General features: G+C 45.2%; 9 protein-coding genes and 1 long non-coding RNA gene across 17 annotated transcripts in view; 6 read left to right on the plus strand and 4 right to left on the minus strand.

Moving 5' to 3' along the window:
• Positions 1-6,349: 6,349 nt before the first annotated feature.
• Positions 6,350-29,963, plus strand: lingo3a (leucine rich repeat and Ig domain containing 3a). The gene is given in 3 exon segments (XM_029147858.3): positions 6,350-6,869; positions 25,974-27,175; positions 27,178-29,963. Coding segments are annotated over 2 exon segments (1,830 nt in total). The 5' UTR covers positions 6,350-6,869; positions 25,974-26,034; the 3' UTR covers positions 27,867-29,963.
• A 3,758-nt stretch (positions 29,964-33,721) lies between these two features.
• On the minus strand, positions 33,722-39,041 carry nfil3-4 (nuclear factor, interleukin 3 regulated, member 4). 2 transcript variants are annotated; one of them, XM_029149261.3, is made up of 3 exons: positions 38,853-39,041; positions 35,545-35,625; positions 33,722-35,457 (listed from the first exon to the last, which is right to left on the minus strand). In XM_029149261.3, the coding sequence occupies exon 3, from the start codon at positions 35,422-35,424 to the stop codon at positions 34,702-34,704; it is 723 nt and encodes a 240-aa protein (XP_029005094.1). In that variant the 5' UTR covers positions 35,425-35,457; positions 35,545-35,625; positions 38,853-39,041; the 3' UTR covers positions 33,722-34,701. The 2 variants fall into 2 exon arrangements, with proteins under 2 accessions (XP_029005094.1, XP_055364221.1); XM_055508246.1 differs by having other exon boundaries at positions 33,722-35,625.
• A 1,175-nt stretch (positions 39,042-40,216) lies between these two features.
• Positions 40,217-42,806, minus strand: si:dkey-172o19.2 (nuclear factor interleukin-3-regulated protein). Its single transcript, XM_029145594.3, has one exon. It carries the CDS (start codon positions 42,263-42,265, stop codon positions 41,195-41,197), a length of 1,071 nt encoding a protein of 356 aa, XP_029001427.1. The 5' UTR covers positions 42,266-42,806; the 3' UTR covers positions 40,217-41,194.
• Positions 42,807-48,733: 5,927 nt separating this feature from the next.
• On the plus strand, positions 48,734-50,112 carry LOC129604019 (uncharacterized). Of its 2 annotated transcripts, none has more exons than XR_008694544.1 (5): positions 48,734-49,041; positions 49,111-49,237; positions 49,360-49,403; positions 49,629-49,714; positions 49,865-50,112. It is a non-coding gene; the product is annotated as an uncharacterized LOC129604019 (long non-coding RNA). The 2 variants fall into 2 exon arrangements; XR_008694545.1 differs by having other exon boundaries at positions 49,129-49,237.
• Positions 50,113-50,313: 201 nt separating this feature from the next.
• On the plus strand, positions 50,314-58,425 carry atp8b3 (ATPase phospholipid transporting 8B3). The gene is made up of 24 exons (XM_055507645.1): positions 50,314-50,449; positions 50,942-51,003; positions 51,350-51,422; positions 51,616-51,686; positions 51,821-51,912; positions 51,994-52,187; positions 53,107-53,208; positions 53,297-53,490; positions 53,570-53,778; positions 53,925-54,151; positions 54,226-54,382; positions 54,450-54,638; positions 54,747-54,859; positions 55,634-55,801; positions 55,992-56,103; positions 56,190-56,265; positions 56,342-56,465; positions 56,570-56,756; positions 56,832-57,055; positions 57,134-57,217; positions 57,288-57,512; positions 57,612-57,750; positions 57,865-57,995; positions 58,082-58,425. The coding sequence occupies exons 1-24, from the start codon at positions 50,447-50,449 to the stop codon at positions 58,319-58,321; spliced, it is 3,396 nt and encodes a 1,131-aa protein (XP_055363620.1). The 5' UTR covers positions 50,314-50,446; the 3' UTR covers positions 58,322-58,425.
• Positions 58,426-62,824: 4,399 nt separating this feature from the next.
• Positions 62,825-80,538, minus strand: onecut3a (one cut homeobox 3a). Its single transcript, XM_029148691.3, has 2 exons — positions 79,187-80,538; positions 62,825-65,558 (listed from the first exon to the last, which is right to left on the minus strand). The coding sequence occupies exons 1-2, from the start codon at positions 80,223-80,225 to the stop codon at positions 65,266-65,268; spliced, it is 1,332 nt and encodes a 443-aa protein (XP_029004524.1). The 5' UTR covers positions 80,226-80,538; the 3' UTR covers positions 62,825-65,265.
• Positions 80,539-98,972: 18,434 nt separating this feature from the next.
• Positions 98,973-100,805, minus strand: foxq2 (forkhead box Q2). Its single transcript, XM_029145597.3, has 2 exons — positions 100,187-100,805; positions 98,973-99,505 (listed from the first exon to the last, which is right to left on the minus strand). Exons 1-2 carry the CDS (start codon positions 100,703-100,705, stop codon positions 99,131-99,133), a joined length of 894 nt encoding a protein of 297 aa, XP_029001430.2. The 5' UTR covers positions 100,706-100,805; the 3' UTR covers positions 98,973-99,130.
• Positions 100,806-103,680: 2,875 nt separating this feature from the next.
• On the plus strand, positions 103,681-111,891 carry pias4a (protein inhibitor of activated STAT, 4a). Its single transcript, XM_029148114.2, has 11 exons — positions 103,681-103,795; positions 105,194-105,575; positions 105,682-105,766; positions 105,867-105,908; positions 106,183-106,273; positions 106,833-106,961; positions 107,606-107,711; positions 107,864-107,937; positions 108,040-108,200; positions 108,387-108,538; positions 108,615-111,891. The coding sequence occupies exons 1-11, from the start codon at positions 103,769-103,771 to the stop codon at positions 108,887-108,889; spliced, it is 1,524 nt and encodes a 507-aa protein (XP_029003947.1). The 5' UTR covers positions 103,681-103,768; the 3' UTR covers positions 108,890-111,891.
• Positions 111,892-112,545: 654 nt separating this feature from the next.
• On the plus strand, positions 112,546-119,921 carry map2k2a (mitogen-activated protein kinase kinase 2a). The gene is made up of 11 exons (XM_029146972.3): positions 112,546-113,379; positions 113,562-113,772; positions 114,271-114,417; positions 114,603-114,680; positions 115,074-115,125; positions 116,485-116,609; positions 117,253-117,466; positions 117,565-117,629; positions 117,755-117,816; positions 118,134-118,179; positions 118,293-119,921. The coding sequence occupies exons 1-11, from the start codon at positions 113,291-113,293 to the stop codon at positions 118,401-118,403; spliced, it is 1,200 nt and encodes a 399-aa protein (XP_029002805.1). The 5' UTR covers positions 112,546-113,290; the 3' UTR covers positions 118,404-119,921.
• A 565-nt stretch (positions 119,922-120,486) lies between these two features.
• zbtb7a (zinc finger and BTB domain containing 7a) overlaps positions 120,487-142,028 on the plus strand; it is a 23,835-nt gene continuing 2,293 nt past the window's right edge. Inside the window, exons 1-5 of one of the 6 annotated variants that reach the window (XM_055508504.1) lie at positions 128,948-129,571; positions 130,972-131,102; positions 132,178-132,741; positions 133,562-134,454; positions 136,340-142,028. The exon at positions 136,340-142,028 is cut by the window's right edge and continues 2,293 nt beyond it. In XM_055508504.1, coding sequence (XP_055364479.1) covers positions 131,019-131,102; positions 132,178-132,741; positions 133,562-134,454; positions 136,340-136,775 — 1,977 coding nt within the window. In that variant the 5' untranslated portion in view covers positions 128,948-129,571; positions 130,972-131,018 and the 3' untranslated portion in view covers positions 136,776-142,028. Of the gene's footprint in view, positions 120,570-123,587; positions 123,759-124,810; positions 124,966-128,947; positions 129,572-130,971; positions 131,103-132,177; positions 132,742-133,561; positions 134,455-136,339 lie in introns of those variants that run through there. The other 5 variants (XM_029146970.3, XM_041070449.2, XM_029146968.3 and 2 more) reach the window with 5 other exon arrangements.

Below are 142,028 nucleotides of genomic sequence, written 5' to 3' on the forward strand. Positions count from 1 at the left end.
ACAGGGGTCTAGGGTTCGTTTTAATTCCTTAATGGCTCAGCAGGAGCAGATGGTTCAAATAACAACACAATGACGAGCTGCACTGGGATCAGCGCTGCCCCAACGTTTCAGCTCCTTAGCGCCGCGAAAAGCACCAAGGTTCCATTTAGCTAAATGTCAAGCTTGTTGCTTTAATGGTGGCACGGGGCCCTAATTGTGTAATTTATTCTCCGCAAACTGTGCATGACAGATAATGAGAAAGAAGCAATTAAAGAGGCCTGGCGGAGGCCGTGTTTGATTTTAAACCAATAACAGGCCTTTGTTGTTGAGAAACCCGCCGTCTGTGCCGGAACCTGAACGCCCCACGCCTCTGATTTAATATGACCTGTGATTTCATGTCGCGCGGGAATAAATGTCCACACAAGTGGGCGTGAACCAGTTTCCAGCGCAGATTAGGAATCCTGTTTGTTTACACTCGCCGCCTGGACGACACATTTAAAACCTAGCGCTCGGACTCGGACAGAGCGACGAGGACAAGGATGACGATGACCCCGAGCTGTCAGTCTGTCGCGGCGCTGCACAAATGCTTTTTGACGTGACAGAATGAAACAGGAGTGAAGTGCAGCGCGCTCGGGCTCTTCGTTCTGTGGCCTCGCTCGACCGAACGCCTCCTCCGTCTGCGTTGCGGCCGCTAACTTCCTTCCTGTCGGCCTCAGCTCCATCGAGGCACGAATCTGTGACTGATTCCCACCTGCACCTTCGTCTGCTGCCTCAGCTCATTCCAGCCTACAAGGTTTTGTGTAATGGACGATGCCAGCTGTTGTGTTTCATCCTTGAGCCGCACACACTTTGTTTAGCATATTTCATTTAGGTAAATCCGTTCTCTACAGTATGTGATGATAGATTTTCCCTCCAGCGCGCCTCCATGACGCCCCATCACATACATCCTCCTCCCTACAGGATGTAGAAGGAAGGAATAATTCAATACTGCACTATAAATAATCACTGGGATTTAATCAGATAACCTACAGTAGCAGGGACACGCTCATCCACTGGGTGTGGTTTATTCCTGACACGTCCTGATTACATCCACCTGCAACTTTATTATTGCCAGGCAACACTCAATTATTGGGATGTAATTGAGGGAGGCTGACTGTGGAGCGGAGCTCAACTCCCCTCCCCTCTGCCGGCGTTTATGCAGGAAGACGCTGCATTCGTCCGTCTGCTTCATCAGGGATGTGTCCTCGCATCCCCCCCCCCCCTCGCGCCCCCCGCGTCTCCCCCAGGGCGCCGCGGGTCCCTTCGCGCCCGCGTGTCCCTGACATTGGCGTGAAGCTGCTGGGGTTGATCATGTGACGCAGCCATGTGTGCAGACTCGAGGAGCTTTTCCACGTTCCCTTTCGGGAGGCGCTGACCCTCCGCGCTGAAGAACAGGCGCCGTCTCTCAAGTGAACTAAAACCTCCTCTGGGCCTGAGCTCAGTTTTTAGTTTCTAGTTAACATGTTTGTTTTTTTCAGCCCGTTTTGTGTTTACCGTTCATTTTCATGGCCAGTAGAGGTTAAGATGCATGCATCTATAGTTTAAGAGGAGCCTCACAGGATGCAAAAGCTGCACACATACTGTAAACATGCAGTGTTTCAGTCGCCTCCGTATTTATTTGAGCAAATATTGTCTCCTGTCGCATTCTAAAGGAGCTTCTTTCTGTGTCCGTGTGTCTTCAGTCTCCAGAGCTCCTCTAAGCCTCCTCCTTTCTTCCTGCTCAGAGTCCCCAGGGTGCTGCTTATAGCTCCCCTTTTGGTCTCCGCTGTCTTTATTTACCCGCTCATCTCTCCCTCCATCCCCACAGATCCGTCTTCAGCGAGGGAAAGCTGCCTCTGCTTCGCCTCCTTCTCCTCCCCTTGGACCCCATCACTGCGTCTCGTCCCGTCTCATCTCGAGGCCCACGCCTTCTCCTCATCGCTTTTGCTTCTAGTCCTGAGCTCTGATGAGTCACCGACCTTTGTCCAAGCCTGCAGGTGTGACACACACAATAATATGTCACGACTAAAAGCACAAACACATTAATCACGTAAGTTACCACAACATGTTCAGAAGAACACTTGCAACTGAAGCACACAAAACATAATAATAAACAAGTAAAAATGAAGACATGTTTAGAACCATATTTTTCTTGCACCACTGTATATAGTATTATACCTGTAGTGACTCCAGCAGCCTTAGCATGCTTGGGCTTGGTTTGTTTGTGTGTGTTTGTGTACATCTATTCTTGTGCTGTGGTGATGTCTCTGACTGCCCGAGTACGTCTGCTGAGTGAAGAACATGTGCCACCTCAGCCTGCCCCCCCCGCAGGGGGTCCAGAGCAGGGAGACGAGTGAGCAACCATTACTCACATTGTCACGGTTGCAGTAAGGATGTAACACTCTACCTACACACACACACACACACACACACACACACACACACACACACACACACACACACACACACACACACAGCCGCCGTCTCATAAGTGATTCAGCTGCAGTGGGCGCTCGGCTGTTTGACTGTCCCTTCAGAAGCGAAAGGTCGGCTGAGTGCAGAGCAGCACTGCAGGGCTGCAGGACGCACTAGCATGTTGGGTACGAGAAGTGGAGTAGGACCCAACCAAGGTGGTGCTGATACAATGTAAGATTCGAATCGATGAAGAGTCCTGAATAAAGATTTCCTGATAACAAGAAAAAGCATTTGATGAGTTATCTTGTAATTTGGATGAGACCATCTAAGACTGAAATCCTACTTTGAGAATTAGCGATTGCATTTAACTTAAATGTGTGACCAAGTATCAATGACAGATTCAAGATGAGGGAAGACGACACAGAGTGTGTCTATGAAGCTTACAATGAAAATGATCATACGTGCTACACCACACAGCATTACAACGCTTCCACTCTTTTCCTGCAACACTGACAGCGTAGCCTCTCTGAACGTTGGCTCAGCATTTTGTCAGGATGTACGGAGTAGGCGTGCGTCGCCTCCCACTGCTTCTCTTTGCCGTCCATTCACAGAAAGCTGCGCTGTTTAGTTTTGCTGTTGAACTAAATTTGGTTTCACCCATGAAAAACACTGAAAGTGGGATTTGAGCCTTTAGAATTGGTAGTTTTAAACTAAAAAACCACGAGTCAGATTTACAAAAGGGTTTTTAGGAAACAAAAGCCTTTTCATTTAGCTGATGGTGGAGGTGGAGCTGATGCACATGTGACTTGTTATTTACGTTGAACTGTTGATCCAAAGCGTAACTCAGCTCAGCCACATACCAGCACCAGGCTGTGATATTTTGCTAATATTGGATTTTAATCTAGTGGCTCTGATGTTGCCCATGGTTACAGTAGAGCAGATTTAGCTATGTTTAGCCCTCCCCGCGTTAACTACTGCTGTAGCTGCGGTACAGCACATGCACTGAGCATGCTAGGAGGACAGAAACCAGAAAAACTGCAGCAAAGCTCCTTATTCTGCAGCAACACAGGCTGAAAACATGAAAACCCAGATTGTACTGACTGACATCTAACATTACCAACTGGGATAATATATAAATATCCCTGATTACTGATTGGCTTGTTCTGTCAGAAGCCGTGTGATTGGCTGAGCTGCCCTGAGCTCCCACCCGGCTCATCTGAAATACTGTAAGTGAAAAACATAAATTCAAACTCTGAAACCAAGTGTTGTATGTTTGAAAAACACATTAAAACACAGATTTTTACTACTGAAACACTGACATTTTATTTTGAGTATGTGACTCATTATTAAAGCCTATTTTTAGTGGTGCAAATTAGATCTGATCCTCTGAAAGGACGGAAACTGATCTGTAATACAGAGAGAATACATTTGTTTTTAAAATATATGAAACCTATTTTTAAACGTGTGAGTCACATCTTTCAGTTTGGAAACCATATTTACAAACTCTCAAACCTTGACTTTTTATTTCCCAGTGGGTGTGCATCATAAAAAAAACAAACTGCTTAAAAAACCCAAGGCCACCAATGTGTTGTTTCTGTAAGAAGGTGAAAATTTTAGTACTATAACACTGGTGGATGTTCTTGGTGAATATTTACTAATGGCCTTCAGACAAGGTTACAGTGATAATGTAGTGTAGTAAAAACCCAGCGGAGCTCACAGTGTGTCATATGGCCTGGAGTGGTGAAGTCATTTAGTCATATTCTGCAGTTTCAAGTTTATTTTTATTTGGATTTCATTCCTTATAATACACGTGTTAAGACAGGCAGAATTTTTTTCGACTTTGCACTAAATGCAGCATACTGTATCTCATTTAAGCTCCACCCGTCCAGAATTGTATTTGATGACTGCGCGTGCATAAACGTACTGAATTGCTTCTCCCTCTCAGCACTTTAGATCCACCCGGACCCCAACTGTGATTTTGTGTAACTCAGCTTCTCACATCTGCACAGCGAAAGCAGGAGTAAGCAGTGCTTTCAATTTGACAAATGGCTGTGGCATCCGAGAGGTGACGCGCAGCCTGTTCAACCTGCAGTGTGCAGGTACCACCCACTCGACACTTCAGCGCTGCAGAAATCCTTAAAATATTCAGCCTGAAGGGTCCCTGGAACCTGGAGCGCACATCATTTCAGTGCTGCTCTCAGGTGATTATTCTAGTTCTGTGGTATTATTGTAAAGCTGCTACAGAGCTGTGCTGCGGCCAAGTGACATAATACATTCCACCTACAGTACAATAGAAGCTTTTACCATAACCCTCCAAAGGAATGACATTCATGAAGGTCACTGTCCTTCAGGCTATTGAAGTACAGCAACAGCCATTAGCAATGTTTAAAATTGGGTAGGAAGTGCCCAGGCTTATTTCCAAAAATGTAATTTTCACACTCTACAGCACAGAGAGTTGGAAATGAGGCATTCAGGGACCAAACATGCTCAGCCACTGTAGCACAGATAAAGCAAAGATCATTTCAAAACTACAAAGCAGACTTCACATGGCACAGCCTCCATTTTCACCTGGATATGACACCGCCGCTCAGCCTCCGGCTCCCATTTATGTTCTGTTAAAAAGCGCCAGTGAAATGTAAAAGATGCGCGAGGATGCCTGCACGAAGAGCGAAGAGTGTTCTTCTCTTTGTTGCCACCTTAGCCCATTAAAGATTTAAATGGGATTCGGAGCATTTTGGGTAAGAATGAATTGAGAGGCACAATCATTCAGTCAGCTTAAAATATGTCTATTCAAATCTCTGTAATATTCTTTCTGATGGACAAAACATCAGTAAACCGTGTAAACCATTTTCTGCGTGTACTCAAGGTTAGTGCGACTTTATACTAGAGAGAGAAACACCTGGATTCAATTGTATTACACCTAGAGCACTTGCATGAATGAATGGGTGACCTGATTAGAATGAATCTGCAAAGACGCAGGTGTAAATCTGGGACCATGTAAGAAAGTCGCTTGCATTTATGCCAAACCAGTCCCAATGCCAGTCTTGTTGTGGTCACAGGGCAGATGCTTTTCAATGCAGTCTCACAGCACATCTGTCTGTATGTCTCAAGGATTGGCCCCTCTCCATAGAGAAACAGATGAATAATCTTTGCAGAAGGTCGCCTACTGTGGTACATCAGCCGTATAAATATGTAATAAACAGCTCATCACAGGGAGAAAGCAGGACACGAGGAGCCATGATGTTCCTCAGTGATGTTTGCATCCTCCGTTGGAGACTCAACCAGCCAGAAACAAAGACAGAAACACCAACTCCAAGTCTGTGTGAGGGTTGCCTGTTGCCTATGAACCGGTGGAGGCAGATGGCCACCAACTCTAAGCCTGGCTCCACATCTTGTTGCCTAGTGCTTCATTAAGTGGGTCAACAAGTGATATTTGCTCCAGCAGTCAACACTTTTTTTTGCAATTAAATGGTTCTCTATAACTTCATATCAGCTTTCCGCTCTGATATGAAATTATAGAGAAAATTTCAGCTTCTGTAATATTGAATAATTTAATCCAACATATATTATTTATGGGTTGCATTTATTTATCATCTTGGCACACCAAGATTTCCATACTATTCAGCCTGTCCCTGCAGCACATTGTGAGTAAACCCAGCACCTGGAAGCTGAAGTGGGCTGAATCTTTAAGCAAGGAGCTCTTTTTCTGCTTTTGTCCCGTAGGACGTGAATGCAGCACAGAACAGCCCGAGTACGAGAGCGAGAGAGCGAGAGAGAGAGAGAGAGAGAGAGAGAGAGCGAGAGAGAGAGAGAGAGAGCGACAGAGAGAGAGAGAGAGAGAGAGAGAGAGGGAGAGAGAGAGAGAGAGAGAGAGAGAGAGAGAGAGCGACAGAGAGAGAGAGAGAGAGAGAGAGAGAGAGAGAGAGAGAGAGAGGGAGGGAGGCAACAGTGCAGATGAGCCCCAGTGAGCAGCGGCCGGGTCCTCTTTCAAACACACACACGCCGTCACACACACTGCGCTCTACATCCCCCACACACGAATGCCAGGACACTCTTACTCATGCAATCCAGTAACGAGAACAGCATCAGTCCGAGCCGCCTGCTGCCGCCGCCGCCGGCAGCCCTCTCCGCGCCGCTTCCACGAGACACAAAGCTGGGATCCCGCTGGGAGAGCAGCTCCTGATGCCTTTGTAGCGCAAAGCGGAGCCGGGCTCCTCGCTTGGGGATTCAACAGCAGCACAGAGAGGAGGAGACGGAGGGGAGGGAAGGTGGGTGCATGCAGCTCAGTCCAGCCGCCGCCGCCGCCGCCGCCGCTGGAGGTGGACGACATCAAGGCGAGTCTGAGGGGACGGAGGGGTAGCGTCTCTCTTCCGCACCGATCCGGGCGGCGTGGATGCGACCGGGGCACCTCCAGGCTGACAGATGTAGAGGCAGCGCGGGGCAACTTCTAGTCCTGGGTGAGACAACTTCCCCCGTGCATGTGTGTGCCTCTCGCTCCGCCTGCTGGGAGCCGGCTTCACCCGTCCTCTCTGCTGACTGGTTTGGTTCCAGCTCAGGCGCCTGTGCTTTTCTGTGTTCCAGTCCTCAAATAGTTTTAATGATAGTCGAGTGGAGAGGGGGAGGCAGCCTGTGATCGATGCTCTGTGCGTGTGACACATCTGAGCCTCACTGCGTTCGCCCTCTCCCAGCTCTGTTGTGGTGTCCAGCTCTGGAAATCGGCTGATTTTCCAGGGAATGGAACGCGGTTTCACTTTAACTGAACGTGTAAATTAAGTACTGCTTCAAACAGAGCGATGGGTCAGAGACGAGCAGGACTCGCTGGTTTCACACCCTCATTTCCAGATCTCGTGAACTGCGACTAACACGTCGGCGTTCGATTCATGGGGTTTGAGTCACACACGGCAGCGCAGAATGGCACAAACTGTGTAGTTTCTCACGGCCAGCACTTTTCTGCAGAACTGGTCAGATTAGCACATTGTGCATGTGCTTGTTGTGCTCCACCTGCAGGTGCTGAGCATCCAATCAGACAATGAAGCGGCTCACAAACCGAATGCGGACCTTGCTTTTGGGGACAGATGTGGCTCTGAAGAGAAAACCTCTCAGATCTCTCATTAACTTGAAACTTGTGTGTTGAACTTGAAGTGCTTGAGCAACACACAATAGCCTGAATGGCAAGGGCCGTCCTTTCATCGTATTTTCCCCTCACATTTTAAAGCAAAAGGATTAAATTATGCATATCCAATTGTCCCGTTCTTTTTTTAGAGCCACAGTCGTTGTGACTGTCTGAAAAGCCAGAGGAGAAAACCAGCTTTCAAGTGAACGCAATTATACATAATGGTGCCCGAGGTGGCACTTAGCCTCGCTATTTGACAGATTTATGTGTCAGTAATGAAATGTCTGCTAACAAGGTTACGTGGCCCTCAGAGTGCATTGTTAAATAAGCTCTCTTAGTCTTGTCCATTACTACCTCCACTTACCGACTCGTTTCCATGTTTTCCGTTGCACATAAAGCGGCGGAGCTGGACGGTGACGCCGCGTCATTGTTTTCTACTCTGGAGTGTTTGTGAGGACAGCAAAGCGGGGGTGATGAGGGCATCGCTGCTCACACGGCGAGGAGCGGGATGAGGGGCGGGGGAGGAGGGGGAGGAAGGACGGGGCCCCGAGTGGCCGTCAGACACCTGCAGGATGAGATGTGACGGCTACGGCGTCCGGCTGGAGCTGGAGCTGGAGCTGGAGCTGGAGCTTTAGCTTTAACGGCATCATGGATGCTGAGATCGGGCCGCGGTAGCGCAGACGCAGCATCTAGAACTAACGAGTGCGCGTTTATTCCCAGACATGAACGCGTGGTTCGGCCTTCGCTGCCTGGCTGACCTCGTTTCCTGAGAGCAGTGACTCCCGGTCTCGTCTGCACCACCAATACGTACGCTGGATTAGATTTCATGTTGTTTATCAATTACTGCTCTGAAAGTCAATATGGTCTAATAGGCTCTTTTACCGCTGCCCCAGAAAACAATCAACGATGTACGTGGACGGGTCCACAACTCAGAAATGAAGAAATGACTGCGGCTGAGCAGAAGCAAAGCTCCACGTAACGCAGTTTAGTGCAGTTGTGCCATTTATTACAATGACTCTAATGGATGTCTTCATTTTTTAAACAGGCTGAAAGTCAGAGCAATAAGTGGAGACGTCCCTTCCTGTAGATAATAGTTCTTTTCTGAGCGTTTGCTCATTTCGGCTGATGATGGCGCGTGTGACACGCTTCCCCGAGGACTCAGGACGAGTGGAGGCACAGAAAGGGAGCGATAGCGCAAGAAAAACTGCTTTTACTCGTTGGATGCTGCATATTTTATGTTTCCCAAGGTCTCCGGATGAAAGAGTGTGCGCTGAGATGGCCGTGGCGTTACATAAGGAGAGAGAGGCCACGCGACCGGCTTTGCTTACACTTTCAGGGGAGCTGAGACATGACACTAACGTTTCTACGAGCTTCTTCAGCCGGTGCTGGACTTTTAACGTGAACTTAACGTCGTCCACGTCAACCGGATCTCCCACAAACATAATTGTGAAGCTCCTTAATCCAGATGGACGACGCACAATTCGCTTCGAGCTGATATTTCACGCGGCGCGTCGCTGAGAAGGAGCGAAGGACATTTGAGGAGTTTATATACTTGTCAGTCTTGTATTTCTGGCCGGCGCCGGCAGCTCGGGGGCTGCGACCCGCCGGCCGTAAAACAATTTGCTCACGTATGGATCGACCGTCGCGACTGAGATTGGGCGAGAAAATTGAGTTTGAGGCTCCAGCCTGTGTTCGCAGCAGAGACATGCTATTGTTTTGTTCTGATGCATAATTTAAGGTGCCTATAGATCACAGTACATATGTGTAATGGCAATGGGTCAAACGTTATGGCAAAGATATCTGTATGTTGATTGGCTGGTGAGCACACAGCTGAGTTTGAGTCCACTACACTGACAAATGTCCGTTTACTTTAAAACTATTTCTACTAAAATGTATTATTTGCCACAGTTTATGATACGATGCACTTTAGTCTGTTTATAAATATATATTTATATTTCTTAGAACCTATATACATATACACATTGGACTAGCTCTAATGCTGCATTTGGAAACGCTGCTTTCGTGGGACGGCTCAGAATCCGATGTTCTAACGCTTCCAACGCGACTCTGTCCACAGTCTTCACACTGTTGCATCACCACCGCCGCTCTTCTGATGAATGGTGAACTACATACTTTGCCTATTATACCGCCGTGCATTTGAACCTGCGGCCCTGGGCCGAGTTCAGCAGGAGAACACGCACAGTTCAGTGCTCGCCAAAATACAAGCTGAAAGGGTTGAACTTTCTTTCCTTCAGCGCTGTGAAGCCTGACACTGAGGAGCAGCACATTATCTCTGTCAAAAGATGCCGTCTAGACTTCAGGCTGTTAAGGCAAATGTTTCCTCTCGCACATGAAACCTTATTTGCGTTATTACCACATTAGCAGCAGCTCAGAGAGCAGACGGGGCTGCTACAGTACACACATCTTTCATCGCTCCTCTCCATGGGCTCTGTACACAAGAAAGCTTTTTAATCCTCCATTATGTCATTACGAGCAAGTTCAGATTAACGCGTGGAGCGAGTGCGTTTGTTGTGAAGTCCATGGGGTGAATTGCAACATGCGCATTCACAGCTTTTTAATTTATTTTCCTGCATCAGCTGCCTCTGTGGTGTTTCCACTGAAACACAACAAAAGCATTTGGCTAGATTGAAATGCATAATTGAATCCGAGCGCCTGTAGCTGCACCTTCCTGCAGAAACGTTCTCTCCTAACTGACTTGTGAGGACGCGGTGATCAAAGGCAGCGTCCCCTCAGCACTGAACCCACTAATGAATCTACCTCTAATGAGAACTTTACTCTACGTGTTGTGGCCCAACGCACTTAACACTGTGCTCGGCTGCATTAATTAATCATCCTTCAAATGGCTCCTGCCGTCCACAACAGTTCGCAGTGTGTCCGACTCAGCTGAGCTCTCATGCGTTCAGCCGAGCGGCCGCAGGGTGATGATGTTGCGCTTATATCTAAATTAATAGACTCAGTTGTTGATACGACAATCGGAAACGTCTGTGCGTTTTATTTAGAGGCTCTTTCAAGCGTTATCTGATTCCCTCCTTCTTGCTTCGCTCATCGTCATTAAACGTCTTTGAACCCCCTGAACCTATTTTAAGTTTCCCATTGAAGTGTCGGTGCAAATAAACATCAAAGGTCAAGCAGCTGCATGTCAGCCTGTAACCTGCGTCGCTCCGTGGACCACACCAGGACCGGAACCAGTGGGACCAGTAGTGAGAGGACAGTGTCCAGTCTTCTGCCCGATTTCCTGAGTTGCGTCATTCTTTGGTATTTCATTTTTTTATTCTTTGTGTAATGTCACTGCAAAGAAAGTCTGAGTTCCATGCGGTTTGAATGCACCACAGTATGCTGGGTCCCATGTGAGCATCCGTTTATTTATGTGCATGTAAACATCACACATGTGCAGCTACAAGCGTTTTTTAACTCATCGCTAAAATACATACACACACACGCACACACACACACACACACACACACACACACACACACACACACACACACACACACACACACACACACACACACACACACACACACACACACACACACACACTTACCTGCCATGAACCAGCTGCTGCTCACTTCAGATAATCGTTGGGGAATTCGATCACCAGAGGGATTACGTCTTATTCTCCTTCTATTTACATCTTAATGACGAGTAGGTCGCTGCAAGGTCAGACGTGTCCTTTTGTACTGGCTGTGTTCATTAGTGTTTTTGAGCTCGTAGCCTGAAGACCATCTGCCAGCTGACAAAAAGCACCACAAATAACTTCATTACGGAGCTGTGTTGGTATTTTCCGATGACCTTTCAGATTGTGGAGAAACAGGAAAGTTTTGACCCAAGATGTCTCCAGAAATATAGTTCACGGTGGCGGGAGATAGTGATTAAAGTAAGACGCGATGCTGGTGATTACATGAACAACCAGCTACATAGAGTTTGTAAACAAGCAGTAAAGAACAGCTATTGGAGCGTATGTGATATACTGTAGTGCAGGCTGCTTTGCATTTGAGCGGGGCGTGTGGTGCAGAGTATCTGCAGGCGAAGGCTTATTTGCAGCTCTCCACTCCAGAAGCAGCACCGGTGGAAGGCTCTCCCTCGCTTTGTTTCCCCATCATTTGGACTAAAAAAATCTGCAGCTGCATGCGTCCGCGTGGAGCCGTGACAGATGGACGCCATGAGACTGTGCTTAACAGACTGTGCCCCCCCCCACCTTCCTCCTTGCATCGTCCTCTCTCCCTCTCGCTGTTGGGAAGGCGCAGTTTTGGTGCTTTTGCTCGTCTGAAGTGTTTGATCACGAGCACTCTTTGAACTGACGCACAGCTGTGGCCAGTTTCTCCTCTTTTGTCTGCTCGGCCTGTTTTTCCTATATGGAGGCGAGCCGCGCGCTGTTGCTGAGAGGTAAAGGGTTACGTTTGTCAGCGCAGATCACAGTCTGTGGATCCTGTGTGTCTATGAATATCTCTGCATGCCACCGTGCCCATGTATACGCGCATGGACATGCCTGGCTCTATTTAATGCCCTCCTGTCGCATTCCCTCACGTTGACAGGCGCGTTCCTTCTGGTCTGCGCTGTTTGCCGGACAAACTGGACAAACTGGACAAACTGGACACCGGGGAAAATGTTAGGCATGCATCATCGGATCCAGAAGAGACACTGTTGCGTGGAGCTGAGGCCGCACCCGTCTTCACAAGCCTGTCATTGGTTGAGAGATGAATTATTCATCTTCTTTCTTTTTTCCAGACAAACACTGATCACAGTATCGTGCCTGGATGCATGAGTATGACAGCGCAGCCTCTGTTTCAAAGCCCACCCGTCCCTCTGTCCCTTACAGCCGCCTTCCAAAGACTTTCCCATCTCGCCTCCCGCTGCACCGTCTCATCTCCGCCGCTTTCCATGGATGTCTTGACGACGCCGGCGCAGGAAAAGGCAGCGTCTGCATGTCAGAGTAAACAGCCTTAAAAGAGCCTGTGAATAATTCGTACGCCGGGATGTCGCCGCGGTTGCGTCTGTTTGCGCGGACAAGGCCTTCATTTATTTATCCCCCGACTGCGGAGCCATGCGCCGCGTGCCTCTAATTCCATCCCGCATGCTGTTTCATCGCCGTGCATCCGGTTCCTGTGCGGTGTCAGAAGGCATGCATGTTTAATGTGCAGGCAGGGCCCAATTACCCGGCGCCTATAGCCGAGGACTCCACATGAAATGCAGCGATGGCCCAGTGTGCAGCAGGCGTGGAGGGTGAGACCACGGCCCGGGACCCCCCCCCCCCCCCCCCCCCCCCGCTGACGCATCGTGGACATTTGTTGTTCGCTTTGGGTGAATTTCCCCCTGAACGGTCATTGGAGGTCCGTGCCTCGGCTCCTCCGCTGCTTCAGAGGCTGAGGATTTGAGATGACTCTGTCAGGAGCAGGGGGAGCGTGAACACCCCTCCTTCCTCTTCCTCTTCATCCTTCTTTCCTTCTCCTCCTCCCGAGGCCTTTAGGGAGAGCAGCTGAGTCACTCTCTCCTCCCTCTCTTCCCCCTCATTCTCCTCCTTCCTCCCCTCGCTCCTGTTTCCTCTCCACTCCTCCATCGCAGGAGACCACAACTCGTGCTGAGCTGCAAAAACCACTGCCCGTCCCCTGCGTTTGTCCCCCTGCACATCTAACCTGTTCGCCTGTTTGTGATTTTTCCGGGGATGCGTGGACCCTATTAGGTGACGCTGTGAGTCGCAGCAGTGACTAGCAGCGGCAGATGCAACACACTCGGTGACGGAGTCTCTGTGGAGTTATTTACGCCAGAGCGATAACAGACACGACTGTCAAGCGAGCGCGCAGCGACACACGCGCACGCGCTCCTCCCTCCTTCCTTAGCTCTGTCAGGACGCATCATCCCTCATCACCTTCCCCCGAATCATTCCCCATCTCTGCCTGATGTTTCCGTCTTGTCATTTAATGAAAACCTCCGTTCTACTTTTGCTTCTGCTTCTAATCTTTTCAGCTTCCTCACATCCCTCCTCGGCCTTTTTTCACATTTTGTTGACAGCTTTGCTTTCTTTCCACATGCTCATTTCCCTCCACCTCCTCCTCTCCTCCACCGGTTGACTTCTTGCCTTCTACTAACGACTAGCTCCGTGTTACATTATATACGGCACCCCTGCCTCATCTAGTTCCCATTGTATGAACGCCTTCGTGTCACCGAGGCGGCTCAAAAGGGAGAATGAACACATCTGTGATTAGGCAAATGAACTAATATCTCCCAGGATTTTGTGCAGTCGTTCCTGTCCATGCTGAGACCTGTGTTGAAGATTAATCAACAATTAAATGTGTAGTGAGACTCTTTCCGTCTCTCAGTGCTGCGAGCGTACATTCAGCACCAGGGCTGTAGCTTGAGATCCTATAATTGCCTGCGAAACCTTCCTGTAATTAACACTGTTGGATAATTAGACCAGAATGCCAGAGCTCACTCCTCTTATTAGGAAAGAAAAGGGGCAAGTGCTGTATAATGTGTGGTAGATCGTCTATTACTGTACAACCTCTTATTTCCGTATAGGTTGTGCTGTTTGAAGAAAGGAGATTTTTCACAGTGTGGTTTCCATTCGTCAGAGACTTTTTCCCGGCCGTCAGAGGTTTTGCTGTCTTGGCCACGGCCAGATTAAAGCTGACTGGAGGAGAGAGAGCGGGAGGGAGGGCGAGGGAGGATGCGGACTGGGCCGTGTGGCCGCTCCCAGCGGCACCGGATTAGAGGATGGGACGGTGAAGTAGGCCATCCAAACACAGGGATACGGACAGGAGACCATAACATGGACGCGGCTGGACGGCGTAGCACATTTCATCAGCGTGTCATTATGATGTAATCCCAAGCCAGCCACTACGCTGGCAGCAGTGTGTCACACAGGGACACACTTGTGGATATTGTTCTTTTCCTGCCTTGATTAGGAATCACACGACTTTGATCTCAAATGTGGCCTATTTTTACCAGAAATCGCGTCTCGGCGCAAGATTGTTTTCCTCCTGACGGATATGTGATTAGAAACGAAGCAGACTATTCTGATGTTTTGTCTGCAAGACACAGCAGATAAGATTGGATGCTACTTTGTTGTGTTCAGCATAAAATGAAAGGAAGGTATAGAGAGATTTTGTTATTAGATGCCGCGGTGCCGGGGGCAAATAGCTTTTAAAGTGTGAACGGTTCAGCAGAACTGGCCTAGTTTATGTAGATGAGTTATGGTTATTTAAGTGTACTGATTGTACCCACGACCCAAAAAGCAAAGGTGACTCAGAGAAAGGGGAAAAGGTTAAAAGGAAGCTGCAATAAACCCAAATCCCGAACACTTCCTTTAAAGCAGATGTTGCTTTTGAGCACCTGCGATGGGGATGATGATGATGACTCTCTGAGACTGCGGGATGAGAGTCAACGAGCCGGACTCCGTGCGCTGCCGTGATCCGTGACAGCAGCGCCGAGCTGCGATTCCTTCCCGTTCAGTGGGGATCACGAGGCCGTGCAGCTTCGTTCACAGTCAGTGGAGACAGATGGAAATGAGCGGGGCGAAGACGAGGTCAGGAGCGGCAGCCGGCGTCGCGTTACCGCGGCCGGCGCATGAGCAGCGGGCTCACGTTTCCATCAAAGGCTGTGGTGCTTTACGTTAAATGACTTCAGTTCAGTCTGAACGCTGCAAAAGCACAAGGAACAAGCAGCTGAAAAGACAGTGAACTGAGTGAACTGTGGAGGTATTGCAGCCCCCCCCCCCCACCCCCCCATAGGCCCATTACCTAAGATGTTTTTCATACAATATTTAATTGCAGCCTTTGAACAACACCGTTTCCCATGAGCCTCAGGTGCTTGGCGGCTAAATGTCACGGCCCACAGAGGAGGCGTGTGTGCTGGCAGCTCAGCCGGTCACACGCTGCACATGTTTGTAGACGGGAGACAGTGGAGCCGGAAGGTTGTGGCAAATTTGCAAGAAAGCACTTGTAAGATTTATGAATCTGAGCAAAACCATGTGACACAATGGAGTCAAGATCCTGCCCTGCTGCTCTAGTACAGGTGAATCAAACCTTACTTTATACACCTCCAGGTTTATTTTATTCATTATTTCTCTGTGGTGTAACAATCTCAAACATATATATATATATAGATATATATATATATATATATATATATATATATATATATATATATATATATATAGATATAATATATATATATATATATATATATATATATATATATATAATATAATATATATATATATATACCCCCCTCACACACACACAGACATACACACACACACAGACTTGGAGCATGGGTATTCCTTTGACATCAGCATTTCTCTGCCTCATAATCCTCCTGTGTTCGTTCACCTCCACACGTGCTCCAGGTCCGTGTGGTGTCTTAACTTCAGGTGTCCAGTTTGTTGCAGGATCAGCAAACTCCCTCTGACAACCAAAGTCACCCCCACACTGTTGTTATGAGACACGCTGTGTGTGTGTGTGTGTGTGTGTGTGTGTGTGTGTGTGTGTGTGTGTGTGTGTGTGTGAGGTTTTCTCCCTTGTAGTTTCTCAACCTGTTCTATCGTCCAGAAGTGTCATTTAAAAGAAGGAAAGCTGCGTCTTTCACCGCCGCTGAGTCAGTGAGTGTGGTCTGGAGCTGCTTTTCTTCCATCGTGTCTGTCGCCATCAATCATCTTGAAGCTGGCCATCTAAAAACGTCACTATCACCCTATCACACAAAAGCCCTGCCCACTTCCTCTCACATTCATGCTTCCAGATCTGATGATGGATACGTTCCTCAGACGTCACTGGAAACGCCTCACGTTCGTGCCACTAACTGTAAATGGTGGCAGAATAACAGAGCTTGTCTCAGGACTGAGACGTGGCCGTGCACACGTCAAACACTGGGTTTGTGAGTGGACTCACTGCTTTACTGTCTGGAGGTCATGCACGGAAGAGCTTGAACGGCCTCAGCAGCAGAGCTGGCGTCTTCGTTATAAAGGTCTTAGCCGCGTGCGCTCGGAAGCCGTCCAATAAGGCCTCTGACAGTTGATGTTAGACAGCGGCTCAGCCAGCTTATCTCTCCAACACGGACGATGGGCAGCTGCAGCATCGGACACCACGCCAGCGATCTGCTCCTGTCGGTCGCCCCGCTCGCAGCCGGCGTCTCTCTCACCTGGGACCTTCCAGCAGCTCCGGCACAGACTGATCTGCCTGATTCCATCAATGCCTTTCAAAGATGTCTCTTCCTGGCTTATTACCCGGTCAGTACTTTCTCCACCTCGCTGCTGTCAAGTGATAAATAATGAATCCGTGTGAATCCAGCTGTACCACCGGCCCGGCCTGAGGATTACTTTTAATTTGCACAAGGCTCCGCTCGCTCCCTCACACACTCACACACCGCTAGTCAGACTTCTGTCTCAAGGGACCCCGAGGGCAGTATTAGATTGCTGCCTGAAACCGTAACCCCACCAATCATGTGTAAAAAGTTTAAGAAATTAATCTGTATCGTTGCTCCCTGCACTGGATCCAGTTACACAGTGTTGCTGCTCCTGTGTTGCACTCCTTTAGTAGCTGAATGGGATTGAGTCTCACACACGCGCCAGATAAGATTTCTCATATTGCTCCTGGAAGGAAGAGGAAGCTGCAGTACAAGCGTGACCCCTCTCAGATATTCCTTGACTCCAGTTAACTGGTTGTAATTGGCCCCGTTGATGAGCAGGCGGTGAAAGGAAAGTAGAAAGGACAGGGAGCCTTTTAATGGAGCCTATGAGAAGGACACAGAGAGCCTGCAGGCTTCCAACAGGATTAGAGCAGGCTTCAGCAGATTTGCGATGCGCCTCTCAACCTTCAGGACCGAAACGGATACGGAAAAGGAGTGGGTCTTTTACGGCGGTGTGTTGCAGCGGAGACGTCCCTTCCTGTGAGATGCCTTCAGCTGTAGCTGCGGTCCGTCTGCAGATGGTAAACATAATGATTTTTCAGATCAATACTCCCAGAAAACTGTCCTTTTATTATACAACTCACACATTTACACATTCTACTAGTGTGTGTGTGTGCGTGCGTGTGTGTGTGTGTGTGCGTGTGTGTGTGTGTGAGTGTGTGTGTGTGTGTCTGTGTGTGTGTGTGTGTGTGTGTGTGTGTGTCTGTATGTGTGTGTGTGTGTCTGTGTGAGTGTGTGTGTGTGTGTGTGTGTGTGTGTGTGTGTGAGTGTGTGTGTGTGTGTGTATGAGTGTGTGTGTGTGTGTGTGTGCGCATGTGTGTGTGTGTGTGTGTGTGTGTGTGTGTGTGTGTGTGTGTGTGTGTGTGTGCGTGTGTGCAGCCCATTGGCATGGAGGTGGCCTGGGATGAAGTGATGGACGGTGACATGGCAGACAGGCAGGAAATAGATGCCAGCAGGGACGCTTCACGCTCACCTCCACCTCCCGGTGACTTTGTCCTGCTGGCTCCTGTCTCTGTGACATCTGTCCTGGCGCAGGGCGCTTTGGCGACGCGCCCATGAAACGCTGTGGTCGTTCATTTAGGCGAGAAAAATGTTCAAATTAAGTGTTGGAGTGCGTGAAAGAGCGGAAAAAAGCTTCTTATGCACAGGATCATTTTCAAGCCTGTGAAAAAGATTCTCGTTAATCTTTGACCTGAGGTATTTTGTTCATGCTGGGATAGATTAGATATTTCCTGGGGGGTCATTTTCTTTTAGACTGGAGTTTCCCCCGTTGGTTTATTACTACTTAGTTGTTTTTATTCGGTCCAACTATTCTGAGATTTCCCAGTTTCTGTTTATTTTGCCATAAGCGCTGGAGCCAGATGATGAATTGTTAGTGTTTGTACGAAATTACAAGCGTGGGGCTCGGCTGTGTCTGAATTAATCTGAAGCGACGGAAAACAACAGCAGCGTTCGGCGCTAAATTGGCCCCATTTCTCTCCTTCACCCAACAAAATGGAAATAGAAAAGAAGTTTATACAGTAATAAGCTGAACAGGTGCCATGCATATGGAAGCAGCCGAGGTGGGAGCGCGACTGGCCATTTATTGCAAAGTTATAGAGAGTCATAAAGTGATGGATGGTTATAAATCACTAATTTATAATTCAAGGACACGGACCTCGTAGTTAATTGGTCCTGACACCTTCGAAACTTGATTCTCTTTTCCCATCAACTTGCTGTGTTTTCGCCAGGCACAATTAGAGCCTAGGAATAAATTATATCATATTCTTCCTCGTTTCAAAAACAACCCCAAAAGATTTAGACAAGGACAAATGAACATTTTGATCTGTTCACTGAGCACAAACAGTCTGTCTGTTGTCCCAGATCCCCCAATTATGGCCTGTCTTTCCTAGTGGTCTGTCACTTCTCATCGCTGGTGAAGTTGTGTAAGTAGCCGGAGAGTCTGCCCTTGGGAGGGGGAGGTCGACTGAGGCGCTCTGATCACACAGGCTTTAAAGGAGGATGGTCATTTAATAGGCTGGCTGCCGGTGACAGTCTGTCCGACTGGTCCTGTGTGTAAACACTGATGGGTGACGGGGAGGCGCTGTCGTTCCACAGGTGAAGCACACGTCTCGCAGCTGACGTCTTGAGTCGAGACAAACGTGTTTAAGGGCAGCGAGAAATGTATGTGGCTCAGAAGCCGGAGTCTGGGCTGAACGTGAAATGTCCCATCATGCATTTCACATCACTATAGCAACAGCTGTGGACAGAGACACAGAGGTTAAGGTTCGCTGTTCTTTCACAGTTCTGGTGCTGATGCTGAAGGCCTCGTTCCACAACATCGGCCCGTCATATATGTACATAAATATATAAAACTGTTCCTTTGAGTAATTTGACTTACAGGCAACAACATTGACTGGATCCTTCCAGACAAATGTCACATTCAGAAGTGAATTTAACTTCTAACATCCTGTTTCTGTCGCATGAATTGAAAAATAGTTGTTGACACATTGGACAGCAAACTAAAAAAATCAGATATGAAATTTGAGTAATTACTGTAATTGCTATAATAGGATTTTTAATCATCATTAATCTGTTCAGTCTGAGCTCTCGAGTCTCAAGAGACCTTGAGATAAACAGCGCGGGATGAAAAAGGCTGCACCCATTTAATAGGCCTAAAGTGATGGATCACAATAATGAATTACTGTTACAGAGCGCTGCTAATGGAAGCGTTTTAGGTCATGTGTCGATTCGATAACGCCGCTGAGGGCGTACGAGCCTTGGCTGGCATGACTGAGTGTGTGACCGGGGGAAGACGTGTCACCCTGCGTTACAGTGACGGCCTTCGGGCCTCGGAGAGTGGCATCAAACTTAATGTTCTTTTGAGCCGTGGCCCCTTTGTGTTAACGCAAAGTGACGGCGTGTGGAGGCTTGGGGTCGTGTGCCAGCGTCTCTGTGGGGACCCCAATATTTGCTTTAACTTTGAGCGGCGGACACGCCTCGGTGCAAATGGATAAAACAGAAATCCAGGTCAGGTCCTGTCACCGCAGTGAGACATCGAGGCATCACGGCCTCGACTGATTTCTATTAATAACCATGCAACAACAATGACGGGCAAAATGACTCCTGTTAATGTAAGTTAGATGCTTGTAGCACATGTAAATACACTGCTGTGCGTCTATGCAGCCTCCCATGCTGGTGTGCAGTCTGTGACCTCAGGCCCGTCCTCCTCTGCCAGGTGAGTGTGTGCCGCTCTGTGCGACACCGCTGGCGGCTCCAGGGTCTCCCTGTGCAGACTGATGGGCGCTGACAGTGGCTTCCCTCGGTGTGACTGTGTTTTGTCCGTGGGCCGCTCCGGCACAAACGCGCCGTTGCGCTTACGTAAAAGCGCGATGAGTGGGCATGCTGGAAACGGGTGAGCGCGCAGCCTTTTCAGCAGCCTTTTGTGGCCCGTGTGCTTTTCTGGAGAGCACTCGGCTACGCCTACACGCTCCCAGACACACTTCCTGCCTGTTTGTCAGCCGCGTCCCACACCTGCAGCAGAGTCTCACCCTGTGTTCTGCTGATGTGCACTCCTCATTGTCATGCACACAGAAAGCACTGACTACAAACAGACATTACCTCACAGTGTTGAGGGATATTTCCTTCCTCTCAGCCATAGCCCTCCATTATTGATCAGTAACTATGAAATACTGGCATTAAGGCACTGGCTGACATGTTCCTTCTGCCTTTTTTGAATGTTCTGCTTCTGTAAACAATCACTATAGTGCACAGCGTGTCTCATTCCATGGCTGAAAACACATCGCCTCAAAAGCATTATTGTGTGAGTGTTTTATATTTTCGATCCTTCACAGTCGCCGCCGTTTGCTTTGTTCTCAGCTTTACTCGCTCATTCTCAGTCAGCCTCATGAGGTCACCACCTGAACCGTTTTTCCAGCAATCCCTAAGGAGTTTCTAGAGGTGTTAAGTACTTGTTGGCCGCTTTTCCTTCACTCCCCGATTCGAATGGTTCCAAACCGTCTCACACTGACTTTGATTGCGTAATTATAGAGGCCGGGTCGCCTGATGCAGCTCTCCATCACTCTGCTTCTTGCACTAATGGCGCTTACATAACCAGGAACAGGGGCCGTGGACTCGGAAGTCACCCTTCCTCTGCCCAACACAACTGTATTGTTTACATTAGGGACCTTAACAAGGTGCGATGTCACGGATTAAGTGTTGAAAAGGCAGCCGGTGAAATTAAAACCATTAGAGGTGATTCCTGAATTTGATCAAGGGTGAAGCAAAGCTAAATGTAGCAACTTTGCACAATCTAAAATATAAAGAATCTCTCTGGGTTATTCATGTTTCAGTAATAATGTATTGATAAATGTATTCAGTATTAATAATAAAAGGTGTGTCTTTGACATATACTACACCTGCAGTGGCTACTCTACCGCACTGACACAAACAAGCATCGTGTGCTTTGCTACCAGGCTCTATTTAAACCTCTTGTCTCTCACACACACACTTTAGGGATTATAGGAGGAGCTTTGTGCATACATAATAGGTTGTGTGCGTGTGTAATGTGTAAGATGTATCTGCGCATCAGCTGTGCCCTCTGCCCGATCCCACCTCCACGTCCTCATGTCGAAAAACATGTGGAGGCAGCGGAGAGGGAGCATTCGGCTGCCTTTCATTTCCTAATAGCTTCTGTTTCAGTAGAAACGGATGGGGAGCAGGTAAAAGTGAGGTAAGGTCCCTGGAGGTGGGGGGTCAAATAGGTGGCAGTAGATCTCAGCGAGCCCCCTGCAGCTCCACGGCTCACCCCACTGTCTGAATGTGGTTTACTACACTGCATCTAAACTGGACTTGACTTCTATAAAGCTTAAAAGGATACTTGTCTCCATCCCTCCGTCTCCCACTGTCTGCAGTGCTTGGGCGGTAATTGGGCTGTGGGTAAAGAGCACATGAATTCCAGGTCATCCACTCTCCCCCTCTGTGCTTTATAGACTGAGCTGAGGAGGACCCATGTGGGGCTGGAGCTGTAGAGGAGGGCTCCTGGCAACCTGAGGAGAAAACCGACAACAGTAATTGTTGAATGAGTGCCTCCCACTTACACATTTAAACAACACCATTCCAAATTTCAGATCAAATTTAAAAAATAAAAAGAACATTTTGCAAAATCAGTTGATACGACAGTACTGTGAATATGTTTGCGTCTGTTTATCTGTCATCTGATATTGCAGTCTGTCTGTAGCAGTGGACTGATGAGTCCAAGGACCAAAATTGCCATCCCTGGAGCAACACCTTGGCAAAAAGGGACTCAATTACGTTTAATGAAGTCTGTAATTTTAGTTACACTCATTAGTCAATGCAAACTAATTTACCTCCCTGCAGAGCTAGGACAGGTTATGGTCTATGGTTACCGCCTATGATTCATCACCAGCTACATACAAACTCAGCTGCAATGTGGAGCAGTTGTGCTTAAAATGCTGGGGCTGAGGGAAGAGGCGATGAAAGGATTACACCTGCAATTGATTGGAGCACTTGAGTGCCCTGTTGGCTCTGCATGAAAAAAGACTGGACAGCAAGCTCAGGTTGAAGAGACCGGTGACCCAAACAAGCAGCACCAAAAGCAACTGGACAAGATCTCATTTACTGTAGCCCTTTAAAAAGTTCATTACAAAGTTCCCCAGTGCACCTACAACGAACTCTACCAGATAAGTAGAACGCTTCTCGTTAACACTGTAACTAAAAAAATGATGTTTCAACTAAATCCACTGACTTTGTGTAGAAATATTGAGGCTTTTCCAGAATAGAACATCACTTTACTACACACTGGCAGTAGAGGTATTTTTAATGGATGAGTAAATGTTGCCTGGCAACAAACAGTTACGTAAAGATAACGGACATCGCATCGGATGCTGTTGGTTGTCTGAACAAAACGCTGATGAGATCATTTACGTAAACCATTTAGAATGATTTCATTTATGCATGAATGTGACCAGATGTTTAATAAGCTACAACTACTGCATCTCAAAGATTGCATTTAGCTTTCAGATTTCAGTGAATGGGCATCTAGCTACAGTAAATGGACTCCAGGATAGCAACACAGAAGAATGTAAAGAAGAGCCTTGAAGGAAATTCTCAAAACCATGGTGTAAATTCATCTAAACATTACTAGATGTACTGTATCGCTGACAGTTTGCTGCCTCCCCTCATCAACAATTTGGAAATGAGGAGAGAAAAATAAATCCCAATTTATGAACGTCCAACACAATAATGTGAAGATGGTTTCCCAGCTGAAGCTCAGTCAGTCAACAATGTGCTCCATACAGTAATAAATAAGCTCCAGCAGCTGCAGGAGGACCTTCATGAGCTTGTTGCTTCCTTGTTTCGAACCCAATTGCTTTGTATTAAATAGCCTTTTTGCCACAGTGTATATTGACAACAAACTCATAAATAATTCATGTTTCCCAGTCGCCACCTGTCTTTGCTCGCAGGCAATAAAAACACAGGCACATGACACAACAAGTAGGATATTACTCAGAGGTAGTGTATGAAACTACAGGAAATATTAACTTTCTGTGTGAAAAGTCAACCCTGGATATTTACAGAATGACTCATGAGGAAATAATCAGCAGCTGTGTTAGCTTTCATGTGAAACCAACATAGGTTCTATTGGCCTGGCATCTAGTGGACAGATGTGTTTTCACCGGGGAGTGATACTAATCGGCTGAGGAATATGGTGATGACGTTGTCATGACAACATTCCCAGTTGGTTCAAGTTTTATGGTTTAAATTAGAGGCGCATGTTGATTCTGCCTGTAAGACGTAGATACGTAGATAGATATTATTTATTGATTGTTAATCATTCATTAATCAATTGTTATTTATTGCTGGTCTGGTTTAGTGTGGCTTTGTCTGTACAGCTCCAGTATTTGTTCAAGTGCTGTGTTGGTTGTGTGCCCTGACCTCCAGCTGCACCTTTGCCCCGTCTTTTGCTGCTACACCTGCACGAGTTGAAGGTCAGCGGGGAGGAGCACTGCTGTCCTCCGCTGCGTAATCAAAGACACGCAGCTATTTTTGACTGCAGCTTGCTACCAGGTAACAGTAGCCTCCTGGAAAGTGGGGGGTGGGGTGTGCTGTTTACAGTAGAGTGCACACTGCTCTCTCCACCTGCTCTTGACCTGTGGTGCATTAGCTGGTTGGGGCCTCGGGGCCTTTTGCTGAGTGACTGCTACCAGATATGGCTTTAGAAAATCAGTCGTGTGACTGACAGGGAAATTTGAGACAATAATAAATGGAAGAAGGGAGTCAGTAGACAGGAAGTTGCTGCTCTATCAGACCTCATCCACTTGCACACCCACAATGTGACATCTAGTCATATCAACTGTATGATGTCGTACAAAACAATGTGCATGTGTGTACAACTTAAGCAGCACTGGCTGTAAAATGTCTTTCAATAGTGATGACATGACTTTAGTCCTGGTCCCAGCAAAGATCCACAGCTCATGGAATGAAAGTTTCAGTCTTATAAATAAGTCAACGTGAAGCACGATCAAGTTGCCAGCAACTCATGTTCATGTTCAGTGTCAGTAATTGGACATGCACCGTACAAAATGCCCGTGGAACAAAAAGCGACACCAGCAAGTTTCCAGTTTAGGTTCACTGGGCCCAGATGTTGGACCAGTGAAAGAAGGAATATGCATGTTTTACATGTGAACTGAGCTGGTGTCCACCTCTCTGAGCTGCTGTACTGTATCTTATTCAAACTAAACTTTAACATCTCTGGGAGTTTATTGGTACAGATTTACGACTTTGGTGATGTTTATTCTGTCTTGTCTTTTGACAGTTATAAAGTCTGATCCAGAACCCGAGCAGTGGCCATGAGTGCATGAAGGGCCTTTGTTCCTCTGTCTAGTGGGCCTTGTTAGTGAATGACACAGTCTCTGTGGGCCAGCTATGAATGAGGTGCACTGCTGTCTAAGACAATCTCAGAGTTGGAAATTTGAATATCTCCTGCTGTTAAGGGGTATTTTTAGAATAGCTCTATCAGACAGGTCGGGTGGTATTTGCAGTGAGTTAATTAGATTCAGTTGCAGGCTGGATAATGGGAATATTCATTTCTTTGCCTGGTAGAATGATAAATGAGAACGCGTAGACGTGTGAACATGAACGCCCATTATTATTATTATGGACGTTTTTTCATGTGTGCAGCGTTTTCGTGTGTTGGGGGGTAAAACTGCGAGTAAATGCATGTTTGTCGCAGGACACGCACCGTTAAAGCCTGGAGGAATCCACGGCGTGAGCCGGTTCAGTGTTTCGCCGTGGGTTTAAATGGGGATTACCGCTGCGCTGTCAACACCCACCGGCAGACAGAGGGATGCGGGGAGGCAGCCACTGCGCACACGCATGTCAGTGCGTGTGCGTCTGTCATATGAAACCAACAGGCCGGTCGGCTAGAGAGGCTTTTCTCATGATAAGCCTCGTGGCTCATGACTCGTGCAGACGATGTGATGGACTGAGTTATTGTGATGCACTGAGTCGTGGCCGGCTGCTGCGGTGTGTGACCTTTGTCAGGCATTTACTGAGACACTAGGGGCTGGATATACTGTTCTATATGCCTGCAGATTGGATTGTTTAATGCTGCTTTCATATTTTATTCGGCCTATTTATATGCTGGCATTTTCATCCTCGGAGCAGGAAGTCCATTTGTTATTATTATGTTAGCTCAGACTGTTCAAACGGCTCGTTTCCTGTTGAAGGTTTGCGAGAGGCTCCAATTATTTTCTTTTCTCATGCATTTTTAAAATGTCTTACACGAAGCCTTATAAATGTGATAGATTGTGAATTCCCCTGTTTTCAATTACAACACATCAAGTGCTTTGAGTAGATGAACCATTAGATACAAAGTGGAGTCTAAAATAGAGCTATTAGAGCATTTGTGTGTGTGCTTTGAATATGGTGAATATGAAAATCTGAAGGCGACCGCGGTGAACTCCTGAAGCAGAGTGTTTGACCAGTGCTGTTGACCTCATTCTCCCTTTCCTCCGTTTCCCTCAGGAGCCGGGCCCAGTGAATCGGCCCCAGACGGGGGCAGGACTAAGCAGTAGACGGGTTGACCATGGAGGTGAGAATGGGCCGGGATGCAGGCTGCCTGCTGCCCGTCCTGTTCCTGCTGCTGATGACCACAGCGCCACCCGCCCAGAGCCAAGGATGCCCTCAACGCTGCGACTGCGTTGCACGGCTCAAGAGCGTGTCGTGCTTCGGGAAGCGGCTGTCGGCGCTGCCCGACGGCATCCCGCAGGACACCAAGGTCCTGGACCTGTCTGGGAACAAACTCCGCTGGGTGGAACACAGCGACTTGCTCCCGTATCCTCGTCTGGAGAAGTTGGACCTGAGTGAAAACATGATCAGCGTTCTGGAACCCAATGCCTTTTCCAACCTGCAGAACCTGCAGTCGCTGTCACTGCGGGGGAACCAACTGAAGCTGGTCCCCATGGGGGCCTTCTCCCGCCTCTCCAACCTAACTGCACTGGATCTCAGTGGGAATAAGATTGTTATTCTTTTGGACTTTACTTTCCAAGACCTGAAAAGTCTAAAGAACCTGGAGGTTGGAGACAATGATCTGGTTTATATTTCCAACAAAGCCTTCCTGGGCCTAGTGGGGCTGAGGGAGTTGACTATCGAGAGGTGCAACCTGACCTCTGTGTCCAGCCAGTCCTTGTCTTACCTCCATAACCTGGTGACTCTGCGGCTTCGCTACCTCAGTATCTCCGCCTTAGAGGACCAAAACTTCCGTAAGCTGGGGAACCTGAGGGGGCTGGAGATCGATCACTGGCCCTTTCTGGAGTACATCTCCCCCCACAGCCTGCAGGGTCTCAACTTGTCCTGGTTGTCCATTACGCACACCAACATCACCTCTGTGCCCACCTCTGCCCTGCGCAGCCTGGCTCACCTCACCAGCCTCAACCTCTCCTACAACCCCATCTCTGTGCTGGAGTCCTGGGCACTGCGGGACCTCGTGAGGCTGAAGGAGCTGCATATGGTCAACACCAACCTGGCAGTAGTGCAGCCATATGCTCTGGGAGGCCTGAGACAAATCCGCCTTCTCAACTTTTCCACCAACAGCCTGGTGACGCTGGAGGAGGCCGCCTTTCAGTCCGTCAACTCTCTAGAAGTTCTGCGTCTGGACGGGAACCCTCTGGCCTGCGACTGCCGCCTGCTCTGGATCCTCCAGCGGAGGAAGACCCTCAACTTCGACGGCGCGTCCCCGTGTGCATGACGCCCGTGGAGGTGCAAGGGCGAGCTCTCAACGCGTTCTCCGACTCGGCGCTCTTCGACCACTTCACCTGTCAGAAGCCCAAAATCCGCAACAGGAAGCTGCAGCAGGTGTCGGCCCGCGAGGGGCAGGTGGTGTCGTTCGTGTGCAGGGCCGAGGGTGAGCCGACGCCGGTCATTTTCTGGATCTCCCCGCAGCGACGGCGCATCACCACCAAGAGCAGCGGCCGCCTGACCGTGTTGCCAGAGGGCACGCTGGAAATCAGGTACGCCCAGATAACCGACAGCGGGACCTACATCTGCATCGCCAGCAACGCCGGGGGCAACGACACCTACTTCGCTACGCTCACAGTCAGCGGGCTGCCTCTGGATGCAGTGCTCCTGGCCAACCGCACCTACTACACAGGGGACCTCAACGACACCAACCTGAACGACACCAGGGTCTTCTTGAAGTTCACTCTGGACCTCAAGACCATCCTCATATCCACAGCGATGGGCTGCATCATGTTCCTGGGCGTGGTGCTGTTCTGTTTCATTCTGCTGTTCGTGTGGAGTCGAGGGAGGGGTCAGCACAAGAACAACTTTTCGGTGGAATACTCCTTCAGGAAGGTGGACGGACCTGCAGCCAGTGGGGGACAAGGCGGCGCTCGCAAGTTCAACATGAAGATGATTTGATTCGTCCCTCGTTCGCATTCTGTTTACAAGCAGTCTTAACGTCACGGAGGAACAAAAACACTGCAGTGGACGTCTGCGTTTGCAGAACAACAGCGTAAATCCTGTATAGGGCATTGAGCGAGACAAGGTTTTGTTATTAAAAAAAACAATCAAATCTGTACGGTTTTGATATGGTGTTATTGTATTTTTACAGCTCCACTGTTCACATGTTCTTGAATAGACTGTTTAAAGACCAACGTAACAAACACCTGGAGTCGTCTAACCTCTCGCCAATGACGTTCTTCTTTTGACTGTGAAGAGACGCTGCCGTCCTCAAGGACTGAGGCCGTGCGAGCCCTCGGCCTCCAAAGTCATGAAAACACCCTGGGCGGTGCTCCGTGAATGCCAAGGACTTGCCAATGCGTTTAGAACAGTTCCAGCTACATACTGCAAGTTTAGACTCAGCTGCAGTCGATAGAGCACTATTAGGACGTAGAGAAACTCACCACTGTACGCTCTGCAACACTGCCAACGTAGTTTTCCTTACTGTCAGATCAAATCTGGGTAAAGCTACAAATTAAGGTTTGTGTCCAATCAGTCTCAGCCCATGCAGATTCACAGTTTAGAGGTTTTTCATTAGATTATTCAGTCCATCCTGAGCAAGATTCCTTTTGGCCTTTATCTAAAAAAGGGGCGACCACATGTACAGAGGCGACTTCTTATTTCAAGATGTGTATAATTTGTAAATGAAACATTTGTTGGGGTGCGTTTACCCTAAAGTTGTACGTTCTTCTGTATCTATAAGTAGAAAATATAATGTATACTGTAAGATGTATTATATAATTTGTAATTATTTAAATCCTTGTTGATGTTTATACTGTTATACTGTTTAGTAATCGATCATGTTTTCCTGTTCTACGGTAGTTCTACTGTTAAAGATTTCTTCTTCATTGTGGTGATATCCAGTCCAGTTATGCTTCATTTGACGGCTTTTGTAGTCTAATTGTGTCGTGACATCAGATGAGGACACGTCTGCTCGTTCCCTAAGATCACACAGCAGATCATAAAGGCTTCAGTTCATCACCCAGTCCTTTTTGAATAAATGACAATAGGGAGGTTTTACCGGCGCTGGGAAAAAAATGCTAATGTGATGAGGCCCGTGCAGACTGGAACACAGGTCGTGATGAAGCTAAGCCACAGAGGTGAGGTGTTCTAGGAAGACGATGACACTGCAACCACAGGCTGGAGAATAACTAGTATTAACAACGTACATGCTGATGGGGATTTCACTAGGCAGCTTCACAATGTAACCAGTGGCAGGAGATTATTTTCCCCATTATTTTCAGATAACATTTGAAGAGGAAGGCAACAGGTGAGCTGCCAGTACCAACCACACTTATGTCATAGCCTTGGGTGTGAGCTGTGTAGAAACTGAGCTGCACTCTGCTTCCTCTGCTGCCCTCTGCTGGCAACATCTGGTATTGAATCATCACTGAAACACAATACTATCAATCTGCAGCACAACATTTCTTAAAATGAAATTATTGTGATATTAGAAGTGAAATAAAAGAAAGGAGCCTCTCTATGGACAGTACATATGGACTCTACTTGCTCATGGACTGACCTGACCTGCTCAGCATCCTCTCTTTGCTTTTAAAATGCTTTTCCGTTGTCCCGTGTTTAACTCACCCTGTAAATAATGACTCCATTGTGTCTGGAAGTTGTGCTAGATGTTTTATATGACAAAGAAGCACACTGTTTATAAAGCATGCTGTTTATCTGCCACGACGATGTCTTGTCCCATGTCACGTTTCTATTGCATCCAGTCTCTCAGCCTTTAAGGTTGCAGGCTGAGAAGTGGACCTATAGGCTACAATACGTCGTGACCCTGTCACTGTGACATTCAATGTTGTGGACTGTTATGCTGATCTGTTTTAGTTTTTTTACAGTGGTTTGGCATACTTTCATTTGAAGAATGAATTCAGTCAGATGGCCGTTCTTGCCATGATTCACATTTATTCTATAGGTAGGTGCATATATTTGCTCTTGAGGGGTATTAATGTTCATTTTCTATGCAGACACAAGTTACAAAAAAATAAATAAAATTTTATAAGCAGATGGACGGAAAAAATAGCTTTGCATTCACGGTTTGACGTGCTGTTTCTCAAAGATTTTAATCATACAGCTGCGATGACTTAATTTGCTGTAACTGGTGTAACCTCCTCTACGCTACTACACCAAGGCCTCTTTATTCAGTGTCTAAATCGACTCAGGCTGCAGCAGTCTGTAATTGGTCAGGTCAAAGACAAATAAAAACCTCAATGAGGAAGTGGCAACAGGAAGATGGTTCGCACCCAGTGCACATGCACTCACGACGTATTCACTAGTTTCACGGTGCCTCTTATTTTGAGAAAATCTGTGAAAAACCTTTTCATGCTCAGCCTTCGTTATGACTCTAGCACGTGTGAATACTCATACTGCTTTTTCGTGACAGATTCTGTGACATCACACCTAGTTCTGAGGACAGTCACGCTCTAGTGGGCATCTAAAATAAGTGCGATGTGAAACAGGCAGCCTCTGGTGCGTACACCGAAAACGGACTCTTCCGCTAAAGACGCTGCCAGCTTGTGTCTCAGAGTTATAATAAGCAGCATTTGCATATTAGAGAATTCTTCCACGAGAGCAAGGCCAAAAAAAGATCTAACGTGGAGCCTATTCTTGCGCGTCATGGCAAAAATGACTGGATTATACAGTGTATATATATTTATAAATGTTAAACAGTAGCTTGGACAGACAGCTGTGTTTACAACCTGAAGACTTGTCTGTGTGGAGGTTCCCTACAATCCTCCCACCTCCAGGTAAAGTGGGGTAAACATCTGTCTGTCTCTCCTCCCTGGCGCACGGCGGCTGCATGGATGGACAGACAACTACTGTAGTATGTTTCCAGAGAGCTGTCGTATGCGATGAACACACTTTTTATGATCATCGGTATTCAGTCACGGCTCAGACTGGCTGCTCTCATTAGTTCTGCTAAGTAGCCTTTCCCAGGAGACAAACGGAACCAAGCTGTGCTGACAAATGTTTCCTAATAGGATAGTAGAGCCTTCAAAGGTCAAAGGTCACCGCCTGCACATGCTCACACTCCCACACTCTTCAAGAATATAGTGTGAACTGTCACTTTTCCCACATCTCAGTAGATCAAATGTTTTTTTGCACCTCTAACGTCTGAGCGATGAATCACTTTCAACCTTTAGTTTTCTGTCATCATGCTTCATCGGTACCCGCTCGACATTCTATTACATCACAGAAGGGATGATGCTGTCTGCCCTTGTGACTATATCACATGATTTGGATTCAGAGGTCAAAAAGTCCAGCAGGTCATTTGAAGAGGATTTTTCTGGAAACGCGGCTTCATCGACTCAAAAGCAAAGTCGCACTGTTGCTTCGGTTACTAGAAGAACCGTTCTTGTTACCTCCTTCAGCGAGAAATCACGGTGAGTAATGTCACTTCACGGTTTGACGTGTACATCAAAGCGACGCTTGTGCAACTCCCTTCCTTCTTCCTCGAAGCCACTTCAGACACGTTATCCAAGACTCCACCAACATTACAGCATCACGCTGTGACATGGCGGCTCCGCTCAGGTACGTGTGTCCCTCTCCCTCATCATTTCTGTGGCGTTTCCTGGGATGCAGTGCTCTCAGCCCCGCGTCTGCATCGCTTTGTTTGCTTCACAGGGGAAATTATGTCAGGATTCGGCTTCTGCTTCAGAAGCTATTTCCAGTCATGGAGACGACGTGGCGGGTGATGTAATGCAACGTGAATGCGCCTGTAAAATTTGTGTGTGTGGGCAGTAATGACACATTTTTGTGTTACCATAGTGTTGGAAGGAGGTGGTCTAAGAGGGATTGTAGTGGTTAACAGTTTTTTGAGCAAACAACAGAAAACACAGAGGAGTGTGCGCCTCTGGTCATCGGACCACAGGCTGCACATCTGCTAATAGGCTGCAAACAAGCGTGGCTTCACTCACTCGTGCAGCTGCAGGTGTTCTGTGCTGTTGTGTTGTGATTTTGATGTTGAGGAGAGCAGGGATAAGCACCTATGTGATGCAGGCCAGGACACTACAGTGCATGGACCCTGGTAGAGTTTCCATATTGTTTCAGTATTTCTGCGTTAATGTTGTGACTTGTGGCTTTTGTAGAATTTCATGATCCCAGGTGTGTAGCTATAGAATGTCTGTCTGAGCTGAGGTGTCTAGAATCACACATCCTGCAACAAACTCCCACATAGCTTCTCTACTCACAGTTTCCTTCATTGTCTTCAATGATGGAACATATTTTTGAAGAATAGTAATTAAATGAAGTGAGTGTCATGTTGCTCCACCGACCACGCCCCCAGCCTCTGTCCCCGCCCACTTCCTGGTTTGAACGGCAGATCGTTTCTTCCTGGGTCGTCTCACCTCCTGTAATCTGTTCGTCTGACGTCTTCATTATCCTGCTTCTTGTCTCGCTTTTTGAACCTGTGGGTGTGTTTTCCTCTCTAAATATCTGGTGTTATCTTTGCCAGCCCACTTTAAATTTAAATATTTAATTTAAGATGCATGCCAGGTCTGCTGACCTGTAAAGTTCTTTTTAGATATTATTTGTTGTATGTCATTCTTACTGTTTCATTCCTTTATTTTGAAACTTCTACATCCTGTCCCTCAGTTGTCCTAATTTTATAGCTCATTTTTAAATTATTGTTTTTTTATCTGTGTCCGGTTTCTACTCCATGAACGACTCACTTTGTCCGACCTTCACCTCTACCTCTCAGCTACGATAACTAAAATGTTTGGTTTCCTGTTTTGCGTGTGTCCTGGTGATTGTAGTCTACTTGGGTCGTGCCATGGACCTTGCTGGTCCAGACTCTTGGTTCCATCCCTCTGCTATGGTGAGTTATTGTCATGACCTGGTGTTTAATGCCGAGCTTTGCCCATTTTAGGCTACTGGATATTTTTCACTTGTGTCGTTTGGCTTCATTTGTGCACGTGTACATAAAGTTTCTTTTTTACTTTACTTTTCATGTAGCTGCTCAGCTTCCATTTTGGCCTCATCTATTCCCAATAAACCTCTGGACTCCCTTCAGCTGTCTTGCCTTTCAAACTCCCAGTCTGTCTCCCAGATCAGCCGTCATGTGCCCCATTTCAGTACTTTACTTCCCATCAGCCATTTAGACTATATATATATTTTTTTCTCCTATTGCCCAGTGTTTGTTTACTCATCTCTTTTTAGATCGACATCTGCTGATTAACTCGCTACCAATCATAGTTTTTCATACTGTAGCTTTATGTTCTTAATCTATAATCTTAATCTTAATCTATAATTTTTGTGTTCAGAATGAAATGAATTGACTAATCTTCTGTCAGTGCTGATGATTGCTGCTTATAAAGAAGTTATGGGACATTGTTTGTTTGCATTAGTTCCTAGCATGACCAGCGTTGGTGATACATCATTTCTAAAGCTTTTCTATCAATAACCAATTAGTCCAACTGTAAAATGTTTATTTGGTGGTCAGCGGATGTGTCTGAGCTTCTTTGTGCCAGCAGGTCTGACTGTTTACTTGGCCAAAAGCAAGACTGGCTCAGCACCGCTGGGCAAAAAGCCAGCAACCTGCTGCACCCTGGGGTGAAAATCATAGAAGGCAACAGATGCCAAATAGGAGAAAGGTGCTGCAGCGCTTCTGACCTCGTGCGAGACATGTCCTCTAAAGTAAGACCTTCCCTTTTTCAAGACCACAAACCGTGGTCTGCACAACCACATGGCCACCTCACCATCGTTATCTCTGCTAATAGTTTCTGGGTTCTTTGGCTGCACCACTTTTCAAATGACTGTGCTCACAATACTGTAATAATGTAATTATTTTAATCTTTGGTAAGATATAGGTGACATTGTCCGAAGCGTACTGGAATGTTTAGAAGTTATTACAGCCACACTATGGGAAAAGATGACTTTATCTGCCCACATAGAAAACAAAGACATTACATATACATGCCTCAGTGTTTCCATGTAGTGGGTTGGAGCCCACCGTTTGTTAGAACAGTGCAATCTCCGTCCTAAATGGAACATGGTAATTTATATGTATCGTCAGTGTGCCCAGTTAACATGTATATCTGGTGAGGGGAACAAAGTCTGGTCCCACTGACTGTGTCACTAAGCATGAAGCAGACGTGTTACTTCAGCATGTGAAGCGTGCCTGCGCTTGGAGCTAAGCTCCACCACAGCATGACACCAGCTCCTCCCTGCTTCAGACAAACCCGCCATCCACCAACATGCTGGTTGAAAGCAGAAATATAAAATGGGTTGACATGTTACCAGTAGTGACTGGTTTAGAGCAGTTATTGTCATCGATCGGCTGAGCCTCATGCTCAGTGTGGTCTGAACCGTCCAACGCGTCATTAACCCACTTGGTGGCTGAATGGTCACGTCAGTGGTACAAACGTCTGACCCGTGTGTCTATATACAGTAAAAAGGCGGGTTTCACTGTGTGAATAATTAGTCTCCTGAAGCAAGCGCGGTGACCTGAAATCACTGACTCCTGTGGTCTACTTTAAGAACCCACATCTGAAAATCTACTCGACTTTTGTTGCTCACCATTATGTTCAGGTGCGAGCGAGGCAGCGTCACCTTCTGTGAACTTAAATGAAAATAATGCGGGTTTAAATTGGGTTCCTCTTTTGGCTGTAGTGAAAATGACCATTCAGTGCAGAGCTGTTAAAGCCCGCTGAACGTGGTTTGCAACTTCTGTTGAAATGACTGTGTTAGTGGGATTATTTGACAACAAAAACATCTCTAGAACCTGACTGGCCGCTCGCTCGCCCGCTCAGTCAGACGTGCATCGTCTTGGCTCCGAGTGGCGTCTGTTTGCTCCGATGGGGACCTTTCGAGGCAGGGCTGAGCGCGACAGCGGCTCCAGACCAGGGAGCTGCTGCTCCTCGTCTGAGGCGGTGCCGGTGGGAATGGGCTTCAGGGAGGCCGCGGCATGGGCTTGCAGCAGGTTTCGGGGGAAGGGCTTAAGGAGGCCGGAGCTCGCGCCCCCGGATGGATTCAAGTACGAGTAGCCTGGCGTGGTGTGTAGGGCGTAAGCAGGCAGCAGCAGAGGCTGGGAGCTGTGGCGGCTGGACGCCACAGACGAGTCCCTGCAGCCCCAGTAGTAGTCCCTCGGCAGAGGCGGGCGGTGGGGGCCGGGGGCCGGGACGGCCTGCGTGCCGCTGCTGAAGTGATGCTGCAGTTGGTTGCTCTGAGCCGCGAACGCTGCCGGGTGGATCAGGCCGAAGTGGAGCTTGATGGCCATTAATTCGGCGCTGAGCCGGGCGTTTTCCTCCTTCAGCGCCACGAAGTGGGACTCCAGCACGTAGTCGTTCATCCGTCTCTTCTCCCGGGACCGCTTGGCCGCCTCGTTGTTCTTGCGGCGCTTCTCCCAGTAGAGGGCGTCCTTCTTCTCCTCGGGGATGAACTCCCTCTTGCGACGGGCGCCCTTCCTCACCGGGTCGCCCTCCACCTGAACGCCGCGGCCCTCGTGAAAGCGCAGCGACATGGACTGCATGGTCGAAGGAAGCGCTCCACAGCAGACTGCGACCTGAAATGAACAGCCATAGAGCGGATGGTTTGATGAGTCATGTGAGTACTTTCGTGCGGTATTAGCCGATTTGCATTTTCACTTTACTGTTTGGTTTAGCTGATAAGACCGCGGGGCTGCAGCCACAGATGTATAGCAAGGGTCGTCTCAGATGCTGGTGGTTCTCACCTAGTGGGGGGAAATGAAAAGTGATTAACAGACTCTTACCGTAGAACAAATCGCTGGTGAATATGGGTTTGGATCCGATTACACCCATTGTGCTGTGTTCTGTACCCACTTACCAACAGTCCTAATCAATGTGAATGAACTCATTTAGTTTTAGGTATGAATCGCGTTTTACTGTGACAAACACTGTCATGTTGAATGCATCGTAATTGTCTGTGCATTCAGAACAGGGTTTATGCAATAGTTTGGTAAAATAGATGACGTTTCATGTTGTTGTTGCCGCGTGGCAGGCTATTGTGTGGATTAATGTGTTGCACTGCACCGTGTTTACAGGAGTGAACCTACAGGAACCGGCCTTTCGGGCCAGACGGGGGTGACGTGTGGGCGGTCTGCCTACGCTTTTATGCTTCAGCAGCTGCGTCGCCTGACTGGCAGACAGACCTCTCCCCCTCTGTTGAGACCCAGCACCTTTGAGACATCATAAATTAGTATTTATAGAGCGATTGGGCGCGTCAGGTGTTGGATAGAATACAACTATGCAAAGGAGCTGTAGGCCCACTTTTCACAGCTCGGTCTTGCACCTCCGACACTCAATACGCCCTCTTACTGAATCAATGTCACCTCCTACCTGTCTACACCACATGAGAAAATAATACCGGAAACTCTAAGTAGCTAAAGAGGAATGTGGATCTCTGTTATATAACAGATCAGTGCTGTTTGGTGATACTGGGCTGAATTGGTGGTTCTGGAGCTGGTTCTAGCTCCACCTGACCCCACCGGAATGAACTGATGATGAAAGTTAATATTGTCTATAACAAATCAGGTACACAGAAGTCAAATTGTGTTGTCACCATGAGATCTTCCTGCTGAGACCCTCTCTGTTCATTACTATCCAGTAAGTTGAGCAGCTTGTCAGAGCCGACGAGCGTTTGTCCATTTCAGTGCGAAGCAGAAGACACAAACAGGAAGATGCTTTGAATGATCAGAGTGAGAGGATCGCTGGCAGCCCTTCTTTCATTCGCGTGGGTTTGTGGGTGGTTTCATGGGAAGCTGTGCAAGGAGGACGAACACTGTTGTAACCACAGCAGCTCTCTGCATGTGTGATCATACGCAGCAACGCACTCACTCACACGTTGAGTTTACACTCGCGCCTTTTGAGCCATTGATGTTTCCCTCACGCCTTGTGCCTTGCAGCCAGCGCTACAGCAGACGAGCTGATTTCTAATCAGACACAACCATATACTTTTAATCCGCATGCCACATGACATGTCATTGAAGCATGCAGTAAATAAACACAAACTTACAAACAACACTTTCACGTATGCGAAACGTAAGCACAATCTCTGATTTTACAGTTCGTACTGTGTACTTTTTTTGCATCCACGCATTCTCGCTGGCTTCATTGTCTCGTGGAGTCAGAGCCAGAGACATCAAAAACGTTTTCAAAGAGGCCAAACACCCTGTGTGTGGTGGTGAGAAGAGCAGGTTAAAAATATTCTACCCTGTGCCCAACGCGAACACGGACCTGAGGCCCAAGCGTTTGTAGTGCGTGTGTGTGTGTGTGTGTGTGTGTGTGTGTGTGTGTGTGTGTGTGTGTGTGTGTGTGTGTGTGTGTGTGTGTGTCCTTGCGGTTACATCGAAGTGGGGCCCAAAATTCCTATGGCTGGGCCCCACAACTTTAAAGGCCTTTCTGAGGGTCAGGATGTGATTTTAGGGCTGAGGTTAGAATTGATTAGAGCAAAGATTAGACGTCTGCCTTTATTTGTGATGGTTAGTGTTGGGGTAAGGGGCTAGGGAAGGCATTATGTCAATGGTGGGGCCCCACTTTTATAGCACCGCAAGGGTGTGTGTGTGTGTGTGTGTGTGTGTGTGTGTGTGTGTGTGTGTGTGTGTGTGTGTGTGTGTGTGTGAGACACGCAGGTTTATATACTCCAAAAATAAAAGCAAGAACAGGAAGGCGGGCGATAATCAAACAGGGAGATGGCGAGAGAAAACACAAGAAGGTTCCTGAGTGAGGCCTGTTCTCCTCTGCTGCACACTGGCACCTGTTTGTATTGACTAATTATAGCCAGACGGCTTTTTAGTAAAACGCTCTGAGACTTCTTCTTTTGGTGTGTAAGCGCTTTTCATGCAGCCGGCCAATAAACGGTTCAGTCCATACTTAAATATACCACCGCATGTTCATCGTTTGGACGAACTGGAGCGAGTGAATGTCTCAAGGGGCAAACAGAAGGCTTTGCTACAGTTCTTCTACAGCACAAATTACTCAATCACTGATAATAGTTTTGAAGAATATGCACGGAAACCAACATTTCAACAGTCTTCATAGAGAACACGGCCATCAGCAGCCCTGACCTCTGGCTATGAACTCGATCAGAGGAGTAGGTTGTGGAAAAGCACAGATTCTCAACCTATGGTTTTCTGTTGGACCGAAGTCAGCTGCTGGTCCAACACTAAAAGAATAAAAGCCAGGTACACTATGTGGTGATTTTTCTGGAAACGACATCGTGTGCAGAACATTTTATCTCTTTGCTTAGTTGTGTGTAATGTCGGACATCTACAAAGTTTTATCCTCCTGTACATGTTTGTAAAATCAAAGGTAAGGTAACTTTCTCTGCTCTGCAGCAACTATTCAAGCTTTCAAATTAAAATTTGCTACTTCTTCTATTTAGTGCTGTTATATTTATACTTTTTTGTCACCAAAGACCAAATATAAACGTGTACATTTACCTTTGAGTGAATCTGGAAAATATGTGATTTATGATCCTAAGGATCAAATGTGATGTGGTACGTCTTCTTCCAGTACAGTGTCGGTGATATGATTATTATTTATACATAAAGCTGAAAACCTGTTGTTCTCATGACAACACTTAAATAAAAATCACCTTCAAACTCACGCTCTCCTGCAAACTAAGGTACCGTAACACTTCCTCTTCCTCATTCAATTCTACTAACACCAGTGAAACTTTCAGGTAATACATTATTTGCCAGTGATTTTATTTTGACGTATATAAATGCATAAGTGTGGCTACTTACAGGAAGACTGCCGAGTTATCAAAATCAACGATGATCAACACCAATCTGCTACTGCGTCGCAGCAGCACTCGCACAAGATTCTCATAGTGATGCATGTTTATCACAAACACCTCCTGCCATCGTCTCCTCCGTCTACCTGCTCTCCACACATGATCCACTCTATTCTGAACACATAAATCAGCTTGAGACCTTACCTTCACCTACTGTGAGTCCACTGCCGCCGAGGTCCTACTGTATCTCAGATATCTCTCACCCGGTAATAGTTCACAGTTTAGATCAGTGAGCCCTCCTTGAGTCTGTTACAATCTGGGGAGCGTCATGATGTCTTGTTGCTTTCGCTCCTGTCTTCTTTGCGTTCTCTCACCTTGTATGTGTTGCTTTCCTGTCCTCTGTCTTTAACTCTGTCCACGTCTGTAGAGTCACATGAAGACTGCCTGACTGCCTCCCTTGAACTCTGCTGCTGCGGTGTTGGTGGCTTGCCCACACAAGGGTCTTCCCTGTATGATTGTGCTCTCATTTGCTTTGTGTGTTATATGCCAAAAGTGCACAGCATGTCCCCTCAGCACTACAATATAAGGTGCCACTACTTTAAGTAACACATCTTAGTGCAGTTTTTTGTCTTTCGTTGTTGTATTTGCAGGTGTGTGACCACTTCGCCGTGTGTGTTAACCATGCACACATTTCTTTACCAACACCTACATGTACCTGCTGCCTCTTCCCAGAAAAATGCTCAAGTATTATTAGTAGTAAAAAGCAGAAGCAAGTAGCAAACAGAGCTTATCACTGTAGTTCTGCGCTCCTCAGAAGTTGACTGCGAAGCGTAACTGAGAAGATTTATTGAAGTGACTAAAAATGTTCCTGTGAGTGTTAAATCATTGGCACCTTCGATTCACCGAAAGAAAAAGAGAAGCGTTTGTCATCCATCAGTATAGAAGCTGCACTGAGTAATACTTGCTGCAGACATCGCCTACATGAATGTATGTGAGGTCCCATGTATTTAAAGAACAGTCACATGAAGAAGAGACACTAAGGTGGTTAATGTACCGTACTGTACCATGTAATGTTAATGTAGCACCAACGGTCACTTCTACTCAGAGCTGCATTTAGATTTGTTTTTTTGTCCTTCCGTCAAATGTGGGGAGTAAATTAAAAAAAAGTACCAAATTGCGATTGTGACATTGAGGTGGACAGTATTTGAACTATGACAGAGTTTGACACCTCCTTGAAACCGTCCGTTTGAGAACGCCGCTCCACGTTTACTTACTTTCTCTCGACCTTTGCACACCTTGCACTGCACTTGTACAGAAACACTGACCTGCAGGTCTGACTCGTGCAGCCGCCATGTCTAACCTCTCCCACTAGTTGTGTTGTGACGCCCTCTGCTGTCTCCTCTGTTACTATGCCAACACAGATCTTTGCCGGTATTTAACGAGAGCCGATAATGAATCCACTTTGAAAAAGTGCAAAAACCTAAACTAATCAGAACGAGGCATTATAGTCTGTAGAAGACTGACATTAGATATTTTCCTATGAAAAGAATTTTGAAAGAAAAAGAGGTTGAGCAGCTGAACCCGCTGCCATAATTCGCGTGGTATTAGTTTATTTCATTTGATTTATTTTCGCGTAATTGGAGCCTTTAAAAACATATTTCTAACAATGCAGTTAAAAGGACGTTTGTTTATTTAGAGGCTACCTCTATCACGGACACTGGCGAAAACTGAAATAAGCTACAAAAACAATGAAACATTTTGATCCTTTTTAAACTTTTAATAACAGTAAACAAATTTCAAGTGTCCCGTAATACATACAAAAATATTTTAAGCTCAATATGTTTAAGCTGACTAATTAAAACTTTTATTAATTCAATAAAACAATCGATTCTAAATGACACAATTAAAGATGACTAATCCGAATCTTTGCCGTCGACGTTCAACCATTTGAGCTGTTTTTGTTTTATTGAATAGTTAAAAAAAAGAAAAAAATCCGCATACAACCAAAGCCCGACGCACGTGGACGGTGATGCCTTACACAGTTGCAGGTTTACAAGACGGTTCAACGTTTGGTTTTCCATTGACCCGACGTCTGCTGGGAAATACCAAGCCAACAGGCGCAAAGTTTCGTTGGCGCAGTTGAAAATTCACAGTCATGAAGTTGTCTCCTATCGTCTCTATTACATCCCAAATCACACAATAAAAGCCTGTCGTTGCTTTTCGTGGCTTTTACCGCGTGGTTTGTTAGATTGTAATTAAAAGATCACTCATCAAAATGAAATAAAGCTGCAGTTGACGTGATTGATGGGTCCCTGAAAGCACAGATACGTGCGTGCAATGCAACCGCTGTCTCTCTTTTATCACTAACTCATCAAAACCACCGAAAGTCGCACATTATTTATACGGTGTATGGGATGCGGGCGTCTAGCTGCCGCTCTCACAACACATATACCGCGGCCAAAAGTAAAAAATCTTTTTAATTTGTGATTGTTGAAATACCACCATCAGCGCCGTTTTTGTTCTTTCCGACCGGTCTAACTGTCCTCTTAACGTCTCTCGGGACTGAGCTGGGACATCCCTACCGGTGCGTCTCCGAACCGGCTCTTCTCCCCCCTCAGAGTGTCAGCCTCCGTGCCCAGACCCTGGGCCTGTCTGTCCTGGATGCAGAGCGGCAGGCACGGGTAGACGGCCGGTGGTGGCAGGTAGGAGGACCGCCAGGGCAGCAGAAGGTTGTTGTACACTGCCGAGGGATTCACGCGGGGCACCAGCCAATTCTGGGGTTGGTACGGCAGGTGGGGGGGGTGAGGGAGCGCGTCGGGTGCAGACAGAATCCCTCTGATGGAGGACAGGGGACTGGAGAACTGGTTGCTGGAGGTGGGGAAGTCGTCGCTGGAGGAGACCTGCCTCTGCGCATCCATCTCTGCCTCCGCAGACTTTCTCCCCGCCATCGCCGTTTGAGGAGGGGGGGCGTGGGGCCCGGAGAGAGGCCAGGACTGCTGCCTGCCACCAGTCTGAGGACTCAGCGGATGGAAACCACCGGCACCTCGAAGTGAGCTAAAGCCGGGGATCTTGGTCTCCAACGGGGAGCCGGCTGTTTCGCGTTGCCTCCGTGCCAGCGCAGAGGCCGGGATGCTCCTGCTGCTGCCCCAGAGTCCTGCGTGCAACAGGGCAGGGCCGTGCGTGGGTCTAGGCGAGGGCAAGGTGGAAGCTGCGCAGGCGGCGACTTTGCTCTTTTCTGCGCTCAGGCTGCTGTGGTACTGGAGGCTGAGCACGCGCGCGCGCAGCTGCGCGTTCTCCTCGCTGAGAGCCAACAGCTGGCTCTCCAGCATCAGGTCGTTGAGCCGCCTCTTCTCCCTGGATCGCTTGGCCGCCTCGTTGTTCTTGCGCCGCTTGTCCCAGTAGCTGGAGTCCTTCTTGTCGGCGGGGATCATTTCTCGTTTGCGGCGCCGGGTCGGGCTCATGTGGCTGCTGCAGGCCCGCAAGCCCAGCAGGCGCCGGGCCAGCAGGGATGAGCGCGTCACCGGCAGCAAGAAGCCGCGCTCGGGATCGGAGTCCTTGTAGCCGCTGCTCTCCGCCGAGGAGCTCTCGGCACCGGCGGGGCTGCTCGGGTTGGACATGTTACCAGACTGCGAGAAAATCAAAGTGTTAACGCACACAGCCACAGTTTTATAACAAGTCTGTCTGTCATCTGATTCTAAAGCCGCAACATTTTACATGAGGCAACATTAACATTTCAGTTGAAGTAATAATAATAAATTTTAGTTCAACAATCACTAAACAATTCATTCGTTTTACCATTTGTCAATAAAGTATTCTACTTTTTATTTACTTTCAGCTAAAGTAAGTTGTTACTTTTTCTGCAACTTTCTTTTTATGCAGGTATAGATTTGCCAACAAACAGTAGTAATAACAAATAAACGAGACAGTAGCTTAATTAATTAAACCAATCAACGAGTCATCTGCCAGACTGCTCAAATCTGACAGTTTAACACAACCTTAGTCGCCGCACTGACCTGGATGAGGAGATGGCACCTGTGGGGTGATTCGCGAGTTTGCTGCAGTTCTGCAGGAGCGAACGGCGTCACACACACGATTTACTGTATTTTTTACAAGTTAGGTTTGTGGGTGTTGCCGTGTTTTCCTCTCGAAGGCTGCGCGTACCTGTCATCACCATCAGCGGTGCTGGGGAACGCACATGTACTGTACGCATGCAGCCGTGCGCCTCAGTCCCCACACCGTCGGTTTCAGGGTGTGAAAACTGATCAGGCGAGTTCACTTGGAGAGCGGAAGTCCAAGACAACAGTGTGGTCACAAATAACCAACCAGGTGATACTGAAATGAGTCACTTTGGATCAGGCGCCCTACTTACTGCTCTTTAGCCTGCTCCACATCGATGGTTACAGCGCAGACCTGCGTAAAGGCGAGTTGAAGCAGCAGCAGGTTTCTACAATAAAGATACAACCTCTGAACAGTGGTTTGAAAGTGAAAACAATTACTCAACGAACGTTTAAATTCGCAAGGAATATATTTAATTAATCAATAATTAATTAACAGCAAACTGTGACAAACGTTAAAATGAGGTAACGCAATGAATTCATGAATTGCTTTTTTGTATTTATCATAACAATCTCTACCATTAATCTGGGGATAGAGAGGAAACACTGAATGATGATTTGGTGAAAGTGCACAGTGCATTGAAACTGTCTGAATTGGAAATTTGTGGTTTGCACTTCTGAAATGGAAAATGTGGAAATTACCAACAGCTGAAGTCGGTTTGTGCCCACTGTCTTCCTATGCACGTCTTCCAATGGAGGAAGTTCAGTCAGCAACACTTTCTGAACTGTAATGTAATTGCCACTGAAACGCTTCGTTAGAGACCTGCTTGCAAAAGACCCAGAGAGAGACGGAGAATACAGCACCTGCACATGACTCAGTACAGAAGGTACGTCACGCGTCTCCTCAGGTGGCTGCTCAACGCTGAGTCTACAGTTTCAAGGCAGCGCTTTGTACCAACTTCATGTTTCTCTCAGCAAAGAAGAACTTAAGAATTGGAACCTGGGGGTCAAATCTAAAGTTGTGATTAGACTCAATGTCTCCTGTATAATAGTGTTTTTTTTTAAAGAGATGCTCTAAAATATTAAAGACAATAAAAAACCCAAATAAAATTATGTATTCATTCATGTGTGCTGCCCATGAAAGGGTGATACTGCAGCTCTCCTCCTCCACTTCCATCCGTTAAACCAAGCGTAGCGTGACATGATGACGTTGAGACGGAATGATTGACTCTGCTGTCGGCCTGAAGTTTTCATGTGGCAGAATGTATTGTTAGAACCATCCTATTCTCTCCCACTGCTGTTATTAACACTGGTTTGAATGACGTGTTTTACTGAACACTGAGCAGGGGCCTGATTGGCCACGTTCCTTCTCTCTGGGTACAGAATGTACAGACAGTTAACTGAACACAGTGGCTGTCTGTGCTGCACCTTAAACTACAGGAGTAGACAGGATAATAATAATAAGGTCCATCCATCCGTCCGTCCGTCCGTCCGTCCGTCCGTCCATCCATCCATCCATCCATCCATCCATCCATCCATCCATCCATCCATCCATCCATCCATCCATCCATCCATCCATCCATCCATCCATCCATCCATCCATCCATCCATCCATCCCTCCATCCATCCATCCATCCATCCACCCTTCATCTAACCCTCGTACTGTCTTGCAGGTGCGAGTGAGCAGCTGTCGCAGGTGACGTACCGGCAGCTTTTACCACCAGCTGGTGAGGACACCTGTTCTGAACACTGAGCATCAGAACCATAACAGCAGCCCACGCTGCACTGTGAGATGACGCCGCGGTGAGCTAAGCGTGGGGGCTGTCCAGGACACCGGGGGGAATGTCCACTGAGCCACCGGCTCTGTGTTGGTAGAAAACTCCAGCAGATTTCTGTCTGACTCACTGTGACCACACGGGCCACAGGCTGCTCCTCCAGCTCTCGGCTGCTCTTGCAGCAAAGAAGATCCTCGCCAGGTTTTTGACGAGGCAGCAACCGGCGACTGCATCGATTCTTGACAACTATAGTCTGAAGTTTGTGATGAAAAGTCCAAAAAGGCGCGTGCACAGGAAACGCAGACCTAACACTTCCCCCGTAGCAACGAGGGGAACTCGTATCCACGCAGCTGATGTTAAACGATGATGCTTCGCTCACATCGTGACTCTTGTTGCACTGTACTGGTTGCATCTGCTCCTTTCGCTGCTGATTTACTGGCACCGTCCTTGGGAATATGCACAGAAGCCCCATGTGGTGTATGAAAATGGTGGGCATGCATAATGTTTACCACTGCCACCCCCTCGTTGCGTTGCAGCACCCACATCCTGAATGCATGTTGCAAACAATGTCTTTATTGTGAGCGATATAATGTCTGATTCAGAGCTAATAGGCAGATAATGAACACCTGGCTGGTGTTTACTGTCTGATTGAGACACCTCACCATATTACAGCATTAGCCATATTTTTCGTTTCATGTACACCCAAGTGAGCCTGTTGTTCATTTCCACCAGTTTCTAGTGTAATTATGTCACTAAAGTATTGAAGTTCAGTTTAAAGCCACTGGTTTTATGAGACAGAACTAGTTTCATTTTTGTCCTACTCTTTTGTGTGTCATTGTTTTTTCTTTAGTTTGAGGTCATGTGTCACAATTTGGGGACGATTAGACTAAAGATGTTGCGGTATGATGATTGATATTGATCATAGTTCTAGTAACTGTTTCAAAGTTAGGTTTCTGTTTTCAGAGAGGTAAAACATAGGTGTTCCATGTTAATGTGTTTTTAGTTGAGCCAAATTTTCTGAGTAGGACTGGGCTCAGACTGTGTGTGTGTGTGTGTGTGTGTGTGTGCGTGTGTGTGTGTGTGTGTGTGTGTGTGTGTGTGTGTGTGTGTCTTTGTCACGCTGCCTGGCCTCTCACTGTGCCCTGGTGAGTATTTATGGCAGGGGAAGGATGTATGTGCACAAGTAACGACGTATAACCTCACCGGCAGCTTCAAAATAGACTGAAAGAAAAGCAAGACGCTCCTTGGAAACCTGTGAAATGTGCTGCCACTATACATGGACTACGGCTCCAACAGTAGAGAGACTGATTAAGCCAGGTCAAATGGCCCAGGTCCAAAATTCTAACCTGCCCACTGTCAGATAAAAGTGCACCGGTGCTCTTCCTGGGACATTTTCCAGTCATAACTTTTGGCACTTGTGCAGCCACAAAACAAACTTTTCGTAACTTGTTCTTACTCATATTGACTCGTTCTTTGCCGCATTCTGAAACTCAACTACAGGAACAGCTTGGCGAGTGTGACTCATGGGCTTGTTGTTGCTTTTGGGCCTCAGACGTATTAGGCTCCGTTTAATAGCAGGATGGACTCACGTTTGCTTCCCTCTGGACTCGGCTTTTAGCGTAAGCGCTGGTTGAAATGAGGTTAAAGGTCACGGAGTCGCCGACATGTTGTTGCGCTAATTATGTAAAATTAGCTTCCCCTCCGTAGGTTGAACACACAGCCTGAGGAACGTGAGGCCGAGCCGTTGTTGGGTTGTGCTGCAGTACGAGGTACGTTCTCCACAGAACCACACGCTCTCACCAGTACTCTCTGAACCACAGGCTTATCATTGCTGACAGGTTTGAATGCACCCACACCGCTTCTTGAAGAAAGTGATAGCCCCAGGTGACTCATCATTGGGGTTTAGTCTAATCACTTTGTTCCTGTAAACTTTGATGTTGTTATGTCACCCCCACTCTCCACACACACATAGACACACACTCGCACCCCCTCAACAACCACCCCCCTCCCCAAACCTCACACCATGCTCTACTTTCAGCAGGCTGTTGTCTTCGGTGCACACAGAGTCCACTTCTATGGAAATACCGTTGCTTTGCTTTGGCTCCATCTTAACCTAGTTAACTTCTGCTTTCATGTCATGTGAAACCTTATTTATTTAAAAAGAGGCCTGTTGTGCGATTGTTGGGGCTGCCGTCTGCTGGCCTCATTCCCGCTCCTGAACTCACAGCTGAGCTGCTGCTAACCGCTTTACAGGAAGTTGAGCCTCAGCGAGCATGGAGGGGAATCGCCGCCTCGCTGCGAAGCCATGCTGCGAGTTTGCACTGAAACATAGCCTTTCCCACACCCCCCCCCCCCCCCAGGCCTGGGGACAGGAGTGGCCTGAGGGGTCACGCGCTGCCGAGATCATGCGAGATACAGAATAGGGGAAGAAACATGTTCACAGGTCGCACGTAGTGGCACCTCGTCATTGTCAAAGGTGTGACATTAAGCGCCCGTTGGGGATGTTTGCAGGCCTATGGTTGTAATCATCAGCTCAATTATGTAGCTGCAGAAAAAGCAGAATTGATATTTTAAATTAAGCAACTGTATAATTAAGCAACCGTAAGAGGATACATGTTTCACAGTTTGCTCATATTTCTACTTTGCATGGAACAAATTGAGGAAGTTCAACTTGTCATCCTCACCTTTCGTGCGTATGTTTTTCTGCCCTTTCTCACCGTCTTTTATTGCTGTGGTAACAATGTGATACTTGAAATAAATGACATCTTTGTCTGTGACTCATGTCCACTTTAAAAATACAAAAGCTTGGTACCTGGTATATTAGTAATATTAGATCGTGAAGGCTCCCACACTCATACGCATGCTTTGCCTATTTTACATTCTCATAGTTCCTCCAGGCTGGTGACTTAATCTATATATTTAATTTTTATAATGTCAGATATGATCACACGCACATTCAATAATGTTGCAACTTGCATCCTAATGCTACGAATGTTTTAGACGTGCAATATTTGACTTGTTTGTTTATTTTGGGTTAATTCACTTTTATCTTATTTCATTTTGTGACACAGGCTGATGATGATTTACAATAATCTGGATGCAGGTTACTCATCTCTCGCTCAAAAATGTTTAGGGGATCATTCTATAAGGCCTTACAGACGAAGCTGCGCTGTGTGAGGTTAGACAGCCACAATGGGCAACGGTTAAACTGTAGTGAAAAGCCTGGCCTAATGACTGTCTGTCAGTCTGTCTGCCTGTTGTTTTTTTTTTGGTGGAGGCTTGAGAGCACCCGTGCCACACATCACCCTAACCACTCTGCTGCACAGCCAGCTGTAAAAATAGATAGGAAAGATTGCCCCAGATATGTGCACGCACTCACACAAACACCCATGGATGACATAAAATACGCACATCCTCAGGTGTCGATGTGTGGCCTTTGTGGGGACAACCTCACTTACATGGGGAAAAGAGACGAGAAAGAGATATGAAACCACAAATAGATGCAACTGACATTAGGCGCATGTCGAACTTATAAACTCACTCAACTGCCTTTTGCTGAAACGTGCCATTGTTTGCGAATTGACCCCTCTTGACCTTCATCTGCAGTTGGTGCTCGTCTCCACCAGGTGGCATTAGATTCATGAAGGAGAAAGTGTGGTCAGACTTAACCCCAAGTTAAAATTTAGTGTGAAGGAAACCGGCCCAGTTAAATCATTGGCTGAACGGCTGTGAGATGCTGGAACAATTGTTTGAGGATTTATGATTGAAATCCAAAATTAGACTGAATTGAAGCCACATTTTACTGTAGATTAGCATATTAAGATACAGTAAGTTGTCACATTGGTCACATTGTTATTTAGGCCAGAATCATTTGAATTAAAACAGCAAGATTTATTTAACCTAAAATTACATTATACAACACTTTTTTTTCCGGTCCCCTTGATGTTTTTTCAGTTTTACTTCTAGAACTTGTCAGAACCAACCAACCGAGCTGGCTAATTGAGAGCTGGAGCTCAGTGGTGACTTTGCACGCTCTGTCTGAATGCAAAGCTTTAGTGCTTTCGCATTCCTGTAAACTAATACTCCCACAGTCGCTGCAGTGTGGAGGCAACGTTGCCATAAAGCCAGGGTGCCTTTCTGGGACGCTGAAGTTATGAAATCGCATCGGCCCGACTGAAATCTTTCTGGTTCACGTTTGTGGTCTGTTAACCAAGTAAAAACCTCTAGTTACACTTCATCTGCGCTAAATGTCAGCGTGATCTGTTGGTGCCGCTCGGGCCCCGGAGCCCCTCCTCCACCGCTCGTTCTCCTCTCAGCTCGGCTTGTGTGGGGAATACAATGGACTCACCTGGGAGCGAGCGAGGGGCGAGGCCGGTGCAGGAGGAGGGGGCCGGCGGCGCAGGTGCTCGCCATGTAAAGCAGCTGCCGAGCGCCTGTGAAGACAGCCATGTTGTGGACCTAACTGCTGTCAGCCGAGATTCTGATTGATGGCTCGGCCGGCGCACCTGGCTCCAAGGGCAACGCGGAGCTCAAGGACTGCACCGGCAACCAGCGCAGGTGAAGGTGTGTCTCTATGTGCTGTGTTAGTCACTATTTATTTACTATTTACACATAGGTTTAATGCAGTCCCAGTTCTTGTCACCCTCACAGGTTTGATGCGCATGTGTGGGGTTTCCCATGCAGCTTTCAGCAGAGGTTCTCAATGCACCACCGTGAGACAAACCAGCCCAGGGTCTCCTTAAGTTCCAGGTTGAAGCAGGTATGAACATAGTTAAGGTCTGGGCCGCTCCATGATGAGCACGGTGGCGGTGGGTTGAGTGACTGTACATTTAATTACGTTTCATAGCACTACAAAGGCCAATCTGCTCCTTGTCTCACTAGAACAACTGTCTGCAGCGACATGGACAAAGATAGCGTTGAGTCCGGTATGATTTCACTAACATCTGTCACGTTATAGCCTCATTTTGTGTGTTTGGCAGATCCTGCCTTGCTCATACAGTCCTGTATATATCACGTTACAGCTAGTTCAAGGCTCTGAATAGTTTGACGTAACGACCCCTCTGAGAAGTGGAGTGTCTGTTGTCTGCCCATGAGCAGTAGACGGGCTATAAATGCCTTGGTCCAAAGCGAGTGTGATGTGTGTCTGACAGGCCTCACATGGGAGGTGAGGGCAAACAGCCGCCGCCACCACGCGCAGAAGAGATCCTTTCTGTGCTTCCACTGGGGCCGATACGCGGTGAGTCAGTAACCATGCGCGCCCTCCCTCCTCCCGGGACCCTGACCCCTTTCGGCGCGCCGCTGTGTCGAGACACAGGTTAATGTGTTGGTACATCTTTTTCCCCTGTTGCTTCTGTCTCACTGTGTTGCCGCTCTCGCCGGTTGTCAGGACAATGTGGTGCGCAGCTACAAGTACTCCCCCCTGACGTTCCTCCCGCTGACGCTGTTCGAGCAGTTCCAGCGAGCGGCCAACCTCTACTTCCTGCTCATACTGGTTTTGCAGGTCAGATGCTGGCGACGAAGTCAAACAACAACAAACAGACAAAACGTATAGTGTGTGGCTACATTTGAGAAAACATAAACACTAAGGCAGCTACATGCGAAATCATCTAGTAACAAATCAAAAACATATGACAAAGCAGTAAATGCTTAACTACTGACTCTGCTGCAGCTGCTGCCCCGAACCTCCTTTATGAAAAAACTTGCTTTGAATATGTGGAATGAATTTGCAATGTTGTCATAATCCTTCATGCTCGACTTGGACCCGTCCACTAGGAGACGACAGCAGCCTGACAGTCGTTTTTTGAAGGCTCCAATTTGTTAATGGTGGCTCACTGGCCTTCTGTGTGTTTGTGTGCATGCACCGTGCTCTCCAGTGTGTCCCGTCATCTCGTCCATTCCCTGGTACATCACCATCATCCCCCTGGTGACCGTGCTGTCTGTGCGCGGCGCCAAAGACCTCTCCAACGACATGGTGAGCTCCAAGCGCTGATCGCAAACGCAAACACGGGACTCTGCCGCTGTCTTCTCTCCTTCATTGTCCTCATTGACTCCTCGTCCTCTTCTCATTGACGAAACCAGTCATCCCAGTAGCATTAATTTTCCCTCCTATCATTAAAGCTTTTCCTTTTAAATGCAGGCGCGATGTTTTGCATGGAGAATTCGCTGGTTAAGTGCATCACTGAGTTACGGTCGTTAACAGCTCTGGGTGAAACGCTTGCTTGACCCCTCTCTATTGACTAATCATTTAGTGGAGGATGTAAATCTCCCAGCTGGTGTCACTGTAGAGCCTCGTAATGGCGTTCCTCCTTTCTCTTCCCAACCTTTCATGGCCACCCTCATTCCCTCTCGCACGCTCTCCGTCCATCGCTCTCTCCCTCCATCCTCGTCACCCTTTTGAATCTTTCTCTCGCTTTTCTTTTTCTTTTTTCTTGTCTCGTCTTGACCGCCTCTACCTCTCACTCAGGCGAGGAGACGCAGCGACTCGAAGATTAATTCCCGGCCGTGTGACATTCTGACGTCCCGGAGGTGAGGACAAAGGCAGCGGGTTATTCTCCCAGGATTGCACTGCTCCAGTTTCAAACGTCTCTCTAATGAAGCTCTAATGAAGTGTGAACAAGTGAATCCCTGGATGGTCCCTTTGTCCATTAGAGTCTCGTCTTCCACACCTTTCGGGAGAACTAGAACCAATTTCATGAGCACGTCTTCCCCTGTTTCATTTTTAGCACTAAAGAATATCATTTCAGTTAAATGACAGGAATGTTTTTCCGGTGTAGTATTAGTATATTAGAAGAACAGATTTAACATTATTTTTTTATTATATAAACTATTTATAAAATATTTTATATTATATTTTACATCTGTTTGTCTTCAGTTTCACCACAGCCCAGTGGAGGGACATACGCGTGGGAGACATTCTGCGGATCCATAAGGACCAAATTATTTCTGTGAGATGTTCAGTTTATTAAAAAAAGTTTATTATTATTATTATTAAGTATGGCACGGACCTGCATTAATTATGCAGATATATCTACATAAACCCGAGTAATGGAACATTTTTTTGTGTCTTTTAATTAACAATAATTTTAGCATTTTTTTTTATGCTGATGTGTATATATACTTTTTCCTTTTTCTTCTCAGGCAGATCTTCTTCTCCTTTGTAGCTCAGAGCCTCACAGCCTGTGTTACGTGGAGACAGCGGACATCGACGGGTAAAGACCCTCCGTTCACTCCTATTTATACCTCGTTCCAGTCAGTTATGACTGAATGAAGTCAAACTTGACATGAATGTGTAATGGTTCTATGCCCAGTGTCATTAGCTGTGTGTGTTCATGTGTGCGTGCAGAGAGACCAACCTTAAGTACCGCCAGGCCCTCAGCGCCACACACATTGAGCTGAACTCTTCCCCTTCAGAGGAGGCTCTCGCTGCCTTTGACGGTGAATAATAAAATTGAACTGAGCCTATTTACAATAGGCCGCGAGTGTCAAAGGGATCATGTCACTATATGCCCACTGCAGGTGTGGTGCGCTGCGAGGAGCCCAACAATCGCCTGTACACGTTTCGAGGCCACTTGCACTGGAAAGATGAGTCTCACCCGCTGGACAGCGACCACATCCTCCTGAGGGGAACCGTCCTACGCAACACAGACCTGGCCTACGGCCTGGTCATATACACCGGTACACGCAGAGGACTTCAATCAGTTCAGGCTCAGGTTTATTGTGTATGGATTGGTCCCTAACACTTTGTGTGCCTGACAGACACGCAGTAAGTGAGTGTTGATAAAATGGGTACGAGCTGCGCTCACTGGTCTGTCGCCACCAGTGCCCTGCAGAGATACGCTCCATGATGAGAGGAACACGAACACGCCTGCTGCAGATTGTTGTGTTTCCAGGTGGACCTGTCCTCACTTCACCTTCGACTCTGGCCTTCTCTGGCTTCAATGACAAATTTTATTATGCAGAACTCCTTATTCTGCTAATTATGGACCGTACTTAACTCATCCAGGAGTGGATCTCTTAACATCTGGCAGATTACAGGTTCCTCCTGTCCTTTAAGTGATCATTGATCGGAAATTACTGGGCCAGGCAGAGGTGTCATAGATTTCCTAGCTATGACCCTGGTAAAGCAGATCAATAGATCAGAACCTTCCAGAGATGGGTTTTATACCATTCATCAGAGCCTGGCTGTTGGTATGACCCCAATTCCTTCTGATTGTAACTCCTAACACTCCACACACACAGCCTACTCTAAAATAAGAATGATGGAGGTTGATTTATTGTCGTAGGACTAAGTTCAAATCCATCCCCCGTCCTTGAACAGTTTGAAGATCCAGTTTTGTCATTTTTCGACATGCAGCTCGGTGTCCTTCAGTAGTTCATGTAAGACCGAGACAACATCACTGGAAAACATAATGTGATATTTTATTGATTGCTGTGAGGGAAATTCTCTCTTCCCCCTGACATCTCTGCACAGGGGTCAGATCCCCCCCGGAGCTGGTAGCGATTCAGCATCCTGCTCAAGGGCACATCAGTAGAGGCCTGCTGACACGAGGGCTTGAACTCTCACCCTCTGGTTGCAGGATGGTCCTTCGTCGGCCAAGTCGCTGCAGCAACAGCACCTAACATGTGTTGTGCTCTGTGCCAGGCGCCGACACGAAGATTTTGAGAAACTCCGGCAAACTGAAGCTGAAGAGGACTCGAACGGAGGAAGTTTTCAACGGAGTGGTGATCGGGGTGAGTGGGTGAAGGGCAGGTGGCGACAGGCGCGGGGCACTTTGCCGAGTTGCTGTTAAGAGCGCGTGTCTCCACTCTGGATCTCCAGATAGTCCTGTCCGTGTTGCTGGCGGTGCTGTTTCTTGCCATTGGCAACGGAGTGTTCGCGAGTCGGGTCATGAGCCAGACGTGGGCTCTCTCCGCTCTGGTGATTAATGGCAATCCAGTCTACAGCGCGTTCCTCGTCTCCTGGAGCTACATCATCCTGCTCAGCCCTGCCATGCCCATAGCCCTTTACATCACGTCCGTACCCAGCACCACCACACACTCCCGCTGCTGTTGTGCGTTCACTACTCCACGTTCACCATGCGTGCGTCCGCAGGTTCGAGGTGATCCACACCATCCACAGCCTGTTTATTGGCTGGGACATAGAGATGTATTGGCAGCAGACGGACAGCCCGGCCCAGGCCCGGAACACCTCGCTCAACGAGGAGCTGGGCCAAGTGGGGTTCCTGCTGAGTGACAAAACTGGGACGCTGACCCAGAACCGCCTGCTTTTCAGACAGTGCTGTATAGGCGGCGAAATCTACGGTAACCACACGACATATAAATACAATAAAACAGGATTGTTTCATGATTCCTAGCTTTGACTGCATGAATGCAAATAATAGTTTGCCATGTTTTCCAACCAAGTTGTTCGTCTAATGGAGGCAATAATCTGCTGCCTAAATATTAATTTATGAGCGACAAGCTGTTAATGACTAGAGAGCCAGTTGTTCCCAGTGGCTTCCAGTGGAACAAAGATCTGTCTGGAGATTTGTCCTTTGAGAGTGTGTTGATGAGGCAACAGGGGGCGCCCAGCATGCTTCTGTTCAACAGCGACACCGCCTTCTTTAATGCCGTTAAATGTAGTGATTCATCTGCTTCCACAGGTGACGCGTCAGTCAGAGCAGAGGACGTTGAGGTATTTATTCCCTTTGATCATTTTGCAGTCAGTCTCTTGCCATTTGCAGCGTTCATGTGCCTGTGTGCCCGCAGCCCATGGACCTCGGCTGGAACCCGTACTCCTGCGGCGGCCTGATGATGTCGGCGCCCGGCCTGGTGGAGAAGCTCCGGCGACGGCAGTGTCCGCTGAGCGGGGAGTTCTTCCGAGCCCTGTCGCTGTGTCACACTGTGATGGCCGAGTGGAGGGAAGGTGAGCTGGGTTTGCGGCGCCTCGGGCGGAGGATGCGGCCCTGTCAGCTGTTACTGCTGCCCCGCAGAGACTCCGGTTTACCAGGCCTCGTCCCCGGATGAGATGGCTCTGGTCGGTGCGGCCCGTGAGCTGGGATGGGCCTTCCTCTCCAGGACCAGAGACTTCATCGTGGTGTCCGAGCTGGGAGTGACGCGCCAGTATCAGCTTCTGGCTCTGCTGGACTTCACCAGCAAAAGGAGACGCATGTCTGTACTGGGTGAGAGTTTTACTGTATGTAATTGTTTACAATTACACTTTTGCCAAGTTGCCCTATTTTCTTTCTCTACTGTACATGTATCCTTATGGGTTTTCTGTTGTTTTCCAGTTCGGGAGCCTGAGGGTGGGTTAAAGCTGTACTGTAAAGGGGCAGACATAGTGATCCTGGAGAGACTGCAGAGGGACACTCCATATCAGGAAAGGACAGAACGAGCCCTAGAGGTAGAATCTCTATTGAATCAGAACAAGTGTGCTTTGCTGTACTAAGCTTAGCATCTACATGCAGCTGTATGGGTAGAAATACTTAGCCTGTCATTACAGTATATAAAAGTTCTAAAACACGCTAGAACTACTATCTTGCCTGCAAACAAACTTTATGCATTAAACTCATACTCTATAACGTGTTAGTGACATTTGTTCTCCTAGTTTCACTAACCCTCATGAAAAAAAAAATGAATGCCTTATTAATGTTCGTGCTTTAGGTTTACTTATGCTGACATATGAAAATGTCCAGCATTCACTCCTCAGATTTACTGTACTTTCATGAACATGCTGTAAGTACAATAACAAATATGTTGCATTAGTATAACAATTATATTAATATTTATATCCATACTACATGACAGCTACTTGGAAAATACAGCTGGACTAATGTACTGTTGATGACATAAACCTACCGACCTATTTATTCATTTAGGACAAATAAAACGCATTAAATGTATTTTGATGTTTAAAATGCTGCCAGTATAAATTGCAATTTGTGTTCAACTGTCTGAAGGTTGTCTAAGGTCCATTACTCCGTGATCAATAATCAGTATAATTTTCAAAAAATAAATTGCATAAGTCATCCCTTGTTTGGTCCTGAGATAGCTGAGCAATGCATGAACAGCTGCAATGTTTATCTTGTGTTTCCTGTGTCGATCCTTCAGTCGTGCCTGAAAGACCACTGAGCAATGTGCAGCCTATGAAATTACACCTTAACTTATCTTCTGTCAGCTGTTTGCCCAGGCCAGTCTGAGGACTTTGTGCATTGCAGTTCGATCTGTCCCCGAGGCATCATGGGAGCAATGGAGGAAAGCTCTGGCCCAGTCTGTTGCCATGGTGACCTGTGACCGCGAGGCACTGCTGGAAAAGCTATATGATGAGATGGAGAGGGAGCTACAGGTGGGCTCCTCGTGCATGTGATGGTATATGACGCCTGTCAAATGTCCATGGAAGCCAATCATTCACAGCATGAGCGGCACAGAAACATCCTATTATATACAAATAAAGCGTGGAGCAAAAGCTGTTGTCTTTTTACTACTTCTATATTAGTATGCAGTAAACAAAACATGCCATGTGCTTTGCTCTGTAGTTTGTGGGGGTGACTGCTATAGAGGATCGCCTTCAGGATGGCGTTCCTGAGACCGTGTCTCTGCTTCAACAAGCTGGAATTAAAATCTGGGTCCTGACTGGGGACAAAAAAGGTAAAATGAGACACACAAAGCTCATTTCCGCAACTTCAGTTCATTCTTTTTCCGCTCTGACCTGATTGTTTGCTTCTTTGCTCTAGAAACGGCGGTGAACATTGGCTACTCCTGCAAACTCCTGGATCCAGATACCAAACTGCTGGAATGGCAGGAGCTGAGGTTCGCGCTGATAAACGCACACCAGCGCACGCACGTTAGCGCTCGCTCATTGACCGTGGTATCTTTGCCTGTGCAGACAGATTCTCCAGTGCCCAGACCCGGGGGCCAGTTTCTTCAAGGCCACGCAGTCAGAGGTGTGGGCTGTGGACAACAAGACGACGAGAGCAAAGACCGCCGTGGTCCTCACGGGCCCCGAGCTGGTAAACATGCAGGAAATGTGTCGGCTCCTGTAGCTATGTCAATGAAGGCTTTGGCTTCTTACATGAATATTGCCTTAATGGAGCTGTTTGATGTCGGACCTCAGGCAGAGTTTGAGCAGAGGCCAGAGTGGGGGGCTAAGTTCATGAGCCTGGCCATGCAGTGCCAGTCGGTGCTGTGCTGCCGCGTAACGCCCGGCCAGAAGGCAGAGGTCGTCACGCTGGTCCGGAAACACACCAGCGCCATCACCATGTCCATCGGGGACGGCGCCAACGACGTGAACATGATCAAGAGTGAGTACGGCGGCGACAGTGTGCGTCAGTGTGTATTGTTCGCTCCGTTCCATCCTCACGCCCTGTGTTGTGAAGCGGCCCACGTGGGCGTGGGCATCGCCGGGCTGGAGGGAGGCCAGTCGGTCCAGAACGCAGACTTCGCCCTGTCCCAGTTCCGCTTCCTGCGGCGGCTGCTGCTGGTTCACGGGCGCTGGTCGTACCAGCGCATTTCGCTCTTCCTGCGCTACTTCCTGTTTAAGACGTGTGGGTTTGCTCTCGTGCACGTCTGGTTTGGGTTCTTCAATGGCTTCAGTGCTCAGGTTAGACACACGTGACCCTGAGACGGACTGACGTTACATATGCTGTGCACTGACCCCACGCTTGTTTCCCTGTTGTAGCCTCTGTACGAGACGTGGTTTATTGCTCTCTACACTGTCTTTTACACATCCTCCCCAATTTTGTGTCTAGCCGTCTTTGAACAGGTGAGACTCCTTAGAATACATTCTTTAATCAGACGAACACGTCTGTGGTAACCTGCCCCATCGGTCGCAGGACGTGAGCGCTGAGACCAGCCTGACTCGGCCGGAGCTGTACAGGTCGGGTCAGAGGCAGCAGCTCTCCAGCGTTCGCATGCTGTGCATGGCTCTGCTGTACGCGGTCTACTCCTCGCTGGTGCTCTTCTTCATCCCCGCTGGGGTTTTCTTCGACACCGCCCTCGACTACCAGACCATGGCGGTCACTGTCTCCATGGCGGCCACGTTCACCGCCACTATTGAGGTCAGCGTCACACTAGAGAGATGTTGTGTAAAATCACCATAAGGACTCAGTGTCAGTCACCATGCTTTTCCAACTGCGTTGTGTCTCTCTGACTGTCAGATTATTCTTCTGACCAAACACTGGACCAAGTACAACGTCGCAGCTGCGTGTGTCTCTGTGGCGATGATGTTCATCTGCACCAGGATCACTCACAATGCGCGTCTGTTTCAGAGGTCACCGGTCGACTACAACTTCATCGGTACCTTCCCGCTTTATTCCTGTCTGTCTCCTGAGTGACACCTCTCTCCTCTTCTGACCGTGGCCGTTTTTACCTGCTGAGGTGATGGTTGCATGGTTCCGTTTGTGTGCTCAGGTGTGTCCGATCAGGCCTTCGCGGATCCCGTCGTGTGGCTCACGGCTCTGCTCACTGCCTGGGCAGCCGTTCTGCCCTCGGTCACTGCCCGCGCCGCCATCGTCATCGCCTCCCTCCACGACAAACACAAGGTGAGACGTTTCTACATTGTCCAGATCCTCATGGACATCGTGCTGAGGCAGACAGTTGGCGCTCACTGTCCTCTGGTTGTGTTCAGGTCCACAGCGTCTCCCGTCAGCCGGTGGAGCTCAGGTCCCACTTCACAAGAGGCTCGTCTCTCCGCCGCTCGTCGTACGCCGTGTCCCAGGGGCCTGGACCCGGGCGCCTCATTAGCTCAGGAAACTGCATCCGTAGCGCGGCGCCTAAGGAGGCGACTGCAAGGACCAAACCCACTGACTCACCTCATAAACCTGCCAAACCTGCACACGAAGAAGAGCTAGGACGGGAAAATATCTAATCTTATACTGTATGTGGTCGTAGCGTAGGATTGAACCAGTGTATGTTTGATTTTGTCTTAGCAGAGCTACTGTTTTATAATAAAGTAACTAAATATATACTGTATATTATACTCTATAAATAATGTTTATTGCCAGCACATAGACATTTTGCCAATAAATATGCTGAGGACAGAAGAGGATCAAACCAAACGCAATAAACAAACAGAAGTGCTTTGTTTTACAATCGTTTTATTTGTTAATTTATTTCAAAACACGCAATTTTACCCATATTATCCTTTTAAGTTTTTATTTTTCTGTAACAGTTATTACTCAGATTTTTTTCCTTTCAAAAGTTTCAACTGGAGTGAAACTAAAAGTCCTCCACAGGCTCTCCGGCTTCTGCAGTGGGAGGAGGGAAAAGAGGCTTTCTGACCAGACGTTGTGAGTGGGACTTTACACCAGCGTGTGTGTGTGTGTGTGTGTGTGCGCGCGTGTGTGTGGGTCTGCGTGCGTGTTTAAGTGCATTCGGTGGAATGTCTACACGGCCAGTAAATCACAGGACCCGTAGAGCAACCCAGACAGCTGGACGTGGTCTTTGTAGCCAGATTGTCGTACCTCTACTTTCATCTTTGGTTTAAGCAAACACTCTTAAAGGCAGACTCACCCTCTCCAGCATGTGTCTGTTTGTGTGTCTGTCCGAGTGCAATATAAGCCACCGTCTCCAGACGACTTTGTAAACTTAAGTAAGTACAATGTAAGCGTCCTTGCATTGATTGTGGCCCTTCCTTGGCGCTGGAGGCAAAGACGGTCGAACACTGTAAAAACGATGGAGCCATGATTGGGGAGGATCGGCTTGCGAACGTCAACACGGACTCCGTTTTGACGTCAGTGGCAGTTTGGGGCTTCCATGTAAAGCAGTGTGACATCAGTGTAGCGAAGGTCGGGGGGTGCTGTAGTGCTCTTGCCTCCCCAGCCACTCTCTACTGTACCCTGCGTGACTGGGGTTTGCATGTGGGAACGGGGGCGAGACGCGGGGGTCAACATGTGAGGCTCTAAATGTCCGGGGGAGATGTGGGGAGGGGGAGGGTTGTACACTCTGACCCAGCAGCAACGATTAAGATTGGGGGGGTCAGGTGTTTGCATAGTTCTCTGTGCAAAAGCCACCAACCGGAGCCATTTTTTTTAATTCCTCGCGGCTGGTTACATCATCATTAGATTAGCAGGACATCGTGGCGGGTGATGGGACGTATGATGTTTGCACCACAGCTCTTTCGCTGTGTTCTTTTGACCTCCCGCGGTGTCAGGAGAGTGAACGGTGACGAGGAGGGAAAATGGTGAATGGGTTTTGTGTTGGAGGTGAGTGTGTGCGTGTTTGTGTGCGTGTGTGTGTGTGGGATTTGACAGGCGGACGTATCGACGCGTGATGGTGGGGCAGTCGTTTGGCAGTCGGGCACTACAACACAGTGTGTCGTCTAAATACAGAGAGCGTCTTTTCCCTTGATTTTATTCCTTCATCCCTTCCTCCTCCCCACTGGCCTGCCCTCTCTCTACCTTTTATCTTGTTTTGAAACTGATTGTCTTCTACCATCACAAAGACACTTGGTTCTGATTGATTAACAGGTAACAGAAGAGGGAGAGCACAGTGTGACTGGGGGTGTCTACATCAGTCCCACTGGCAGCCTCACTCGATCCCGCAACAAAACGACGAGCGTCTGTTGTTTGACAGCAAGCGCTGGCGACATCTGTTGCCGGGGCGATGGGATGCCAAATGGTGCTGCGGTTGGTTGGTCGGTCAGTCAGTAAGAAATGGTTTCAAATTTTTGCATGACAAATATTGCAACCCATAGTAAAGGAACATAAAAAAGGAAACACTTTGTCTTCCACATAGGTACAAATGAACACACACATACACAGTTTGAAGAAAAGCATGTAGACAGACATTCAGGTATGCTGAAGGCCGCTCGGGCCTGTGTGTGTCCCTCTGATTAACTCCAAGTAAACAGCCTGTCTTTGGAAAAGCAAGACACACAATTCAGGACCCAAGTGAGGACCACAAGCTGAGGAATGAAGACTGAATGCTATTGATTGGGAGGAGAGGCATTTGACCTCCCCCAGCACACACTGCCCCCTACTGTCTGGATTTATATACATCAAAGAAACATGGGGAAAGAGGGAAGGGTTGCAACAACACATGCACACAACCAGTGAATCCAACAGTGACGAAAAATTCTAAAAACAAGGACCCGTCCAATGCCTAGAACCCAAATCCTCCCACCCTTTTTTGTTTCGATAACCAAAATATCCCCCACCCCTCCTCCACCCATTCCCAAGTCTTTCCTTCCTCCTCGTCTCCGCACAAAATCACAGGTCATTCCTGTTGGTTTCTATACAGTTATACAATATCCATGCACAAAAGAAAAAAAGCGCACCTTCCTTTCAACAGGAGGTGCTGGTCTTTAGTAATCTAAGCACACCAGGAGCACTTGAACACACCCAGGAACCTTCAAAAGTAACTGTGAAATAGTTTTTTTCTTTTTTTTTCCGAGAAAAGACAACTTAAAGGCAGAAGAAAGCTAACAATGCGTAAAATGTTATTCCTACTTTGGTTTAACACCAGATTTTTGGTTTAGAATTCAGCCCAAATCACGTTTTTGTCCTTTTTTTTTATCCTTTTATTGAAGCCGCCCGTTAGAGAGCTTTGCACTCCAAAGCTCCCGCCCCCTCTCTCTACTCTAGTCTTCTCTTCTGTCTTTTCTTTTCTCACGTAACCCTCCACAGAAACATTCACAATGTCTTTTCCTTTATGAAAACAGTAAGTACATGCCGTAGCAAAAACAAACAATAGAGAACGTACGAGAAAAATGAGCAAACAAATAAAAGGAATTTAACAGTATAAAGCTTCAAGTCACAAGTTCCAAAACTAACTATCATAGTATCATAGTTTCATAATCATTGTTATCATTAGCAGTATTATTTTCAGTTTAAATTACATAAAGTTTACATGAAAGGTTTTTGAGGTATTTCAGAATTAATTGTCAACACAGGCCTACCGGGTCTTAGCACTAGCCAGGGGGAGAGGTCGTCTGCACAGACAAGGTGGAGGGAGGAGAGAATTGGTGTCTATAAACTGTCAGCGAGTCGTTCCACATGTTTCCAGTGCAGCCTCTGTGCTTGCACGCCGTGGAGAGAGAGAGAGAGAGAGAGAGAGAGAGAGAGAGCGAGAGAGAGAGAGAGAGAGAGAGAGAGAGAGAGAGAGAGAGAGAGAGAGAGAGAGAGAGAGAGAGAGAGAGAGAGCGAGAGAGAGAGAGAGAGAGACTTTAAGTGGCGGGTTTCTACAACCATAGCCCCGCGGAGCGCTTCGAGCCTCTGCCTTTTACCCCTCTTGTTCTCTGTTACACAAAAATATCTCTGATGTGAGAGGGGTAATGCGGCCGAGAGCCAAAGCGCACCGGGCTCGGAGAGAGAGAGAGAGAGAGAGCGAGCGAGAGAGAGAGAGAGGGAAAAGTCCAAACGCAAAGGCCGTGAGCTACTAGAAGATCAACGATACAGCAACAAAGACTCCGACAGATTAGGGAGTAACATATAATTTTGTTTCAAATAAATAGTGTATAGAAAAATGTTTTATAGACTTTCTACATGATAAAGTGCTTGTATTCTAGTGTATCAAGATGGAAAGTCAATATGGGAGAAAATGCTTACACAGCCCCCACTCTGTGTCCCTCTCTTTGGCCCCCATTTCTGTCCATCCAATTATGTGTGTGTTGTCTGTGTGTGAGTGTGTGTTTGTTTATGTGTGTGTGTGTGTGCGTGTGTGTGTGTGTGTGTGTGTGTGTGTGTGTGTGTGTGTGTCCAGTGCAGTCCCACCCGTGGTTGAAGGGAAAAGGCACTCAACTCTGTCTGCAAGGCAGCCACCTACTACTCTGTGGCATGATGCAGTCCGACTGCACTGTTAGCATCAGTGTGTGTGTGTGTGTGTGTAAAACATCCTCTGTGTGTGTGTGTGTGTGTCTGTAACAGCTCTGGACAAAGAGGGAGGGCTCTAGTTTTTGGTTTGTTTCCCCCTAGGCAGTTTGGGACCGGTAGGCTGCAGTATCTTTGGTATCAGTGGCGGTTTCACAAACCACTCAGCTTAGTGAGGTAGCCACATTGGTTCTCACTACAAACAAATGTCACTTTGTCAGCCTTAATACCTAGGGCTGAAACTAGCAATTTACCTATGCTCACTGAACTGTTTACCACAAATTGATTCGAGCTCATCGTCCTCGGGCGACGTTAACTCACTGCTTACAGCAACGTGAAGTTAGCCGGCGCCTCCCCATCAGCTCCTCTACAACGACCGTCTCTTATCTAATCTGCACCGCTAATCTGACTACATTGTTGGAAAAAATGCTACAGTTGCATCTTAAGACCATACAGATAACTACTGAGTCCCGAGGTCGAGCCCACCGCCGCCGCCGCCTCCTGCAGTAAAACCCACTGAGTCAGCCAGGACATTTGGAGGTCATTCCCCCCCCCCCCCCCCCCCCCACGTTCACCCCGCTCTCGAGGCTCAGTTTGAAGGGGGCTGAGAGGACCATAGTTCAGACACGATTGGCCGAAGGAGAGAAAGCGTCCGTCGTTCCCTCTCTTCAGCAGCTCCCTGTTTTTCTTCTTTTGCTCCTTCTTGTGATGAATGTCTCCTCCCGGTCTATATTCACATAGAATGCGCAAAACTCCTGTCCTTCCGTGGTCTCATTCTTGCATCCCTCTTTTTTTTTCCTTTTAAAAAGTCCTCCCTTTTTTTTTGTTTTTGATTTATCAACAAGGTGCCTTACTTATGCACAACAGAGCACAATAGTAACAAGAAATAGAAACTTTGTGTCTATGGTACTAATTAAATACCCGCATCAATATAGAGAGCAAGAGAGAAAGAGAGAGGGCAACGGGGTTAGAGGGACAGGAGGTAGAGAACCAAAGATAGAATGAGAGAGACTTTTCTTCCCCTTCAAAATCTGTCCAGTGACGTGTTGGAGACATTTCTTGGAGTTTGTGACACAGCCTGCGTGCGTGGTCGCCCACACCGTCGTTTGAGGTTTGGTTATTGTATGCCCTAAAATCGAATTCTTTTTTTTCTTGCTTTTAATACAAAAGTAGATTTAATTCACTTAAAAGCTGATTGTTGGCTGCTATGGCACACGTCGCCCATCGCCTGCGGGCCTCTCCAGCTCTGCGTGAACCCTAGTACCGTATTCTGTGATTTGCATTAAGGCAGTAAGCATTGGCACTAATTATTGTTTGCTTTGGACAAGTGAGTGTGGCGTTAGCGGCTGGAGGCGGCTTCTATGAGAAAAACCAGAGGATTCGGCTTGACTCTGGCCTCGTATCGGCCTTTTTGGAAACAAATGGTTTGGGAAGATCGAAAAATCCTGTAGATTAAGCCTCCGCTGCACCTAAGACGTGTCTGTCTCTGGAAACCTTCTCTCTTTTGCACCTTTCTATCCCCTCGTTTTGTCGTTCGTGTTTGAATTTTGTCATTTTTCAGATTCGGATTGGTTAAATAAATCCCTGCCTTTTTGCTAAATCCCTGTGTTTTCAGCGTTCAGTTTAACCATCCCCCTCCTTCAGCTTCACCGGTGCTGGTTGGATGAGGAACAACAATAGGATAATGGTTAGCTATTGATCTGCCTTCAAAGAGCTGCGAGGGCCCGAATGTGTTGTGCCATGACTTCTCCTCAGCATCTAGTGGCTCTTCCCTCCCTCTCCTCCACTCTGAACCCCCTTGCTCTGCTGGATTCAGGTCTCTGCTGTGGACAGCAGGGGGCACTGTTGCTCTGTCAGCACGGGCAGGACCAGGGAGGGAGAGGTGTGCTGCTGCTGTAGTAGTGAGGCCTTTGTGTCCCCATCTCCACTGGGTTCCGTGTGCTCCTCTTACACGCTGCTCCTCGTATGCAGCTGTAATGTAGTTGGCTGGATGCCCGAGCGCGTTGTCGTCGCCGCTCGGTTCTCCGTTATTGATCAGAGGAAAAGCTCCCAGCAGAACAAGGAGCGTGTCCAGACATCTCACCCACCTCTCCTGTTGGTCAGAGAAACGCAGACTCTAGGCTCAGGCTAAGAGGAACAGCGACATGTCTCCCTACAGGCCTTCAACATCTGTGCAAAAAATATAGACCTGGGCCTGGAAGACCTGAGTATCTGCTGCCAAGGGTCTTGAGTTTCACCTTCAGGAGGGGTCAAGGCACCGCTCTCTCCGTCTGCATCGATTCATTTTTCAATTCATTAGTTTGCCGTATGATCAGGCTGAGCTGCTCTCTGAAATGGCTGGCCATCAGGGAATACCTTTGGCTGAGGAATGAAGGAGACTACAGGAGGAGGGGGAGGTAGAGACGGCGAACCGGGAAGCCTTGTTGTTTTTTTCATAGGTTTGCGTGGTTTCCTTTGTGGCGGCCTCGCGTGTGCAGGACGGGGGCTCGGATAATAAGGCTGTGTGCTGTTCTGTTGTCAGATTTATTGCCGTTCTTTCGCCCTTGTTGCTTCCGTGTGCCGGCGCGGTGGGGACGTGTGAGAGGGGAGCAAGGAGGCAGACACAAAGGAGGCGAGCGGGGAGGGAGAAGCAGAATCAGCGGCTACTTGCTCGACGAGGGAGGAGGCCGGCATAATTCAGAACACCGTCCGACAAAAACATCTAATCTTTGGTGTCTCTTTACTTTGTCAGATGCCATAAAAATGATTTTCTTTCAAAAAAGACAGAATCAATGATTGTCCTTGTGTGAGTAATGCAAAGTGGACCTGACTTCACAATTCACCCTTAGATTATGCTTGTTTCAGGTGAGAGCTTGAAATTCTGACAACAAAAGATGATTGCATGGCACAAGGGACTTCGGGGCGGAGGACACATTCAGACGGTCCAGGCCAGGCCGGCTTGTTACCAACGGGCTTCACAGGCTCCGACCTGGCTCCCCGGCCCTCTGAAGGCCCTCGCCTCCTCTCAGGCCTTGGAGAAGGTGGTGGCAGAAGTGCCGGGCTGGCCGGGGCTGGTGCCGTGGTCGTCGTGCCAGCGGTCCACACAGCGGCGCCGGGCGTTCATGAAGAAGTTGCTGACGGTGCTGAGCTCCAGGCCGAGCTGCTGGGAGATGGTGATCTGCATTTCCTTGGAGGGGCGCTTGTTCTCCTTGAAGATGGCGATGAGCGTGCGGCGCTGCAGGTCGGTGAAGACCAAGCGTTGCTTCTTGGGCGCCGTGTTGCGGTCCTTGTGTTGCTCCTGTTCTTTGCGCTTGCAGGCTTGGTGTGGATGGCAGCGGTGGGAGGGATAGGAATGAGAGTGAGAGGCAAAGAGGGGAAAGAGAACACGAAGCAAGGTAAATATACAAAAGTCATTATTTTCACAACTGAACAACAAAGACAGTGGTTTGAGGGAAATACGGTAAGTAAATATATCATTAGCCAATAGTTAAACACCTAAAGACTAGTTTGTACAGCAGTAGAGATTCTACAACTCCATCTCTATTGCCATATTAAAGTTGATTTAAAGCTAATCCATGCCTCCTGCCCAGTGGGAATATTCCTTCCATCCTGCAGAGTGCAGACAGGGAGCCAGCCTGCGGTGAGAGAAAGATGGGGGGAGGAGGAGGAGGAGGAGGGTGCGCGACTGGCTGTTGCCTGCTAGCTGGAGACACTGCTGTTTGATTCAATATTAATGCAGTTTGAGTCGCAATGGGGGACTGAGTGACTGTTGCACAAAAGTAAGCATTTTGTGTGTATGCGTGTGTGTGTGTGTGTGTGTGTGTGTGTGTGTGTGTGTGTGTGTGTAAATGAGAGATAGAGGAGGGGCAGAGGCAGGAGAAAAGACGGGAGAGAAAAGAACAGAAAAGGTGGAGGAGTAAGACAAAGTGTGAGTGTGTGTGTGTGTGTCTGCGTGTGTGCGTGTGAGTGCATACGAACCAAAGAGAGAGTTGAGAATAGGAGGGAGGGGCAGCAAGTGAAGGAGAAAGAGCGATATTGACCGACTTTGCTGTAGGAATTGGGGGGTTCTCTTGAGGGACTGAGGTCAGAATCCCCCCCCAGCAGGTCTACAGTCTGCTACTTCAAACAGAGCCCACTGGAGCCCACTCTATTGAGCTCTGAGAGGGTATTTATAACCCACTAGCCCCCTCCCCAAACGCAAACACTTGAGAGGTGCTTGCTCTGGCTGCTATAAGCCCTTCTCATACACAGAGCAGTTTTCAAAAGAAAACATAGCATGTGTAGTCTCGTGCGTTTGGGAGAGGGAGGGGGGGCTTGTAGGCAGAGAACACCAAAATTAATAGTTAATAGAATGTTGAATTGTGGGTAAGTGTGTTGTAACTCAAGGTATTTGTAGGAGACGGTGGAAGGCAGCAGACCGGCGCAGGGCGAGAGAGAGAGAAACGGCGCCCAGAGAGTGTGTGTGTGTGTGTGCGTGTGTGTGCGTGTGTGTGTGTGTGTGTGTGTGTGTGTGTGTGTGTGTGTGTGTGTGTGTGTGTGTGCGTGTGTGTGTGTGTGTGCGTGTGTGTGTCTCAGGTTAAGGCACCACCTCTGCAGCCACACGTTCCCCCTGCTGGCTGACGATCGAATCCTGCCACAGCGGACTGTGTGTCCCTCTAAGCTTCCCTACTGTCTCAATAAAACGAGAGCAAATTGGAGAAAGAAAGGGAGAGAAAGATGCCATCCCTGTGGGGTCTCCACCTGCTGCCGTCGGGACTGTCTGATACTTTCATACTCTCCTTCAATAATGTCTCACTCCCACAATCTGTGTGCGTGCGTGTGTGTGCGTGTGTGTGTGTGTGTGTGTGTATGTGTGTGTGTGTGTGTGTGTGTGTGTGTCTCGTTGCATTCAGGGACAGATTTTTCTTCCAGTCAGTGTTTGGGGGGAGGTTGTGATTATGCTGAAGAGGCTGGGGCCAGGCAGTGGCGCTGTGTGTCTAATTACAGTGGAACAGAGCCCATTGATCAGTCATTGCAGTCCAATCTGTTTACTACAGATGTCTAACCTGCACACAGGCCCATCCATCATATTCCACATCAACACTGCAGCTATGTACTGTACATGTCACACAAAGGCACACAAACTTGTTCAGATGTGTATCTATGGTGTTTACATCATCATGTGTATACAGTAGAGAGACGCAGATATAGTAATGAGGAGCAGAATGACGATGTCATAGGGTTTGGATTCTTCAGTGTCACAGTGAGATGAGTCTCATTAGTTTAGCAGCTACAAGACAAACCATTAAAGCTCCAGAAAAGAAAAGGAAAAACCAACAAAAAAAATTTAATTTGTGAGTAAATCGTCAACACTGATGACACTGACTGTTTCTGTTCACACCATCGGCCGCACGTTTCTGGCTTTCACTTTATTAGGTTTTTCTGAATATAGAGGCATGAATGCGTTCTGGTGAACCTGTAGCACCAAAACCAGCTAAATGCCACCAATTAATTCCAGGGACAAACACTCGTAGCGATTTATTAACAAATTGATTCGTTTCTCATGCATCAATATGACGACAACCTATTTGAAAACACATTTGGACGCGCCATCTGGAAATCTTTTTAAATCTTTTGTTTGTGCATCTGTTTCAAGCAAACATCGAGGACGGACAGAAATCTTTATAAAGCTTTATAAAAATATATAAATTTTAGGTCAAATTGTGATGCTTTAATATTTTTTTTCAAAACTAGACTGAATAAAATATGAAAGAAGAAATTTATTCTATATAACTATGAATTAGAACATGCTACCTTAAATCCTTCTGTTACAAATAAAACTGTTATTATTATTATTATTATAAGCTTCTGATGGGCCAAAGGAAAACTAGCAGCTTTGTTATCAGCTAAAATAGCTGTAGGATGAATCACTCCAGACCCAGCTGGGCAGATAATACCGCTCAGTTGCCATAAGATGGTTGAGAACGTGCACCTGACGGAGCAAAAGCAAAACATACTTCCAACCATCTCCTCAGCAACAAAGCAGGTCCAGCATTTATCATTTCACAAGCGATGCTGAAATGTTGCACTGGAGCCGTTTTGTACACAGTGTGAGTGTTGCTGATGCAATCAGAACCCTGCGTTATGAGACATGATCGTAGACGTGGTCAGATGCACGGATGCTCTGCTTTTTTTTCTTTTTTTTTTTAAACACTTGCAGGGGTTCGGCTCGGCGCTGACCGCGGAGAAATCACTCCTCTGCTCGGCACAGACGCGCCATCCCCTCTGGGTTTAACTTGTGGGGAAGACGATTCATTTCCCAGCAGGGCCATGAGCCTAAACATGCGTCAAAGCTCTGCCAGGTCTGTTTGAAGGTTGAGGAGAGGCATCAAAGTAATGCTAAAATACATTACATGTATTGCCCTTCACAGTCACAGCAGCTCAACATTGCTGAACATGTTTGAGAACACTGGGGGGGGAGACACTGGAATAGCCTAAAACAAATTCCACAGGATCAGAAAGACCTGGTGTCATAAAGCAGGAGATGCTCTAATATTTAGCACAATATCTATAAAACATTTCACATATTTGGCCTTAATATTTTGCTACTTACAGCTGATATTTAACTAATTGTGAACAGTTTTTCAAATGTGTGGTTTCAGGGCTTGAATATTCTTTACTGTCCACTGACCTTTGACAGGTAAGAATGAAATCACCTTTAGTCCTATACCTTTAAAATCTAGAATCTTAATCTACCTAAAAAATATTATTCCCATATACACATTTTTTTCTATCAGAGACACTTTAAATACGCCACACATTTTCTTCTCTACAGTATTTTTCAGGTTCATGCTCATCCGACTGCCTACAGAACTATTCCAACATAATAATGGATTACTAACCGCTTGTAAGGTTAACTGGTCGTCAGTTTTTTTTATTTAAAATAAGTTTTTTTTCTGGATTTTGAACAACAAATATAGTATATATTCCCTGCTTTTAGTACGATCAGCGCGTGAAGCTGAGGAGCGTTACTCTCTTAATGTCCCTCCACAGCCAATTCAGACGTTCAGCCTCTGTCTCCACCGGAGAGTCACGTCCTGCCGCCCCATCGACCGCTTGCTTTGTGCCGGTCCGGTCGGCAGGTGTCGCTCTCGCCGTAGCCCGGGCTGCACGGGGCGCCACAGAGCGCTGCCTTTGCTACAGGCGCTGGATTTAGTAATCAATATCGATCGATCGGTGAGGAAGGGGGCCCTGATTACTGAACCAAGCTCGGCGTAGAAAAGAAAAAAATCGATCATTGCAGCTTTTAGAGCTACAGTAGGCACCGAGCAGAGAGACGGACATAAACTCATGCACAAAGAGCAACCGGACAAGAGCAGAAATCGTGGTGTGGCGCTGAGTGTTTTGCGAGGCGCACTCCCCGCTGCGACACGACCAAAGAGAAACGCCATTTATATAACTCGCTATTCCGAGCTTTTAACGGGACCTGGCCCACTTTGAATGGATCCCTCAGGCTCCTCACACATATGTAAGGATTGATTAACAGCAGTCTTGGTTTTAGTCAACACATGTATGTTGTATCATAAGTTGTATCACTTTGATATTATTTCCCACGGATGCAAAATAAAACCCTAAATCCACTTGCAGGTGAATTCAAGGACCCGCTAGGTTGGATTTAATAGTCGTGCACTTTTTCTGTTTTAATCTATCAAAATACTTCATGGGGGAACTTTATGCTTTATGCTCGGCTGGAAACGTTATGACTCGGGCCTATTTCTTTTCCACTGATGACATTAATATGCTTTGCTTCACGACAAACCATGCGAGGTTAAGAGAAAGGCCCTGGGTGTTCGATATCGATCGATAGATTCGTGAATAATTCGTGTGTGAAATTCAGTTCGTCCAATTAATTATGCCTCGGAGGGGGGTGGGCCCAGGGAGGACGCTCGTGGGGAGGTGGAGACATGAAAATACGCCAGGACGGAAGGAGGGTGGAAAGTAAGGTGGTGATCCAGCGTCCCGCGCGCATTGAAATGAGAGGTTTTGGAGAGGAAACTAAGTAAATGATCAGCAGCTTCTTCCTGCCCGTTTCCTGTATGACCTAGCTGTCTTAGGCCTCCGCTGCCCCTGCAGATGCGAGTTCATCTTGAGCATTAATCATTTATTGATCAACACTGCCCTTCCTGCTCATGATGAGAAAGTCAAACCGCCTAATATTGCGCCTATGAAACCATGATTACGCATCTGCATCTAAATGTTTTCCTCCCATTCGCGTTTGGAAATCCTTCCTCGGTTTGGAATTCAACCACGGAGCCCAGTTTGTGATTCACGTACAGCAGACGAGGTCAAAGACTGTTGATTTAATTAATTTACCAATAAACATGTTTTTCCGGCTACGGTGTGGAGCCTTTGCACACACACACACACACACACGCACACACACACACACACACACACACACACACACACACACCGACTCCTTCACACGGCTTCTTTCCATTCCTCGCCACTAATCCATGCAGTGCGCGTGCAGTTCCGTCGTTCTCCATATAAACGTGCTTGGGCGTTTCGATATTTAAACCCCAGTTTATTTAATAAGTAACGTGTCTGCTATTTTACATGGACTGTTGCCCTAAAGATTGATGCCGCACGCGCACAGCCCTCCGTGGCATTTATTCCATTCGGGCTGCGGGGCAGTGCCAAACTCTCCCCTCTCTCGCCAGGCCCAAACACTCCCAGCTCAATACTCCTTAATGTAATGAGTGAGAATTGGTGTTAATATACTGATAAAGCGACACAATTTGTTTGTTTACCTTCTCTCGCGACTCGGCTGCGAGGCATTTCTTCTTCGGCACTTCAATAACACTCAACCTGAACTCAGTTACACTTTCGCCCACCTCAGCTCGCCAAGACTCCGTCTGCGACGCGTTTCCCGTCGGATTTGCTGGATCAAAAATCACAGCCGCGCGTGCATTTAAATATATGTTGTGATCATTTTTAACATGTCAAAAACACATTTTTGTGTCGGTGTGAGAGTCAAATAATTTATTCTGCCCTGTTTCCTATTAGCGACCCAGTGGTAAACCTCAAAAATTGCACAGAGCTAACAAAAAAGAAATTCAATAATCAGTAAAGGCTGCAGCCTGTGATGATCGCACTTCTTATGAGGTTTAAGATCATTAAATGCACTCAGCCATTTAAGCGCGTGATTGAGAGAACCACATGACTGAATTTTAACCTGCATGATTATTTATTTTTACCAGGGTAATGGCAGCCTTGGTCTGCACGTGCTTTTAATTTGTATGACTGCATCCATTGTTACAGTGATAGTCGTATCTGCGATGGTCATTGATTCTACTTATAATTGCTTTGGCCAGTTATGCGTAATAGACGCTGGTGCTTTATTTTGTAGAGACACGGAGGAAGGCCCAGGGTTTCATTACGCACAAACAACAGGTGAGGGACCATCGTGCGTGTTTAATTCGCATTCTCGTCCTTGATGGGTTTTGTGTATGGTCGGGTCTTATACTAATTACAGCCTACAGCCCTAAAACTAGCGAGAGTGACTGAAATGTCAGCTCAGTGTGTAATAAAGAGTTTGGTTTTCCGTCATAAATATGGGAATATAAATGAACAGACGGCAAAAAATAAATGCATATAAAACAAATGGCGTCCGTCTTGCATTCCATTTGAGCGGTGTGAGCCTATTTATGTGACTTCTTTCTTACGTCTTGAATAGTGTTTACTTACGTTACAAAGCGGTGTACATCACTGCAGTGGGTGTTTATTCTGAAGAATTAACTAAAATCTGAAAAAGTAAAAGTAGCTCAACGGAGTTGTTACCATTTAATTCTGGCGTGTCCAGAGGTTAGATCAACGATCTAACCCAAGATCTTCTGCTCATCACGGATGTTGAAATGCACAGATGAAAATTTAAATTACATCGCAGAGTTGATCAAAACCTCACTTCTCTGTAAATATCAGCTGTCACTTCACTTCTTCACTTCTCATTTCTTACTTGCTGCAGGAGGATCCGCAAACTGATCTGCAGTCAGATCACACCGTTTACTCTCCACGGGCACGCAGACAGCTTTTCAATATGCAGGAATTTTTGAGATTCAATTCATTACAGTTCTCATTCAATCAAAAGAGGTGAGAAATGTCTGTAATACTGCGCTTATTGCAGTGATCTAATTTTGTTTCCTTTGGTTATTTTCTCCAGTGCAAAGACAAAACATATTAAATTTAAATGAAGTAGTAGCTTATCTTATTATTCTGTAGCCCACTGCATCTTTAATTTAAATGTTTTATTTAATCTTATATTTTATAGATTGAGTTTTGGCAAATAAAATAAACGTTTTTTTTTTATTCTTAAATTTACTTTAGAGCAGTTTTAAATTATTTGAATAATTAATGTCACAACGTTTGAGACTTCTTCTAATAATATAAAATAATGATTAAAAAATAAAATAATAAAAATATATACTTTATTACTGTGTGTGTGTGTGTGTGTGTGTGTGTGTGTGTGTGTGTGTGTGTGTGTGTGTGTGTGTGTGTGTGTGTGTGTGTGAGAGAGAGAGAGAGAGTGAGTGAGTGAGAGAGAAAGCGATCCAGAAATACTGTAGAAACTGTAAATCAGCGTTTTCATAACAACTCAGCAAAGCCACAAATTAAACAAAATAATTTCAAAACAACCCACAGCCAGTTCGTTCTAGTTAATAGCATGTAATACAAAAGCTATATGGGCTGACATCGATTCATTCATCAATTGATTTCACAGTCGTTTTGTTCCTTTGTTGATCTGTGTGGGGTTGCCCAACCGGAGTTTCGGGTTGCATCTGTGGGTACGATAAGCTGTGTGTGTGTGTGTGTGTGTGTGTGTGTGTGTGTGTGTGTGTGTGTGTGTGTGTGTGTGTGTGTGTGTGTGTGTGTGTGTGTGTGTTTCTCGCGGTTTGCTTGTGATCGACCCTGAAGAAAGACTCGGAGGCTCGGTGCAGACCTGCTGTATGTGTCTCGTTTCAGAAAGGCCGAGTGAGGACGAGCCTGTTCGCTTCACACACTGCATTGCAACATAGACAGACAGATTTTATTTGAAATATGTGACATATTTAACCCAAACTGTGGCCACTGTCGTCCCTCTGAGTTAGAATCATCTTAAGAAAATGGTGGAAGATGCTTTTTGTCGCCTTCTGAGAGTTATATTGGACGAATTCCGCAACTATGAAGAGATTAAATGTCTGATATGCACTTATTTTATACAAACGTTGCAGTGTTGAATTGCACAGCCGTCACTCCTCTCTTTAATTGCGTAGACAATGTCCTTTCCTTGTATTCTGCGCATTAAACAAGCCATTATCGGGCCTTTAATAAGCGATGGCCTGTCAGGACGTCGGATAAGGAGCCAGTGTGCGGCCACTCCGCCAACTCACTGCTGCCTGGTGCCGCTGGACGCAGATTTATAACCCCTCTCCCTACAAAAAGTAATCCGTTACTTGTTGCACACGCCACTGTACAAGCTGCGCGCGTGCAAGCGCAGAACGCACGCACGCACGCACGCACGCAAGCACGCATGGACCAGACCAGGTTTTTGGGGCATCCCGGCATTACGTAACATTGCTTCATAGACACAGCTCTGACGAGCTCTAGTCAACATTTTAATTGCAAGACAGCACCGTAGCAGTCGCTTATATAGGCTCTCACGTGAACTGGCACAGATTATGAAGAGTCAGAAGCCAAAGACTGGTGTGTTATTTATTGGGCTTCTTCACACACGGTGAACACACACATCCTACAAAATCTTTTCTGTGCAGCCACTTGACTCCAGAGCACAAGGACGAATGATCAGATTTAATTATGATTATCTGAGGTTTGGGTCCTTTGTATTTTTGTCTGGAAAGGGGGGCTGACGCGGTGCCATTAACCCTTTGGTTGTAGCCGCGTGCTTTAGTCGACTCTGCCAGCAATTTGATTTAAAGGTCATTCTCTCCTATCGATCCGGTTTTAGCGAGGGGGCGACGGAGTAGCGTAGGAATTGATCATCTAAAATAGAAGAGACGGTATTCGAGACTGTACAGAGTCCAGACTTCCACTGCATTTATAATTGCAAAGCGTGTGTGTGTGTGTGTGTGTGTGTGTGTGTGTGTGTGTGTGTGTGTGTGTGTGTGTGTGTGCGTGTGCGTGTGTGTGTGTGTGAGAGAGAGAGAGAGAGAGACAGAGAGAGAGAGCGCAGACTCCCGCATCACTCGGACTAATCTGATTTTTATTAAAATTGTATTCTTTTGAATAATAAGGTCGACATGGTCAGAGCATTGTGTGCAGGACGGAAGAGTGTGGGTGGGATGTATAATGAGCAAAAAGAGGTTAAATCACTGTGAACCTTAAGTTGCCTCACACTGTTAATCCTGCTCCCTCACACACAGCGAGGGGAGCTACCTCTCTTGACTTTAAACGCAGCATTTGACTGTTTTGACCAGGGCACGCGGCGAGGTGAGCAACAAGCCGGAGTGAGCGCGGGCAAGGGTTTATTAGTCATTCTGTTGTGTGTTATGAAGGGTGAGCTGTTAATAGGAGAAATGGTGTTGCATGGTGGATGGGGAGGGGAAGAGGGGGGGGGGTGTTGCATGGCTGCATGGCGCAGCTCCAGAGATGGAAAGGAGAGGCCGGGGAATGGAAATCGATACAGATTCAGGGCTCGCCAGATCGGCCTTAACAATGTGGCGCAGACGCACTCAACATCCCGATCACATACAGGGGAAAAGAGGCGGGGAGGCGACACATATGCGGACTGTAGCCGCGCTACGTCGAGCAAGATGGGCAGCAATGGCTTCCAGTTGGAAAAAAAACAAATCAAACGCTCCTCTTAAAAAGCAAACGTTTCACTTAAACTTCCCAATCAAATATCATATTTAACGATCCATTCATTATTATATTATAGCAAGTCAAATGCATTCATATACCGCAGCAGCCACAGTTAATGTGTCCTATTCATAGCGGCTTACGGATAATGATGCAAGTCGTGGGATGTCACTCCAACGGGTCTGAGCTAGACTGAACCCGAGGTTTTAACCAAATAGCCTCGAGGTATAACCTCAAGAAATGGCTGTTGCTCTCCCACCAGAGGATTTCAAAGGCGATGCTTGTACACGCATGTCTCAGTACTTACAGCACACGTTGCTGTGCTTAACGAACAACGAGCCTCAGAAACCGCAGCTGCACTGTTTACTCCCCTATCTTCCCCTCACACATCAATTATTAACGTACCAATCGATCATTTCGCAGGCTAACATCAAGCCATCTCTTCATGAGGAAAAAAAAATCCTGTTTTAGATTATCCCGCATCAATCACATCTTAATGCCCCTTCCAATTAAGCCCATTATCCGGGCTCAAATGACCAAAAAGAGTAACCCTCCTGACTATTTTTTGTCGCTGCAGGACATTTTGATGAGCAACCCAGTTTCTGCTCCTCGGCTCCCCAAAACAGCTAGAGACGGGATTTAAATGGAAACCCCCCGGATGGCTTAGTGCTGGACAGAAAAGCAGGACGCACGGTGGCGTGATTGACGCGGCTGTGGATTGTAATATTGATCGCAAGGGTGGAAGCTGTTGGATGAAAAAAAATGATGTTTAGGGCCTACAAGAATGCTATTAACTATGGGGTGAATCGGGAGGACTCCAGTTCACCACCTTGGGCTGCCCTCAAAACAGAGGCGAGATCGGGCAGTTTAGACGAGACGCGTGTTTCAGCACTCTGGACAGCGCCCAAGCCTGTTAAAACGGGAAACTGAGGGAAAATGTTTCTCCTCATAAAAGTCACTTTGAAAATATACATTAATAGGCTTTTCTGGTCGACAAGAACATAAAGCTGAGTCAATTTGCATAATTTTGTCTGAACGATGAATAAGTTAATGCGACCAAATAAAATAATATCCAGGGTATAAAACTAAAGGCTCAGGTCAATAATGATATATTTATCAAGGTACAGTGAAGCACCGTGGGTAGCATGGGGAAGGGGCGCAGCGTGACTGATTCGTGGGGGGTTGCTGGATGGGAACTGGACGACTATCGCTCCAGGATTAGGCCTGTGTAAACTGCGTGTAGTCCATTGAAACATGACTAAAGGCCTTCCACCCTAATTTTCCACAATGTTTTTTGTCCGTGTCCTGTGGGTCCTGACCTGCGCACTCTGGCACGTGCCCTGTCCATTCAAATGATAATGAACCAACTGCGCTTTTGAGTGGGAGAGAAACGAAGCCTGACATGCCGTGGCACCTCTAGACGGGTCAGGGGAAAGACATATGCTTCCTGCTAATACAACACTGTATTTGTGGGATCTGAGTCATTCGCGATATTTTCTGCGTTCACGGTCTAAAAACACACAATCGCCGTACAGTGACTGTGTGAGCCAGACCCCGTTTAGGGCTCGAGAGTGACGGTAAATAACTCACAGATCACCACGATTGAAGCGGAGAAACGGTGAGCAGTGGCGTTTTCTCCTCTTTTTTTATCACAGCTGTTCCGTTTCCCCCCGTTTCTGGTTTACGCCTCCCACTCTCTGCTCCGGGGGAGAGACCAATGGGAGAGAGTGCTGAGGCGGGATAATTGATAGATGCACTGGCTATCCTTATCGATCAGCTCCGTATTGACCCGACCAAATACATTGAGATGGAGTGTGGAATTCAACACAGATGCAAAGACGAATTGTTTTCATCGTTAATGCGATCTTTAAATGCCTCCCAAACCTCCCTTTTGCTGGTGTCTTCCCTACTCGTGCAGCGGTGCAATGAAGCCGCCTATTTATTTATACACTGGTCGACTAATGCATGTGCTTAAGCAGCTCAGAATAAGTATAAAACCTTCCGGTTTACTTGGCCTTGGTGTTGCGAGTCTGCACGGGAGAAACACAATAGGTGGGAAAGCATGTGGGTCTGTGGCCTGGTTGCATAAAGAGATGTTAAGCGTGAAGGACACACATTCCCCCCCCAAACAGGCCTATCTCTGCTCTGTTTTCCCTTTCAGGAGTAGACTGTCGTGTGTGTGTGTGTGAGGGTGTGTGTGTGTGTGTGCGCGCAGACACTGGCATTTTCACATTAGCTAAGCAGGGCAGCTGCATTGATTTGTGTGCCTGTGATGAATTTGGAATAGTAATTTGAATTTATTGATTGATGTGGCCGAGCGAGTATGGCCCTGCCTCACTTTCAACATCACAACCCCCCAACTCCCACTCCCAGCCCACATGCGCACCGAGGATAATGGTGATTTTAAATGCAATAAGTAAAATGTTGCTCCGTGCATTTACATAGGAGTCATTTGTCATTTTTTCCAACTGGATTTTCTCTCGGTTCTAGTGTGACGGCAGCTTACACGCTGAAACCTTCATTTAACATTAGCGCAAACGTGTCCCGGTATATATTTTTAAATTAGAATATTTCATAACGTGCCGTCGTGGGATGAAATTAAGTTAAGAGGGCGGCCCCTTATTTAAGTCAGTCTTGAGATGTGCGCGCACGCACGCACGCACACGCACGCCTAAGCTGCCCTGACGGTAAAATATGCAGCAGGTGTGCACTAAACAGAGCTGTGCCGCTCCACGTCAATTGAATTGGGGGGTTTTATCCTGACGCCGGGTGTGGAAGATATAAAACCCCACAGCCCAATTAGCTTTAACAGCAGTGGCACTTAAAGAGACAATTGTGGAGTGTTTAAATCTTTATTTACCAGAACCCCACTAAATGCGCAAAGGAACAATTTACATGTCATTAAGTGCTTTTCAATAGGGCATTGACTGGAACTAAAATATGCCACTATATCTGCTTAATTGAACTGTTCGCTGAAATACGACACAGAAAAGCTGATTGACGTTTGGAAGCGCAGCACATCTAAACAGGGCCTTTACACAAACGTCAATGAGAGGGGATCTCTCACTCACATCTCTGTTTTAACCTCGGCGCGACTCTCGTTTTCATTTACGCCCTGATAATCTGACCGTAATTGTTTAAGGGTATAAATAGTTGCAGGGGCGTGGGTTCGAAGCGCGGCGATTAGAGCCGTTTAATCTAACGCGCTGCAAAAAGCCACGAGGAGCGTTGAAGGAGACGGGGCGTTCAGGAAGGCAGCAGGGGGGGGGGTTGTGTCACGGTTCGTCCTTTTTACCGGGCGGAAATGTCCGTGTGAGCGAACACATGTCGTCGCACCAATCGCATTAACACCATTTCTCAGCTGCTCATTGTCCAAACAGGCCCTCGACCAACTTTGGGGGACAAGACACCCCGGACCGAAGGGAACCGCGCATCTGGTTGTCTCCGTCTTTCAGATCCAAATCGATTATTTATCATTGCGCAACTCTGAAAGGGACCTGGACCCGAAATATTGATCCGCGTGAGGTTATGTGCCCCCCCCCCCCCACCCCCCTTCTCCTTGGCCAGGCCTGAGGCAATCCTTGTTTGCGGCGACGCGCTCGTTTGAGGAAGAGGGGGCGCACCAAGTTTTGTTTGCTACAAATAAAAAAACACCCATTTGAGTCGCTGTGACCGGAGTGGAGGTTTGATTTACATTTAAAGCCGTGGCTGCGAGATTTAATCAGTTTGGGCCGCTTCCTGCTTTGATTTCTTTTGTTTGATCTGTTTGTTTGTGTGTGAGTGACTGAGAGTGGGGCACATGATGAAGGTGCGTGTAGTCGTGCTGTATGCGAGCGGACTGCGTTTGCGCCACTTCTGCTCGTTGCCTTTGTTTATACCACCTCCGGTGTTTCACAGTTTCACTGTTTATACTATCGCGGATTGCAGCATCAATCAAAATATAGATTTCCCCCAACATTTAACACCCCAACTGTCATGATGAAGTTTTACTCGATACAATCGACTAATAACTTCTAGTAATGTCTGTTTGAGCAGCTATTGACAGTCTCGCCACATTGACTTCTAATTGATCCTTCCGCATCACTCAGATTGGAAGCTGTCTCCTCACTCACCTGCAAGCCTGAGCGCTGACATCCGCTGGAACTCGGGCTCCTGGAGCCACTTCCACATCCTCCTGAACGTCTCCCGGCCAGACTTGAGTTTACTCCACGGTTTAGGATTCCTCAGCAGGTCAGACAGGGTTCCCTGGGACCGGCACAAGATCCTCTGAGCAAAGATGGCCTGGGGGATGCTGTACCGCTTGAGCTCTGCCGTTATTCGCTGAGCCACCTCCTTGGTGTTTATCTCCTCCACCTGCCCCGACCCGGCTCCCTGCCCACCTCCCACCACCGTCTGTCGGTCCCGGTCTGACAGCATGGACCCGTTTGCCTGAGAGTGCGGATGGCTGTGATGGTGGATGCCGTTCAAAGATGTCATGAGCCCGGCTCCGTGTCCCCCAAGACCCCGCGCTAGGTGCTCCTCGCCCCGGGACAGCATAGCGGCGTGCGACTCGAAGCCTCCCGAGGACAGCATCTTGTCGTTGGAGAGGTGAGCTCCGGGGCCGTAGGCGCCGAGCGTCTGCTGGGAGCTGTGCAAAGACCCAAGACCGTTGGAGAGAGGGGAGAGAGGCTGCCCCATGCCGGACATATCTTTGGGGTAGTGGCCATAGAGGTTGCTCATGGAGGCGAGGCTCCGGTCGTCTCTCATCAGGGTGAAGCTGCCGCTGACGTTGCCGGCTGCGAGTCGCTGGTGCGCCGGATGATGGTGAGCGTGCGGGTGTGGATGGTGAAATTTCTCCGAGACGGTGGAGATGGGGGGCAGGTGCTGCAGCGGCGTCAGCGTGGTGTAGGTGCTGCTCAGGCTCATCCCGGAGTCGCACGACATGGTCATCGCTGGATGCAGGGGGCCGGACAAAGCGTGGTCTGTGCGGTAGTCCCCCGCTCCCTCCAGTATCGAGGCCATGCTGGACACCATGGCTGACCGTCCGTGCGACACCAAGTTCCGATGCGACGCCGACGACTGGCGCGCGTGCGGGGAGTTCATTAAGTCGCTCGTTTGATGGGAGTGAGATACACCGTGCAGATTTCCAATGTTTTCCATTGTAAGCTCCATCGTTGAACGGATCTTTATTTCCACCCCTCTCGCCACTCTCTCGCGTCTCTCCCTCTCGCTCTCTCTCCTCTCTCACTGTCTCTCACGCTCCTTTCCAATAAATTTTGAACGATTTCAAAGCCAAGCCATTGATTGTAGTTGCCTCTCTGCAGTCAATCCAGCATGGTTTTAAAAGATTGGGTCCTGGCCACCGCACGAACCGCGCCGCGAACCTCTGCTCGGTGCGTGAAGGTGTCTGCGCCTGCTTGGATTTCTTCCGCTGTAGAGCACCTTCTACTATACCCAAAGCGCTGCTCCGCTCTCTGTGTGTATATTGACGCGCCCGCGCCCCTGTTAAGATGAGACCGAGCCTGTGCGCATGTGCGCGCCCCCGTAACGTATCCTCGCACTCGCGCACTCTGTCTGGGGCCGATCTGACGTCACTTGCCCCCGTGTCATGTGTTGTTCATGTCGCAAACTGAGCCCGGAGTTCCTGAAAAAAAAGATTGCATTAGACACTTGTTAAGATAACGCACAGAAGCGTTTGCAACATTCACACTGACGTGGATAAGAAGGGCTCGCTGCTTGTTTTTTTCTGATAAAAGCGTTTAACACGGCGCCAGGAGCATGTGATGCCTCTTCTGAAGGTTAAATATTAATTGACGTGTGTCGCATCAGGTCACGAGTATAATGAGAAAACTCCATTCTGTCTTCATGCAGCTTCCGATTGTGTAGTTTTCTGCTTTTGTTTTAGACGCACACAGAAAGAACTAGACAATCTGTACAAGACAGGAATTGAATCGAAGACGTTGTGCACCGTTAGACTGACCTTTGACATGTTTTCTATTTAACCATTTTCCCAGAGATGCGTTTTATTTCCAAAAAAGATCTGAAAAGTCTAACGTTTCTATTCAACGTCTTCAGATTATGCTCGCAACTTTCTCTCGCGCGTTTTTTCCCCGTCAGCAGATGTTTCTGAGCAGAATAAGTAGAGTTCTATTTCATCATATCTCCATCGCCTTCGGGCTTTGATCCCCTTTGCATCTCGCTCGTCGGACTCGGGCCGCAAAAATCAAACTCTCAAACAATTTTAAACGCCTAAAAAACTTCTGTACGAAACTTGCTCGCTGGTTGACGTCAATGCAGGTCACCGATCCATCAGTGTCAAAGTACGTATAGATCAAGAGATGCATCGATAGGTTGGTGTCTATTGCAGGAACTCGCAACACGGATAGACTGAGGGATTGGATTCTGTATAATGCTGGAGAATAACTCGCACGCATCTGGTGGAAACTGCGGATTATCTGACGCTAAAGTTGTCAAATAGTCCCAAGCTTCTCATTCTACAGTTTTTGAAAACATATAAAGTCTTTCATATACACGTACACAACATCTGGAACATCAGTATATCATCTTTAATGTCTGTAAACACACATAGGGCTGCAGCATCAAACATTCGCTTTGCCTCAGATAACATAAGATGTTTGTGATACTTTTGCAACAATGGCCTTATGAAATGAGCCCTGCCTCAAATATGAATGAGTAGCTGTCACAATCAAGCGAAGCCTGACTGTGGCTTTGCATGTGTGCGTGTGGCGCAGAGATGCGCTGAGACAAGACTTCAGCGCCTCTGTGGCACCTGCGTGCGCGTCGCCGCGCTCCTCCGCCTCGTAGCCCCTGCTCCCAACCGCACAGCTGTCGCCTTTACACCGATGTTATGTAAAACGAGGCCATTAGGATTTCGACTCGGAGCTAAAGAAAGTCCAACAAGCCAGGAAGTAGCATCACTAATCATTTGCAAATTGCATAAAACAGTTTCCCTGACCAGTGTTTACCAACAGTGAGGTCACCGCCATCCATTACTCCGCTGATGAATTGTGATATCAGCGGCCTTGGCACGAAGCTGCTCTCCCTCCAAATAATGACCCTAAAACTGTGTCTTTGCTGATTGCCAACGGGGGATGGTGGCTTTTGGCTTGTGCCATCAGGAGAACAGCAGTGTCCGTTTGGGTTAATGTCCCTGTATTGATCCCAGCAACCACTGCTATCGAAAATGAATTACCGAAGCCCGCACAGCAGCGAATCCGTCATCTGTGCTCAGCCAGCCGGCCAGAGCAACTTATTGGTCGCGGTGGTGATGGATGTTAACTTTCATTGCTGGCTCCTTGCTCCTAATTCACCAGGGTTTACAACCCAAAACAACGGGCTGGAAACTTTTATACTTTCACCACCTACTTGTAAACTTCATATCGCACCCCGGCTTGTTAACCTTTTAAATGGAATAAAACGCGAGCCCCAGTAGCTCCACACTCAGAGGTCACGTCGGCCCCACATTGATAAAAACCAGCCGAAACAGCGGGGTCAGCGCTGATCCTTGTACTTTACCCGCACGCAAGCGCGGTTGTTTGCTTCTGTTCTGTGTTGCTCGTTCGAGCCGCTCATAAATAAGCCAAGAATATATTTAAATCAAAAGTAAAATCAGCCTTTTCTTCGCCCGAAATCTATGCATTCGCCTAGAGCCCGGTTTTAATTTGTATTTTAATGTACTGTTTTCTAATATTTTTATAAGCATGTCCTATGGCGAATACAATATGAAATATTAACCGTGTCGATATCTGCGGTGTGACTGGGGCGATGCCGCAGAGACCCGGTGATTTATTTTATATTAATCACTACGGGCGAGGCGGTGGCTTCAGCTCCACGTTGGCATCGACTTTACACTCACACGCAAAATTATTATTATCGTGACTGTGCAGCATTATTTTTGCCTGTTTTTAATTTATTTGCTACTAATATAAAATTTTCCAAGACATATTGCGGTTTGCAGTTCAACAAGGACTCTGGTGGACGTCACTTTGCTTTACAGCTCGCCCTTTAAAGCCTTTTACGAGACTCAAAGCGTTTTGTTTTTATCTTTAAGCACTGCTGTCATTTGCTGATCAACTAATCAATGGTGAACCTGGAGCCTCGCTCGATGCATTTCTGAAGGATCAATAGGAGCAGAACTGCATTCTGCTAAGATGCTTTAAGTTATGTCTGTCCTGTCATGTGTTTGACCTGTGTCAACAAGCAGATTCATTACAGGAAATGAGCTGAAAAGTTTAAGCAGAGCCTTTCATTAAGTTGAGTGCTGTCAACGTACTCTCCACAGGCTGCTTTTATTATTATTATTATTATTATTATTATTATTATTATTATTATTATTATTATTATTATTATTATTATTATTATTATTATTATTATTATTATTATTATTATTATTATTATTATTATTATTATTATTATTATTATTATTATTATTATTATAATAATAATAAATGTTAAATATGGTGTATTTCAGAACAACTAGTACTATTACAACAAGTATTATTAATAAATTGACACAGGAAAATCTTTCCATACTGTTATCATGTTAAAAAATAATTTTTGATTCCCTCCGAAGTGTTTTATTATTAAACTTTTTCTATTTTACACGGTGTGTTAATGAGAGATGTTTCTGCTTCGGCAGCTCTCCCGCAAGGTTGTCTATTTTCCCAGGAATCACTCGATAGAGACAGACTAATCTTTTCATGGCTTCTTGAATGACTCCGTGGCTGATGCATCACACTTAATGTATTCTAAAGTATATTTACTTGAATCTGGCTATTGGCAAAAGTTAAGTAGCAGTGTTTAGTAATGTCGCATTGATCAGGCCTCTGAGCAAGTCAGCGGGACGGGGCACTGCTGCTCTCATCCTAACACACACACACACACACACACACACACACACACACACACACACACACACACACACACACACACACACACGCACGCACGCACGCACGCATGCGCACGCACGCACAATGATGTGGCCTTGTTGGGAGAGAAAACTCTAACATCTGCCTTGTTTGCCTTTGGCTCTACTTTAAGTAACTGTGAGGGCGAATGAATTTTTTAATGTGATCTGTAACATCTAACTTTTTCAGTAACACATTGAAACAACAACCAGCCAACTCCAAGCTGACGACACTGCCCACTAAAGCTGCGAGTATTCGTTCTAATAATTGTTCACCTTTTTCTGCGTTTAGCTGCTTTATACTAAACGTGTTCTCGGTCACTACATCTTTAACTTTGCAGTTTGCCTTCAAATATCTTCTGTAAAGTTTCAATAGGCCACAGGCCAAATCGATGTCAGCTTGCATTTTGAATGTTAGGTGTTTGTCCTGTTAAATCTTTAAACAGCAGCCTACTGTTAAACACTTTGTTTCAGAGTCAGAGCCGTGTAGCCAATATTAAGAGGCGCACGTGTTTTTAAGCCCACCGAGTTGCTGTGTTTGTAAAGCGTTTGCACGCAGTTTGTTAAGAAATTAGTGTGTTGCCATAGATTATTATTTAGGTACATTTGCATTTGAAAGCGCCTTGCAATAGAGGACCCTGGTGATCAATAGCCCTGGTGCCACATTGATCTATCCGCAGTCTGATCGATTGGTAGGAAGAATTGGGTGCACGTTTCTCCTGTGCTCTTGGTTTCACTCAAAATAAAAGCAAACTTATGTGGATCTGGACGCTTTATTACAGCAGATACGCGACAGTTTACGCAACATTATTTGACAACAGGTGCAGACAGGCCGGACGTGCCCCGCGGCCGGCCAGTTATAATATACGTGCACATTGTTGTAATGCATTATTATATGTGAGGGAAACACCTCAAACACGGAAGAAAGAAACAAATAATGCGCTAGTTTCTAACTTTTATTTTCTACATGTCATCCAGATATTTGTCATTTCTCCAGTGCGATTCGGCAAAGCACCCCTTATGTTTATGTGCAATTTATCGAGAGAAAAAAACGATAAAAATTAAAAATGTATATTTCTTATAAATGTCATTGAGACCACGGTTCTGACAATCCGTTGGCAAACTAACCATCATTTAGGTGGATTCGCGTGATGTCAATGCAATCAATAGAGCTACTAATCACAAACACATCCAATAGAGCATCGATCTGATTGGGCTGGATTACTAAATGTTATAAGGATCAACTTTGCTTTGCTCTCGGACACTTTCGGCTTCAGCGAGAAAGGCCTCAGTGATAATGACGTGTGTGTGTGTGTGTGTGTGTGTGTGTGTGTGTGTGTGTGTGTGTGTGTGCTGTTGTCGACATTAAATATAAAAAGGAATAATTGTTTTTGGTTTTGCACCTCCGAGATTTAAATACAAATTTAGACACCAAGACACCTTATTTTAAACACAGAAATTAAAAGTGCTCTCTGTGTGTGTGTGTGTGTGTGTGGGTGGGTGCTGTTATTAATTATAAAAAATACCACTTCTATATTTTTTAATATTGTTTAAAAATATCATGTAAAAATATAGACAGAATATGTATGAATACACACATTGAGATCTGTTTAAATCCAGAAAGTATAAAGATGAAGCAAATGAACAAATTCTGGTTTAAACGTTTATCCACTGACTCTGTTTGACTGACAACAAATTCAGTGGAACCATTCTGAGCTATAGGCATCAGAAAAACAAAAACAGTGTGTGTGTGTGTGTGTGTGTGTGTGTGTGTGTGTGTGTGTGTGTGTGTGTGTGTGTGTGTGTGTGTGTGTGTGTGTGTGTGTGTGTGTGTGTGTGTGTGTGTGTGTGTGATGGATTCAAATGAATGACTAATTGCTTTCATATATTAGAACATATTCAGCATGCATGGTACAAGTGAATATGAATATATTTGGATGCTACACACACGTTTAGCGTGTTCAAGAAGCGTATGCATGCGGCTCTATGGACTATAACAACCCAGGCTGTAACATCTATACATTTATTCAGCTTTATAGATTAAAGATTACAATGATTATAGATTGTAATGTGCATGTATTATCTCAGAGGCTATTTAAGAGCATTACTCTCCTCCTCTTGCCCTCCTGGTTTTAAACCGCAACGCTTTTCCCCCTCTTAAGCACTGCTAACGCTGGATTTATTAGGCTTAAAGAACAGCCTACACATCTTCCTCAAAGGGGATCACACATTAAGTGTAGATCAGAAGGATAAGGTCTTAAAATCAGAACAATGCCTCTTGCACTACGCTTATTCTTATTCCCCTACGCATGTTAATTCAGGGATCATACACAGACCATTTTAAATAGATTTGTGTTCCAAATTATGTTCATGCATGTGAATCTTAGATCTCATGGCCAGAGGGGCTTAAATACTCTTGTAATTTAGTGCTACTATTTTCATTCAAATTAACAGGGATTGTTTGATTTAGTATAAATAAGAAAGTTTGTATACTTTTTTGCAAGAGGTGCTGTAATAATCAGCAGATATGATGTTTAAAAAAGGACAATGTCTGCGCCTATGATCCAAAATATCCTGATTTTTTTATTTTCCGTAGGCAGAAGAAGCAGTTGTAGTTACATTTAAAGTGCAGGCTCGCACCAGTTTGCTCTTTTATAAGCCAGCTCACTGTAGAAAACAGTGACACAGCTTCAGGGAAAGCGATGCGCTGCACAAAACAGAACCAGTGACCTACTGCTAGTCATCCTGGCTCTGATATCAAACAGTTCTTACCATGATACAACTGCAGCAGATTTGCAGGATGCCTTTGCAGGCAGCGCTTTCTTGGCTTGTAAATCTTTTTTTATCCTCCTCAGACAAGTGGTAAAACCTCACACGTACAGTATGAAAGGGAAACGTGCATCACTCAGAATAAATGTGGAATCAAGTACAATTGGCTTTTGCTTAGCCCCCACCACCACCTCCCCCCCATACATGCCCCCCAACACTAGCCCTCTTCCACTCACCGATCCACCCACCCACCTCACTCCTCCCCTGAAACTCCCACCCTCCACACCCGATAGAGCACCCGTTGCTAGGCGACAGAGGGAAAGATGGATTGAAGAGACATAGTCGATCAATTCTTCAGAGAGAGAGGAAAGGAGGCAGTAGGGAGGGAGAGGAGAGAGTAAAAGGAAGAGGGAGAGGAGGGGAGGGGAGGGGAGGACAGTATGCAGAGTGATTGCAGTCGTAGTGAGGTTGCAGTTCGGGCTGAAGACGCTCTTTTGAAACATCTATCTTTGTTAACTGTATTGTGCCTCTGGAAATAAATCCATCTGTGCAGCTGTCCACCCTTCCGTCTTTGTCCAAGTGCTTTACTTTAATACTTTTATCACTACAAATTACAGTCCACACAAGCAGCCTGTGTTTAATATTCCCTCACTCAAAAGAGAGTTAATTGTATATTGTATGCAGTCTTTCTCCCTGGCTCTCCCTCTTTTTCCATTAGTCGCTGCTACACACACACACACACACACACACACACACACACACACACACACACACACACAGACACACACACACACACACACACACACACACACACACACAAACACACACACACACACACACACACACACACACACACACACACACACACACACACACACACACACACACACGCATATGACCAGCAATACAACATACCCGTGTTTGTGTGTGCGTGTGTGTGTGTGTGTGTGCGCGCGCAGAGCTGGGTGTTGAGCGCATCGACTGACTATCGATCCCACCACTCACCTCCCTGCAGTCAGCTCTTGTCCTACATAGCATGCCCTGTCTGATTTCTCCCTTAATGGCTTTTATCCAGCTCCAATCTTTATTTAAACTGAAAAGTAGGAATTAGCACCCACTTCTATCCCAGTCTCTCTTACCTTTTCTTTTTCTGTCATCTCAGAGTGAGTATCAGCGAGTATCGGCCCATTGACCCCTCTCTCTTCTGCCCCTGGCTATGACTTCTTTCCCACTCAGAACTGTGCAGTACAAAATGTTACATGCATTTCTCCTGGTTTCTTACTGTATGATGCTTGTACGCGCACACGGATAAATAGCACCAGGAACAATCTAAACTATCCCATTAACATGACAAATACACCTATTGATTAATCTGACAATGCTTTGTCCAATTGTTGATTAATACTCTGGTCTATAAAACAGCAGAGAATGCCCATCATACTCTCTTCTGATGCCTTGTTCCACAACCTTGGGTGATGATTTTTCCCAGGATCAACAAACATACATGAAACATAAACTGGCTGCCAGTAAATCCCTGCCTTTCCCACTGAACGTGTAGAAACCCTTCAGTAAGTCACAAGGGGACATTTACTCAAAATGAATGTGAGGATTAAACTGTCTGAGTTGTGTTAATACATTTACAGAGAATTATTGTAATGTACATCAGACCACCGGAGAAAAAAGCTTTTAAGAAACTGCAAATATCTTTAAACCTATTTAAGTTCAAATTCATCAGTCTACTGTAAATAAGGTCACGAGACAAGTTAAGTTATTTAGGATGTTTATATCCCATCTCGGATTGTCATGGTAACGGGCAGACGTCTCAGCTCTCAAATTAGAGAAATGTATTCTGCACAGGCTGCTTTTCATATCGATGGCCTTTCTTATTGTGATCAGCCAGCCACAGCCTGGGGAGGAACCCTCGGCATGCCGTCATCCCTTTCGATTTGATTTGATTTGCTGCTCATAGAGGGAAGTGATGGGAGAGACTCTTATCTTGGCTGAGCAGAAACAAGCCATACCAAATAAGACACATTGGACTATCTGTGCTGGCACACACAATGGGGATTAATTGATCCCCTAATACCACAGATAAATCAATTCTTTCCTTCCCCCTGAGCTCGCGGGCCAACTGCATGGCCCCGCCATTTGATCAACAAAGCATCTCTGGCCAATGGGAGCGGGCCTGCGGGTTGACTGACAGAGGCACAGAGGTGATGCTGGACAGAGGTTAGGCATAGGGAGTCCATCAAGGCCATAGGCAGCAGGAGTGAAAGTGGGACTGTGGTGTAGTCAAAGCATAGAGCACGGCCATTCACAGAGGATGTATTAATAGAATCAGCTGTGTTGCTGTGCTATAACTCTGACTTGGGCTGTACCTCATGTATATGCATGTACAGATGCATATGGGAGCAACCAATCAGCAGCCACATAAAACTGAGACAACAAAATATTAGAATTAGATTTGCTTTGATACATTTAACATTCCACAGTCACCACATCGACACATATTATTGCAGCCGTTCTCAGAAGGCTGCATCTCTGGTCCAGACATCAGCCATTTTCTCACAGTTACCCCATCTTATCTCCACCTACGTTTGATCCATCTCCATTAGACTCTCCCTTTATACGGCCCGGCATCGTTCTCACTCCTTCACTTCTTTTGTATCTCTCCCACCCAATGTTTTTCTTATCAGCACCTTGGCATTTCTGTCTTTCCCACAAACACTGTTTTCCTCATACGGCTCATATAATAACAGACTAAAAATATGCCTTCTTTTTTCTTTCCAGTATTGATTTTGCCGGTAGCATTGTCTATAGAGAGAGAGAGAGAGAGAGAGGAGAAAGAAGGCGGGGGAGAGAAATGAAGTAGAAACAACTGGAAAAAGAATGACTTTCTACATATGTGGTAATGCTCTCACCTTTCCTATCGTGCTTAAGTGGAGAACCATACTCTGCTTTATCTAAGTGCAATACCTTTCAATTAAGTGGCGACTGCATTTACTGTGGTTCCAGCCTCCCACCACTCAGCACCACAGAGCACCAAACACTCACGTTTAATAACAGCCCGCTGAAATTAGAGAAACCTTACCATTGCAAATATGTTCCAGATCAGCTTTTCAGGGAAAATGGTCGGCTCTTTTGGCACTGGTGTGTAATGGGAATGGAGAGAGCTGATCAATAGGCTATTGATCGTAGCTGGCCAGTGTCTGGGGAATTGAGAGTGAGAATAGAGGAGAGTTAGGGTGGGGGTTGGCTCCAGGTTGAATTTTTAAAATGCTCTATTTCAGAGATGACAAATAGTCTATTTGAAAAGAGAAAAAATAAAAACAGAGGGAGAGAGAGCATCACAGAGATGGAGGAAGAGACGGCGCTTGTTTTGCTCTGCGAGCAGAGAACTGAGACCTCCCCGTTTCCCAGAAGTTACAGTATTTCGGACGGGAGCTGTTGAACTACAAAGACAAAGGGAGCAGGGACGTCTCTGGCTACAGCGCTTGTGTGTATTCTGTCTGGAAAAGGAGGAGAGGGGCTTATTAAACACTGCTGTACAGCACACACAAATAATTTCCACTATAATCCTGCGTCTGACATAACATTTAACCTCAGCAAATCTAAACTCAAGCTTCAGTCAAGCACGTATTATAATTTTCACAGTTAATGGTTGCCAATATCTGACGTGGCCGAGGTTTTTATTTTTATAAAATGTTCCCCCATCTACATGAAGGATGTCATCCTAATACACAAGCATAGCTGTAGTCAACACAAATGAGAAAGGGGATGATGGGGAAGCATAAATAAATCTTCAAGCTGCAGGGAAACCTGGACAGTGACAAGAGTTTACCAGCTCTGTGATCTCTTGACAACAGATGTAGTGAAGGTTTGTGTTCGTTCATTATTTCCTAAAAGCAGTAGCACATCATCAACGCCTCCAAATACACTGTCTTTATCATTTGCATGACTTAAAAAATTTAAAGTGAGAAAGGATGTCACATTATTTTATTGTCCCTGCACACACACACACACACACACACACACACACACACACACACACACACACACACACACACACACACACACACACACGCTTGTAAACGCCAGGAAACAACGTGGCTGCATAACTTCTGAAGGTCGTTCAACTCAACTGCAGGCAATGGAAAACAGTTAGAGTACCAGTGTGTAACCACCCCTGAGACGAACCTATACCCCAGTAAAATCCAGCTGTAAATAATGTATTGAATGCAAACTTAAGGTCCACGGGGAGATACGGATAGGCTCATTACTCTTTTAGTTTGCTGGCCTTTTACGTAGTCCGCACAGCTCGCAACAATCGACTCCAGATGCTCCCTCTCTCTGTTTTGATTTAAAGATGCTTTTACCTGCGGATATTGTTATGGATATAGATATTGTTTTTTTATTTTCTGCACATCGCCCCGAGGTCTGAAGCCTCTTAACTCGTGCACCCACCCACATGCTCTGTGCCCTGGTAAGGTTAGCATGCGCTTTGTGTGTATGTGTGTGTGTGTGTGTGTTATCTGTGCCGGTAGTTGAGGTGAGTATGTGGCCCGGGCCCCGTCCGGGATGCATTGATCTCGAAGCAGGATGTCAAACATTTTAGCGCCGATGTTGCCCTTGTTATTGCCTCGCGCAGCCGGGTTGTTAATGCATTAAAAATCGTTTGCCCCTATCTTTCCAAACTTATCTCACCCTACTGCCCTGAGCAACACAAGAATACCCCTCTGCTGTAACATACACACCACTCCTGCCCCCCTCCCTCCACCCTCTGTTTCTAACCGTGGTCCTTCCATCCTCAGTCTCAATCAATCTTTACGACACCCGGTTGCATCTCTCTAATGTTTCCGGACTTGACCGTATCCCCGTTCAAAAATTCTTAATTAAGCCTGTTCTGTATGTTTACTGTTGGGCAAATTACAATCTGACAGGGCTAATAAAACAACATTGGCTGGAGAAGGCCAGGAGGAGCACGTGCTACGACCCTCACCTCCTTCCCCTGCTTCCATATGCACCTGGCCTTATCTCCCTCCATCCCCACCTCTTCGTATCTCCCTATTTTCTACCTCACATGAGGCTAGAAGGGAGGGGACGGGGGAGCGAAGCGGTGGTTCAGCGCCAGTTGGTCAGGATCCCGCATCCGTCGCTGTCAGCGTTACTATTTGTTATGCTGACATATCTCGGTAACGCCGCTCAACCTACTTCTCGCGCCTCACTTCTGATTATTAAGATTCATGCGCCCGCTCGCCTGCACGTCAACTCGTACAGATATGAGTCATATATCTAAGTTCACATCAGCATCTTTCTTCATTTACGCATCGACTCGTGCGGTGTTCTCCCGTGCTCCAATCCATAGCCCACACCAGGTGTGTGTTACGTCTCTATTTCTGTACAGTTTCGTCCGGTCTCTGGAGAAGTGCCATTTGCTTTGTGCTAAAGCATGATGGAGAGGGAGACCACGTCATCAGGAATGTTCAGCACCGGGTAGCCTGAAAAACGACCCCAGCTACGTTACACACACGTACACAAGCTTGTGTGAGCGCAACACACTCTCGACATTTGTAATAAGACAGAGTTGATGGATGTGAATAAACATCCACTCAACACTCATTTGGGTGTTACATTAACGCAAAACTGCAGAAGCTGTAGAACGTAATATTTGGAAGATGCTCCACTTAAAGTAAAGACTTATTAAACATCCCTGGCGTCGGTGCAGACAGTTACTTACTCGCTGATCAGGGACTTATTTCTGCTGGATCAGTACGTTTGTAACCATCAGCCTGTCTGATGCTGGGCAGCGGAACGGGTCATTCAGAACGTGGACTTTTACTTATTAGCAGGAACTGAGATAACATAGTACGAACATGATGTTTGTAGCTAGTAAAACTTTTACTTGGAACAAATAAAGTTCCAGCCGCGCGTCGTGCGTATGAAGACCTGGCGGAAGCGCTGCTTTGCCACATGCACATGTGAGTGACCATGTATGTGAGTGTGTGTTCATGTACCGCACCGCGCTGACAGGCGCAGAGCCCCGTGGGGGGGCACTGTTGATATCTTACACTCGGCTGAACATATACGGCGCATCAGAGGTGTAACAAATCCATTCGGGACTGCCAGAACCTTTCAGAGACTTTCTGTGCCTGTGAACAACACATCTCCAGGTTTCCACACCTCGGAGCTGATGTGTGTCTGACACAGATTAAACGCAGCCTCACGCGGCGGCGTGCGACACCGAGGAGGAGGAGGAAGAGGAGGCCTCCACCGCAAGTGCGGCTGTCGGTCGGTGTGAAGCTGCCGTGTCTCAATGGCGTCTTTAAAGTGGTTAATGAGAAGAGAGTGTCAGAGTGAAAGGCCGGCGTCGGTGGAGAGTCCTCCAGCCGCTCTCTTTCTGCGTTGACACCTCTTAACCTCAGTCTATCATCTCTCACACACTCCACTTCTATTGACACTCGCTTCCCCGCAGCTCTCCAAAGACCTGCGGAGAATCCACTACAGCGAGTGTCCGTGTAAGGGCAGCCTGCGGAGAAGAAAGGATTATATAATGCACTGACATATTTAACACGAAGTGATCGGATGTGGAGATTGCTCGGTTTCTCTTCTTGACATTTCTGGCCGGATAAAAGGGGAGAATTACACAGAGAGTGATAGATTGACAAATTGAACCAGTCTGTCAGCTCCGGACAGAGAACGCTGAAGCCTCACATACAGTACATCACTTTGTAAATGAATCTCACCCCTCGTCGGCGTCTCCGCACGCCGCAAAGTTTACAGGATCTTTGTCCGCCGCTGTCGCGCGCTAGCGTAAGTGGGGTCGGGAGCACAGGGTCAACTGTGCAGGGGTCAAAGGTCATCAGCAAGAGCAACGGGTCTTGTTAAAATACCTTTTTAGCCTCCTTCAGGGATATTATGTAATGGCTCTGGGAATAGAGTGGGCTCCAGGTTGACTGTTTCGTGGTGGAGAACGGATGATATATGTTTTTTATACCAGATGTATATTCATTACCCTCTTTTAAAAGTTTGTTCTGAAAGGTCAAGAAGGGTCACACAAGAGGTCATTTATGTGTTTTTTTTACATTTCATGGTTTTGGAGGGGTCATCTTCCAGGAAACAGTCCTCTTATATAACACCTCTGAGGACTCGCAGGTTTCATACCAACAGAAAGGGGTTTTCCTCGTGCTACTAATTAAACGCTCCACAAGCTAAAGCATGTTATTTCCTCTTGGACGGTAGCACTGACTAACTCGAAGTGGTTGGAGAAAAACTGGGCTGCGCTGATCAATATATCGGAGACATTTGAGTATCAATACAATGAGGACGCTGTCTTCAATCTTAATTTTTAATGTGGCGATAATATGTGTATTAATTTTCATAACTTTCTTTCAATAACCTTCGAATATGAGCGATGGCGGCCTATTTCTTTTTTTGCACCATGAATATGCACCCCGCTCCTCTGCGTTGCCATTGACCCCTCCTGAGCTTCTCTCTCGCTTTGTCTCTCCCTCTCCCCCCTTCCCCTCACGCTCCCGTGCTGTAAAATTTATCCTTATTCCCCGCTTCACCAAGCTAACTGTGCGCACTACCTTTTATCAGTCCAGAACTGTTAAATTAATAAATTGATATTGACGAGCTATCAGCCGGGGAATAAATTATTTGGGAGCAGGAGGCGAGGGTCACATGACTTTTAGTGCCCGCGATTCGGTAATTATTCCCTCCCCACATGAACGGTGGTTTGCTGCATATGGACAAACACACACACACACACACACACACACACACACACACACACACACACACACACACACACACACACACACACACACACACATCCCATCCCATGAAGAACTATAAATATCCCCACATACAGTGGACTGCAGGGGTCATGGGAATATTGATGATTATTACAGCTACACACAACTATGACTATCACAACCATCATGATGCAGATGTTGGGCAGCTGGAAACGATCACAAGTTACAAAACATGAAATGTGTAAACGTTACAGTACTGAGGCTCTCATCACTGTGAGCACAGAATACTCAGCCTGCAAAAGTTCAATGTGAAACAACGCCATTAACCTCCTGCAGCCGGTGGTTTTCCCTCTGTAAGAAATGCTAATGAGAGGTGCAAAGTGAGAGGGAGGCGAGCGCTGCGCTGCACATGAAGGGGGCAGCAGGCATGTCAGAGCGGCAATCGTAGAAGTGCTCTTGTTGCCCTCTGGCCATAACTGACCTTTTGACTCTGGCCATGGCCTAAATGTCAGAGGTCACCAACCAGGGTCAGTGGGGATCGCTGCAAGATCGTGGCCAGGGATGCATCACCATGGCAACACCGTGGACCATAGGAGAGAGGGGGTGTTTGCATCCTGCATGCTAAATTAATGCACACGGAAACACATGGACACGCAAGTCGAGCGCATCAGGGCATGTTTTTACTGGAAGTCAAGCTGCTCCCAGTTGGCTTCGAGTACTGGGGTACACAGCTACAGCATCCGAGGAAGCCTGACATCAACGCTAATTCAGGACACTGTATTGACATTAATAATTTGTACTGGTGCGGAGGTGGCCATATTGTATGTAGTGGCTTTCCATTATGCCCCATTTCAAAGGTCAAAATGTCAAAGTGGACTTCAAGGTAAGAGCCTTCCTGATGATTATGAATAATAGCACAGTGAGAAATGGGAGATGTTTAAAATCCACACACGGAGCACAATTTAGTTTTTTCGATGGTAACGCAAAAGAATGAACTGCGACAAAGAGGCAAAATGCGTCAGCTCACGCCGAAATGGTCGAAACGGCGCTGGAGGTATTTGTTTGCCCCGTGCGCCATCTAGTGGTGGGATTACGCCCAGGTCCGGTGCGCTCGGCTCCTCGGCGGCGAAAGATGAGGGGGGGAAAAACCCACTAGTCTGCTTTTGTCTCCGGGGAGCTCGGGTCGATGCTTCGTCCCACCATATGTCTGATCGCAGCTGCCAATCAACAGGTCAACGCGACCCCGGGGAGGCAGACACTGGTGGGGAGAGATCAAACAGTGGACCTCGGGGATGACAGATGCAGATGAAAAAAAGGCAATAAAACATTGCTTCAAAGATGGCAACGGTGCACTGGGAGGCAAATTATTGTTAACAGTAATCTGCAGGATAGCGCCTCGTATTCTGATCGATTGACTATTATGGAGCCTTTGAAGCCGAGGTAACGCCAGGCTATTGTTCGTGGTGGGACACAACCAGAAAATAGCAGCTGGTTTTGGTTCAACTATAGCGTTTCCTAAGCCTTAAATACTACTTACTTCTACGCAATCATGCTTTCTAATAGACTCCCGGCTTTGTGGGCCTGTTCAGGTTTATTTAAACAGTCTCGCTGTCGCAACCAGACAACACGTAGCCTACATTTCTAACAAAGGCTGATAATTGGACCAACACAATCGCGCACAGAGAAGTCATCTGTTACTTATTTTGAACCGTATATTTAATGTTATTTTAACGCATAATTAAAAAATACTTTCTAGCCCTCTTCAACCTCTGGCTCTAAGCTGCAATAAAATGAATTCAGGCTGGTGTTTGTTCTACTTTTGGTATCTTCAAAGCTAAATTTGGAAATACAGAAGTGAAACATTATGTTTAATGTCCCATTGACCAACTAACTATCATCAGGACATATATGTCACAATCTATAAATTAAAAGCAGGTGAATCCTATTACAAATTCAAAGTCAGTCATTTTCAATCTTAATTTGTAATTTATTACAGCTCAGGTACTCACTGATGTAAAGTCCACTTAGATAGCAGCAAAAAAACACATTTTCTAATTAACAAAATGCATTTTGAGGGATTTGGTAGACATGCAAACTAATTGTTTGTATATAGATAGATCATGAAAAAAGTATTTGTTGATGTGTTAGTAATTCTTATTATTTTGAATTGAATTCTTAATTAATTGAAAAAATTAATTTAATTATTTTATTTATTTGTTTATGTTTAGGAATATAATAAAAAATGCAGCAGCAACTGCTGGGAACTGCATGATAAAGGTATAACAATTCCAGTAGTGCTTTGTCATGTAACTGACCCTAATTAAGTGCTTAGGACACCGACATAAAGACAGACTCATATCATGTAATGCTCCCAATGCCATTTGCGTCTTACTTTGTTAAAAGCCTGCTTAAATCGTAACTGTGACATAAAACAGAGTTTAGCTACAGCACAGGTGAAGAATCCTAAAACAGGACAGTGATGACACTGCAAGAGAAGTTCTGGTAACTTCATCTTTTCAAAATGTCGTTATGTCATGTCATTATTGTAGCAATAACAGTGTCACAAAGTGCCAGTAAATGTTGTTAAAACAATCAGTAAACAGTTATTTTAATGATTACAAATCTGTGTGTTGATGTGAAACATCTCCACAGTCCTGAACACGATGGAACTCAGGTAACCTTAATTAACGGGAGAATCCTCTTTGTCTTGTGTACCTGTTAGTTCCCCTTGCACGAGCTCCAGGCCTCATCCTATGTTGTGTGAACAGTTGCATGTTACATGTAAACTAGCAGGAATCAGCTTTGGAATGCTGCTGTAAACGTGCCGCATTAGAACACGGCCATAATGTTTCATCGCCGTCTCAGCAGGACTGATCTTCTTACCTCACTCTCTGCTAATCAGGGGCAAATCTTTCTGCCTTAATCTACGGCCCCCCTGTACCCCCCTGTACTCATTAGAGTCATCTCATTAGATTAACAAAATGACATGCACAAATGCACAAATGCACACACACACACACACACACACACACACACACACACACACACACACACACACACACACACACAGTGCTCATGACCTCAATCTCATCTCATTCTCCTAGAAAGATAGTTAATTAAAATCAGCAAAATATGTTAATTACATGAACTTCATAATAAATGGTGCTAAACACTCCGACTGAAGGGCATCCGATTTTTTTTTGCACAAGTGTTTAAACAGAATGTGTGTGTGTGTGTGTGTGTGTGTGTGTGTGTGTGTATGTGTGTGTTTATAGTGTTTTAGGTGTTTCACAGAGTTTCGCATGGCTGTATTTGTATGCCCGTGTGTGTACAGCAAACATATGCAACCAATTTAAAGCCTTAAAGCTGGTGAATTGAAGAGGATTTGATACAGAGAGCAATTCATGGGAATTAAGCAAATTAGGTCTCCAATTAGCTGCTGACATTGAATAGGAAGATTTGGCGAACAAAAATTAATTAGATGGATTTGTCATTGTTCTAATGAGCATTGCCTAAAAACTCTTTATCCCACTGACATATTGTTTGTCTATTTAGAATCTAATTTCACGTCAAATATTGCCTCATTCAAATATTCAATTATTTGCAAATAAGAAGCCGAAGAGAGCTGAGACAAAACAAACTTCAGAAAAGTCAATGTATGACCTAATCCTCTTAGGCCGGAGCACTGGGAATGTAAATGCCAACCTTTGCAAGTCAGAGAGGAATTTCACTATTGATGTGAGAGTCGGACAGGCAAAAATTGACTTGGTTCTTATTGTGGCAATGTTTTAGAATCATTTTATAGCTCAACTGTTTCTGACGTAAAGAAAGGTTCAGTCACTATTTATTGCTGTGGCTTATAACAATTTAATTAGTACTAAATACCTATGTTGAATACCTTTGTATTCAAAATAAATTTAAGTTTCTTTCCTTCCATTATTTTGGTTGTCCTTGATTTCTGTCCTGACTGGTTTATTGATGCAAACTAGCCCCTAGAAAGCCCCCGCCCCACCCACCTCTCCCCTGTAAACCAGCACCCCCTTCCTCTCTCCGTGCCTCCTTCCCTTTCCACTCCTTCGTTTATCCCTGACCTCCCACGGTCCCCATCTTTTTGCAGCAGCGGTTGTGGATTACAGTGTGTGATAAGCTTCCTATTGCTTGAAACTATTTGGGATTGTCCAGATTATCTGGCCTCACATCCTCAGGAGTCGGCTTTGAAAAGCCCAATTTTAGTCTCTTAAGGCAAAAGATTTTGCATCCCGACAGCTTTGACTAATTAGCATCTAACACCGGGTGGTGTTTTAGCAGTGGGCTCACTTTTAGCTAAATCTGCACACGCAGACCAGACCACACATCAACACACACGCAAGTGAGGCAGCTGATAAAAGCATTACAACTTGTTAAATTCAAAGTGATTTAATGGGATTATACCAAAACACAAGACATTCAGAGTAAATAAAGCGTGCAGTCATTTTGGAAGCCCTACTTTGACCACATAAAGCTGATCATGATACAATACTGTATTATTGTAACATCCTCTATCATGACATTATGAAAAAGGCTTTCACCCAACATTATTCTGAGTCAAATTGTAAATACAACAACACGAAAAACACTATTGCCCGTCAGGGTGCAGAGGCATGAAGGCTCGGGTGGAACCGCACATGTGGGTGCACACTGGGCCATGGCCAGTACAGTCTTGGTGTCAAGCAGGACAAAGGGAATGCTGGGGCCTGGGGGCAGCACCAGCAGGTCGTTCTGTGGGTGCGGCTTAGGGGAACTTGGTAGGGGGAGCCCAGCGAGGAGAGGGGCAGCTGTCCTGTCGCCCTGCGAACCCGCCGCCGCGCCCTTCTGCAGTGGTAGTCCCCGTTAGAAAAGTCCCGATAGTTCGATGGGTGAATTGCCCAGAAGTGGCCTTTACCGTTGTCGCTGCGGCCTGCTTTGATGAAGCAATCATTGAGGGACAAATTGTGCCGCACGCTGTTCCTCCAGTTTTTATCCTAGAGCGAGAGGAGAAGAGAAATACACTTACACCAAAAAGCCTGGCAGCAAGCAAGCGTTAGGACAATGGCTGTCCCTAATCGTAAACGAACATAGGTCTCGGGTAAGTATCACTGATCCTCCTCAGGATGTCACCTTGTTCTGTTGGCAGGGTGTGACATAGCGTGTCAAGGCTGTATATGATCGCAGTAAGGCACAACACCCTCCGTTACCTTTTTAGCACATCAAACCAGTGATCAACTTTAAGCCACTAGGCCGCATCCAATCTGTTGTTGCACCTGGTGAAGGCAGAAGCAGTTTGCAACCTAGCAACAGGATTACTTTATTTGCGAATTCGCCAACAAGGAGATCATCTAATGTTCCCTTTGAGCACATAATTGCCTAACCACTCAGACAGATTACCTGTGCCAAGTAGGTCGCCTCACTTGTGAAAATGGCTGCCACATTGTTGGTGAGCAGCTAAATGAAGCACAATATGGACTTTAAGCAAGCGTGCTTCACGTTTGTGACTTTGTTTCCGCTATTAGCTGCAATGGGGTAACAAGATAATATACTGTGTAACAAGGAGTTTGGAACGTCCCGCTGTACTGTAACTTTTACTATTGCCTGGTTTGACTTCCTACATTCCTCAATTATTACTATGTATATAATAAAACACATAAATACACACATGAACATACCTGGCTCTTGAAGTATGGGTAGTTCTCCATGATCCACTGGTAGATATCACATAACAGCAGCTTCTTCGGCTCGGATGCCAGAATTGCCTTAGAGATGAGAGCAATGTACGACTGGTTGGGTTTGTCTGTAGACTTCTCTGGGCTACTGCTGGTGGCCGCGATGGTGGTCGCTTCCCCATCCTCTTTGTCGTGTAGCTCTTCATCTTCCTCCTCTCCTTTGACTTTCTTCTCTTCTGTGTCTACCTCTGAACCCTGTCGCTGCTTCTCCTCGGTCTCTGAGCGACTCCTCACCTCTTCACGTCTGGGATTGTGATGATTTAGCATTCGGTCTGCTCTCTGCGCTGCTGTTCGACTTCCTGTTTCTTCTCCTTTAGAACCTCTGACTCCTTTATTGAACAGAAGGTAGTCAATTGTAAAGCTCAGTCCCAGTCGTTCTCTGCTGCCGGTGCGGCCGCTTCTATCCTCCATTGTGATCTCTGAATTAGGATATCTCAGACTCATTACAAAGGTTTGAGTCATCTGACTAAATGAAAAGCGTTTCTTCCAAAAGTCTTCACAGAACAGTATTTTACAGAATGTATATTCTCCTCCAAGTCAGACCAGACCTTCATAACATAAACACCTCAGTCCTCCTGGTGTCTGTTGGCAGTGTCTTACTGTTGACAAGCTAGCAGATAAAGATGAGCCTCTCAACTGTTGTTAACCTTGATGCGCTCACGAGTGACACGTTCGCAACCTGTGGAAATGACGTCAGTCCAAGACTAAATGTGGATTCTTTGTTTGGTTCAAGTAAACATTTTGCCTTTCTGTGAAAGCTGACAGTGAAAACCTCAATGTCCAACACCCTGTTGCTCCTCCATCCAAGAGTGGTACTACAAGCTTGTGAAGGTGACTCTATTTATATGACTGTGAATTTATCCCTCACAGAAAGGGGCAAAGAAGGCACAGGGGAGGTCCAAGTAGGGGGTCTCAATTCAGGCGGATTATTTTTATTAACCTAAGCAAATCTTTGTAATTATGGGAGATTAAACACTCAAGATTTAGTAAGACGTGGTGTTCAGGGGTGGATAGATGCCGTAGAATCAAAGGCCTTTAAGTGGCCAGTGTTATTCTGTTAAAGTTGTTTTGTCCATGGGGATGTTGTCTATAGAATTAGTTACTATAGAGCAGTAATTAATGGGTCAGGGTTAATGCTTTGAAAATAAAATGAACAGAGACTCCTCATTTGGAAATAGTTTTCATTTAAAGGACAGTCATTATCAGAGTGTTACTGAAAAACGAAGCTTATGAAAAGGATGATTTATTTAATTCTGTTTTCAACATAATGTTACTATTTCACTGTTTTGTGTCATGAATTTTAATATGCAAGAGAGCAAACAAAATATGTATGGTTATGTTATAAGATGCTTGCTACTCTAAAAAATAAGGAAAGCAATAAAATGAAATACAGCAGCAGTTTTATGTTGCGTTCTCTATCTTATTGTGTACAACAGAAATTCAAAGAAATCATCCATCCATTTTCTAAACCGCTTACTCCCTAATGCGGGGTCACGGGGGTGCTGGAGCCTAACCCAGCTGACTATGGTCGCCAGTCCATCGCAGGGCAACACATAGACAGACAACCATTCACACACACACTCACACCTACGGACAATGGAGAGAAGCCAATCAACCTAATGCACGTCTTTGGACTGTGGGAGGAAGCCGGAGAACCCGGAGAGAACCCACGCAAACACGGGGAGAACGTGCAAACTCCACACAGAAAGGCACCAGGGCCACCTCTGGGAATCAAACCCAGAACCTTCTTGCTGTGAGGCGACAGTGCTACCCACCGCACCACCCCTTCAAAGAAATCAAGTGTTTGTAAATGATAATACACTTCTGACAATAACTGCAGAATTTATGGTTTATACGAGGCTGATACAATTTGCACTGTAAAGTTATTTTTCAACAATGAAGAAGAGCCATGGCCCATTAAGTGATTTTTAGTCAGGTTATAAGAATACAGAAATATATTTAAATTTGTATTGCCACAGAAATAAAATCTAAATCAAAAATGTAATACTGCTCATATAATTTATCAGTTTGGTGTTAACCCAGTTAAGCTCCAACAGACTCAAGCTATATGACATATTTTATTCGAGTGTTATTTTCTCTATTTCAGTTAAATATCTAACATTAATTTGTGAAGATCTATTTTAATGTTATGAATCCTTGTGCTCTGAAATTAATATAATCTTAAACTTCATCAGTAATTGTGTGCATAAATCTATAGTGAGTGGATGTGTTGTAAGTTACAGTATGAAATGATTTGTGACAATGTATTATTACTTACCCATAGCAATTTTACAGCAGTCAGTATGCTTTTCCTCTCAACAGTTATATTACTGTATATATGTCATCAGTTGTATGTATCAATTTTACAGAAGGCACCAGAACATTGTAGGACAAATCATGGACGCTATTGCCCTCTTCTGTTAAAATAATGAAATGTGCACAATAACCGTCTGTACTGCTGCATTTATAGCTGCAAGATTTTGTATAACAATTCACTATCTTAATGATGAATAGCCTTGTCCATTTATATGCATGAAACCAAACTACAATTGTGTAAAACAAAAGCTATTCTAAATTGTTGATAATATGCCAAGTTGTTATTTGATTCTGTATTTGTTAACTAAATTTACAGTTGTTTAGACAGTTTTATTAACATAACTATTATCATTGATATAATCTACTTTTTCATTATTATTATTATAGTATAATTCTATTAAGTAGCCCAGAAGGAAATCCAGCTGCACCTTCTAAGATCCAGTGCTTTCATTAATCTTAAATTTTAAACAGAGTCTAAAAAAGTAAAGCCTAAACGAAACGCAGTGTTTTTCACACACTGCAATATCTTCCACAACTTTTCAGTTTCATTTAGTCTATTATTTCCACTTTGGAAGAGCTAATGGAAAAGCAGGGGTGGATTTCCAGATGGACTTTGAATTCTCCCTAACATAATTGTTTCTATATTTCTATATAGGTGTGACACAACGTTGTGTCTTAGACGGGGGTTTTCCGATATCTGGAAGTATACGTGCGTAGATATCTAATCATCAGAATGCATTTATGAGCATTCCTTAGACAAAGCATTAACCGCAAATCCCACGGCTGCACTCACAACCTGAAACGGAATTTTTTGCTCGGACGGGACTTGAACTGACCATGCGACTGGATCCATTTGACACCCCGTGCGTTACATCTACATTGAATTCAAACAGTTTTAAGGACGGTCTTTCGCAAAATCACAATACTATAAAACTGAAACACCATGGATGGCAAATGATTTCGACATGTCGTAAAATTAGTTGAGACTGAGGCCTATTTGGATAAAGAGACCTGTCTCTTAGTGTTTTTAAAATTTTGTACTGTAACTTTAAAATACCCTGCTCCCGCCCTTTTGTATGAAGCGTCTTGGGCGCTGTTAAACTCTCTATTGTGATTGGCTGAAGCAATCCGTCGATTAAGGCTGCTTCTGTCTTTCATTGGTGGGAGAGTAGCCGTCGTCTCTGACTCTCGCGGTACTGCTACAGGAAGATGGCGGCCGAACTGGTGGAGGCGATGGCAAGTAGAGCTTGGCTACTTTAGGTTTGATAGGAGAAGGGTGTCGTAGTGTGGGTTTAAGCCTAACCTGGTTGTGGGGAATCTAGTGGCCTCGCTTTGGTATGATTTAGAGTCTGTACTACTATATGAGTGGGGCATTACATTCATCACACAACGAAGTAGCCTGTGTCGCTAACGTAACTAGCCTGCTGGATGGCGTTAACAAGGCAAATGCGTTGGTTCGGCTAGCATCACGCTGGCTATAGGTGAAGGCACCAAAAATGAATGATAAGACTATACAAACATGTGTATCCTGCTAGCATTATTTCTAGCGAGTCACCGTTTCAACAATCTAGTCCAACAATGTCTATGTATAATAGGCAAGGAAGTTTATAAAGCTATGCACCTGTCAAAATGTCCATTTGCTATGATTGAATACACAGAGCCAATAGTATAGAGAAGCTAGCATTAGCTTGCCGACAGCGCATATTATGTCTGTGTTGTTAAAAGACTGAAGAAACTGTAACTTTACTGACTGGATGGTTCCGCATTTGACCTAGAAACCTACTACATAGACTCCTTATTGTGCAGGTTTAATGTTGACGAAGCAGTAGTTGTGTTGTCTGATATACAACACAACAGCGTCCGACAAAGCTGAAGCATGTTGGGCTTTCCAGTAACAACCTTATTACACCACTCTTTCTGTTCATTGTATAATTAGACATATTTGATGTGTTGTGTCAAAATAGTTGAGACAAACTGACTGCGAAAACTAAATTCGAACTGAAATATTATTTCTTGACACCTGAGTTTATCTTCAGGTCATACAGCCGATGACCAGCATTTTTTAACAAGATGTTTAGTTTAGGTATTTCATCTCATTGAGCTGTAAACCTATGGACATATTCTTAAAAACTGTACAAATGAATTGGTCAATAGACAAGCTATGGGTCTGTACACACAACACTAAATTGTATTTTTGCATGAATGCTGAATAAATTATTAAAAAAAAATGGTTATAAATGTCAATAGTGAAGATTAGTGGTGCATTAAAAGGAAAGAAATGGGCTGTCGAGTTCAGAATTCTAAAATTTGTTTTAATTGTATCCCAGAAGATCACCAAAAGGCCAAAATGTAAACAATCAAAGCAGCTAAACTCTCTTTGGTACAAACACGTAATCACTTGGAGGTTTGAGGTGCTGTGATTAAAATGAACAAGCAAATAAGTAAATTTTAGCTGATTTTAGTTTAATCTTCAAGCAGTGCTATGCCATAAATCCAGTTTACTGTGTCTGTACTTTAAATAAATTCATTTTTACTCAGGTTTCTCTTTTTTTAGGAATAACAATTTTCCTTTGCTTACAAACCCCCGTGTCCCTTCATATAATGTGCATTATTTTCTTATTTTCCTCTTTCTAGAACATGGTCAAAAGTTTCCGGGTCTCTGACCTGCAAACTCTGTTGGCCTCAATGGGTCGCAGTAAAAGTGGCCTGAAGCAGGACCTGGTGGGGCGTGCGTTGAGACTGGTACAAACGGAATACAGCCCAGAACTTCTGAAGAACGTCAGGCAGCTCTATGAGTCACGCTTTCCCAAAACATCTGGCTGGCTTGCGGCACGGCGTCCAGAGGGCATCCCAGTTGCCTACTCGCCCATCAGCTCTTCCCCCAGTGCCACCTCTCAGGGCACCGACTACCTCAATGGCATTTCCAAACCGATACCCACACCCGCAGCAGAGGTCAAACTGGTGCCACTGCCCTTCTACCAAACTTTGGAAACACTGTTGCCACCGACAGAGCTAAGTGCGTGGAGACTATTGGACTTTTCTTTATTCTTGTTATTAGAAAATACATGTTAGCAGCGTAAAGTATCTTTTAAAAAATTCTGTTTTTTTTCTTTTGTTTACAGTTGCCCAGAACAACGAGAAACTGCAGGACAGTCAGTGCATATTTGAGTTAACGCCAAACCAGGCAGACCAGATCAGAAATGCAAGGTAGGAAAAGCTCACAGTGTACTGTTCAGGGTTATGCTCGCTTATGTCAAATGATTAACTGATGGTTGTTTGTGACTTATTTGTGTTTCTTCTTCCTTAGTGAGCTTCGCCCAGGAATCAGATCAATCCAAGTGGTTCTTAGGTAAGAATCAGTAATACTCATTTCAATTTAATAGGTATGTCACCATCCTGTTTCAGGAATGTGCTTGTGTCAGTGACAGAAGAAGGGAAGGAGAAGAATTTCCTTCTGTAAACAGAAACATACCATTAGTCTTTCAAAAACAAAATAAATAAAATTAAAAAAAATCAACAAATCCCTTGTTAAAACATTAGATTCAGATGTATTTATTGGTGTATATACATGTTGATGAATGGTTGTGCCTCCCTTTTTATGCTAACATTACTCTCTATTGCAGAATCTGTTACACAGACTCCATTGGTGTCCAGGAAGACCAGTATCCCCCAAACATTGCTGTTAAAGTCAACCAGTCCTACTGTCATGTGCCAGTGAGTTGATTCACTTCTGAGCTAAGCCACGCCTTTTAGAGCACAAACAGAATTAAAGCTTGTCCTTTCTTCTCGTCCTGTCGAATATATTACCATCGTAGTGTGTAAATGCAGTTAGAGTTAATAATTTTGGTGCCATCGACAGACCTAAAGAATTGCACAGCTGACATTTCTAATTAAATGTAGATAATTTACTTCTTTTGCTGTTTTCATTGACTTTTTAATTGTAGGGAGCCTCTTACAGCCATGTTCTTACATTGCATTTATTTATATTAAGCAGTAAATTATGTTAAGACATGTTTATTTTTTTATTAGGACAATAATAAATACATATATTAGACTCTCAAGTTTCATTTTTTTTCAGAATGGTATTCTAGCATCCTTGGAGAACTAGCAATGTCTTACCCTTTATTTTCGTTGTAACACCTTCAAACATTGTGCCTCATTTAACCTTAATCAGATTTTACACTGCATCTAAGCCATTTTGGGGATTTCAATTAGATAAAATAATGGATTATTTACACAATCAATTACTTTCATTTATGTCTTTGTATTACAGGGCTATTACCCTTCTAATAAGCCTGGTGTGGAACCTCGCCGCCCTTGTCGCCCTGTGAATATAACTCCTTGGTTGCACCTCTCTAATGTCACCAACAGAGTCACTGTCACTTGGGGAAACTTTGGCAAGGTCAGATTTTAATGCTGAATCTCTCTTTGGCATAACTTGGTGTCAGAGCAAGCTTTTTTTTCCAGTAGATATATTTTTCTTTTAGCAGATAACAAGGAGTGGAGCAAGCTGAGGCATGCAGTTTTGTGAATATTTCATGTGTCTCACATAGTTTTGTGTGGGCTAACTCCTAAAGAAGTCTTAAACAGAGTGCCTATTTCTTTTAACTCAGTCCATTAATGTTGTGTCCCCAATCCTGATCCTGTTAAGCAGCTGGAGGACTGATGAATACACACTTAATCCTAATGGCACCATCTTCTTTAGTGCTCTTGTGTAAACCAATTATCTAGGAGCACTGCATAAATTAAAACCAGGATTTTTTTGCATACAGTTTTTGTTTTTTAGCAAATGTAGAGGGGATAGATTCCCTTTTAGTCTTTTTGGAAATTAACAGACATTTGTTTTTATTCTTATTCCTGAAGACAGAATGGTTGATCTGAATTGTCTGTAGTTTATAGAATAAAAATTGTTAAAATTATTTTCATTACATCCTAAAGATCCTTAGTTTTGTGACTTCATTGTTCACTTTGTATATACAGTCTGCTTTATATTGTGCTTTTCAAAACAACTGCTCTCTATCATTTTTAAAATTCTTATTTCTTTAGAGATACTCAGTGGCAGTGTATTTAGTGAGGGTCTTCACTGCAGCAGACCTCTTCAGCCAACTCAAACTCTGCTCTGTTGAGAGTGCAGAACGCTGTCGTGAACGCAGTAAGTGTTTTTTTTTGCATAAAATACATAGAAACCTCATATATTTATGATTTATTTTTAAATTCTTGTTAACACCTTTTTGCTAGATGGTGCAGTGCACCTTATCTGATCACATGAAGGTCACAATAAATATCTATTTTTCTACTATTCAGTTCAAGACAAACTACGTTTTGACCCAGAAAGTGAAATTGCAACCACAGGCCTCCGGGTTTCTCTTATTTGTCCAGTAAGTATTTTATGACAGCACTTGACATGTTTAGCCGTTATAAATCTGTCCTACAATGAATTTTGACATCCTTGTTATGCTTTGTCTCTTATCATTTCCCAGTTGGTGAAGATGCGGCTCGGTGTGCCATGTCGAGTTTTAACTTGTGCCCATCTTCAGTGTTTCGATGCAGTCTTCTTCCTTCAGATGAACGAGAAGAAGCCCACATGGACTTGCCCTGTCTGTGACAAACCTGCACCATTTGAGCTGCTCACCATTGATGGGTAAGAAGAAAATCCTGAGTTGTCTCACTCTTGAGTTGTTTTTATAACTTTGATAAATGACATTTTAACCATCAGTTTGTTAAAGCCACAGTTGATCTGCAGAAAATTAACTTTCAAAAATTAATTTAATGCTTTACTGTGAAACCTGTTTTATGAGGCCACTCTCACCAGGAGTCTATATTTCAGGCTGCTATCTGAGATTCTTAAAGAGACAAATGAGGATATTGAGGAGATTGAATACTTAACGGATGGCTCCTGGCGACCCATCAGAGATGAAAAGGAGAAGGACAGAGAAAGAGAACGCAGCAACACACCAGAGTACCCTGTTGTTGATATATGTAAGTGCCAAAACATGCATCATTGACATTTTCTTTGCATTTTCTATCTTTTCATTAAATCTTCTTCTTTCTGAAGGCATTCCTGAGGCAAACGGTCATTCACCAGCCCACAGCAGCACCAGTCTGACGGGCAAATCTGGAAGCAGTTCTGTGGGGATGCCAGGAGTCACAGGAGGACCTCCTGTGGCACCGGGGGGAGGGGCAGTGGTAGATCTGACTCTTGACTCTTCTGAGGAGGAGGAAGGTGGTGGGGCAGGAGGAGACAGTGAGGACACTGAGGACAGCGCTGACAGTCCTGCCCCTAAGAGGGGCCGATACAACTACGACAAAGACCTGGTCACTGCCTACTGACCCCAAAGCTCTGTCCCCTCATAGACTGACACACACAAACAGAGGCAGGGGGCTAAAACTTGAGGACAGGAACACAGTAATCCACTAGATGCAACAACCCTCCCTTTTTCCCACAAATCAGAGCCTTTAACAGCTCTGGTTCATAGCCAGACAAAACCAACTAGCACTCAAAGATGCACTGTTAATAAATCTTTAATCTAGAGGATTAGGATTCCTCTTGTACTGTACACCACTGGAAGCAACTCTTAACTCTTTCTGGCCAACCACCACCTTGCAGTGAATATCTCTACCGTCCTGCCTCTACTGAAAATGAATGGATCAAGCACCCCGCCACTACCACATCCCCTTCTCTCCAGACAATTCCCTTTCCACCACCCCTTCTCTATTTGTATTTGACTTGGAATCACAGGCTCTTTTAGCCATGGGCGTTCAACATTTGCGTCTGGTTTTTCTCACATTTTGTGATGAACGGACAAGTTAAAAAATGGAGGCTCTTCAGTAATTTTTGCTAAAAGGTCAAACACAACTAAGGTAAAATGGCGTGAATAAATAGGGGGGGCAAGGCAGAGGTATGTAGAGTGTAATACAAATTGTGATGTTATTTCTTTTTTTCAGAGAATGATTCAAAGCTTGAAAGTTTTTGTTTGTTTGTTTTTTCCAGATTTTCTTTTAATTATAAACAGGCAGAACACAATACAGGCCTCGATGTGTGATGCTATCCACTTTTATTTTGTCCTTTTTAGATAAGAGAACCTACCTCAGTCATAAATACTTAACAGACTGACCAGAGTAGCTTAGGAAGAAATGGAGAAGAGAAGAATTGAGTCTTTCTAAAGCCAATTTTACACTGGAGATTTTGTTTTTCTCTATATTTGTATTTTATTATTTCATCGTTCCATGCAGCTCTGTTTCCTCTGCATCAACATCTTTTATATTGAGAACAAGTTAGTGTGTGGATAACCAGGCTGACTGTTCAGTAATGGAGGAGGGAGGTTCTGTCACACTATAAACTATTCTGCTACAGAATTCACAAGGATGATGTATTGGCTTTACAAATTGGCATAACTCTTTAAAGGTCACTGTATGGAAGCTGTGCCAAAGCAGGGGTGTTTTAAGATTTCACTGATGGGGAATGAGAATTTGGTGCCTTTTTTTGTCAACTGGTGAAGAATGAAACCTGTTGCTTTAAGTAACTGGGCAGGACAGGATATCAGACCCCAGTCAAAGTGGGGGTGTAGTTTTCATTTTGTGATTTCTGCAATGGACAAAGAAGCTGAAAACAATGAGATAACAAGAGGGCAGGTAGAAAACAACCATTATTGCCCTTTTCAGCACCATTCTCTGAAATTATTGTCTAGGCAAGAGCTTCGCATGGTTTTAAAAATTATTTGCAGTAAATCAACGATATATTTGACTTCAGTTCTGTGCAGGCAGGAGCTGTTTCAGGTTGGCTGTTGAGATAGGAGTGGTGCAGGCTGTTGGCTGTGCTTTTGTAGAATGCTTTGCCACCGTGAGTTTGGCGATCCTGACACAATGAGGCTTACTGAGGTGTCAATAGGTGCTTCCCCACCAAGCTTAAAGTCGTTGATTGAATTACAGATTGTCCTGCTCTGTCCTAGAACACGTGGAGGTGCTCCAAACAACAATCTCATCCAGTCTTTATTTCAATGTAGATAAGGTTGTATCTATGTGCTGGAATAGAATTGGACTTTAATTCCTACATGCTGTGAGCCTAAAACTAATATTCCTCTACACCTGCACTAGTAATTTCACTCAGCTGCTCCTCAAGTAAGGATGCTCAGTCTGCATGTGAAGGCCTTAGGTTTGTTTGCAGCATGGTCATAAGCATTGGTTAGAAAATGAGACAAGGTGTTGCTGTGCTGTGAGAGCTGTTTGCACTTTCTTCCGATACTTCATCCCAATGCCATGGCTTAGTTACTTTAAGGCCATCATCTAGGGAATATTAAACTATAATCCCTGGCCATTGTGACCAGTCCTCCTCAACCATCTCTTGAGAATGAGAATCATAAAATGTGAATCTAGATGAGCGGTGGTCCTTCTCCCCAGGTGAAACATTTGGAGGGGAAAAAGCAGCGACCCAGTAAGGTTCTTTTTGTATGAAATATTCCCCCTCTCATCATCTCACTGGATCTGGTTTTCTTTTGCCATGTTCAAATGCACAGAGACATGACATTTATGCATTGATTCAGGGCCCCTCTGATAGCGTTGATGATCGGAAAATGTAGGCCAAGTTAGATTGGGTCTTCCATTTATTTTTTTTCTTCTTTTGACTCATAATTTACAAAATCAGTGTAGTGATGACAGATGTTTCGCACAAAATTGATTGATGGCACGTTGCCGGTAATGCAGCTCAAAAACAATGTAAAGAACTCTAATATCTATCTTTACTAGCAAATTTGTATTTGTAACTTCAATACATATAAAATCACATTGTTCATTTGTTACTAGGTGTAGAAGCTCATTATTTGAAAAGATCTCCTGAATAACTCTTCCGTTTGGTGAAAGAGACGAGAGCTGGTGCAGGTTGCTTCTGTGGGTCTGAGCCAGATATGTTTGCAGGTTGTTTGGGCGCTGGACAGAGCTGAGGGTCCCGTCTTTTTTTAGTGGCATCTCTTCTTATAACGATGCATAAGGTAGCATGGGCAGAGGCTTACAATCCATGATGTAAATGTTTTGTTTGTTGTGTTTTTTTATATGTTCATATTAAAATACAATAAAATTTAAATAATATTTTATTAAGCCTTGAATCGCCTCCAGTTGTTCCTACTGTATAGACAAATGGACAAAAAGAATCTGTCAAAGCAGGTTACTGAGGAATAGGAAGTCTAGTTGAAGTGTGGATTGTTATGTCCCGTACCAAATGCTGAGTTCTGGGGACACATTTGATGCCTGTCAAAGATAAAACTGTAAAATTTAAAATGATCGTATTCTAACAGCTGTTATTGACGTGTGGAATTAATTAAAATCTGTTCTTAAAAACATGTCTTACTGTTTTTATTTTGAAAATGAATTACTCTGAACCACCAGGTCCATGGGCATATCATAGTATATCTCCAGCAAGTATTGTTGACCTCACTCAAACTGGTCAATGCAATGATTTCATTTGCACTGGACTCTGACACTGTATAATAAGGTTTTATATTAAGAGGAAAGTATGAAAACTATGTTGAGCTAGAATTATCAGTGTATCAATTTAAATTCAGTAGTGTAAGTATTCTAAAGGGTCATCGTTAAATAATAACAATGTAAAACCTTTACATATTTATTTAAAGAACCGTTTGCTTAATAACAAAACATTTATATATTATTCTAGATATCTTGGGTAGTACTTTGTTATATTGCTCCATTATGTATGTATTAGCCTATTTATATATATATATTTATATAGCCAAAGGGATTTGATACAGAAGTGTACCTTTAGTAAAATGTGAGAGATCACATTGTACTAGTAAATGTATGCAGACAGCTTAAATTCCATTTTTTAAATAAAATATAATTTACAGTTTAAATTGAATAATAAAATATGATACGTTGTCGCCGCTGGGTGGCAGTAATGTTCTTCCATCCTTGTTTACCAACTGTCATTAAACCCCTAAGAAAGCAGCAAAGGGTGGGCGATATCGTTCAGTCAATCGGGTCGTTCGCCTCATTAAAACCACCTTATCTGAGATGCTATTAAAATGCTGTCGTAGAACGTCCTTTGCGACATGTCGGCATCTCTTCCATCAACTTGTCAGACAGTCTCGCGTTATTTGTGAAGCGCTGTCTCTCCCAGTGGGTGTCACGCAGGTCTGATGTTGCAGCAGCTGCTGCTTCCTGATCTGAAGCACCACCACCAGCCACAGCCAAAGCCCTGCACGCTTCAAAGCTCCCACACCCCGAACTGATAACGCAGGGAGGTGCTTCTGGACCGTGCTTGTCCTCGGTCAGTTTTCCCGGCGTAGCTGCGGTTGAAGCGGTCTGTGGTCTCTTGAAAGCCGATCTGCGAGAGGCTGTACATTAGGACCGAGAGGCACGGTTTTTCCAGGAGCTGGTGCTAGCTAGTAGCGGCTAGGTGGCTAATGGCTAGTAGCAGCAGGTAGACAACCCAGAAGGAGCAGAAATCTAGAAATGCGTCTACTGCATATCGCCTAGATGCGCCCGAAAACGACCAGGCTTTAAAGGAGCAACTCCGCATGTTGTGTTTTTACAAATTATCTGAGTGACATGCCACCGAAAGTATTCTAACTTCGCTAACGTTAGCTAGCTAACTTACTAGCCATCAGAAGCTGATTCTGTTGCTTGTTCAGACTCGGCGTTGAAGGAGGAAACGGTAGATTTACAACCAACCGCAGGTTAGAGCCTTTATTGAGAAAGTCGTGTAGGTAGTTAGTTATTGAAATGGCTCCCAAAAGAAGACCCGTTCCCCTGAACATAACGCCCATTGGGGAGGGACAGGCCACCTCTAACACCCTTGATGCTGCATCAGAGTAAGTAGCTTGAGTTACTTCAAATTCAATAGACACCTGTCTGAGAGGGAAGATCTATTAGTCACTAAGATTATTATATTTTCTCAAACCAATTACAACATTATTACATTATACCACCGTTACAGTTGAGCTGTCAAATGTGTGTGTACTTAACCCCGGTGAACCTGCCGTCTCCACCCTAGAGCCAACCTCGAGGCCCTACAGAAGAAACTGGGTGAGCTGGATTTGGACGAACAACAGAGGAAACGGCTGGAAGCCTTTCTCACCCAGAAAGCCCAGGTTGGGGAGCTGAAGGATGAGGATTTTGACCCCATTTGCGAGTTGGGTGCAGGAAATGGAGGAGTGGTCAACAAGGTCCGCCACAAACCCTCGGGCTTGGTCATGGCCCGCAAGGTGAAGGGACATTTTCTTTTCTTTCAGTGAATCATTATAGGTGGAGACAGCTAATTTTCAGAATGTTTTCAGAGATTCAAATTTTGTTTAGTTTTTGTCATTGCTCCATAAGGGTGACTGCTGTACCCACCTCTGCTTTGAGAACCACTAAGTCTTTGCCTGTAGAAAACCACAGTCTGCTTCCTTCTCTCATTTACTTACTTGAGTGGTGCAATGACAAACACACATCAGTGTCTTAAATTTAGAAAGAAAGTCCTTCTAAAAGTTACAATCTCAACAGACTTAAGCCTGAAGATGCATTTTTTTAACCCATTATTGAATATATGGTAATTATATATGCTAATTCTATGAAGAAGAATATTATGTCATTAGGTTAACTGTATGGTTCAGTGTGTCATCCAGTATTCACTAAAAAAATTATGTGCTTGAGAGAATTTACGTCTTGGTCAGTCACTGTATTTGTGTCTTGATACTATTTATGGTTTCATCCTCCTTCAGCTGATCCATCTGGAAATCAAGCCTGCCATTAGGAACCAGATTATCAGGGAGCTGCAGGTGCTGCATGAATGCAACTCTCCCTACATTGTGGGTTTCTATGGGGCCTTTTATAGTGATGGAGAGATCAGCATCTGTATGGAGCACATGGTGAGAAACAAGTCTTTTATCTGAGCCCTCTACCCATAGACGGTGAATTTATGTGGTTGTATGCTGATTTTTCTAAATAAGAGTCTAAAAATGGGGGAAACCTTTGCTCCCAAATGTCATGCCCCATTACAATTAAAATTAAACATGGTGTGACTATACTTTAATGGTGCAGTTTGTCTCTATAGGATGGTGGATCTCTTGACCAGGTTCTAAAGGAAGCCAGAAGAATCCCAGAAGAAATCCTGGGGAAAGTTTCTATAGCTGTATGTAATGAATTCATTTTTCATTTTGATGAATTGAAATAAACGTATAAGTCAAATGTCATTTGTGACTTAGCAGCAGGTTTGTTCGTAGGTTTTGAAGAGATGTAAAGACTTGTCTTTTCATAAGAACGGTTCTTCCACTGTGGGTGTGTCTCTCTTGTGGTGTTGCCTAACTAGGTTGTGCCGTCTAGTCATGAATGATTCACAAACTGTATTTTTTTTTAAAACTCTTTTAAAACAAGTCTTTATAAAAGATGTAAATGTAATGTGTATTTGACTAAGACTTACACAAGAGAGAGGTTATTTTTATAGAAGTGTATATACACTAATATCTATCATTTGGACACCGGATATTATAGAGCAGGTTTCAATATGGTTCTTTCTTGTTTGAAGGTATTGAGAGGATTAGCCTACCTGCGGGAGAAGCACCAGATTATGCACAGAGGTAAGTGTGTTTTCTACCTTAACGGCCTCAACAGTGCTTTAACATTTTAGCCTGCATTATAGTGAGTGTGCTAACGCCTATTGTTTATGACACATCATAAGCTCCTGATCACAGAATTTAGTAGCATGAAACACGGGCTAAATTAGAAAATATATGGTCTAAATCAGAAAGCTTCCCAGAGCAGACCAGAGAGGAAGCCTAGCCAGAGTGTGGATAGTGCAGCATAGTGAAGTGTCCCAGTATTTAAGGGTTGGTGGTACTCTAGGACAGTTGTCTGTGAGCTCAAGCGGTAATTACAGCCTCTCAGATGTGATTATATAGCAGCCGCACCCAGTTGACCCCTCCCTCTGTGTCTCCCTCTATCGTCTTCACGCTCCTGCCACCTCTTCTCCGTCACTCCTCACATGACCTTGGTGCGTTGGAGGGGGTCACACACCGCTGAGACCAGATTGCAGTACTAGATTATACCCCATTATTTTGAAGGTTGTTTTTCAGTGGAGTGTAACATTAGGTTGACCCGGTTTGTTTATAAGCTCCAGCAAGAGGTGCAACATTTTTTACCCTATTTATTTTTATTATAATTATTATTTTTATAAGCATGGGTCCAGAGACAAAGATGGAGACTGCTGTCTCTAATGTCAAATAGTTCTACTGGTTAAATGTGCTATGTTCAATGTCCAATGTTTTTTTCTAACCACAGATAATGCAGCTAAAAAAAAACAAGCATTTTGCCTTGCCAAAAGTGGCCTTTTGTTTCGAGTGTAGCATCATTCTGACCACATTTATTACTGTCTAGAATGGCGTTTCTCAAGAAGATCTTGTATTGATGGTGGCATTAGATTACTGCGGAGTCTTCTCCTGCACATCCTGGAGACTCTAGTGTTGAGGGTTAGACCACTTTATTAGAGTTTGAGCTTGATAAATTGTGGCATTGTTATTTTGGAATAGGCCCATGCCACGAGGGAGGAAAAATCCATTGATGGAAAACCCTGGTCATTCAGAACCTTTATGTAGCAAACACCTTGTGTTCTAAGCTGAAACATATTAATCTCATCTTAAATTGTAAGGTGGTTGTTTTGTTTTACACTAGAAGTGAAAAGTTTAGTCACTGCTCCTTATTCAGTTGACCATTGTGTGACTTTTGTGGGGTACTAAGCACTTGACACACGGTATACACACTCTGTTGTGGCTGGGTGCTTTTTGCTGCTGCTGATTAATGAATGTTGTAACTATTCACCCTCGTCCAGGTGGCTACACAAATGGCGCTAGTCTAGTTTCTAAGGCGTTGGACCAGGTCGCTGACTTATTGACACCTTAAAGTACACTTGTTTATTTGCTCACCTTCCCTCTACCACATAGATGTCAAGCCCTCCAACATCCTGGTCAACTCTCGCGGGGAGATCAAGCTGTGTGATTTTGGTGTGAGCGGCCAGCTCATAGATTCCATGGCCAACTCCTTTGTTGGAACGCGCTCCTACATGTCGGTGAGTCAGCTCTGCACGCCTGCACCCCCACCCCTTTTTCCTCTGGCCCTCACCCCACTTTCCTTCTCCTTTTTTCTCACATTGCTCTTGTTCACTGGCCCCGCCCTCTGCCTTCCCTTTCTCTGGCCCACCCTCTGTCCCCTGCCAAGAACGAAGGGCTGTGCCCAGGAAAGGACTGCTTGGCAAAGAACTAGGCAGCAGTGCATGCTCTCTAACGTCCTCCTCTCCCTGCACTCTTAAACACCTGGTGGGTGCACTGTTGAAAGCTGCTTTCTCCTTCGTCCTGTTTTCTTTCCCAGACCACAAAATCAGTGTTGCAGAGACGTTTGCTCTTTAATCAGAATTCTCTCTCTTTCTCGCACGCGCCCACACACACACACACACTTGTCTATGCTCACACTTGAAACTCGAAATGTCTAAAGGAGGTCTTATTTTCCTGCCAAACCCTCCCATCCCCTGTCCTCTTGCCCTAACCACACCTTACTTCTCTTTGCCATAACACCCCACTCATCCCTCACCCCTCCCTTCACCCTCTACTCCATTTCCTGTGCTTTCCTTTTCTAGCTCTCTATCCAACCCTCTCTCCTGCCTGGCATTTTGGCTGTACCTGCTCCTCTGACGTGGTTTGTATGTTTTTCAACAGCCGGAGAGACTGCAGGGCACCCACTACTCTGTTCAGTCTGACGTGTGGAGCATGGGCCTGTCCCTGGTGGAGCTGGCGATTGGCCGCTACCCTATACCCCCACCAGACGCCAAAGAGCTGGAGGCCATCTTTGGACGGGCTGTTATGGATGGCGCTGAGGGGGAACCACACACCAACATGCAGAGGCCCAGGCCACCAGGCAGGCCCATGAGTGGTATGAAACACAAAAGTGTTCCTCCAGCCTCAGAGTGATGGGAATTTTCCTTAAATTTCTTGGTCAATAACAAGGTTTGTGATGTGTTTTGATCACAGGACATGGAATGGACAGCAGACCTGCCATGGCCATCTTTGAACTTTTGGACTACATTGTGAATGAGGTAAGAGAAATTGCCCACTGAATGTACACACAGACTTCTGCTTTTAGGCTTGTAGTGTATATGCACAAAATGTACTTTTCTGCTTTAGTTCTCCTTATTAAATCTGTTTGTCGCTTCCCCCTAAGCCACCTCCCAAACTGCCACATGGTGTTTTCACCAATGACTTCCAGGACTTTGTGACAAAATGGTGAGTACAGAACACAGCGTGTTTGAACGGAGCTACTGTACCAAATAAGTGTTTTTTCCCCGTATGTGCTTCTTTCCAGTTTAGTCATCATGTATTACATTGTAAAAGTTCTTGTTTGATTAACTGGTGAGTTTTAAAGGTTGACTGAAATGCATAAATGTTTTTGAATTTGTGGTAGCCAAGAAATTGTCCTAGGCAGTTTAAAAAATGCAGTTTTGTGACAAATTTCATCAAACATATAGAAAATATATTTTAGTTTGTAATGAATATTCAAATATTAATTAATGGAAATTAATTATTGTCATTTGCAATTGCAGTTTGATCAAAAACCCAGCAGAGAGGGCAGATCTCAAGATGCTAATGGTAGGTACCTGAATTCATTTTAATTTGAGCTATTGCTAGGATGTATGTGCTCTTTTAGTAAAGTTGGTAGCAGCACAAATAACTGGTTATCATTCTTTGGGTTCTATTTGTAGAGTCACACGTTCATCAAGCGATCTGAAGTGGAGGAAGTAGACTTTGCTGGCTGGCTGTGCAAAACCATGGGGCTCAACCAGCCCAGTACCCCCACCCGCAGCACTGAGTGAACAGGCCCCAATCAAGTCTACATGTTCTTGGGTCTCTCTTGCATAGGCATACATAAAATGTACATACACAAGCAATCTCACATATTGGCACTTTTTTCATCTTGCTCTTGGGTAAAACGGTTTTGGCTTCCCCTCATTTTTTTCTTCGCCAGCAGCAGGGCGCGTTGGGTTCTTGTACTGTAAAACTATAGCTTCACCATGTCAATATCAAGAGTAGCCACACTTCACTTTTTCATACTGCTGCACAGGATGTAAAGCACTGAATAGCTGCCAGTCTGTCAGCTGAATTTGCATTGAGTGACAAACCTCTTTTGTATTGTTGAATATTCTGTATTAATATTTTCTATGGCAACAGTCGATGGCTTGTGGAGTTGTATTTTAATAAATTACCTGCTTTTCACATTTGTTGGATTGAAAATGAGAATCCAAGCAAATAATCTACTTGCAAATTCTAAATTGAGTTTATTGAAGGTTAATGCAATTATTTGATTAAAACCCCTTTTGACAAACATTACCTCCAATATAATAATTTGATTTGTGAGTAGAGAGTGCAGGGCAAAGGGACACATAGTCATTATCAGTTTTTGGTAAAAGCGATCACTATGTGAACACCATCACAAACCAAAGAGGGTAATCATGAGTAGTAAAACTTTTCAATGCCTGATCAGTTTTTGTATGCACATTCATAAACAGTATATCTGTAGTTTTTCCATCTAGTGATCTACACTACATCAACTAGTTTTCATTTCAATTCACATCCCACACTGTCACACAGGCCTGATGTATGCCAGAATGTCTGACATTGAGAAAGCGGTGATCCAAATATTTACATGGGGATGATACAGCATGGTTTATTATGTAACTGTGAATTGAATTTCTTTACGCCATAATGGGGTTGATGTTTTTATCAAAAACCTGAATTTCCACAGTGGTGATGTGTTACTTCATCCATGTTGACTGATTTAACTCTTTGGTCTGCAGTTTCTTTTTTTTTTTAAGTCACCGTTTACTGCTACACGTGATGATCCAAGCTTCTGGAGACGCAGCCAGCCTAGAAGTGTGCTTTTGGAAAGGACTGGGGTTTAAATACTAATGAAAAGCTTCTGCCTTTGATTTAGCCTGATGGATTGTGGTAGAAGTTGAATTCAAATGGTACTTCAGATTTTTCAGGTAGTACAAAAGATTTTGCAGCAAAATTTGAATGCAGGTCGCTGTTGGTCACGTGTTGTTTTTTGCTAGCCTGCTGTCTTGCTAGAGCGCTTGTATTCTCTTTGCTTATGGCTGATCCTTTCTTATTCCCCCTAAAACTGTGCATTTGTTGAAAGAAAAATGGGTGCATCGTCACTTATCTGTACAAAGCTATATACAAAAATTACAGTACTATTTTGCAGTCTTAATATACAAAAATTTGATTTATTTAAATGACAAGGGATGAGAGTCATTTTATTATAATATAAAGATGTGTTGATATGGTTATAATGTATAAAAAGATTAAAATAAAACTTATTTGTGAATGTACTCTTAAGATACTACTGCCTTTTTAAACGGGACTACATTGAGACAGATGGAACCATTTTACACCACAGAACCATAAGATTCTAATTTATTGTCATTTTAATTTTTAGGATTCACAATCAGAAATGTTGACAGAGTAGTAGTAGAGCAGAGTAGTTAAAGCTTTTCCAACATGCGGTCAATGCTATCAGTACCAGGACTCTCCAGCGTTTTTATGGACTACCATGTGTAAAGTCACGTTGACCTGCTGTAACTTTAGCAACCGATGCTAGCTAGCGGTGAGCTAGCTAACTTTAACAGATTGCCTGGTTTGAGAGTTAAACGCAGAATATACTTATAAATGTAAAATAGTAAGCTATTATTATAATGTATATATTAAACGTTTGCTTCTAAATTAGGTTGCTTCTTGACACGGAAGCTAACTAGCTAGCTTCCAATTAGCAACGTTAGATTCAGTTAAGTGAAAGTTTAGGCTGTTGATAGTTTGTTAATTGCTGTTTCCTTCTATTTAGACAATAGTCATTTTAGCTCAAAAGAGTCACAGGTTAATGCTGTACATGATTAATGAGCAGTATCCTTTTCAGCCCAAGTCCATATACTGGTTCTGTTTACCACGGCTGCTGAGCCCTACGTCGGTCACTGATACCACAGGTGAAGAATCATCAGAACAGCTCAAGATAAGACATAGTATCTTTAACGGCCATTGTCTCAATAACATTGGTGTTTTTTTGGCTAGAAATTCATTAGACTCACGTGTTCCTCAAACTTGAAACTCAAACTGATAACTACTGATTAATTACGTCTAGCTCCGTTGTGTGCTTGGTGGGAAACACAAATAACACACAATAAATAAAATAGAGGTTTTCACACTTCTGGGAGTGGGATTTAAACATACTTTTTAATGGGATCCAAACAGAATAGGTTGCTCTGTGTTGCAGCTATACTTTTCCTTTACCTTAATTTTACCTTAACTGTTGATTCTGAATCAATGGCTACTTTAGCATTAAAACAACACGTGACCGTTATCTTAGCAGTACAAAATTATGTAAAAGAAGATTTTGTTTAAACATGAACCTCAAAGTTTGCATTTTATATCAGTCAATAAATGAATTGTTTGGAAGGACTCAGTTAGTTTAGGTTTAGAAGCCTAGAGCTGTGAGATTATGTGTGACATAATCTCAGGCTGCAACGGGCTGACAACATCAAATTTTGACTTTGAGTAATTAGGCCACAACTGGAAACTTGTGAAAATCTTGTATTTATGTCAAAGTCTATGCCCTGCTGTGTTCCTCTCACTTTGGTCACAACTCATCACTCTGCATCCTCTCCAGGTGGCATAGCAGATGTGATGACACTAGTGCCTAAACGCTGCAATTCATCCGTTCCTTTGAAGTCTCAGAGCTGGCTAATGTCCTTGTTAATATAAGACAGTGCTAAACAGCGCCCTCTAGGCAGGGTGTGTGTCACTGCTTCTCGCTTGGTCCCCTGCATGTTTATCAGTGCAGTGCCAGGCCAGTGTCAAAGCTTGCAGCACAGTGACATGGCTCATGTGAGACAAACTGTGACCTTTAACCGGAAAAGGAAGTATTTACTAGCAGAAACATATATTGTAAAATGCGAATTTTATATAATATTATATAATATTGAAAAACATTTTTATAAAGTCAACATTTTCCTATTATTTCACATATATATATATATATATATATATATATATATATATATATATATATATATATATATATATATATATATATATATATATATATATATATATATATTATATATATATATATATATATATATGCAAGTCCTGTGACTTTACCGATTGAGCTATCCAGCGAGATATATATATATATATATATATATATATATATATATATATATATATATATATATATATATATATATATATATATATATATATATTGTTTTTGGAAAACATTTTTAATGTAATGTTTAAATGTGTCTAGAAGGCTTTCATTTCATTGGCATTCTGCACAATATGTGACTAGAAGGTGCAGTTGATTAAGTCACTCAATAAAACATCACGCTCATGGCCAAAAGACAACCTATTATTATTATTATTGTTACTCATTAAACAATATTAAAAAGCCAGAGGTCTATCAGCTTATAAAATGCCATGGAGCACACAATCTTTGGGCCAAACTCTCAGACCTGTAGCCTTCTACCATGGATATGATGACAATGCACTCTATGCAATCACCCAAGTATCAGCTAAACCAAATAAAAGTTTGTTTGCTTGAATAGTTAATAGGCCAATATCTGCTTTGCTTTGTTTTCGTATTAGGGGAGCATCTAGGATTTATGAGGTTGAGGCGTATACTGAAAGTAGTAAGAAACTGTCTGTGAACAATATGAAAGAGATTTTTCCTTGACCCACATAAACTGCAAATAATTTCACCATAAAGATAGAAAGATAAACATTAAGAACTGACTTTGTAACTTCATAAACTTTAATTTAGACTAGATCATGTCAGATAATGTGTTTATAGTAGTATAACTAGCTGATGAATCATAGATCTTTATCAGTTAAATATATATTTAATATTTTTAAAGTTATATACACATATTTCATAACACAATCTTTGATGCAAACATTCAGCATTACCTTGCCAGTTTACTAGGATGCAGCAGTGCATTAGCTCAATGTTGCAAGACCGATTATGCAGCTGCACCGGTTACTGTCATTCCTCATAATTTGCATATCGTGCAAAGTGAAACAGAAAATATATCTATAAATATACATATATATTCTGGTGTGTGTGTGTGTATGTATTTGTATGTATATATGTTTATGTATGTATGTATGTGTGTGTGTGTGTGTGCGTGTGTGTGTGTGTGCGTGTGTGTGTGTGTGTTTATATATATATATATATATATATATATATATATATATATATATATATATATATATATATATATATATATATATATATATATATATATATATAAATAATCGGTTGGGAAGGTATATGGTGCAAGAGAATCATGGAATACATCTTGTACTCCATCCCACTCTATGGCACAATGGCTGGCTTGCTCTTACTGAGGGGGTGTGTGGTGGGTGGTTGCAAGTGGCGCAACATCAAGTGCATGAGCTGTAAATTTACACATGGGAACTTGCCATTCTCTCCTGTGGAGAAGACAATTTACAACTGCCTTTTCTGATGCCCCACCTGTGTACAGATGTGGGGCCGCGCCAAAGAGTGTGTCGAGGGGGTTGCTGGCAGCCCCTACTGTATGTGCTGGAATGTGCCATGGCTTGCAGTTGGGGTGGGACATCATGACCTCAGGCAATAGGATGGGTGGGTGCGACTCGACTCGCATAGAAAAGGAAAAGACTAGAGATGACGCGGGCGAGGAGAGACAGGAGTTACAACTAAGTTTACGCGTAGACCCTACATTTGATTTCCTGGTGAGGGAAACGTTGGCGATGGCTGTGAAAGCAGAGCAGGAACTCAGGGGTTAAAGATGTATGTTATCGCTGATTGGGTTTATTCCAACTGTGCACTTTTGAGTGCAAATACATTTCTACTTTACTTCTGCTCCGCAGAGGAAGGAGGGAAAAGAGACGGAGGGGGAATGCTGTTTCTTTAAGAGAGAGGGAGCGAGAGTGACTGTGAGAGAGAGAGAGAAAGGGAGGGACCTCTTTGCCCTCCAGAAACCAGGAAGGGAATTGAGTTGATCTGCTGCTGCTTGGTTAGCGCATACGGGGCTTTAAGCTGCACAACAGTGAGAGGGAGAGAGAGAGCTCCGGAGAGGAGGAGAGGAGAAGGCTGAGCTAACCCACAACAAGCACCACCACGGCCATTGCAGGTGAGCTAAAGGCACCCTGCCATCCCCTCGCTCGCTGCCCTGGGCCTGTCGACCACAGGGGAGCAGGGCAAAGGAGGACAGGAGAGAAGGAGGAATGAGGGAGGGGGGCAGAAAGGAGCGCAGGGTGGGGGGGTTGGCCAGAGAAGAGAGGTGGGTCGCAGCACTAGTCCCTAGTTAAGGTTCCTCTTTTTTTAATCCTTCTAAAGTACTTCCTCTGTGCTGCTCTTTACCTCTGGGGAATCTTGAGGTAAAGTTTAAAGGATGCGTTCAAGGCATTAACTTTTAAGGCAGGTGGAAGCACTTACAGGAGGAGGGGGGGATGGGGGCTGATGTAGGAGGGTGGGGGGTATTAAACCAGGAGAAGGAGGAACCAAAAATAATTCTATTGGACAAGGTACAAGCCTAACAACAACTTTTCAGCAGAGTGGCGAATGAACGAGTGAGTGCAGGGTAAGTTGTGTGCGCAGGGCATGGTGTAGGGGCATTAGACTGTGTGGAACAGGAATAAGTCATAATTTAGGTCAAGAGTTTTAAGTGTGTCGGAAATGTCAGTAGAGTGTGCGCTGATTAAAGAATCCACCTCTGATGTGCGCTTGCTGCTCTGATGCTCGAAGCTGAAATCTGTTGTTTTTTTTCATTCGGAGCTCAGTCCTGTTTGACGGCTGCTCTGTACTTTAATACCTGGCAGCCTGCTAGCAACATACTGTAGTGTATAATTCAGCCCTGAGTGCTTACGTTAGAGCAGGCTTGGAGACAGTGGGGGCGGTGGGGGCAGAGAGCGCTGGGATTCGTAGTCCGCGCCAGGGGCTCCAAAGCAGGTCAAACGGGGGCTTAGAACTCCGTATCCCAGAGTGCCTTGCCCTTGGCCATCCAGGAAAGGAAACCGCCGCCAGCCTATCCCAATGAGGAGGTGTGGTGAGTGAGCAGTTGTCAAGCCAATGGGAGCAGAAGATGCAGGGCAGAATGTGGGCTGAAAATAGAGGGGGTGGGGTGGTAGTGGCGGTGGTTGGGAGGGAGGGAGGGAGGGAGGGGGGTTAGGCGTCTGTTTGTGTGGGATCAGGCAAGGGCTTGCCTGTATGACTAGGGCCACTCGCAAGTTTCCTGTATGGTGAAGCTGTAGCCCTGCCCAGAGACGGAGGCACCAGAGCTGGCCGGCAGGCAGGCAGGGGAGGCAGATAGGGTCCGGGCAACGTTTTCTGTCTCTTTGGTAAGCACTCCCAACACATCCATAAACACACTGTCTGTAGACTGCGGCTGAGACGAGAGATGACGGGAGCGGAGGAACTAAATATCATAGTGTGTTGTGCGTGAAGGAGAGTGAATGGGGCTTCACAGAGTTCACAGTTCTTGACCCACTTGCAGACAAGCGAGCGGATGACAAATAGGTCAGTGCTGAGTTTAAGGTGCGCACAGAACTTTTTAAAAACACACAAGCTTATCGTGCATCCATGTTGCCTCATCTTATTAACACACAGTATTACTGTATTGTTTTCATGTCTGTGTTAAAGTGGCACCCCAGCTATTATTAGTGGTGTGAAAAAAATGAAGATGAAGAAAGTTGCACATCCTGTACTGCTGCTTCTTGATGGGTGTTTCTGTAATTCCACAAGAACCACTGCATCAGATGTTTGCTAGACTGTGGCGGAGAGAGCGCGGTGACGGCTGACAGCGTACAGGTGGGGTGTTCAGTAACAGTTTATTTGAGCATCCCCAGTAAGTGACATCGCCTCCTGCTGAGGGGGAGAATATGTGACATGTGGATTCCACTGCTAGGTTAAGCTTCCTCGGCTAAGCCCGTGCAATATTAAAAATAAAATTCAAGCTCTGCTAACTTTGTACACTACACTGGATAACCTGCAGATTAACTTTACACTTTCACAGCCCCTCGCACCATGATCAGTTTTGGTCCCACTCCACTCACCCCCTTTAGTCGCCAGCATCTTGTTGAACAGCAGATTGCTTGCTTGTGGCTCGCGGTTTAAAGACTTCACAGAAACCCGGACTGCCTTACTCGATAACCAGATGCATATTTTTTGGCTTTGCATACTTGTTGAACTTGTTTTTTTAAATGTGTGGGCATGGAGAGGGGGTAAGACGAGCATAGCACACGAAGACGCCCAAATGCTGGGAAAGCGTTGGAATGCTTCTCAGCAGGCGGCAGCGCACAAGGTTGAAGACATTTCATATGCAGCTCAGTGTCACAGAAATGATTAGTTACAGTAAATATTGTTTTCATGCTATACTCAATGCTACCTGCTAGGTACAACTATGGAAGAGAAGCATAGTTAGCTCAAGTACACACCAGAGAGGTTAAACTAGGACGCTATATGTGTTTGTGTGTGAGTGTATGTTGTGTGCGCACATGCATGCACGCGTGTGCATCTGTGTTACCAACAATAGACTCCAGGGGAATTGCAGGGGACTTCAGTGGCTGTGGGCAGGTCCAAGACACCACCCATCAATTTGGCGGTGAGGCTGAATACAGTTTGATATTCCTGTATGTTTGTGCCTACACCGCTATGGCCTGAAAGTAGCAGGTTTAGACAGACTGAGAAGACAGGTTGCGTGATGTCTCCGTGGCAGTGTGAGGCTTCACTCTGGAGCGGCATGCTTCATGCACTACTCTGCATGTAACAGGCCTGTGTTTTTAAAGTTTTGTTTATGTGGTCAAATGATGGACTGTAGCCGACTGTTTTGTACATGCCGAACAATCTCCCAGCTCCTCAGCTATTTTATCTCTTTATCTTTGTCTTTATATGTGGGCTCTTTATTCTACAGTTGAAATATTTCATCAGCCTCTTCCTTGGTGAATAAAGCTTCACTTCCCCCTAATGCTTGGTTCCCCTGGTCAGCTGCTTAGTATACTACAGCTTCCAGCCGGGCTAGGCAGACAGACAGACCCCTCTCTGTTGTTTTTCTGTTGTTGTGCTGAGGTCTAGGGGGAGTAAAGGGGCTTCTTCTGTTCTCTTCTGGGACATTTATTAGGAGAGGGCAATACAACCTGATCAAATTAAAGTGAGAGGGGAGGAGGATGGAATGTTTTTCTCGTGGGCAATAAAACAGTTACACTTGAAATGTTAACTAGTGGTTTTTGCATTTGTATGTACTATAAGACATGACAAATGGTGAAAGGCTTTTGGAATTAAAATGCATCGTTATATTGATAATAAATGTGTTGTGTCACAGAGACTAGAAGCTCATATCAAGAAAGTTAACTGAACAGGAAGAGAATATGTTCACGTTACTTTGGAATAAAATAAGTGACGAATTGGTGGGTTATATGAAAAGATGGCTAGGCATAGAAGGGTGGGTGGGTCTGTTCTGCTTTGCCTCCTCAGCAGAGAAAAAGGGAAGTGGTGGTGTGGTGGATACTGTGCAGTGCAGAGTCTGAGACAGCGGTGGAGCAATGATGAGATGAGAGCGACAGATGAGAGGAAGAGCGAGAGAGAGAGAGAAAGGGTCAGACAGTAGGGACAGAGAGAGCAAGCAAGCAAAGAGCTGGTCATCTGATAACAGTGTAGGTTCTGTTACACGCCTGCCACAGACTCACAGGAAGTCCTCTTTCCCCGTTGGGCTGCGCACGCTCGCAGTGGGCCTACGGCTTGACGAACAGGCAGACTTGGGTTCTTCTGGGCAGTTCTGGGTTTGGCGTGGTGCTGTTCCTGAAGCCCTGTGTTAGATTTCGTTACACTTCGTGCTTGGCACCGTGGCCGTTTTCGGGCATGTTAGGAACTCAGACTGTGGACGTGGTTTTATTAGACTCGAGATTGAGTAAGGCTACTGTCCCAGAACATGTTAAAAGACTCATAACTTAAGCATTCAGAAAACACTAAAACAAGAAGGCGTTTCTTATATTAGTGCTTTGTTGTAGTTTTGTATTTTTAATAAATGTAAGTGGTATTTTTCTAGTTATCGTATTGCATTCAATAGCAATGTTGTTTTTTATTTCTAGACACTGTTAATATTTTGCCAGTCTGTAGCTACAGAGTAAACGTTAAAACATTATTAAGACAAAGTAAAACAGTGGGAGAGTTCAGGAGACGAGCAGGTTGAAGCGACACATTTGACTTTTCTTGTTCCCTCGCTATCTAATACTTTTATGGAACATCATAAACCCCCCCTCTAGCTTCCTCACATTAAACTTTGGCCATCTTGTAGGCAGTTACTGTTCCTCTTTTGAAGCAGGTTGCACCAGGTAAGGGAATTAGATCTTGTGGGTTTATCATTGACATATGAACTGGATTCCTTGGCTACAGTATACTCACGAGTTACGAGCTGAACACCCTGCCTCGCCCACTACCTTTTCACTGGCTTCGTGTTTTGGCAGCACTTCCTGGTTAGTTTCTAGTGAAAGCTGCCAGGCATAGACCAACCCTTACAACTTCAGTTTTATCAGTCACTTACCCTCTTCCTGCTTTGCTCCCAATGTGACCAATCAGGTTTCCTTTCACTAGTGGCAGCAGTGAGTCACTTGGCTACTGCAATTGTTCAGAATCCACTGATCTGCCGCCCCCTTCCCATTCCGATTATCTGGTAATATCCTCCTGTTTCAACCTTGAACCTTCTTGATCTGATTGAGACTATTCTCTTGCAACTCTTGCAGCAGTGCCTGCCAGGGTTGTTGCTATAGAGGCCAGTGGAGATAGTCAGTGAAATGAGAGCAGAGGAGGAAACAGTAATGGTAAAGAGAGTGTGAGAAAGGCAGAGACTTCTTCCAGTTGCCAGGATTTTCATTTGTTTGTAGTTATGGATTTGCTGTATTTCTGCTGCACTGTAATGTCAATACAAACACATATTAGGTCATATATTTTGATAAATATGTACAGTATTCTATAAGAAAATATTAAATACCTAATTATATACTTTAGTAGCCTAAAAAGAAAATTAGTAAAAAGCAATATTCTATTAACATTTAACAATATGTATGACATAAAACAAACTATAGCTGTGCATTTTATTACTAGAAGCTACTAAAAGCTTTAATGGTGATTTTGGGAATTGATTGTTCAATCTACGGTGACTGCTCACCTTTAAAGTTGGGTTGTTTTCAATTTTCCGAGTAAAAATAAATTTTATGACTATGTTAATATAGTGACAATAAGTTTCTCTAGCATTTCTGTAAGTTTGTTAAATCTTTGCTAGTAAAACACACTTCAAAAGTGTCAATAATCTATTTATGATTGAATATATTTAGCTGTTTTATCTGAGAAACATCTGAGGTTGCACAGGGTTAACAGTTTGTTCCTTTGTGTTTAGGAATGACTGGTATGTGTCAGCCAAAGATACAGATACTTTGAATGGAAATTCAGCAGTCCTTCCACAAATCATGCATATCACAAAAAATGAAACCTCTTCTGCTAACTGCAACCACAGCACGATGTCAACATGTTTGTCTGTGAGTGACATGCCAATTGGGTGTGACTGTCCGGGCATAGATATTAAGAACAAACGTGCAGGCAACTGAAAAGAAAAACGTGAATGACGGTTGTCGGTTGCTGGTCCCTGAAGTCTTATTTTAATATCTGTCCTTGCGACAGTATGTGTAGATGTATAGAAAGGGGCAGAGGAGCGTTACTGATGAGATAGAGGTGGCGTGGGTGAGGTTGAGATGGGTGGGTCCTGTATTACAGTGGTTGTTTGACTTGCAAAGCAGCCTGGGTGCCCGCGAACTGGGCATTGAGAAAATGCTCTTCCCTGGAAGTGGAACGACAGGGACACGGACAGCTGCTTTGTGCTGGGCTGCGGATTTGTCACCCACAGACATGAATTAGTGATAAGGAATGTTTCAAGCCATGAGGAGGTGTCGGGATCAGGTTTGTTGCACTATGTTTCCTCTTTCCTACTGCTCTTTATGGGTTATTCAGGGACAGGTGGCGGAATAGTCTCTCCGTGCTTTGTTGTGTGTGTGTGTGTGTGTGTGTGTGTGTGTGTGTGTGTGTGTGTGTGTGTGTGTGTGTGTGTGTGTGTGTGTGTGTGTGTGTGTGTGTGTGTGTGTGTGTGTGTGTGTGTGTGTGTGTGTTGTGATCTTCTCTCAGCGTCTTTACCCCACAAAGCCATGACCCAGGGTTAACATTGTGTATATGGGATAACGCAAGCTTGCAGCCAAGCCTGGTCTAGTGCTAGTGCGGTGTGACAGTATAACGCGGCTTGGATGTAGATGGGCTCAAATGCATCTGTTTCACCTGTGGAGGGACTGACTGGTAGCCATGTGGTAGCTTTTCTTGCTCTATCACCCATCTACCTCCTGAGCCATCCACCCCTTTAAGCATATTCAGATTCAATGTGTTTAGTGTGTTCAGGGCATGTCTGACAGTTTGTTTTCATCAGAGTTTTGTTAATTAAGAAACTAACCATGACCTGCTCTATTTGACCTTGTTTTAATGAAGTTCAATTATTGACTAATTTAGACAATCTTGAACAAAGCTGAAGCAAACATTGTCTCTCAAACATATTCTCTCTTCTCCTGCACTCGTGTGTATCTTTTTAAAGGCTTTATCTAACATTGACCTGTTAGCAGAGCTGACAAGTTGCCAGATTTCAAGGTGGAGACATATAGGCGTTGCTTTTTACAGGTGCGGCTAGAACATAACTGAAGAGAGGGAAGTAGAGGTGAACACAGGTGAACAGGCTTCCAGGTTTGGCAGGTTTGGTAGTGGGGTGTAGCACAAACATACCAGGAGGGCCGATCTGAAGGAATGCCGTGTGAATGTTTGTACTTTTATTAAGCCCGGCCCACTCAATGCATCCTCTAAATTCCCACCCACCCTTACCCAGCCTCACCCCCTGCTGGGTCGTTCTGGCAGATGGAGGATCGCAGGGGTGTGGATTTCCTATATGTGTGTTTATGTGCATGTATGTCACGCTTTATTGATGCCTCTGTGATGTTATGTGCTGGTGTACGAGTGTGTTAATAGAGAAAATGAGGGTGGCTTGTTCTACCGAAACCCCCCCTCCCACTGTGCAGGCTTCAGTCGATCATTTTAATCTCCCCCCACACGTGAGCGAGGGGACAGCCTTTTGTGAAACTTGGCACACAGTACTGGGAGGGGTAACCAGCTCAGACCGGATTGACAACCTCCCTTTTAATACTGTTCTCTCGCAGCTTGTTGCGTGTCCTCTTCCTCCTCCTGTGGAGTTTTTCCACAGGTCCCCCCTGCCACACACACACAAACACACTCATTTTTTTCTCCACCCCCCTTTTTTCTCTTTTCAGCTCTCAACTCAGACATAGAGCACAAGCTGCACAACCTAGCTCCCAGCATGCACTCTGATCCCCACTGCCCTCTGCCTAGCTGTCCTCCGCCACCTCTTACAGAACACATGAACAAGTTCATGCACACCCATGTATGTACAGTATGAGCATATACAAGAAGGAAACAGGCATCTAGGCACCTGTACACACATACTGTGTATACTAACTAAACATCTTCACTTGATTCACCTACTCGTGTTCTCAGAATAGGCGAAAAGCCTTTTCCAAATGCATGCTGCATTGTTATCAGATATATTGACTCATTTCAGTTTTAGTTATGCTTTCTCTGTCACTGTATTACATGTTTTTGTTTACTTGGAAGACTCTGAGATTTAGTGCTCCTCAGAGTCTCTGAATTGGCTGTTTTTGCTACTTTATTTTTTGGCTGGGCTGCTGCTTACAAAATATAACATTTACAGCATCAAAATGTGTCACATATGTAAAACATTTGCTGTGAAGTATAGCATTTCAGATCAAATGGGCAGAATAATTAGAAGAAATCATGGTGATGGATTTCAATATTAATGCACTAGGTATAAAAATGCACTTTCAAAGCAATGTGTTGGTGTGAAAAATCTTATTGCATTGCCAAGACATTATTATTATTATTATTAATAATAATAATAATAATAATAATAATAATAATAATAATAATAATAATAATAATAATAATAATAATAATAATAATAATAATAATGAATAAAGATATCAGTTTACATTCAGAGTTTACATGTATCACTGTGAACTCGTGTGATGGTCATAAAAATACAAACAATGTAGACACACTCAATTAAAGTTTTTAGATAAACCGATGGCAACATCTGTTTCGGGATATCTGACATAAAGTAAATTTGTTTTTATTTTGCTGACATTTTTCACGTGTGGCTTTTATGAAACCTCCGCAAGTTGTGAGTGTTGCTCTAAGCCCAAGTTTCTTATTTATTTTTAAGTTTCAATTGTAAACCAGAAACATTTTCCTTTTTGTACTGGGGTTGTGTTTCCACATGTATTTCTCTGTGTCTATGGAAAATCATCCATTATCTTTATCACTAGGCATTAATATTAATGTTTTTCTGTATCCACAAAAAGAATGCCATGAACTGATGTATTATTCTCTGTATCCCTCCCACCCATTTCATCTCTCCCCATCCCATTTCTTTTCACCAGACAGGCAGACGGACAGACGGCAGGACGGATACACAGGTGGGGGCTGTGTTAGGCGGCTCGGCGGCAGGCTGGTGGAAGATGTCGTCAGGAGCCGGAGGGAGAGGTGGAAGGCGGCTCAGAGGGACAGCAAGCAGCGGAGGTGGAGGATGGAGAGGAGGGGCTGGAGAGGCAGAGGAAGGTCCCGTGGGAATCCCTTTTCCCGAGCACAGTGCAGACATCCTGGGGAGCCTGAACAAGCAGCGGCTCAGTGGCCTGCTGTGTGACGTGCTCCTGGTCACCCAAGATGGCGAGTTCCCGGCTCACCGTTCCGTCCTGGCATCCTGCAGCTCCTACTTCCACAAACTCTTCACTTCAGGGGCCGCTGCTGACCAGCAGAACATATATAACATTGACTTTGTGGCAGCGGAGGCTCTGGGAGCTTTGTTAGACTTTGCCTACACAGCCACATTGACAGTCAGTCACAGAAGCGTAGCTGAAATCCTTGCCGCTGCACGCCTTCTGGAAATCCCACCTGTCCAGGACGTCTGTACACACCTGCTGGACACCAAAGTGCTCTCCCCGCCGGTACAAGATCATTATAGAACTAGAAGTGTTAAGAACTAATTTAAGTTTTAATTTGACCCACCCTGTCTTTCCAAGTTAGTGAGGCAATAATCAACAAATTGTAAATGCTGAATGAATTTTGAGCAAAACATTCTAAGCTGCAGTACACTTCACGTGTTCGGCACCAAATTAGCTATTTAAGGAGTGAGGTGTCTAGTCATAATATGACCCCCTTCAATAGACAGTCGACATATTCAAGCTTCTAACTTTATCAGTGCCTTCACTACGCCCACAGCCTTGGGCTTAGTTCAACACTTACTTTGCCTTTTGCATACACATCCCACAGCATATCATAGTTTCTCTTATGTAATCATGCACAGCATATCAGTGCATCAGAGTACACACTTGACACAATGTTATAATCTCAACTTTGTCTCACTTGATATCAAAGGCCTGTACAGGCTCCGGGATTTTAAATGTCAAACGGCTTCCTTTAACATTGCAGATTGTGGTCCATCATTTCCATCTATGTATTGTCACACATTTGCTTCTGTTAGCAAGGCACAAATACTTCAGCGCTGTCTGACTTAAAGAGCTTGTGAATACAGAAGTGTAAACATTTGCAGTATTTAGCTTGTGAGTACACATTTCAGGAAGCCATTGAGGATAGGCATTGTAATCCCCCCACCCCCACCCCCGCCCCCCATCATGTAATTTACAAAGCTATTTTCAAAATGTACTTTTTTTCTTTCCATTGTACTTCTTTCTCTCCTTCTTTATGCAAATTTACAGTGACTATTATTTTCTGCTTCGCTCATTTATCCCAATCGTGTTTCTCTAGGCGGGCAGTGAGCGAAGAGAGGAAGATCAAGGTGAGGAGGGAAAAGGTAGCGGAGGCAGGGAGCAGGGCAACCATGCGCGGGCCCGCGAGTACCTAGAGTACTTCCAGAGAGGGGCACACTGGAGCAGCAGCTGCAGCACGCCAGAGCTCAGGGACCTGCCTACACACCTGCACTTTAACCACGGTAACGGCCCCAGCAACGGGGCTCCTGGTGGCCCCAGTGAGTACTACTCCCCCTTAGCCCTTGCCTTGGCCCAAGCCCCCACACAGGATCCAGAGGAAGAGGATGAGGATGAAGAGGAAGAAGACGACGGTGATGTAGCACAGGGAAATGGATTGACCCTGGGGTCGTCGTACTACCCTCCATCCCAAAATGGGCACCCATTTCTGCCCCCTGAGTCTAGGCTTGGGCAAGAGACCGAGGTGGACGATGGAAGCAGAGAGATGATAGTAAGGGAGAGGGGTTCAGCCAGTGCCCTCCTGCAGCATATGATGGACTCCATCGAAAGGCAGAAGGAGCTCGCAGCGACTGGGGATGAAAAAGGAGATGGGGATAGCCCCGACGTGGAATTTTACTTGAATTATTTTAACAGCACACAGCATGAGGATACAGCTTCTGCTGCTGTGACACAGGGAGTGCCACCGCTCTGGCTGTCACGGGGCAGTATGGGCCAAGACAGAGGAGGAGGCAGAGCGGAGGGAAGGCTTGCAGAGAGAGGCAGCGGGGGTGGAGGAGGCGCTGGAGGAGAGAGGAAGATGCGCTCTAAGGCCTTCCAGAAGTGCCCCATATGCTCCAAGGTCATTCAAGGAGCAGGCAAGCTACCCCGTCACATCCGAACGCACACAGGAGAGAAACCCTATGAATGCGCCATCTGCAAAGTGCGCTTTACCAGGTAAGCCCAATTAATGAAGTGACTACACCAGGTCACATGTACTAATAGTCTTGGACTTGGCACTGAAGGCAAACCAGCCAGCAATGGGAAACACAGCAAAGCCAAGAGCAGGAGCATTAGCACTAACCAACTTAGCTTTGCATTAAGAGTTTGAGAATTTAGATGTTTACCCTGATCTCTGGTTGAGTGAGCCCTGCTTTGTTTTGTTTTTTGGTGATGAATACAAAACTTTAATGTTGTTTTCATGAAAGTGTGAAAAGTTTGTAGTACTTTTCCTTTAAGAAAGGTGGTCAGATGGTTATAAAGGTCTGTTTTATTATGTTAGCTTTCATAGCAAAGTCCTGGAATTTAACATAGGGGTCCTATAAAAGCAGGCTGTGCCGTAGCAGTGTTATCTGGCGGAGGGCTGTTATAAAGTCCTTTGGTCTGATACAGAGGGGGATTATAGTCCGTGTGTGGTGCTCTGTGTGCTCGATTGTAGTAATTTGAACTTTTGATCTCTGCTTATGTAGATTATTGCTAAAGGCAGACTAGTGACACTTTCCCCTCCCCTCGCTCTCTCTGTGTCACACCTCCTTTACTTATTTAATGAAATCTGCCATGTGCCATTTGGATACATTTGGCTAGTCTACTGCATTAGACTTGAGTGCAGAGACTTTCCTCGGATTGAGGAGTCCTGCTTTTCCTTGAAATAATTCCTTTAATGAATTAATCAGCTGACTTGTGCTGGAAATAGATGCAGTAGGCTAGAAATATCGAGAACCACTGCTGGCATGCCAGGTAGGGAAGACCTATTTGAATTTGCCTTCTGGCTAAATTTGACCAGCAGTGGGAAGGGGATATTGTAATCTTAATCCTATTTGATCAGGGTTAAGAGTGTGCCTCACACGGTAATAAATCACTCCTGTCCTTTAAATAATTCACCTGTCCCTATGCCACTTCGTTACAAAGCTTTGGCCTGTGTGTGTGACTGTGGGTTCCTCCTCACCAGTGTACTATCTTTGCAGGTTTTTATATTTAGAACACCGTTTGTATGAAACTGTAAGCAGTGGGTTTATTTGTTTACTTGTATGAGGTCTAATCCACTTACATGGCATGTGTGTGCGCATGTGTTAAAAAGAACTTGTCCTAACTACACTTGCTTGTTTAAGAGCCCTCTGCCCCAGGTGCAGAATAGTTAGGCAATTACAGAGCTTGGGTCCTAGAGAAACTAGGAAGGGCTGAAGGGGGAAGGAGGGTGGAACAGAAGATGAAGGCCAAGGCAGCCTGATAAAGATTAGTCGGCAGGTTATCAACACAGCATAAACATTTTCCAAGATGTAATTAGATGATGTCAGAATTAGACGAGTCACTGTTACTCATAAATTAGCCGAGTTGTTAACATTACCCATGAGGTTTGTTCTGAAGTGTCAACTACTTTTTATATTAAATTTGCTGGACTTCTAAATTGATGATATGTATTTATGTGCCTCTCAGTAATGCTGCAGAGGAGTAGAAAAATAAGGAATTCAAGGATTATTATTATTATATTGCCCCTACAATTACCAAATCATAAAAATGCAGACTGACGATATGCTTCTTGTCTCGGTGTAGGGCCCTTGTGTGCAGTAAGACAGTATAGATCATCAACAATCCTAATGCAAGTTCCAAACAGTGTCTGTTATATAGGAAATCAAACCGACCCAAGCATATTGAGAGCAAGAGAGAATGAATAATTTATTCAGAGTTACATGTGTGTATGATGTTGCGTAACTTCATCAATTAGGCAGAAAAGAAAACATTAAAGTCTCTCTTTGTACTGTATGGATTCAAACAGTTGTGGTTCATTAGGTTTTTAAATGTCTGTGTATTATAATGTGACCGTCTTTACTTTCCTTCATTCCAGGCAGGACAAGCTCAAGGTTCATATGCGGAAGCATACAGGAGAGAAGCCTTATCTGTGTACGCAGTGTGGAGCCGCCTTTGCTCACAACTATGACCTGAAGAACCACATGCGTGTACACACTGGCCTCCGCCCCTATCAGTGCACAAGCTGCTTTAAGACTTTTGTGCGTTCAGACCACCTGCACCGTCACCTCAAGAAGGACGGCTGCAATGGCGTCCCTTCTCGCCGAGGCCGAAAGCCTCGGGTGCGAGAGCCAGGGCTTCTCGAAGCCCCCCTGAGCCTGCTGAACCCCAGCTCTGACACAGGTTCTGGGCCTCGTACCATAAGGGGACGGCGGCGGTCTGAAGCATCCTCAGCAATGGAGGTGGAAGGAGTAGCTGGAGCCCATGCACACAGTCCTCAGCTGCAGGAGTTGGTGGGGGAGGCAGGACCCTGAGGCTGCAGGGGCAGCGAGGACAATGATGGACACTATAGTCACTCTGCACTGCCTGTGAGACAGGCTAATGGACAGAGAGGAGAAGACACATGCAAAGGCAAACTTAAAAAAAAACAAAACAACTAACTATTCCTCTTTAAACCAAATCAGGGTGTCACAAAAATTGAATCTTTATATTTCTTTCTCCTTTACTTTAGGGAACAAAGTAGATTTACAAGCACTTGAGTCTGTTAAAGAGCAAAGAACGCTTCAAATCATGCACCCATCTTGTCCCCTTTCTGGGCCATTCTTTTTCTTTATCATAATATTAGAGATTTTGTACATTGGCATATGTGCTTAGGCAAATGTACGGTATATAAAGAAACTCTGAGCAACTATGCAGTTGATTTAGATTTTTACTGGTGTTGTCCTCACAGCCTTCAAGCTCTAAGCAAGGTGTCTGTCAAGCACCTTCTGGCTGCTGTACGGGTGAAGCGAGGACAAATCCTCCCAGTGAAAGCAACTCTTTTTCTATTCTTTTGCAGGTCTGAAATGTACAGTTACCATAGAAACAACATTGCCACAATATGGCATATGCAAGGAAAATTCACCACAGTTTTGATTCAACATTTCTTCCCCAAATGATCCAGAAAGAATCAGACAGTGGTTTGATTGAAGTGTTACTTACTCTACAAAAATGCATTTTTTTCTTATTGGGAAAAAAAACGAATTCATGTTGAGTCGAATCCACTTTACGGGGGCTCGCCAGTTGCAAGTCTTGGCAAATTGAGGGGTGGAGGGTTTGTGTTTCTGAAGCACTACCATTGTTAATGTATCTGTTAGACTACGCTTGACTACGTTGCCTCTTATCCCTCACAACTTTGCAATTTCAGCATTTCTGTTTTGATTATGTCTTAATTTTTTGTTGTTCCTTTATGTTGACTGCTTTGGGTACTTGACACTTTATAATTGTATACATGTATATACAGCAGGTGGTGATATGACATGGGTCCCCTCTTGATGCTGAGGTGTACTTACCAATTGGGTTTTTTCCTTTTTGGCTTGAAGTCATATTTCTCACAGAGTGAAGCTTGTGGGTGAAAAAAAACTGTATGAATGTTTGAAGAAACATCAAGTCACCCATTTGTCCTAAACGTTAACACTTGACATGTATAGTTCCTGCCCAAAGGACGAGGAGGTCGATTGAATGAATGTGCATAAGTTTTTCGGAATCTGTCCTTGTGTTACAAGGCACGGGTAGCATTTAACCAACTGCAGGTTAAAGGAATGGCAGGGAGCCCCAGTGAGAGTGACAAAGCGTACGAAGAAGAGATAGATGAGCACCTTTTTGTCTATGTTTGCACAGCTTTACTAAAGATATCCAACAGAGTGAGAGAGAGGTATATTAAAAGGCGGTGGGCTGCTGTGGAGAGGGAGTGAGATGAGGTTTATGTATCATACTTATTCCATTCTTTTTGCCCAAGGGACCACACAACCGTGAGGCAACCTGTGTGATGAAGAGAGCAATAAATACCTGTCCAAGTTGTGAGGCCAAATAGGAGCACAGCTGCAGCTGGTTGATGGGGGAGGGGAACAAGGGAAGGGGAGCGGGATCTCACAATGTCTGTTGCATTCCAAAAAATAATCTCCCCCAGCTCAGCCACGTTTCCAGGCAGGAGGGGATCAAATCAGACCCTTTCTCTCCCTCTCTCTCCCTCTGTAGTCCTCTAATGCCCGCAAACCAGCCTGTAGGGGATATTATTATATTAGAGCCTGGTGTAACTGTGGGTAGGATGCCTGGTGCTGGCAGTTTAGCTTGTATGTGTGTGTGTGTGTATGTGATTGTATATGTGCGTGTGGCAGCCGGGGTCCCTCTGGCCACATCATCACTGTGTGAGTCAGCCACAGCCTGTTCAAACATGCACCTCGAGCTGCCAGCCCCTATGCACTTTCTCGGTTGCGAACACACACTTGCACTCACTGGGTCCAGCTATCCTGTCCTTTATGGGGCAAAAATGGGAAAACACCAGGTCTGGCATATCTGTGATTGTCAGTGACTTCACACATCTATATTTGCTCATCCTAAAATATCCAATTAGTCTTTTTTCAAGCCTAGGTTTCCAAACTAGCACAGTTGAGATAAGAAAGCACGCATGACAAGAAGACCCCCCCCCCACCCTCACATTAGGCCATCAGTCGTTTTGCACCCCAACTGGAAAGAGGCAGGTTGAGAAAGCACTTTGTTACTGACGAGGGCACCTTTGTCAACAAAACGGGTACTTTGAAAAAAAAAACTCAGTTGTAAAAGAGATGGGCCCTTTTTCTGTCCGTACTGGTAAAGTGAGCTCCTTAGCTGGTTTTGCTTGAGTTTGACCACAAGCTGCCAACAAATAATTAAGCCAGAAATGTAAAACCTCTAGAAGAGAAACCAGAAACATACAGTACAAAGATGTCAAGTGTTGTGACATTAACAAAAGATTCAATTTATCCATGTAACTGATTGCACTTGAATTTAGTTGTTGCAAGAAATCTAGTTTGTTTTCTCTTAATGTTAGGTAAGAGGGTAGAAGTAGGAGACCAAGAAAAAAGGGCACCGTGTGTGTGTGTGTGTGTGTGTGTGTGTGTGTGTGTGTGTGTGTGTGTGTGTGTGTGTGTGTGTGTGTGTGTGTGTGTGTGTGTGTGTGTGTGTGTGTGTGTGTGTGTGTGTGTGTGTGTGTGTGTGTGTGTGTGTGTGTGTGTGTGTGTGTGTGTGTGTGTGTTTGTGTGTGTGTGTGTAGCACACATTGCTGGTTGGCAGGCTGGAGGGTCTCAGGACAAGCTTGGATAAACAAACTTTGTGTCTACCCCATCTGTTCACCAGCTACTCTCATAACTACACATGTTCTCTGAGGAACCACAGTGATAATAGGCCTACGGTACCACCCAAGCAAAAATACCATATTGCTATATACAACTCATTGGGCAGTGGCTTCTTTTTTTACTTCGTAGCTCTCTAGGTGCAGATTTGCATAACTCTCTGTTTACCCTTGTCGGTCATTGTCATGCGTTTGCTAGGTCTTGAGAGTTTTACTTTTTTTGCTTCTCTGTTATGATGATGGATGCTTAAAGATGTAAAGATGGAGTTTATGATTGCACAGATTCGCCTCCGTGGGCAGACCAATGCAAGCTGGGGATGTGTACCAGGTTTATGGTCTCTATGTACAGTGGTACTTGATATGGATGTCTTAAACCCTATTTGTCTTGCTGTGGCAGATTTTTTTAACCTGTGAACCATCCTAAAAATAATTTTTACCTTCCCCTAAATCTTTTGTTGTTTGTTGATAAACCAAAGCTGTTGTTTGTTTTTGCCCTCACTGGTCTATTGTAAACTAGAAGCATTGAAAGTGTGTCTATAATTTATACAGACTGGGCCTCCCTGACTAAGCTACACACAGATGCCCTCCTTTTGAATATATATGCAGAAATGTGTTCGGAACCATCCAGATATTTACTTGAGTTAGCTTTTAGACAGTTAGCTCTGTCTTTGTATTCTTGTGGACAAAAGAATCAGAGGTTTAAAAGATGTATAGTTTTTTTCTGTCTATCTACACTCAGTTTTCTTAAAATAACATGTTGTGCAACAGTTATTTTTTCTAACGACTACATGGCTGTGTGTGTGTGTGTGTGTGTGTGCGAGTGAGTGAGCGAGCGTGCGAGTGAGTGAGTGAGCGTTGGGGGTCGTGGTTTTGTGTTGCTGTGCCAGGCGGGTGGGGTAAATGGGTGCTTGGGTGGGGTTATGGATATAAAGCCTGATAGCACTGGAAATGGTGCTTTAGCTGCGAGAGCAAAAGTTTGCACTAACATTAAATGTCCTTGTCCTGCTTATGGGAGAGGGGCAGGAGACCTCAGAATGGCCTGCAAGTTTCCATGAGCACAGAGCAGTGTGGTTATTACTCAGTGGTCTCGTAAAGACTCCATCCAACCCCTCCATAGAAATAATAATGTACAGTGTATTAAGAAATATACAGACGTCCAACAACAATAAATACCAAAGGAAACATGATGATTCAAGTCATCGGAAATTTTAAGCTATCAATCTAATGTTGGGTTAATAGAGTTTTATTGTTAAATTTAAACAAGATTGTCAATGCAGCTTTTGGTGGTAACTAGAAAGGATGATAACAGTTAATTGTGTATGTTTAGACTCCTAGAAAGTAGCGAAACCTGTCCAAAAACATTTGAGCTGGGCCTGCTCCGAGGTTTAAATTATTTTCAAATTTAAAGATGGATTTTTTTTAAACAATCATGAAATATGTTGTGAAATGTCAATATTATTATTGTTGAACACTGTTAATTTGGTCATCACTGATTTGGAGTTTTCTTTTTTTATTTGGATAGTATTTAAATGTACTCTAAATGAAGCAGACTGGGACCTTTTGACCTTTTCAGAGCAGCACTATGCCTGTTGTTTTTATATTCCAGACAGTCATGTCGTGCAGTGTGAGGCTGAGGCTCGTTCCCACCAGGTGGACGATGCAACATCATGGGCCACAGTGTGCCTTAAGTGGACAGGAACTGACAAAACTCACACCTCTCTGTTTATTTTTTTCTCCATTATAGTTTTCTGCCCATATCTCAAGATCAAATAGTAAAAGCTCGTTATTTTGGCACAGAATCTGATCATTCAGCTGTTTAAGCTTTACTTGAATAGATGTGTGTAATACACATCTCAGCTAGCCATCAGACCAGGGCTGCGTCTTGACCAGCCTCTATGGCTCCACCACTGGTGTGTGCCCGGCCTCAGCCCCAGATCCAGGTTACACTGACACAGGCTTCACTGGCACCGTCTCAGAACTTCAGAGGAAGTGTTTTCAAAAACTGACCTTGACATGTTTTTTATCTATTATCAAAGATTTCTGGTGAATCTGAGAAGGCCAAGAAACATTGATGACCAACAGCTATAATAATAATGATAACTGTAAATAATCAAACACAGCAGGATGGGGCGACTGTTATTGTAGTGATTTGCGTGAAAAGCGGGACTGTTTTCATTTGCTTGGTCATTTCGCTGCACATGTGATTTTGTGTTTTTCGCGAGGCTCTCCATGCACAGCAAGCTGAGCGCAGCATATGCAGTACGGCGCTAGGCGCAGCGTGGCTCTGGCACCTTCGCAGACAGCCCTGGGTCCTGAGAGGCAGGCTGCTGTCTGTTGGCGGCTCTCAGCCTCGCGGGGACAGTTTTCACTGGGAGCCGTTCACAGTCTGTGGGGATAGAAATGCTGGCGTACAGGGAGG

The sequence above is a fragment of the Betta splendens genome, chromosome 4 (genome assembly GCF_900634795.4).
Source record: "Betta splendens chromosome 4, fBetSpl5.4, whole genome shotgun sequence".
Lineage (NCBI taxonomy): Eukaryota > Metazoa > Chordata > Actinopteri > Anabantiformes > Osphronemidae > Betta > Betta splendens.

Bases quoted from the DNA above. Each gene is read 5' to 3' on its own strand.
- nfil3-4 (XM_029149261.3), bottom strand. From the start codon at position 35,424: ATGCAGTCCATGTCGCTGCGCTTTCACGAGGGCCGCGGCGTTCAGGTG.
- si:dkey-172o19.2 (XM_029145594.3), bottom strand. From the start codon at position 42,265: ATGTCCAACCCGAGCAGCCCCGCCGGTGCCGAGAGCTCCTCGGCGGAG.
- atp8b3 (XM_055507645.1), top strand. The intron at 51,687-51,820 runs GTAAAGACCCTC...GTGTGCGTGCAG, and splicing joins GAGACAGCGGACATCGACGG to AGAGACCAACCTTAAGTACC. The intron at 54,152-54,225 runs GTATTTATTCCC...GTGTGCCCGCAG, and splicing joins TCAGAGCAGAGGACGTTGAG to CCCATGGACCTCGGCTGGAA.
- onecut3a (XM_029148691.3), bottom strand. From the start codon at position 80,225: ATGGAGCTTACAATGGAAAACATTGGAAATCTGCACGGTGTATCTCAC. The intron at 65,559-79,186 runs GTGAGTGAGGAG...ATCCACACCAAG, and splicing joins GTCAGCGCTCAGGCTTGCAG to CCTGCAAGCGCAAAGAACAG.
- foxq2 (XM_029145597.3), bottom strand. From the start codon at position 100,705: ATGACTCAAACCTTTGTAATGAGTCTGAGATATCCTAATTCAGAGATC. The intron at 99,506-100,186 runs GTATGTTCATGT...CTCTCGCTCTAG, and splicing joins ACCCATACTTCAAGAGCCAG to GATAAAAACTGGAGGAACAG.
- pias4a (XM_029148114.2), top strand. From the start codon at position 103,769: ATGGCGGCCGAACTGGTGGAGGCGATG. The intron at 105,909-106,182 runs GTAAGAATCAGT...TCTCTATTGCAG, and splicing joins TCAATCCAAGTGGTTCTTAG to AATCTGTTACACAGACTCCA. The intron at 106,962-107,605 runs GTCAGATTTTAA...TTATTTCTTTAG, and splicing joins CTTGGGGAAACTTTGGCAAG to AGATACTCAGTGGCAGTGTA.
- map2k2a (XM_029146972.3), top strand. From the start codon at position 113,291: ATGGCTCCCAAAAGAAGACCCGTTCCCCTGAACATAACGCCCATTGGG. The intron at 115,126-116,484 runs GTAAGTGTGTTT...TCTACCACATAG, and splicing joins GCACCAGATTATGCACAGAG to ATGTCAAGCCCTCCAACATC. The intron at 116,610-117,252 runs GTGAGTCAGCTC...GTTTTTCAACAG, and splicing joins GAACGCGCTCCTACATGTCG to CCGGAGAGACTGCAGGGCAC.